General features: G+C 42.3%; 2 protein-coding genes and 1 non-coding gene across 4 annotated transcripts; 2 read left to right on the top strand and 1 right to left on the bottom strand.

Annotated features, from left to right (window-relative positions):
• Nucleotides 1–12627: 12627 nt before the first annotated feature.
• TRNAM-CAU (transfer RNA methionine (anticodon CAU)) lies at nucleotides 12628–12700 on the top strand. The gene has a single exon. It is a non-coding gene; the product is annotated as a tRNA-Met (tRNA).
• Nucleotides 12701–25633: 12933 nt separating this feature from the next.
• On the bottom strand, nucleotides 25634–86167 carry TBC1D31 (TBC1 domain family member 31). Its single transcript, XM_065895100.1, is given in 23 exon segments — nucleotides 25634–25767; nucleotides 27497–27593; nucleotides 28617–28626; nucleotides 34769–34881; nucleotides 35701–35895; nucleotides 37036–37176; nucleotides 39712–39798; nucleotides 44658–44793; nucleotides 45816–45968; nucleotides 46229–46461; nucleotides 47453–47632; nucleotides 47946–48079; nucleotides 51853–51986; nucleotides 52327–52473; nucleotides 52552–52631; nucleotides 56880–57056; nucleotides 61589–61789; nucleotides 64385–64544; nucleotides 67330–67481; nucleotides 74873–75051; nucleotides 78535–78650; nucleotides 82246–82392; nucleotides 86091–86167. Coding segments are annotated over 23 exon segments (3183 nt in total).
• A 20169-nt stretch (nucleotides 86168–106336) lies between these two features.
• On the top strand, nucleotides 106337–129262 carry DERL1 (derlin 1). 2 transcript variants are annotated; one of them, XM_065895404.1, is made up of 8 exons: nucleotides 106337–106661; nucleotides 116390–116501; nucleotides 119864–119928; nucleotides 120997–121023; nucleotides 121553–121648; nucleotides 123805–123857; nucleotides 125341–125451; nucleotides 128882–129262. In XM_065895404.1, the coding sequence occupies exons 1-8, from the start codon at nucleotides 106509–106511 to the stop codon at nucleotides 129018–129020; spliced, it is 756 nt and encodes a 251-aa protein (XP_065751476.1). In that variant the 5' UTR covers nucleotides 106337–106508; the 3' UTR covers nucleotides 129021–129262. The 2 variants fall into 2 exon arrangements, with proteins under 2 accessions (XP_065751476.1, XP_065751477.1); XM_065895405.1 differs by having other exon boundaries at nucleotides 106509–106661; nucleotides 125401–125451; nucleotides 128882–129020.
• Nucleotides 129263–144179: the final 14917 nt, after the last annotated feature.

Here is a 144179-nt window from a genome sequence, read left to right as displayed (position 1 = left end):
ACCTGGCTCCTATCTGCACCCAAATTCTGTAATTGCTGGTGTAAGTGAAAATCTCCTCCTTTAGACTGTGAGCGATTTGAGGCGGGGGACCGGGACAGGTTAGGCACGACTTAGCTTCCCCAGCGCCTCTCCCACTTTGGGGCTGCACGTGGTAGGCATTCAATGAATGTTTGTTAGGTGAATAAACGGCTCAGAGCTTCTGGGGCAGAGGCCCGCTTGCACAGGCAGAAGGTGCTCAGATAGGATTCCAGAGCTTGTCTGTGGGGCAGCTGGGGGCTGAGAGCTTGGGCTGTGGGCCCAGGAACCTGGAGGAACAGGGCGCCTGTTTGAGCTCCCGGAGCTCCTGCCAGCCTCTCCCTACCACATCCCCATCAAGGCCTGCAGCAGCAAGAAAATTGTACGCTTGCATTACCCAGCGACCCAAGAAGTGCAATTAAGTTGAAAATTAGTTGGCATAATTAATTAGACGGGTAAATAGCTCCCTGTCAACACCAGTCAATCCATTCTGCATATAATCAGCTCAGTGCAGGCAGGCCAGAGCTCAAGCAGCTGCTGCTACTGCTGGCAGGCCAGGGCCTAGGGTGGGAGCAGAAATGGGACAGGGTGTCCAGCCAGGTACCCTAAACCCAACCCACCCCCAGGTCCTTCTACAACTGCTTTTCGTGGGAGCAGCCTCCTGGCAAGTCCATCTTCGGCACCCAGCAAAGCCACAGCTTAACTCCCAGGAAGCCACAGCTGCAAAGTCCCTTTGCTCCCTCAAGTTTCCTACTTTCGAGTTCCCGGTCCATTGCTCGAGGTTTCTGACATGCATAAAAACCACAAAGAGCTCCCTTTTCTTGGCTAATAAATTTGCAGATGCTTTTTAAAAAATTAAAGTATAACTTAGATGCAGTAAAATTTACCCTTGTTACTGTACAGCTTTATGAGTTTTGAGGAATGTGTACAGTTGTATAACTGTAACCGAGCAGGACCCTACAGGGTCTTCCTGGGACAGACCTCCCCATGTCCTCAGGCTGCCTCTTGTTTGTAGAAAAACTTCAGCTTCCTAGGTCTTCCCCAAGTTCCAAAGAATAAATTTAATCAGAGAAGTGATAAAAGGCAAAAGCAAAGGAAAACAGTCAAGCAAGACAAAATAATAGTTTAGCCATTGTTTAATGGCTGAAGTCAAGGACATCTAACTCCTCCTCAAGGACTATAGAGAATATTCTGAGCCGTGTCCTTTGAGCCATTTAGCAGATACTGAAACCCCCATCAGGTGGAAGGGTTAACTGCATGCTGCCCACAAGCACATAGACCCCAGACCAGTTGGAACCAGAAGGTTGATGATGTTGACTCCTGATTCCCTCACCACCAACCAATCAGAAAAATGTCCACGAGCTGACCACACACCCTGCAACCCCTCTCCCTCATCCTATCGTTATTTATTTATTTATTTTGCGGTATGCGGGCCTCTCACTGTTGTGGCCTCTCTTGTTGCGGAGCACAGGCTCCGGATGCGCAGGCCCAGAGGCCATGGCTCACGGGCCCAGCCGCTCCGCGGCATGTGGGATCTTCCCAGACTGGGACACGAACCTGGGTCCCCTGCATCGGCAGGCGGACTCCCAACCACTGCGCCACCAGGGAAGCCCCCACGTCCTATCTTTAAAAACCTTTCCCTGAAACCCATTGGGGAGATCAGGTCTTATAAGCAAGCACTAGCTGCCTGGACTCCTTGCTTGGCGCCCTGCAATAAACGCTGCCCTTTCCTTCACCACAACCCAGTGTCATTGGATTGGCTTTACTGGGTGTGGGTGAGTGGACCCAAGTATGCTTCAGTAACATAACCACCAGCATGATTAAGATCTAGAATCCTTCCATCACCACACAAAAAAATCCCCATTCCCTTCTATAGTCAACTGCTTCCCCCACCCCCAGCCCCTGGCAACTACTGATCAGTTATCTCTCCCAAAAGTTTTACCTAGGAACTTCCCTGGTGGTCCAGTGGTTAAGACTCTGCCCTTCCACTGCAGGGGGCATGGGTTCAATCCCTGGTTGGGGAACTAAAGATCTTATGTGGTGTTGCCAAAAATAATTTTAAAAAATAATAATAAAACAGAGAAGTTTAAAAAACAAACAACAACAAAAACCTCAATATTAAAAAAAAAAAGTTTTGCCTATTCCAGAATGTCCTATAAATGGAATCATATAGCGTGAGCCTTTTGAATCTGGTTTCTTTGTCTTAGCATAATGCACTTGGGATACATTCATATTGTGGTGTGTGTCCCTGCTTAGCTACTTTTTATGGCTGAGTCATGTTTCATTGCATGCATGTACCACGTTTTGTTTATCCCTTTCCCAGTTGAAGGACATTTGGTTGTTTCTAGTTTGGGGCATTTATGAATAAAGCCACTGTAAATGCTCATACAGAGGTTTTCGTATGAACATAAATCTTCATTTCACTTAGATAAATACCTAGGAACAAGATGGCTGGGTCTACGGTAGGTGTATAGATAACTTTGTAAGAAACTGACAAACTGTTTTCTAGGATCCTGTACCATTTTACGTGCCCACCATCCACATAGGAGGCTTCTGGCAGCCCCATATCTTTGTTACTGCACAGACGTTACAAAATGATGACATCCAGTGCTGGTGACAGCAGGGCCAGCTCCATAATTTACGTGGCCCAATTCAAAATGAAAATGTGAGGCCCCTTGTTTCAAACAAAAGGAAAAAGTGCCATTAATGGTATTAAAATAGAAAGTTTTTTCCTTTCTTCTGTAGTCTTTCTCTCATCTTCTCATGGTATTTTTTTAAATTTGCTATTTAATGTTTTAAGTAAAGAAAAACTAAAATTAAAAATTATTAGCATGAACTTTGCCATTTACCATTTATTTTTATATTGTGCAATGCCATTTTTTAAAAAGACGTTTTTTCTTTCTTTATTTCTGGCCGCAGCTTGTAGGATCTTAGTTCCCTGACCAGGGATCAAACCCAGGCCCATGGCAGTGAAAGTGCTGACTCATAACCACTGGACCACCAGAGAATTCCCATGTGCAAAGCCATTATAGATGCAAATATGAGAGCTTTTAACTTGTATGTAGAATCACTGAAATTACATAGTCTGTGTTTCATTTATACATGCATGTGTATTTTGTTCTTAGAAAGTAGAAATGCTGCAGGTGGCCAAATGATCAGAACCTGCCCAAGGTGGCCATTGGGCTGCCAGGTGAATCAGGGCTCTCCCTCCGAGCTGGGCTGGGAAACTCTTCCTCTGGTTTTGTTCTTCTGAAAATAACTCTATTGGCTTTTGCTTTTGTTTTGTGAATATTATGGGTTCATTATAAAAATTTGGGGAAAACAAGTAAAAATAAATAAAATGCATTAAAATGAAAGAAAAAACTCAAACATCTTCCATAGCCACACCATTAGACATTGTAATTTTTTAAATATAAATTTATTTATTTATTTATTTTTGGCTGTGTTGGGTCTTCGTTGCTGCATGCGTGGGCTTTCTCTTGTTGCGGCGAGCGGGGGCTACTCTTTGTTGTGGTGCACAGGCTCCTCATTGCGGTGGCTTCTCTTGTTGCGGAGCATGGGCTCTAGGCGCACGGGCTTCAGTAGTTGTGGCACGTGGGCTCAGTAGTTGTGGTGCACGGGCTTAGTTGCTCCGCGGCATGTGGGATCTTCCCGGACCAGGGCTCGAACCCGTGACCCCTGCATTGGCAGGTGGATTCTTAGCCACTGCACTGTAATTTTTAACATTTTCTTGTGTGTTGTGGCAACAATGTAGATTAGATCCTGCAGAACCCACTGCAATCCCCTCTCATGTGCTTTCCCATGGCATCTGGGAAGCTCAAAACTCTTTTTCCCAGGCCTCCCAAAAGCAGAGCTCTGCGTGGAACCCAAGCTCTGACAGGCAGCAGCATCCTCACATGACTTGGAAGGTTTTTCTGTGGCAGCAGCTTAAGCAGACAGGAACACTGATGCTAGTCCAAGGCGTCAGAGGTGGAGAGCGGCGGCAGCAGGAAGGCTTCCACTGGAACAGTCCATGGTGGGGCTGGGCATCTTCCTGGCTGGGTTGTTTTCTGCAGCATCCAAGTGTGGTTCCCTAGGCCTCCTGGGAATTTTGTAGTGAACTAAGTCTCTGCAACAAACCCCTTTCTACTTAACCAGTTAGAGTGGATTCTGTTGTCTGCAATGAAGAACTCAACCTTTGGGTCTCAGCTTAACTTTTATTGTCTCCTTCATAGCACTTACCAAAATATGGAATTGCCTTGTTTATATATTTGTTTACCTACTTAGTGTCTTTTAATGAGGAGGAACCAGTTCTGTCTTGTTCACCACTTTGATCGCAGTGGCTATCCCACAGCAGCTCTTGGTAGGTAATCTGTTGGGTGAAATAATTGGTCACCTTCCAGCACCCCTTACCCCAAGAGAGAGCAGAAACACTAGCCTCACCACTTCTGTGGACCAAGTGGGCTGTATTACCTCTATGTGTACAACTGCTCCCCACTGCCACCAACGCTTGCTGATTGCCTCTTTTTGCAGAGAAATGCAATGTTGTAGAAGATTCCCACTTGCACCCCTCTTTGTTGCTAGTGACTTAAAAAGACTATAAGGATGAATCAGCTCACTGTGGCCAGCTCCCTGCTTCCCTTCAATGAGCAAAGCCCTGCTCTGTGGTGAGTATACGTGTCTGTGTGTGATAGCTGGGGACAGATTTCTGAATAGAATAAGACCCACAGACTCAGGAGGGCAAACATTATATCATTCATTCATTCCACAAACACGTACCAAGTGCCTCCTATGCATGTATGTGCAAGGTGCTGGAAGGGATCCAGACCTCCCAATAAATGCCCCTTTGTAATCAGACTTTCTCCTTTTGGCCATCAGGCTGTCACCTAAATTAGTTGAAGTCTCTAAGCTTTTAATTATGAGCCTGATAATGCAACTTTCCCATGGGATTGTGCAATTTCAGGCACAAACCCTACGTTTGAAATGCAGGTGTAGGAATAGATGTTAGTGACATGATTTGAAAGGATTACTGTGCAAGCAGCCCAGCCCCTGGATGCCTGCCGACTTCAGGCTGGAGCCACGACACCCATGAGCTCTGTGATGAAGGTGGCCTCATGGCTCTGCATCCCAGCACTGCTTGGGGTGCCAGGACATATACCGTGACCTCTGCCATTGCCATTACACCTGCTGGAACTGTGGGCAAAACCACCGCCCTGTTCCAGGTCTGAACCTGGAAGGGGCAGGCCCAGTTCCTTGTGGCCCCAGGGCTGCTGGGACCACACCTACCACCACCTGTCTCACCTGTCAGAGGGGGTGAGGTGGGAGGGCGCTGAGAGGTGAGTGCTGTAACCCTTTCCTCTCCTCTGGCTAGGGGACCTCGCTGTATGTGGAGCATGGGAGATGGACCTGAATGTGTTTCTGGCCAGTTCATGGAAAGGCCTGCTTGGTTATTGAAATCAGAGCCTGCCCATCTTTGGAACTAGGAATGAGGTCTTTGATCAGGCTAAAATTTGGGGATCTAGAAATGAACCCACTGCAGCATCTGCCCTCAAGGAAAGACAAGCAAATACAGTAGAATGTGAGAAGCCTTTTCTGTCATCATCAAATGCTCAAGGGCCCACCATGGGCTCTGCAGAGCCTATAGCATGACCCTCACTGTGGCCATGCCTACAGTCCAGTGGGAAAAACGGCAAATGAAAAGTCAGGACATTGAGCTGGGATGAGTGTTAAGGTCAGAGAAGCAAGAGCCAGGAGCGTAGAGAGCGGGGGTGGTGGTGGGGGGGTGGGGGGGTGGGGGTGGTTGTGGGGGTGGGGGGGCTGACCTAGCCTGGGGTCAGGAGGCCTGTCTGAGGTCCCGAAGGTTGGAGGCATTAGCTGGGGGAGGTGGGAGGGAATGGGTGCCCCAGGGGTGCAGGGGTTCGGTGTGTGCTGGGGGGGCACAAGAGTGGGAAGAGGTGAGCCCAGAGGTCAGACCCTGGTGGGAGGGTGCACGGCAAGAGGACTTGGGTCTTTATCTCATGGATGTGGGAGCTACAGAAGCTGTCACGCGGACAGAGAGGAGGCCAGACAAGCGTTTTCTGTGACGGCTGCCTCTGGCCTCAGTGTGGCAAGAACACAGCCCCTCAGGGAACATCCTGGCAGTCAGGGGCGAGGCCCTCTTCCTCCTGGGTGCTCTGTCAGCACGGCTCAGAGCAGTGACTCTCAGAAGCTTCCAGCAACAGGCTGACTCATGCGGTGGCAGCCGCTCGCCCAAAGACGGAGCTGGAAGGGCCATGGCCTGGCGCTGCCCGGGACAGATGGCAGAGACGTGCCAGCTGCTCCCTGCAGGGCGTTTCTGAGGAAAACCCCCTCCCGCCCCACGCGCGGCCTCCGCTGCCTCCCTGAACTTGCCCAACTGGCTGCGCCCTGGCTTCTGGCTTGTCACAGCCAGAATAACCAGATGGGACCTGTGGGACCGCGGCCAAGCCCTGCCACGTTATCGAGTCCTGGCTGGGAAGGGGTCAGGTCTGGGAAACCTCTGCCCCCTCTCAAAGCACCGTGGGAGAATCCACACCCCAAACTGGTCCCTTCTCTCCAGCCTCCTTCCTCCCCCAGTGAGCTTTCTCCTCACTTAGCCTCTTGACTCCCTCTATATTTTCAATTTTTATTTATTGACTTTTGTAAGCAGAGGGAACTGGAAAGGAGCTGAGAGTCACAGTGAGCCTGATTCTGAAGCCCACTCACCCCGACTTCCCTCCCACTGGACCAGATGGAGACCATGCCCCGTGGGGGAGGATCGAAGTGCAGGGAGAGGTCAGGGGTGAAAAGAAGAGCTCTTAACAGCGGTAACTGCCCTAGCACAGGCAAACGCCCAGAACCTCTGGCCTTCACCCTCAGATAAATGGGAAATGCCTCATGTGCTCCCTGCGGGCTGAAATAGCAAACCCACCTGAATCCAGGACAGAACAGAGTTTTCAGCTGCCCACAAGCTCCTCACATGTCCATTGTTAAAGGTGTACAAGAATGTTCGCTACAGTCATTGTTACTAATTGGGAAGAATTCGATGTTCTAGAATCAGAAGACCTGGAGCAGCTCGGGCTGCGAGGACCAAGTACCACAGGCTGAGGGTGGAGGGGTCAGGGGTGGGGTGGGGCTTAAACCACGGTAATTTGTTCTCTCGCAGTTCTGAAGGCAGGAAGGCCGAGATCAAGGTGTTGGAAGGGTTGGTTTCTTCTAAGGCCTCCCTCCTTGGCTGGCAGACGGCCACCTTCCTTCTGAGTCTTCATCTGATCTTCCCCCGGGCAGGTCTGCATCCTAATCTCCTGTTCTCAGAAACAGTTTCACTGCGGTTACAAAGAACAAGGAAGATCTATATGTATTGACAGGGAAAGAGTTCCCAGCTTATTGTTAAGTGGAAAAAGTAAGTCACTGGACAATATGATACTGATATCAGTGGTTCCCTCTAGAGAGGTAACAGGATTGGGGTAAGGGTGGGGTGAGGGAGACATTTATATGTGTAAGTCTGTGCAGAGATTGGATTATTGTTCTCAATTCTTCACTCCCCTCCTTGCCCTGGCTTTGCAGCTTCTCCCCTGTGGGCTGGGTATATCTCCCTGGCCCGTGGATGTTGAACTTGGCCAGGTGACTTGGTTTGGCCAATAGAATTTGGATGGAGGTGCCCAGAGCAGAGGCCTTAAATGTGCTTGCTTGGTATAGTTTGGTCTCTCAGGCTTCTGTGACCCTCAGTGAGAAGAAGGCACCCCAGGAAATGGCTGACCATGAAGACCACAGTCTTTAAGACTGACCTTCCTGCTGCCAATGGAGACCATGAAGACACGACAAGAAGGGCTGAACCGAACCACAGCCTGGCGCTAGCCCAGCCGACAACACACCTGTGAGCAAGAAAAATACATGCTTACCTGGAGAACATTAATGCTGAATCAAGTAAGCCAGACACAAAAGGACGAATATCGTATGATCCCACATACATGAAATATCTAGAACAGGCAAATTCACAGACAGAAACTAGATTAGAAGCTACCAGGGGAGGAGAATGAGGGGAGAGAGGGGAAAGAAGGGCTATTACTTAATGGGCACAGAGTTTCTGCTTGGGGGGATGAAAAGGTTTTGAAAACAGATGTTATGATAGTTGCACAACATCACAAATGTACTTAATGCCACTGAATTGGACACTTAAGATGGTTAAAGTGGTAAATTTTGTGTCATACCACAATTTTGAAAAATAATAATGTAATATACCAAAAATACATTGAATTGTACACCTTACTTTTAAAAATATTTGTTTATTTACTTATTTTCCTTAGGCTGTGTCGGGTCTTAGTTGTGGCACACAGAGTCTTTGCTGAGGCATGCAGGATTCCCTCTAGTTGTGGTGCGGTGGCCTCGCAGCATGTGGGATCTGAGTTCCCTGACCAGGGATTGAACCCATGTCCCCTGAATTAAAAGGCAGATTCTTTACCACTGGACCACTAGGGAAGTGCCTGAATTATATACAGTTTAAACAAGTAAATTGTATGGCAGGAGAATTATATTTCAATAAAGCTATTCAAAAAGAAACCCACATTGTTTAAGCCATTACGTTTTGGGTGATTTGTTAAGCAGCGCTGTGCAGCACTAGCTGACTGATACAGTATGTATGCATGTGTTTTATAATGAGCACATATTATTTGTGTAATAAAAATATGCAAAATCAGAATTTATCGGGTTCCCTCCGAACAGGCCCCTGCCCTCTTTTCTGTTTTCCTGCCCAGTGGTGGCACCAGGGCATTTATGGACATTGCTCCTCTGAATTTGGAGTGACACTTTGCTTCTCTCTTTATTCTTGGCGGTAACCCAGACCCAAATCCTGGCCGTTCCTGTAGACTGTGTCTCCACTCGGCTCTGCAGCATCTCCCAGAACATGTTTTCATCTCCCTTGGCCTGGATTGTTTCCTGGCTTCCCAGGTGGTCTCCCTGCCAGGGTCTATCCAGGCCATGGGGGAAGAATAATTTGCAATCTGTTTCCAGTACATTACTCTGCTCAGCCAGCCCTGAGCCTGCCTCTCAACACACACACACACACACACACACACACACACACACACACACACACGCTTTTCATCTGTAAAGAAGGCTTACGACAGCCTCTGCTGCCCATCAGAACAAATCTAAGCCCCTCAAATGTCACCTGGATATGCACCTCATGGGTACGATGTGATGATGTCCCAAAATTGATCAGCTGGAGAAAAAGCTGCTGTAGGCGGTCAGGCCTCTGCTCCCTTCCTGTCTCTCCTTCATATCTGTTCTTTCTCCACCTTCAGGATTTTATGGAAGATGAGAAAACCTCCAGTGCTGCAAATAAAGGGAATGTTCAGTTCAAAACATTGGTTTAGAAGTTGAGAACGTGAAAGACGCTAATGACTAATTGTAGTGGCTTATAATTCAAAACTGAAAGAGGACATACATAACCAAGGCGATGGGTAAGAGATGATTGTTTAGAATATAGCTCAAAATTGTTAAAGGAATTGAGTTTTAGTGTCGACACAAAGCTCTCTCCATCCTTTTTTATTTTTTCGTGTGAACAGAGTGTCTCAACATTTACATCTATAAATATGGAAAATAGGAACAGAATTAATGCTGAATCCCATCTCATTCTAGAAAAAGGGAATAGCTAGCCATGCAGACATGAATTAAGTGGAATTAAAAAGTTGCATCCATCTCATGGATATTTGTTTCAGATTTTCCATTTAATAATTATTCTTCAAAATCATAAATATATTTTGTACTAACAAAAATAGTGATATGTCAACTTAGAAGAAAAATATGACACAAAACCTTATGGTCACAGGAAACAAAAATTTCAATTTATGTACATATTCTTGCCGCTGAGAGGCAAGTTAGGGTGCTCAATAACACATTCAAACATAAACTATTATATGAAGATAAAATGCTGGGGTGGGAGTATAATGGAAATATGAGTTCTGGGGTGAAAATAAATGTAAACTTAACAAATGTTAGAGAAGCTTACTCATGAGTATTTAAAATAGATTATGGTTTGTATGGAATCCATAAGGTATTTCGATTTCATTGGATGCCTGGTAAAAAAAAAATCATACATGCAGTTTTATTTTTAGAAAATCAGCATATACAATCTACTGGAAATTACATCCTTTGAATTTACAACGAGAACGTTTAGATACAAATTTAGCATTAATCGAGGAGGTGTGTAGACGCTTCTCAAGATTATTGTAGGAGGTGCACGTGAGGAAACACTTGCGGAAACTGCTGCTGGGGGTGAGGGATGAGCTGGTGAGAGCCCCGCGCCGCGCCGTGGTCCGACTCGGGACGGAGCCCCGCCTCGCGTAGCTACGAGCCGCTCGAACTTGGGCAGGTCGCCCAGCCTCTGTGAGTTTGCGTTTGCGCATCCGTCTGTGTAGTGCGGCGGTAACACCGACCCCCTCCGGGTGGTTTACCCGGCAGTAAATGAGCCGCCGCCGTGTAAGCGTTTAGCCTCCCATTCAGCCAAGTGAGGAGGGGAGGTGGGGAAGGGAGGAGCAATCCTGGAAGGAAAAGGGGATGAGATTGCTCAGAGCAGGTGACCTTTGACCTGGCTGACGAAGGGCAAGGAGGAGATCCCGGCACAGAAAAGGGGCCTGATACGGGAAAAACCGTGTCAGGCGGAGGGAACAGCCCTCGCGAAGGCCTGGAGGTGGGAACTGCTTCCTCCAGGAGCCCCTGCCCCCAGCCCCCGACGGAAAGGGACAACCTGCCTTCACCCGGCCACGGTCACCCATCACTAGACGAGCCTGGGGGTCGCCACCTGCAGGAGCCTCTGCGCCTGCGACCCTGATGGGCACGTAACACCGACCACTGAGCCCTTTATTTAGGACTCAGGGCGCAGCCAGCCGTCGGGTCCCTCCAGCGTATCCAGGAGGTGCTCAGTGGGGCTTCTGTATCTGCCCAGATTCTGCCGCAGCTTGGGCTTCCTTGAGGCAGTAAGGAAGTCAGTCAACGCTCCCCGGGCCTGGAGACCTGGGTGTAACTGCCGCGACACTCCCTGTTTGCCGTTCTCGGGGTCCCCGGATTCCTCCGTGTGTGTGTAATGGGGGCGGGATCCCTCTGCCTGGGCCTCTGTTCTCCCGCACCTGCCGGGCGTCCTGGGGCCCCAGCAACCTTAGCCCGGAGCACACTCCCTCGGCCGGGTTCCCGCAGCTGAGCGTGGGAGGGAGAGCTCCCCCAGGGTTGGGTAAATTTCATCCAATCTGCTAGGCCCGGGGTCCAGGCAACCTACGCTGTCCGCGACTCCTCCTAACGAGACGGGAGGACGCCGTAAGGTGCCCACCCATCTGCACCGACCTCACTCCCAGGGGTCTCTCTCCAAATGATCCGCGCTCCCCCGCCCAATGTTCTCTACACCAACAACCAGGAATTCTGGTGCCTGCTCTTAAGATAATATTATTTTTCACCTTCTTACGCTGATGTTGTGAGTTTCCCTCTTAATGGGTGATTTAAAAAACACTCCCCAACACTTCATAATGAAACATTTTCAGATAAACAGAAACGTTGAAACAATTGTACAGTACGGTGAATATTCGTACATCCACCTCCTAGACCTACGTTAACGTCTCACTACTCTCGCAGTCTCCCGAATCTCTCTCCACTTCTCTGTCCTTAGGTCCGTCAGGCTATCAAACCATCTTACCCTTTGAAACACTTCAAGCTTGCAATCGTCCAAAGCCCTTCTGTTAGCCTGTCGTTGGTTGGAGTTCAGTCTTAGTTTACATTTTTTAAGGTAAAATTTACACACAGCGAAATATACAGATTTTAAGTGTGCCTTCCTCTGGTCGATTTTAGATGGTACATGGAAGAGTGCTTTTTATTTTAATATTTATTTTAACGTGTATTAGGTGAAAAATAAACATCTGTTTTCCACTTATAATAGTGACAAAGTTTCCTTTAACGATGAATGTATTTAAAGGAGCTGATATAAAGGGCTAGGGGTAAGGGAGGTGAGAGGGCTTCCAAGATGCTGAGGCTGCGACCCGAGGTGTCGTTTCCAGAGCTGCGGACGCTTCTATGAAGGGTGGTCTCAGCCGCCGAGCTCCGGGCAGAGGTGGCAACTTGGAGCGTCATAAGGGGCTGGGCACCCGACTGGATCTGGGGATCTGCGGTGGGGCCGGAGTAGTGTGCATTGTGTGTGCGCGTGTGTGTTTTCAAATCATTATGCATGTGCGCCCCGACTCCAGTTGTTTGAGGCTGAGAGTGTCTCTGTGAACGCAGCACCCAGCACAAGGCCGGGGACACGGTAGGTGCCCAAGAAGTGTTTCACGAGATCACGCATGTGCAAACGCTTTTGTAAACAGTCTACAAAAATAAGAGTTTACAACAGCAGGAAGAATCCCACGGCCTCGGATCCCCAGTACTCGGCACATGGGGTCCGACAAGCCGCAGTGCTTGTTGATTGATAAATAGACCGGCAGGCGGAGGAAGACCGGAGTGGCGTGGCCGGTTCAGCCAAGGCGGGCACTGGGGTCGGCAACTCCTGCGTCCGGGATCAGGGATTCAGCGGAAAAAATGAAAACGTGGTTTTCTGAGCATGCGTACTGGGCCGCCGTATGAGCCTCATTATCGTACTCCGAGAAGCTACTGCTAGGTGCCTCGTTAGCGCAGTAGGTAGCGCGTCAGTCTCATAATCTGAAGGTCGTGAGTTCGATCCTCACACGGGGCACGATACTTTTGTTCGCTCCAGCTCCTTTATCGTCCTAGAAGGATAGGTTTTACTTGCTTGCGAGGGGATCTGTAGACCCTGGGCGTCCGCGCTTTTCCGCCCTGGGGTCACCAGCGTATTGGCATAGCCAACCCGAAGTACCGAGGCGGGGCAGAGTCGTTGATGGAAGCTACCACTCTTCTGCTCCGCCGCCCTGACGGCTCCGGCGTTCTGGGCCCGGGTGGGAGGACTGGAAGGGAGGCCGGCGCCTGAAGACTGGGCGGCAGGGGGTGGGGCATGGGGTGTGGGCACGGGAGGAAGACTAGCGCGCGGCGGGCTGGGGCCCGGGTGAGCCCCTCGGGAAGATCCCCACTCTCACCACCAGCGTTGCGGCCCGGGTACCCAGGAGGTGCACTCACCCTGCCGTCCCACCCTCCACCAGGTGTCCTGCCCTGGCCCTTGAGCCCTGATGGTGGCGGGAACGTGCACAGCCCTGGGTGAGGGGAGGCCGGGGTGCTCGAGGTCCAGGAGGACGCTGAGGGCGCCGCTGCCTGCAAAGCCACCTAATGGAGGCCCCAGGGCAGTGCCTGGAACCCAAAGTCTCCTGGGGAGGGTCCTGATTATCAACACCTGGTCCCAGGGAAGGGTGGGTCTAGGCAACTGTGGGGAAGTGGACGGCACCGTGATGAGAGGCCAGACAGTGCACCGCGCTGAACACCTTGGTGAGGAGTTTGGGCTGCAGAGTTTTGCAGTGGCAGGGGAAGATCGGTCTCGGGGATGGGGGTGTTAGGGAGGTCATGCAGGCAGCAGCCCGGCCTAACGTGACAGGGGCTGTGCTGACGCTGCATCTGAAACAGTTGCTTCATTGCAATGATCACCCGTGAAATTTCTGATAATTCAGTCATTCTGAACAGGTCAAATAGCAAATTAAATTGAGATGTGATGTAAAAGGGAAGAACCTTCGTATTCTGTTACAAGTTAATCACTAAACGGATGTTGCCTATAAGCTTAAATTATACATAATGGCCCATCTCTGGGAACCCTGCTTCCTAGGTAATGAGCATTAAGCTGAAATACCTTTGTTTAACTCACAGGAAACATCCTGACCAGGCCCACCTGTGCATGGCTGCAACGAGGAAGAAATTAACACATCCCCTCCGGAGGCTGATGGGAACCAGGAAGTGTTTGACTTTACTTCCCACCCCAAACACACACTTTTAGTATAAAAGAAGCCTCAATTCTAGCTCAGATAAGATGGTTCTTTGGAATACGAGTCCACCGTCTTCTTGGTCTGCTGGCTTTCTGAATAGAGTCGTTATTCCTTGCCCCAGCAAGTCCTCTCTCCATTTATTGGCCTGTCCTGCCTTGCTACTCCTGGCTAGCTGGCAGTTGGGGAATTTGGGGGTAAGGCCCAGCTGCTGCTGCAACCGCTTGTCCTGAGGATCTTCCCTCCAGAACTCCCCGAAGCTGCACTGACTGCCCCAGCGCTTGGCAGTTGGAGCAAGGAATCAACATTTGGGAGCAGACAGGCTCCATACGGGGCGGGTAAGTCACTCTGGCTGTGTACAGCCAGGAGCTTTATTTCCTCTCCATTTGGGGTTTGGGGAGTTTTCTCCGGAATAAGCCACTTTGTATTTGAGTGGGGTACCCTGTTGGAGAGAGGAAAGAGTTGTTGGACTTTTACCTGATTTGTGAACTGGTTCATTTGTTTCTTTGGATGCTAGCATTTGTGTTTGGGGTTTGTGTTTTGCTCGTCTTGAAATTCTGTCTTTAAAAATGGGAAATGTGGCTTCCCTGGTGGCACAGTGGTTGAGAGTCTGCCTGCCGATGCAGGGGACACAGGTTCATGCCCCAGTCGGGGAAGATCCCACATGCTGCGGAGCGGCTGGGCCCATGAGCCATGGCCGCTGAGCCTGTGCATCCGGAGCCTGTGCTCCGCAACGGGAGAGGCCACAACAGTGAGAGGCCCGTGTACCGCAAAAAAAAAAAAAAAAAAAAAGGGAAATATTTCAACTATTCCTAAAGAAAGTCCTCCGAGGTGCATTTTGGATAAGTGATCTGATTACAGCTATGAACCTATGGGTGAGGGGAAGATGACATTTTATTGTAACAATGTGTGGCCACAGTACCTGTTAGGATCTCTGCAAGGGGTTTAGGCAGGGTTATCTTGGGACCCTGTGCACCATGTACTGTCACCCTTGCTGTGTTAATTACTTCATTTATGATCCCCTATGGTCTCCGGTGTCGTTGGTATATGTAAAACCTCAAGACCAAACTTGAGGGTTTACTTAGGATTTTCTGTTTGTCCTTTGCGTTTTCCATTTCATTTTGTTTGGTACTATTTCTCCATTTACAGCCAAATCAGTTTTGTGATACTTAAAACTTTTGCTGATGTCAAATGGAGGAAAGGAACAGAAAAAGACAAAACCAAAACCTGTCTGTTCTTGTCCAAGAGAGGGACATTCACAGGAAGAAGAGAAAGGTTCTACTTGGCTCCTAACATCACCAAAAGCTATAAATAGAAATAGAAGTGTCTTTTCCATTAATATTAGTAAAAAGGGTTTAGCCATCTAGACAGGTGACCTTGATTTGTCCCATTTGCCAGAAACCCAATCTGAATCTAACCTCTTCTGTAACTGATGGGTTTTACACTGTTGGACCTGATTCATGGGTGAAATTTCAGAATGGTAACCATGAGGTCCCTGTGTTTGTGTACTTGTACATGTGTTATAGATGTGTGGCATTGCCAAAATTAATTTTTAAAAGAGCTCTATTTAACTGGCTTAAAGGAAATTAAGCACTTATATAAATACTCAAAAATAAAAGAAACTGGCCAGAATGAATTTCGGGTTCACATGATCAAGGAAATATTCAGTATTGAATTAATATCTGGTATTAAATAGCTTGAGCTTGTTGGTTTGATTAATATATACCTGTCTTTAGAGTCATCAACATTAAGTATAATACTTTTATTGTACTTAGGTTTAGTAGAAATGAAGTAAGACCTTATTATTCCTGTTACAAACTTTGTCAGCAAGAAAAACAACAATATGACAAAGATTTTAAGTAAATAAAATAGAGGTAAATGAGGTAAGACTTTAAGGTAGACTCTATAGGAATAATTATGTTTTGGGAATGTCTATCGAAAATAGTCTCTACAGATTTTCAAAACTTGAAACTAAGTTAAATGAAGAGAATTCATTGGGTCGTTTCGAATAGGATAAAACATTAGAACATTAACTTCTGGGCAGGTCTAAATGTACCTACTTTCGCCCTCTTAGGAGAGGAAGACTAAGGCCAAAGTGTGTCAATCAGGAAATTCTGGTATGACAAAGTTTACAATTACTTGCTTTTTGGTTTTCACTAAAGATTAAGGTTTTAAGGTTAAGAATTGTGAAGGAAACACTTCAGTATGCAAAGATACGGGATGTGTGTTTTCAGCAAAGAAGGTATGAGAAATGAAAATGCATTTTGTTAAAGGGAAAAGGGTGGTTTTGTCCTAGAGCTGGTTGTTTCTGAATGGAAAAGAAAATGAGGAACAGATTAACATGGATACAGAAAGTTGTGGAAGGTTTGTGGAGGAGGAACACTGAATGAAAGAATTTTGTGCATAGTCCGGACTGGCTAACATAAGATTGAACCTAATTAAGAAAATGAATCTTAAAGGTAAGGAGGTGGAAAACCTGAATTTGGTTCTCTAAGAGGACAAAGTTTTCTTAAAATATTGAACTGCTTTTTAAAAAATCTTTTTAAAATTTTATTTGCCTTTTGCCAAAGCAAAAAGGCATCCTTTCAGTGGTTAGAGATGATCAGTTGCTATCTATGGTTTTACAGTGGCTTTTGAATACCTCTATAGCTATTTTGTGAGGAAGCAGGGAGGAATGATGAAGTCCTTGATGTGCAAGCATTTGTGTTATTACATCATGGAAAATAAGAAGGGAAGGGAATAAGAGTGAGGATATGTTGCTTCAGACCCTAACTCCTCCGGCTCAGCTAGCTGTCCCATCTACTCTGGCCATTCTGCCAGTATATCCACCCTTTCCACCACCTTCCATGCCTGTCTAGCCCCAATTCCTGACACTGGGGCTCAGGACTGCCCCTCCTTCTAGGCATCAATTAGAAAAGCCTGTGTTAGCTTCTGGGGTACAAGGACTTGGTCCCATGATCACCATCTAAGACCCAGTAGTGTATCCAATTTGGGCCAGAAGCCACTCCCAGGGCAGGGAGCTTTCCATTGCTGTTATCTCATATAGGGGGCTAAATGCAAACAACCAGCCAGCTGGGTTTCTCATCTTTCTTTAACTGGAAGGATCACAACCCTCCTTTATAGGGAGGATCCTCTACACCTGAAGCCCACTTGACAGGATCCACAGCTGAACCAAATTGGGACCACAATGAGGGAGGAATGCCCTTATTAGAGCACTACTAATTAGTATATCTTGGCAGGGCTTTGAAAAGGGGAACCAAAGCAAAAGAATTTGAATAAAATTAAAGAAATCCAGCAAAACAAATGAAGTCCTCTCTGAATTTTTGGAAAGGATTTATTAAGCCTATAGACGTCATCCTAATGCAGATCCCAAGGCCCCTGAAAATATTAGAATGATAAATTTGACCTTTTTTGGAGGGGATGGAGGGGGCAAAGTGCTTCAGATATCAGGAGAAAGTTGCAAAAACTAGGTGGTGCGTTTGGAATGAACCCTTCTCAATTGGTAGATGCTGCTTTTAAAGTGTTCAACAGGGAACAACAGAGAAAAGAAGATGCAAAATGAAACGCCACGTTTTTGACACCAGTGTTGGATTCCCAGAAGGCGTAACCGAAGAGATAAGCCATCACTATGGGGGAGAAACAATGCACTTACTGTAAGGAGGAACCACTGCCCAAGGCTAAAACAAAAGAAAAACAAAAGATGAGAGTCTCTAACAGGGTAGAAAGGGAGGAACACTGATGAATGAAGAGGCCCAGGGGCTCCCTTGGACTTGAGGCACTTAATTCCCCACAGGAGCTCCGGGTAAAATTGACAGTGGGGAATGAGCCGATTAACTTTCTGACAGATTTCACCCTGAAGTCTCACCAGAACAGCTTGACCTCAGAGTCCCACCAGGACACACTTAAGCCTACAGATGGGGCTCCTGAGAACCCCGGAAAAAGAGACAGAGCTCTCTCCAACCCATCACAGGTCTACGAAAAGGTAAGACCAGGAGTGTGTGCTAATGGCACCCCAGGGAAGGCCAAAAGCACATGACCAATATGAATCCTATTAAAAAGGGACGCTGGGACACCTAATCTATCCTCTGAGGCAAGAGGATGGACCAGTCACAATACCAGTCAGTGTATTCAGAAAAGGACAAAGAGAGGGCCAAAGAGTGGGATTTCACTTGGGTCGCGCCTGGCTGGAAATGGAGTGCCCAGTTTTTTTGTTTCCTGAGGCACTCTTATGCTGCAGCCCATTCATAATAGTGCCCATTATAGGAGAGAGATCACCTTACAAAGGGTTCAAATATATATATAATGGGGCCTAACAAAAGACCATCCAGCAAGTCACTCAGAATTGCATGATTTGTGCTAAAAATAATCCAAATACTGCTGTCAGACCTCCCCAGACGGGGACTCAACATAGAGGAATCTGCCCCACCGAGGACTGGAAAATGGACTTTACTCAAATGCCTTGAGCTGCAGGAAGTTTCAGATAACATGCTGGTGTGTGTGGACACGTTTTCAGGATGGGTGGAAGCATACCACCTGGACAGAAAGGCTCTAAAGTGGTTAAAGCCCTCCTTAGGGAAATTATTCCCTGATTTGGATTACAGCATTGCTTTCATCCTAGAGACCACAGTCATCAGGAAAAACCAAGAAAATGAATCATACATTAAAAAGGAACATCATTAAAATATGTCAGAAGACTAATTTAACTTGGGATAAGGCCTTGCCAGTTACCCTGCTATGGATCAGTGGCTCCCAGAAACAGTCTTAAATTAAGCCCCTTTGAAATACTGTATTCGAGGTGCCTGCCTGGGCAGGAGAATCTATAAATGCTTTAAAATACCTAGCAGCTGCCAACTACGTTAAAACTTTGGGCATTATACTAACCTCTGTTCATGACTTGACCTCCAACAGGCCTGCCTGTCCAACTGAAGTAGATGGTAATTTCATTATAGCTGGAGAAGCTTCAACCAATTTGTTTAATTTTGTCCAAATAAATAGCACAGGAATTTAGTATATGTACTGGGAACCAGAACCAAAACCCCAAGTTCAATTACAAATTAGACAACAAAGTGCTAAGGACTTTCATCAGGTTCAAATAATTGTAGATAAACAAGGACTGACTAAAGATTCTAAGGAATAGTCATTGCCTCTGTTCAGCAGTAAGTAGCCAGAGCGACCTTCATCCCTTTTGCCACAAGATTGTGGAGCGGACATTGACAGTAGGGAATTGTAATAGAGAATAACCTTTGTATTCGATTAGTAATACAAGTTAATCACTAAAGGGATGTTGCCTATAAGCTTAAATTATACATAATGGTCCATCTCTGGGAACCCTGCCTCCCAGGTAATGAGCTTAAGCTGAAATACCTTTGTTTAGCTCATAGGAAACATCCTGACCAGGCCCACATGTGAATGACTACAAGAAGGAAGAAATTAACATATACCCTCTGGAGGCTGACCGGAACCAGGAAGTGTTTGGCTTTAATCCCTTCCCTTTTAGCATAAAAGAAGCCTGAAATAACTCAGGCAAGATGGTTCTTTGGGACATGAGTCCACGTCTTCTTAGTCTGCTGGCTTTGTGAATAAAGTCACTATTCCTTGCCCCAGCAACTCCTCTCTCCATTTATTGGCCTGTCCTGCAGCAAGCAGCAGGAGCTTGGACTCAGTAACAGTGATAGCTATAACCACCCCTTCATCTTTCAAGTCTTTGATAGCACACTGGTCTCCGCCATTCTCCATTGAGGATGTGATAATACTTTTGGGTTAACATCGTGGTAGGGAGGACTTTCAGAGGCCTTCACTTGGCTCTTCCTATTCTAACGACCCTTACTCAGTGGGTCATAGCACCAGTGTAGAGATTCTGCCCTTTGTCAAATATGTTTATTCCAATTATACATTCAGGTACCCAAAATCACCACAGTTGGTTTCACGGCCTTATTGCATCCACTGTAATTCAAACTGGCCCAAGGCTCCTTTTTCACCTGACCACTGTTAGCTCTGACTTTGGTGGACCCAAGTAATTCGTGTCATTTTACAGCAAATGTCTAGTAATCCCTGAAAGGGCTGGGTGTCTTCTTTATCCTGCTACCCAGTCTTTCAGGTAAGTGCCAACAGATCTCTTTGGAAAGGACTGAGGGATTATTTATAGCATATATATGTGTCATTCACAGCTGCAGAATCCTTCACCATAGGGACCTGGTCTTCCCTTCAATCAAGAGACATTGAATATAAAATAGACAACCAACAAGGACCTACTGTGTTTTAGCATAGGGAACTATACACAATATTTCATAATAACTTATAAGGGAAGAGAATCTGAAGACTATATATGTATAACTGAATCGCTGTGCTGTACACCTGAAACTAACATGACTATACTTCAATTTAAAAAAAAAAAGGCTTTGAATCTGGGCATGAGTTTAGGTCTGGAAAATGGGTGACAGACATAGCTCTCCATTATGGTGATGTCATTGAGCAGGACCCTATGGGGCCTTCCTGGGACAGACCTCCCCATGTCCTCCACTTGCCTCTTGTTTGTAGAAAAACTTTAGCTTCCTAGGCCTTCCCCAAGTTCCAAAGATAAATTTAATTGGAGAAGTGAGAAAATGCAGAAACAAAGGAAAACAGTCAAGTAAGACAAATAACAATAGTTTAGCCATTAAACAAAGTCAGGGACTTTTAGCTCCTCCTCGAGGGCTGTAGATAAAAATCTGAGTCAAATCTTTTGAGCTGTTTAGCAGATGGATACTGAAACCCCCACCAGGTAGAAGAGTTAACTGCATGCTGCCCACAAGCACATAGACCCCAGACGGGTTGGAGCCAGAAGGTTGATGATGTTGACTCCTGATTACCTCACCACCAACCAATCAGAAGAATGTCCACGAGCTGACCACACACCCCACAACCCCTCTCCCTCACTGTGTCTTTAGAAAACCTTTCCCTGAAAGCCACTGGCAAGTTTGGGCCTTCAGAGCATTAGCTGCCTGGACTCCTTGCTTGGTGCCCTGCACTAAATACTGCACTTTCCTTCACCCCGACCCAGTGTTGGGAGATTGGCTTAACTGCAGGCAGGCGAGTGGACCCAAGTTTGGTTCAGTTACAGTGACTCAAGTCAGGTTTTGGGCCACCAGATCTTAAGATTTCCTGTTACATATATCAAGCAACATTTTAGTAGGCTGCCTACCTATTTCATTCTTAGGGAAAACGTAATCAATTACTGATAGCCAAGAATCCCTTAATACTTCTTCTCTGCTGCCGGCAGCTGTCAGTGGTCGTCTTTGGTAGTTAAACCACTGACACTTGGCCTCTGCTGCATGAAATCCCATCATCCCCACTGAAATCAGGAAGCATATTGACGGGCGTCTCTCACCAGGGTTTTTCAAATTTGCAGATACTCCCCCCTTCACTCAGTGCCTTAAGAAGGGAGTGTCTTTGGGGCTGAGCACGTAGCTGGAAAGAGAGTGAGAAGTTCATACGTGATAAATCCACTCCTGCGTTCATACCTTCCCAAGCCTGCATCTACGTCACATCAGGCATATCCTGGCATCTCTGTGTAATTAAAGAGGCCAACACTGAGTCCACGTTTCTGCCAACCAACCAAGTAAACTTTTAGAGCCACTTTCAACGCACAGGAGTGCCTGTGGTCAATTTATGGCTTCTGAGCTCCAGATTCCCTCTTCGGTGCCTGCTCTGCAAAAACAGATGAGACCCTTCAAGCCTTTCTTCTTCTGGTGTGCACGGTGTTAGGCTGTCAGCAGAGGGCGCGGGAGGACGCTGCAGGAGGAATGGGGCTTCTCTTTCTAGCTCAGATGTGCTGTTTTCTTTATTGATAGCTCCTGCTTCACGGTCCCTCAGTGGTCGGAGTGTGTGGTGCTCTGTGCCAGCCGTGTGCCCAGAGCACACAACCTCTTAGTGACTTCACAGCCCAGCCTGAGGACCACTTCACTGTGGTCCTCCCAACATGGACATGACATGTTCACTTCTAATGCCAGCAGCAGCCCTGACACGCTCCGAGCGCCTGGCTTCTGGCCTTGGTTTGCCTGTGCCCCGCGGGGTGGTTCCCCGTTGTTACCAACAAGGGTTCTTGGCCTTCCTTAATAGAAATGGATGAGAGGCCAGACAAAAATTCGGGCAAGGCTTTATTGGGGCCCCTGCTGCAGCAGGCGGGAGTGAAAGCAAGGAACACGTCCCCTTGCTCACCCCCCAAGCTTGCGGGGAGCTGGTTCCTTACCTGGGGTGAAGGTAGGGGTGGGTCCACGGGTGGCTTAGGTGTCTGCCCACCTCTCTGGCCGTGATGAGTGCAGGGGGCGTGCTCAGTATGCTGCTTTTTGCTCCTGACACCCTGCTTTTGCTTCTGGTTCTTTAGAAGTGGAAGTTGGGTTTTTTGGTCCTTTTGTATCTTGTCCATAATTTGCCCCAACTGCCCACGCACACAGTTATTTTTCGTCCCTTATAGTTTCTTTGTATTTTGTCGATCAAGGAGACATTTGCCTAGGTGCAAGCACTGCAGCAAAGGGTCCCAGGTCCCAGCCTGTCTCAGCATGACTCTTCCCTTCCCAACATGGCCCAACCGGGCCACACGTGGCTATGGTAACACTCGGGGTCCTGGCTTCCTACGAGCTTTCACTTGGCAGCCTGGGATCGCCTGCACCCTGGCCACTTCCTTCCTGCTGCCTGTGCAGGTGGGCCAGCTCTGGCCTGGGCAGTCCAGCAACCCCTCTGCTGGCCAGCGTGCTCTGAACCTGAGCCTTGAGGAGGGAGGGACCTCCTTCCGAGTTTGTCCTTCCTTGGGTCCTCTCCCTCAGCCCTAGGCACCCTTTAGCATTTTTATACTTACTGCCCTATTGTAGTTTACTAACTCTTTACATTAAACTTCTCATGTTCAAATTACGTGGTTTATCTCCAGACTGACCTGAGATTCAACATTAAGAATCTGTGTTAAGTGCACCCACATTAATAGAGTGACACTTCGGCAGCCCTTGTAGAGTCATCGTTACAGCTGTAGCGGTCACAGTGGAGTCACAGTGGGAAGGCCTTTAGCAAATATTCAAATCTTGCTCAACATCAGAGAATTCATACCAGAGAAAAACCTTGTGAATGTGTGAGAAGGCCTTTAACCAAGTCAGTAACTTATTCAACACCATTGAATTCATACTGATCTCTTTAAGTGGAGTCAATGTGGAGAGGGATTTAGCTGAAGCCCCACATTTATCCAACCAGAAAGAAACCTTATGAATGTGATAAATATGAAAAGGCATTTAGGAACTGCTCTTCTCCAACTAACTCAAGGGAGTACCGGAGAAAAGCTTTGTGACTGTAGTCAGTGTGGGAAGAATTTTAGCCAAGCTCAACCTTCATTCAATTCCCAGAGAGTTTATATTATAAAGAAATTGGGGGACTTCTTTGGTGGTCCAGTGGCTAAGACTCTGCGCTCCCAATGCAGGGGGCCCGGGTTCGATCCCTGGTTAGGAAACTAGATCCCACATGCCGCAACTAACACCCAGTGCAGCCAAATGAACGAATATTAAAAAAAAAAAAGAAAAAAAGAAAGAAATTGGGGTCAGGTTGAAGATACACTGCCAAGAAGCAGGAAGAGATAATCAGAAATGTATTTCGTAGATTTCATTAAACGTGATAACCTCTGAAATGCCAAGCAATCCCACGTGACTTATGAGACTCAGCCAACTACCTCTCTGCTAAGCCAGTGACTTTATCAAGATTACTGTTGGGAGAATTGCAGGCTCAGGGAAAACTAGAGGGAAGAATGTAATAAAAAACTTCATGTCATTGAAAGTACGCATAACCCACTTTCACTGGATGGATAGAAACTTTTTTAAAAAGTTTAAAATATTATAAGACTGTAAAAGAGTGTGTGCGCGTGCATAGTTTGCAAAACCAATCTGAATGGATGTAAATTCTAGTAAAAGAGGACCTGAAGTAGAGGTCGACAACGGGCAATATACAGTTGATTCTGGCTGGCAGAATCACAATATTTTAGAATTCAAATGCTTTTTTTAAAAAAAAAATTTATTTAGGCTGAGCGGGATCTTTGTTGCAGCACGCGGGATCCTTTGTTGCGGCACATGGGATCTTTAGTTCTGGCACGTGGGCTTCTAAGTTGCGGCATGTGTGTGGGATCTAGTTCTCTGACCAGGGATTGAACCTGGGCCCCGAGCAATGGGAGGGCAGTGTCTTACCCACTGGACCACCGGCGGGGGGGGTCCCTAGAATTCAAATCCTTTTAGGTGAGCAATTTCTAGCTCATTGAAGTTGCAATCACACCAGAAATATTTTATATCCTGTGACTTTCTGTTGCCACATACACACACCAGCCTGGCCCATGAAGGTATGCTTCTAACAAACTGACGAAGAAAATGAGGCTGATGAAAGTGCTCTTGCGAAACCAATGCCTTGCATAATGATGGGGTATTTTTTTTTTAATTGTTTTTCCTGATGTAACCTAAGGTGTTTTTTTCTCTTTTTTTTTTTGGCTGCGTTGGGTCTTTGTTGCTGTGCGCGGGCTTTCTCTAGTTGCAGCGAGCAGGGGCTACTCTTCATTGCGGAGCACAGGCTCTAGGAGCGTGGGCTCAGTAGTTGTGGCACGCGGGCTCTAGAGCGCAGGCTCAGCAGTTGTGGCGCACGGGCTTAGCTGCTCCGCGGCATGTGGGATCTTCCTGGACCAGGGCTCGAACCTGTGTCCCCTGCATTGGCAGGCGGATTCTTAACCACTGCACCACCAGGGAAGTCCTGTAACGGGGTATTCTTTTAGGACTTCGGACAAAAGAGAGCATTTGGCTTACCATAAGGTTATCTTTGTGCCAAAACCAAAACAAAAGACTCGTATGTGCTGTGTGTTAAGCACCATGCCAGGAAAAGCGATGTATCAGGAACTTTACATACACGATCTTATTTAATCTTCACATCAAAGACCACGTGCTGTTTCTACTCTCCCTTTACAAATGGGTGCAGGGAAGTAATTTGCCAAGATGATGAAGCCGGGAGCAGCCCTGTTGTGGCGCTGAGCCGGTGCCGTCAGGAGAAGAGGAGACAGTGGCCTGGGTGCTGTTGGTACGGTGGATCGCGGGCGAGGCGGGGACCAGCTGCTGGGGGCAGAGGGGCTGGCAGGTGGGCCTCTGCTCACTGCTCACGCTCTGGCGCTGATGCTGAGTTCAGGCTCAGTCCTGGCTGCACAGCTGCGGAGGTGGTGTCGTGTTCTTTATTTCTCCGTTCACCTTTAAAATAAAACCTCATCCACTAAAGTTCCTGAGGTTTATGCTGGTCCTTGAAACCTGAAAGGGCCTAATACAAAGCTTTAAAAGCTTCAAATTTTTTTTATTGTGAAAAGTACAATAAGCCATTTACAAGTCCCAAAGCACCAGAATTAAGGAGAACACATAATTTTTTTTTTTTTTTTTTTTTGCTGTATGCGGGCCTCTCACTGTTGTGGCCTCTCCCGTTGCGGAGCACAGGCTCTGGACGCGCAGGCTCAGCGGCCGTGGTTCACGGGCCCAGCTGCTCTGCGGCATGTGGGATCTTCTTGGACTGGGGCGTGAACCCGTGTCCCCTGCATCGGCAGGCGGACTCTCAACCATTGCGCCACCAGGGAAGCCCTCACATAATTTTTATACACACATATTTTTCATACAAAAGGTTGATCTTTATAGGAATTTAAAATAAATAATCTGAAAATCAGTGTCACTGATTGCAAAATAGGTATCTCGCTCTTTGACTCTCTCGAGGTGACCAGCCTCCTAAGTAGCCAAAAGATGAGGCGTTTGACATCTGTTTCGAGCCTGGGTGGCGAGTCTCTGGCGGAGATTTCTCACTCTCTCCATAAGATCCCATTCCATGGTGTCCCAACGTGTTTTTCTTTGGTTTAATGAAACTTGAAAACAAAATTTAAAATTGACAACAGTTAATTTTAGCAATGGTATAGTGTTTAAAGGTAAATACGTTGCAAAAAATGAATAATGAAATGAATATTCTAAAAACAAAACTTCTTAAACAAAAAGCCTAACATATTACCTGCCCGTGTGGTTCCATTTACAAGTCAAATATTTATTCGTTGAATTGAATGAATGCTATTAGAGAACTTATCTGCTTTTGGTTAGCTTTTTTTTGATTTGGGAATACAGATGACCTTTTAAATTAGGAAGAAAGCTTGTCTAAGAGAGAATTTGAGTTCTTTGCAATAGTAAGTTTCTTCACCATGGTGCTTATTGTAATGAGAAAATTCCAAGGTGCCAAAATTAATATTGTGAAATGTACACCATGACCACTTCTCCTAATGCTTAAATAAATAAAGTGCTTTTTATAGTGGCCAAGGCAGGGAGAGTCCAGAATCAAGATTAGAGCATTACAATGTGTCCAAGTGTAACAGTCATTTCACATTGATTTAGAGGGGCTAGTAAATACTGGAATTCAAAAAGGAAGCATCTTAAAAATATACTTCTCTGAAACTTAGTTACATATTCAAATAGCTTCAATTTCTGAAAACTGTTTTTCCCCCAAGGAATAAAACATTTATGCTTTTCTTATTTTGCTGCCAAATGAGAAACTTGCCAAATGTCCTCAACTGGATTTTGAAATTTAGAACTATCTAGTTAAAAAGTTCTGAGGTGTCAGAATAGAGAACAGTTGAGAATCTCCTGTCCTTTCATTTGACTTACACATGACTTTTGGTTTAATTCACATCCTGACACAGAATTTAGAGATGCACATAAGAGTATGAGTTAGCAAGGATGTTTTACACAACACTGGAACTCATGACTTGTTACCAGGTATCTTTCTTATAAAGCTGGTCTTTTGGGGACATTATATACAGATCTGTTCTTCTAAAAGAACTCAAAACACACTGTTAAATTCTGCTTCACTTATATGACAGTTTTACTGAAAAAGTTGGTTGGAATAAAGTCTAACAGAGTTTCCAGTCCCCTCCCCTCCTTTTAAACACAAATCAAGTACTTTACTGGGGAAACTGTTAGCTCCTTTACGGGCTTAATGCTATGACCACATTTCTGTAAGATGTTTCCATCCCAGCCCTTCCAGAAATAAACAAAAACCTCCAGTTAATCAAGTCAAGGGATCAAAAGGCAACTAATCAACATGGAGCCACTTGCCCTCAGCAGTTCTGAGCGAGCTGGCCCTGCAGTACATCTCAGGGCCCAGAGCAGACACATGTTTCCAATGGTTGCTGGAGGGAACTCAGCCCAGAATAAGAGCTGAGAAAATTCAAATATGTAATAGCTTTGAAAACAAATCCTGAGATTTTCTTTTCACGAGGATGTAAAAAATAGTCATGAATATCATTAATTTAGTTAGTGGCGGACTTCTACTGGAGCCTCCAACTCTGTTTTGGGCAGCAGTGCTGGTGCTAGAGAAATAGTCGCACTAATGATATTTGGCAAGCTTTCTCTACTTGGGGTTCGAACTGACCCAGTTTTTCTCCCCAGCTGGAAACTTGAGAGTCTTGCTGACTCTACTTTAGGATTTCCATGATCAATGCCCTGGGAAAATGGTCTCAACACGCTACAAATATAACTTAAGCCACAATCTTGCTTAAATATTGCTAAATCGAACATGACAGGAGACATCTTTCTTGTTTGTTGACTTACTCTGTGTCAAGGTCTCCATTTCAGAAATGTCTTTTAACTGTGAGGTTCTAGGCAAACAGCTTGAGGCGACCCATTCATCTTGGCACCTGGGCATTATGTTATAAAAGTGAAAAAACAGAGAGAATGTTTGGGAGTGGATAGAAAGCCATGATTAATTCCAGACGGTCCCTAGTGAATTAAAAGTGCCAAGGATAAAAAGCCCCTTAGTTTTTCTCTTCTGAGAAGAATGCTGTCACCATTCAATAGGCAAGGGAAGTACAGTTAGTGAGAATTAAGAGCTGAGCTGAAGTTTTGGTAAAGTACTTTAAAAACACCTTTAGCGAAAACAAAAAGCCAACAAACTACTGAAAAATACAGGTGTTAGTATAGAGATCCCAAACATTTGTTGGGAGAGACTATTAAATGTGATTAGCAAACCTTCCCTGAGAACACCTGTGAGCTGATCACTACCAGCTTTAACCGGGCAAGGCATGACCACAATGTACAGCAGACCAGAAGCAGCGACAGGCAAGTTTTGTTTTGTTTTTTTTAATATTTTTATGTTTATTATTTATTTTGGCTGGGTTGGGTCTTAGCTGCGGCACGTGGCATCTTTCGTTGCAGCACGTGGGATCTTTAGTTGCGGCATGCAGAGTCTTAGTTGCAGCATGCGGGATCTAGTTCCTGACCTGGGATGAAACCCTGCATTGGGAGCATGGAGTCTCACCCACCGGACTACCAGGGACGTCCCAAGTGCTAGGCAAGTTTTACCTGGACTTATCAGAGTAGGAAGCATGGCAGTGTTCCACACCTAACCGGTGCCACCTCCTATTTTTTTTAACATCACTCCCCACTTCAAAATTTATACTCACCCTTCAGCTGTGTTTTTACTGTTTCCTAACTCCTACAGCTTTATATCCAATAAGACATCAGAGTCCTTTTGATTTTTTCATCCTAATGTCACTTAGGATGTCCCTTCCTTTCTACTCCCATCACCAGGATCCAAGCCTCCATGAGTCAGGCCCAGACTGCTCGGGTCACACTGACTCATGAAGATAATGCCTGCCTTTCACCTGGGCTCAAGAGCTTCAGCTACTGGTGTGTGCGTGTGCGTGTGTGTTTTGTGTTTTTTAAAATTAATTTTTTAACATCTTTACTGGAGTATAATTGCTTTACAATGCTGTTAGTTTCTGCTTTATAACAAAGTGAATCAGTTATACATATACATATGTTCCCATATCTCTTCCCTCTTGCATCTCCCTCACTCCCACCTTCCCTATCCCACCCCTCTAGGTGGTCACAAAGCACCGAGCTCGTCTCCCTGTGCTATGCGGCTGCTTCCCACTAGCTATCTATTTTACATTTGGTAGTGTATGTGTCCATGCCACTCTCTCACTTCGCCCCAGCTTACCCTTCCCTCTCCCTGTGTCCTCAAGTCCATTCTCTACGTCTGCATCTTTATTCCTATCCTGCCCCTAGGTTTTTCAGAACCATCTTTTTTTTTTTAGATTCCATACATATGTGTTCAGCTAATGGTTTTAACTCATCGTTTTAGCTCAATGAGTCATTAAGATAATGTGACTAATTACCAAATGATTAATTTTGAACTGGTGTCAGGGAATGGAATATAAGAGGCATCTTAAAATATCTGAGGGGCTATCATGGTAGTAAGCGTAATCCGCATTGCTCCAGAGAATAGTTTTGTTTTTTTTAATTGTAGTTGATTTACAATGTTGTGTTAGTTTCAGGTGTATGGAAGAGTGATTCACTTGTGTATTCTTTTTCAGATTCTTTTGTATTCTAGCTTATTACAAGATACTGAATATAGTTCTCTGTGCTATACAGTAAGTCCCTGTTGTTTATCTATTTTATATATAGTAGCGTGTATCTGTTAATCCCATACTCCTAATTTATCCCTCTCCCCCTTTTCCCCTTTGGTAACCACAAGTTTGTTTTCTATGTCTGTGAGTCTGTTTGTTTCATAAATAAGTTCATTTGTATCATTTTTAAAGATTCCACATATAAGTGATATCATATGATTCATCTTTCTCTGTCTGGCTTACTTCACTTAGTATTATAATCTCTAGGTCCATCCATGTTGCAAATGGCATTATTTCATTCTTTTTTAAGGCTGAGTAGTATTCCATTGTATATATGTATTGCATCTTCTTTATCCATTCATCTGTTGATGGACATTTAGGTTGCTTCCATGTCTTGGCTATTGTGAATAGTGCTGTAATGAACATTAGGGTGCATGTATTTTTTCAAATTAGAGTTTTTGTCTTTTCTGGATATATGCCCAGGAATGGAATTGCTGGGCCATATGGTAATTGTTTTTAGTTTTTTAAGGAACCTCCATACTGTTTTCCATAGTGGCTGCACCAATCTACATTCCCACCAACAGTATAGGAAGGTTCCCTTTTCTCTACACCTCCAGCATTTATTTGTAGACTTTTCTGATGGCCATTCTGACCAGAGAACAGTTTTTAATGAGACGGTTTACAAAAAGAAAAGCAGGTTCAGCTTTACATAAGGAAGGAACAACTTTTAAATAAAATACTGGCAGAAAATGGAATGAGGTAACGAGCTCACCAACTCTATTAGTGTTCTGGCATAGGCTGGATAACCACTATTGCAATGTTGCAGAGATGATTCACATATCAGATCCTTCCAAATCTGACATCTCATCGTTCCTTGTCTCTCATCTGTCCTCCTATATCCCTCCTGCCCACGTGGGGCTATTGGGGAGGATGAATTAAATGCCGTCTTGTGAATATCACACAGCCAGTGGCTCCCCCCCTTTGCTTATAGCAAGTTTCAAACACTGCTGAGCAGATCCACCTGTGAAACTTTAAAACAAAAATCTAGCTTTCCGTTTTTTAAAAAAAAATTATTTAATTTTGGCTGCATTGGGTCTTTGTTGCTGCACGTGTGCTTTCTCTAGCTGTGGCGAGCGGGGGCTACTCTTGGTTGCAGTGTATGGGCTTCTTATTGCAGTGGCTTCTCTTGTTGTGGAGCACGGGCTCTAGGCACGTGGGCTTCAGTAGTTGTGGCGCACGGGCTTAGTTGCTCTGTGGCATGTGGGATCTTCCCGGACCAGGGATCAAACCCATGTCCCCTGCATTGGCAGGCGGATTCTTAACCACTGTGCTGCCAGGGAAGCCCTTTCCATTTTTTTCTAAATCTACAGAATTAAATGTGAGGTCCTGACTATGCATTTTTTTAAAAATTTGTAATGTATCAAAAAATTGCCAGTCACTGGCTAACTGTAACAAACTTGAACATATAAATAGTACAGTAAAAAGTGAAAGTTCTTTTTTCTATACTTTTTTGCACTACAACTTGTTTTCCTTCATTTAATGTATTTATTTTAAAGCCCCAAAAGTGATTCTTATTATTTAAAATTAGTATTTATTTACTGAAGTGGTATTACCTGTACCTCACAAAATTCGAAAGGAACAGAAAGGTACAAACTAAATTTCCTTCCTTTCCCTAACCACGTTCCTTGCCCAGGAGGCAAGCCCTGTACTCTGTCTTCCGCAGGCCATTCTGCTCTGCAGCCAGGCTGGTCAACAGGATGAAGCCCACTGCTCAGCCTGAAGGTCCCCATCACCTACATGCTTCAGTGATATCTTTAACCACCCTTGTACAGAAGCTCTCTGCTCCAGCTGGCCTAACCTGAATCACCACGACAGGCAAGTCTCTGCCACTGATTCATTACTTTTAACAAGTTCTGTCTCATGCAAGGAGTTCATGGAGGCGTTTGGTTGGGGAATCCACAAAAATGATTATGGGAAAGTGCTGTGTGTGTGTGTATGTGTATGTGCATGTTTCTGGGAGAGATCCTCAGAGGGACCCACAGACTGTCAGTGGTTAGAAAATGGTGTAATATAACGTTAGGACTGTAACAAAATTAAAAATCGCCTAGTCTATAATCTTCTCATTTTACAAATGAGGAAACTGAAGACCAGTAAACATTTCTTAATAGGCACAAATGAAACACAAGTGGGTAAATAAACTAACCAGAGATACACAGCTTATTGACTCTGGCTAAGATTCTTTAAACTCTGTCTTCGTTTACCATGAGGCTGGGACCAGAACCCCGTGTTCCCGACATCCAGCCTGGGCTCCTGCACCACACCATGAAATCCTCCCTCCCCAAAATGTCCTCCAATTGCTCTAAGCTCTTCCCTTTCTTCAAGGCCCAGTCGCTTTAAAACCTGGTCCAGTGGCCCTACCTGGCAACCAGCATTTACGAATGTCATTAAAAAAATAAGTTTCACTGAGGTAATTCACATACCACAGAATTCACCCCTTTCAAGGGTACAGTTCAGTGTTTTTAGTATACTTAAGAGTTGTAAAATCATCACCACTAATTCTAGAACATTTTCATCATCCCCCAAATAAACGTCTTACCCACTAGTGGCCCACTCCCCTACCCCTCCCACCCACAAACCACTAACCCCCTTCTGCCTCTACAGGTTTGCCTATTCTGGGCATTTCATAAATAGAATCATATTAACATGTGGCCTTTTGGTCTAGCTGCTTTAACTCAGCATAAGGTTTTCAAGGTTCATTCATTTTGTAGCATGAATCAGTAGTTAATTCCTTTTTATCACTAAATAAGATTCCATTGTATGGATATACCATGTGTTGTTTATCCACTCCTCATTTGATGGATATTTGCGTTGTTTCTACTTTTTGGCTATTATGAATAATGATGCTGTGAGCATTAAATGTACAAGTTTTTGTAGGGATATGTTTTCAGTTCTCTTGGGTATACACCTAGGAGTGGAACTGCTGGGTCATACAGCCTCTCTACATTTAACCTTTTGAGGAACTGCCAGACTGTTTCCTAAAGTGGCTGTACCACGTTACATTCCCACCAGCACTGTTCCAATTCCTCTGATCCTTGCCCCCACTTGTTAATGGATTACATCCATGCTACTGATCATGAAGTTGTATCTCACTGTATATATATTTTTAATTTGAATGTTTTCTCATGTGGTTTTGATTTGTATTTCCCTAATGACTAATTTAAGCTGAACATCTTTTCATACGTGTATTGGTCATTGTATGTCTTCTCTGGAGAACTGTCTGTTCAAATCCTTTGCCCATTAAAAATCTGGACTAATATTTTATAAGATATCACTCGCTATTCAGTTTAAGTTTATGGGCCTAGGATTTTAGAAGCAGTCAGGGTCATTCACATTGTCCAGAAGGTTCTATGTTTTGGGAAACAATAAGAATTCCTCCCCATTGCTAATAAAGATTGACACTAGGCACAAATGTAAATAAACGATCTGTCGTTGGCACACTCACCTGCTTCCTACTTCCTGGTGCCTCACTTATAGGCTCTGAGTGACAAACCAATGCTGAGCAACTTGCAATCAACATGCCGTTTTCCTAATTATAGCTGATTATCCTCCAGTTGTAGGATTAAGTGGCACGGATTTAATCTATATACCCTGATTAAGGCGATGATCAAATCCTTACACATTTGCCTTTTGAAAAATGAATGATTATTAACCAAACTATCTCTCATTGGTGAAATTTAGGAACGTCGAAAAAGCGTAGGCGGCCTGGGAGGAAGGCACCCTGGAGGCATGAAGGGCCACATGTAGGAAGACTACGGACGCAGGGAGCTTTTTGCAGTCTCTTTCCTTTTCAATTTCTAAATTCGTAGGTTCTCCAAGTCTCAAATTTCTGTTCTCTCTAATGTTGGGGTAAGTGTGACAGGGTTAGGGAGAAGTGGCAGCTCCAGTGGTTTGTGTCTTTTAATTTGTGACATTCTGCTCCCCGCTTCCCCCAAGGGCTCCGGGCGCTATTTGGGACCTAAACCCAAAAGTGTGAGAGGTAATGAGGGGTTTCAAAAGCAGCCTAATTAAATGATGATAGCATCTAACCTCTATTTTTGCTTTTCAATTTGTGCACTACAAAAGTAATGACAAAGAGCAGCATTAGTCATAAAAGCCCAAAAGCGGACACAACCCAAACGTCTATCAATTGATGAATGGATAAATAAAATGTGGAATACTCATACAATGGAATATTATTCTGCATTAAAAAGGAGTGAAGTACTGATATATGCTACAACATGGTTGAACCTCAAAACATTATGCTAGTGAAAGAAGTCAAACACAAAGGACCATGTAGCATATGATTCCATGTATATGAAATTTCCTGAATAGGCAAATCTACAGAAACGGGTAGATTAGTGGTTGCCAAGGGCTGGGGGGAGTAGCAGGAAATGAGGAGTGACTGCAAATGGCCATGGGGTTTATTTGGGGCTGTGAAAATGTTCTAAAATCGATCGTGGTGATGGCTGCACAACTCTTAATATATGGTAATATAATACTGTTGAATTGTATATTTTTAATAGGTGAATGGTATGGCATATGAATTACATGTCAGTAAGGCTGTTATTTTAAAAAGTAATACATAAACATTTTATAAAAGACTGAAACAATACAAGATATAGTAAAACAGAAGTTCCCTGTAAAGGTACTCTATTTTAGAATTTTAAATTATTATTATTATTTTGGCTGTGCCATGGGGCTTGTGGGATCTTAGCTCCTCAACCAGGGATTGAACCCGGACCACAGCAGCGAAAGCGCTGAGTCCTAACCACTGGATTGCCAGGGAATTTCCAAGAATTTTAAATTAAAAGTTTGATTTTTCATTGAATGCCACTGGTAAGCCTTGCACCAAAACCTAATGTTTGATTAGATCCTATAATGTTTCCTTGTGTTACTTTAATAAACTGTTGTTCTGAGGACCAGCTATTGGCAAAGCACACATTTTTACTAAAATTAACTAGAAATAGCACTTTGGGAACAAATCATAGTCTAGTACATTAAGGGGATGCCAAGGACCGTGGAATAAAACAATTCTACAGGATGGCTGAGAAATTTTTCTTAATTGGAGCTTTTTTTTTTTTTGCAGTAAGTGGGCTTCTCACTGTTGTGGCCTCTCCTGCCGCGGAGCACAGGCTTTGGACTCGCAGGCCCAGCCGCTCCGTGGCACGTGGGATCCTCCTGGACCGGGGCACGAACCCGCGTCCCCTGCATCTGCAGGCGGACTCTCAACCACTGCGCCACCAGGTAAGCCCACTTTTTTTTTTTAAACAGTCCCACCTCCTCATCCCACCCTTTTAACTGAGCAATAATTTGACTAAAAGTGCCAAAATACATCTCGGGGATTTATCCATGATAAGAGACCACAGTAAATGAATGAAGGTGTTAACACCATGAAGGGAGAGAGAAGCATTCACGACGCTCACCTTTATGATACGGATGTTGAGCATGTATCTCATTCTCTAGGAACCACCTTCTAGAGGCATCTGAAGGAGCAGCAGCTTTCTTTTCTGATTTCAAATGAAAGTCTTGTTCTTCAGCTTCCTCCCACTAAATACAAATAAATGAAAAAAAAAATCACATAAATTTGTGCTACTACAAGTTCCTGTAGTGAAGTAGCCCCTTTTGTCTCCTCTACTTTATATTTCCAAGGCACGTAGGATTTATTTGGTATTAGGGAATTTGGGTGCCTGTCTTGGCTCAAGGCTGTTGAAGAACCTTGAAAGCAAAGGCACTTCTGATGTCCCTACTATTCAGTTCCTCAGAGTGCCATACAGGTCCCAACTGAAATAATTCATTTCAATACATTTCAGATCTCAAACCTTACGGGATTGAGTTTTTAAAATTAATGGATGGAAAGGTATCCATGAGAATGAAAGACATGCTCCAGGAAATAGTGCAGAAAGGTTGAAGGGGGCAGTTTTTCTGATGACCTTGGAGCCAGGATACCAACCGCGGACTGCCCACCTCCAGAGTTTTCATGTGAAAAAGAAAAATACTTCTATCTTGCTTATAGTTACTGTTATTTTGGTTTTTGTTACTAATAGCTACATATAATTCCTAACTGTTCAAAGTCTTTTACGTTGCTAGTATAAAAAATTAGGTAAATTAAAGTAGTAATATTATACAATCAGCTAGAACAAATCCACGAGGTTGGGAAGTTGAGACACTAATGTAACTGAGAAAGACACTTAGTCATTCTTAGGTGGCATCAACATTGGACTTCTCTGAGCACTACGTATTAAAATTAGATCATCTTTAAGATCTTTTCAAACACAAATTATGTGGTTTGATGCTATTGCCATTTGATTATGTACTATTTCAAGATTTAAATGATTAATAACAAGAAGTTTGTAACACCATTCTTACCTTTTTGGCTTCCCCCTCCATCACTGCATTTAATACTTCCATTTCTTTCTTTCTGTTTTTCCGAAGCAGTTTGGCTACTTCCTGGTAACATTCATTTCGGTGTAGATCATCGCATCTTTGTTTATGTAAAGCTTGAATTCGCCAGTCAGTATTTAGACATGCTTGTTCAGCTTTTGCCAAATTTTCTTCAGTTAACTAAGAACAATTCGTAAATTTCAGAAACAAGTTTAGACTACATAAAATACGGTATGTCCATTCAACGTATCCAAGTGTCCAGGACAGATGTTCACAACCCTGGTTGCATATTAGAATCAGTGTTTAAAACAAACTGATGTCCAGGCTCCACCACGTGTTTAAAACAAACTGATGTCCAGGCTCCACCACAAACCAACTAAATCAATCTCTTTATCAGCTGGATATTGGTACTTCTAGAAAGCTCTTCAAGTGGTTCTAATGTATAGCCAAGGTTGAGAACTTCTAGGCTAAGGGATGGGTGGAATTAAACAATTCCTATGTTTCAGTCCTTTGAAAAGGAGTCAGAAGAACCTATTTTTACAGACTGGACAAAAGCCTATAAGGAAAAAAAAAGGGGGAGGGGATATTCTGGGGGGGAAGCCAAGGGACAGAACAGAAGGTAGGGAAATCTTACACTATTCCTGGCTTTTGGAACAGGGCCAGGCCCTGCCACAGACCCACTTAACATTTCGTTAAAGGGATAATTGACAAAGTTCTATGCTGAAGCCCTCAAATTCTATTTCCATTCATTTAAGCCAGCATTTCTGAAAGGATACTCCGCAAGAAATTCTATAAAATAAGTTTAAGAAAATTTCTTAAAGATTCACAATGTGCCATATCCTGAAGCCTGGCATGGAAAAACCTAACTTTAAGACAGCACTTTCAATACTTGTCATCCCCATTTTATTTAATACTAGTTATGATATTCTACAGAATACACTTTGGAAACGCTGGCTTATATACCAGGCAGAGACCTGATGTTTTGCAACTAATCCACTCAGGGATAATTTCGGAGACTTAATCCACTCAGGGATAATTTCGGAGACTTAACAATGTAGGGCACTAAAATTTATAAAGTTATTCCCTATGTATTTTCTTCCAAGTCTTGAAATTCTCTAAAAGTATAAAAGACACATGTATATGGCTGTCAGTGAAGTAAGTAGCCTCTAAATAAAATAATGTGAATTTCTAGGAGCTGTGATAACTGAAGCAAAGAAACAAATTAACTTTATAGAGTTCAATATTAAATTCCTTCTTTTAAAAGAATGGCAGATGGTAATTCCTCCTTCTATAGAGACACTAAATTTATCATATTTTTACCTTCTGAGTTTTTTGGTTCTGAGTTTGATCTGTTCCTATCGGTCTATGAAACATGTGTTCTTCAAGATCCACTTTTCGTTTATTGGCGTCTGCATCTTCTCTCATTTCTTTTGCAATAGCTTCTTGATTTCTAGTGAGATTCTGTTAAAGAAATCATTTAAAAAAAATCACCAATCCATAAAATGAAGAAAGCTAGAACACAAAAACGTCTTTGCTCTTTTTCAGAATACCAAAACTAATCATCTAATTTTCAAAGTAAAGCAAACAGTGGTGACATCAGTGGAAATAAGAGTAAGGACCTCTGAAAATTCTCTCATCTATAAAAGCACTGAGATCACTGACAAAACAAACTTTTTTCAGAACTCTGGAAATTAACTGAAGGCTTACAGCAATCTGTGGAGCATTTATTCATAAAAATGGCTGAATCTTAGTAAGAAAGATGAACTTTATGGCATTTTAAACTTGCATTATTCCTATTCCATGCCACCCCTAAGCTCTGCCATTAGCTTTGAAAATCATTAGCCTGGCAGCCAATGGAGGGGACAAAATGGAGTTTAGGTCCTTGTAACTCCCATTCCCAGAGAACTGTCATCATCTGACTTGGAAGACCCCACTTTCAAGGCTGTTTTTATTTGACCTGACTCATAACTCACCTGTAGCCTTTTCCCTGGGGATGTCTGCTGAAAACAATCAGGGGAAACTGTTGGACATCGTGACTGTCCAAGGCAGTGGATCACAGAGCAATCAACAGGCCAATCAAAAAGCTTTGTAGGAAAAGCTGGGGAATCAGATACCTATAGGGGGCTCTGAAATGCTCCAATAGATTCCAGGGACTTCAGAAGGCCGTGTGCATGTGTAAACAATGTGTGAATGCTCAGACCTGAGAAGGTCCTAAGCGCTCAGCTCTGGTGAACTGAGGTTTTGCAAAATCAGGAAGTGAAATCTAAGAGAGTTGTAAACTATCTGAGTGTTGAAAGTATGCCTGAAAATGATGCACACGGTGCCTCTCGGCAAAGACTAGAGGCTTTCTGGTTCAAGGGATCTAAGGAAATCTCTGTCTAGTCACCAGGCTACCTGAGTAGAGACTTCAGTGGCTACGCATGACAAAGAATACTTTACAGAGTAATTCAGAAAAGTCACTAAGCAAAGAAACAACAAGAAACCCTTAGGAGAGAAAAGAATGTGATTTCCAGAAATGTCCTCTTACTTAAAATAGCTAGTTTTCAACAAAAAATTACACGATATAACAAAAAACAAGAAAGTATGGCCCTACATGCTTTAAACAGACATTAACCACATGATCTCCAAAGAAGATATAAAAACGGACAATGAACATATAAAAAGGTGCTTGATATTAGTCAACAGGTAAACAACAAATGCTAACTGAGGAACCTTCTACAATATATCTGGCCTATATACTTCAAAAGTATAAGTGTCATAAAACATAAAGACAAGACTCGGGAATGGTTCCAACTGAGAGGAGAATAAAGAGACATGACAACTGAAACAAATGGAGTAGCTTAGATTTTCTTTTGCTATAAAAGACATGTTTAGGACAACTGATAAAATGTGAATACGGTTTATATGACATAATAATATGTTAATGTGCTGATTTTGATCACTGTACTGTGATTATGTAATAAGGATTCCTTGTAGAAAATATACAATGAAGTATTCAGGGGTAAAAGAGCATAATGTCTGCAACTCAAACAGCTCAGGAAAAAAAATGTGTGTGTGTATAGACAGAAAGAGAAGGATAATGCAAACTTAGCAAAATGTTAACATTTGAGAATCTGAGAGAAGAACACTTTGAAATTTTTAGTATTTTCTTGCAAAATTTCTGTTAATTCTGAAATCATGCCCCCGGTACCACCACTCCACCTCCCCCGCAGAAAAGACAGTAAAAAATAACCTCAAGCTTAGTTCAAATGAATGAATTCTAATTCAAAATCATAGGAGACTCAGTGTGAATTCCTGGGGCTCAGATTTAGAAAAAGTTCAGTGTAGAAACAAAGTGTTGTAGTTATGAATGGATGCTATGTTTTAAATCTTATTTAATGTGAGCAACAAACAATCGTATGCATGTTACCTGTTACGTATTTGTAGTTATCGCTAATTTCAAACTCAGTCTGACTTTAAGAGGACTGAAGGAAGTGAAAACGTGGTTTCAACATTAAATAAATGAGTAACATAATGCTTTTCCCCAACAAAAAATATCTACAGCAGGAAGAAAGTTTCCAGTGTCTTGGAAACTGAACTATATACGTGCTAAAGTAGGTCCTTGCTGATTTGATTCCAGAAGATTCAAATTTCGAGTGCTTTACAGCTCTTACCTGACTTACCTTGTAGGATCTTTGTGAAGTACTGGGTTAATTTTGCAGTCACTATTACACAGATATGAGAAAACTTAGTAAGTTAGTAAAAGATCCTGAGGCAAAATCTGGGGCTTACATCTGGTGCTTCAGACACTAGACTAAGTTGTTAAGAGAAACATGAATTAAAGAATTACAACAAACTGTGCATTCAGACATTCTGGCTACCTTACAATCCTGGATAACACTACACTCTTCTTGAAAAAAAAATAATAAAATGAACATTAAAAAACCTTGAATAAACTGTCTAAAAAGAGTTCGTACAAACTCTGCTTTTCTTATATTGGAGGTTGTTGATTTATACCTTCTCGTGAAGCCTTTTTTGTGGTTCGAGCTCCAGATGTCTCATTTCTAGGTCTTTGGCAGCAATTTCTCGACCTCTCATACGTACCTACGGCCAAGTAACAAACTGTGAATACCGAAAATAATTTAATAATAATAGATTAAGTAATCTTGATATATGAACAACCCGCTAAATGCATTTAAAATAAGAGGGATTGGGTTTTTGAAACCAGAGTAATTGCCAATCTATTAACATTCACTGTGGGATCTAGAAATAACGTCTGAGTTAAAGTTAAGCATAATTTTCTAAAAAAGAAAACACAATTACCATATGCTCATCTGCCCAGACTGGGAGAACAGATGGCACTTCTTTCCATAGTACATTAGCCATATTATGAGTTAGAAAAACTTGAGCAGTTTCAATTCACAGTGGATAAAAATACAAAATGTTTAATCTTATTCGATATAACATTTATTTAATGTTCTTTTTGATTAAACTTCTATACTTTTCTAAATTCGGTTTGGCAACTAGTAATTTCAAGTTAAAATTTACTGTGTACTGTTCAACCTGTACGTGCCCTGCTTGGACTTAGCCAATTTAAAGTTCACCTTTCTCAAAATCTGATTACTTGGGAGCTTTTCAGTCCTATACACTAGAGGATTTGGATCAGGAACTCTTTAGATAGAGACTCCTGGGAACTGTCTTAAATACTTGGCTGCCTAAAATGCTCATTCTTTAGGAGTGAGAATAACATGATATGTGTTTCAGAACAAAACAAAACAAACTATAACCCATGAGGCATCTAACCTAATCATTTTATCCAACCAGTAAACGGTTAATGATTGCATTACTACTTACACGCATAAGGCAAAGCGTTAGATATTGTAGACAAACTATCAAATACATATAATCAGAGAAACAAACAGTAAAAATTAGAGTATAGTGGGATGTGCAAGGACATGCATCCAAGGAGTAAAAAAACCACGGACGGAAAACCAGTTCACCTTAAAGAGGTTCCTGAGAAAGCAGTTAGCTCAGAGGTGGGGATACTTGAGTTGATGAGGCAAGAGTAGTTATAATGCTAAGAGGTGGAGGAGATGTTTGGCATAGCAAATAATGCTTTTTAGGAATTTCAATTACAGAAGCTCTTGTGCTCATGAATTTTCAGAGATACAAACAGCTATGTACCAGAGCAAAACAGATCAACTTTGCTTGCTACTAACAGATGTCTGTGTCACTTGTACGTGTCACTTTGGACTCAAGCTGCCTTTCCTGCTGGCGCCTGAACGGTGAGTAGAGGAGCTTCTGCTATTTAGCAGGGTCAGAGCTCACTATCAGACCTGGGAGATGGAAGGGCAGGAGGCTGGAATGGGAGGCAGAGGCCAGATCGTGCCACTGAAAGGACTTGACAGGATTCTTTCACCAAAACAACTGCCTTCCACTATCTCAAAGGGGTTTGGAATAAAGAGATCAGAGTTCTAAGACTGTATTACTTTTGGGGAAGAACATAGATTTTCTAGAATAATGAATTACCAACCTCATTTACTAGATGAGATAGTTAAAAGAAATCATGGATTTTAAAAACCAACTTAAAGTTAATTGGCTTTAAACAAAACAAAGTATTATCTCATGCTATAAAAAGAGATAATAGATTATTAATATAGATGAGTGAAAATCTTAAGAAAAATTTAAATATTTACTACTTTATCAAAAGCAAGTTTGAAACTCCTTAATTAGTTTACTAATTCAATGCAATCCTAATAAAAATTCCAATTGGATGGGGGGATTCAGAGAGAGAGAGAGAGGGAGAGAGAAAATTTTCAAAGTCTATTTGAAATGATAAACATTTGAGAATACTGAAGAAAACTCTTTTTTTTTTTTTTTTGCGGTACGCGGGCCTCTCAGTGCTGTGGCCTCTCCCGCTGCGGAGCACAGGCTCCGGATGCCAGGCCCAGTGGCCATGGCTCACGGGCCCAGCCGCTCCGCGGCATGTGGGATCTTCCCGGACCGGGGCACGAACCCGTGTCCACCTGCATCGGCAGGCGGACTCTCAACCACCGCGCCACCAGGGGAGCCCCCAAGAAAACTCTTTAAAAGGCACACTAATTATGGTAATTAGGCCTACTAATTAGTAAAACATTACACAGGTGTTATTCACACAGTGTGGTACTGGCTTAGGAATAGACAGCAAAGGAGGAGATCAACTTTATAAGGGAACTGAACATTTAAAAACCATCAGCTGGCAAAATGACTTTGCTAATATTCAACAAATGCTGCTGGGAAAATTGACTTGCCTTTGGAAAGAAGTAAGCTTGGTTCCTAACTCATTCCTTACATTCAATTTTCAGACACACCAGGGGCTGGCAAACTTTTCCTGTAAAGGGTCTCAGAGTTAAATACTTAGGCTTTGTGGGACATCGTTTGTGTCAGCTATTCACCTCTGCTGTTGTAGTGCGAAAGCAGCCAAAGAAATATGTAAACAAATAAGTGTGATCGTTTTCCAATAAAACTTATTTATGGTCACTGAAATTTGAATTTCATGTTTTAAAAATTTAATATAATTTTCATGTCATGAATTATTATTCTTTGATTCTGATTTTCTTTAACCACTGAAAATGCTAAAACCATTGTAACTCACGAGCCTTAACAAAACAGGTGGTGGGTCAGATTTGCTGGCACACAATAATCTGCTGACTCTTAGGGACTTCCCTGTGGCGCAGTGGTTAAGAATCCGCCTGCCAATGAAGGGGACACGGGTTCGAGCCTTGGTCCGGGAAGATCCCACATGCCGCAGAGCAACTAAGCCTGTGCGCCACAACTACTGAGCCCACGCTCTACAGCCCGCGAGCCACAAGTACTGAGCTCGCATGCCACAGCTACTGAGGCCTGCGCGCCTAGAGCCCATGCTCCACAACAAAAGAAGCCACCGCAATGAGAAGCCCGCGAACCTCAATGAAGAGTAGCCCCCACTCGCCACAACTAGAGGAAGCCCGCGCGCAGCAACAAAGACCCAACACAGCCATAAATAAATAAATAATTAAAAAGGTAATCAAAGATTTAAAAAAAACAGAAAACTACAGAACTAGAAGAAAATAGGCATAAGTGGTAATATAACCTTAAATGGGAAGGTTAATAAACATGACAGAAAACCTAGAAGTCATAAAAAACTAATGAAGTTGGTTATCCAAAAATTAAAATACTTTACATAATGAAAAAAAGGCACTGCAAACATTCTTAAGAGTCAAGAAACACAGACTGAGCAAAACATTCTCAACAGACAAAAGGATTAATGCCCTGACTATGCTGTGAGGCAAGCACTATAGCCACATATAACTGCTGAGTCACTTAAAATGTGATTAGTCCTAATTGAGGTGTGCTACAAGTATAAACTGACTATTAGATTTCGAAGACTTCGTACAAACAGAAGGTAAAACATCTCAATGACAATGTATACTAATTACATACTGCAAAGGTAACTTCAGATATACTGAGTTAAATATTATTAAAATTAATTTCACCTGTTTCTTCTTTTTAATGTGGCCATTAGAAAACTTAAAATTACCCATGTGGCTCACATCATATTTCTATTGGACACTGCTGCCCCAAATGATAAAAGATCCTGTGTAAATTGGTAAGAAAGAGAGTAACTTGGTAGAAAAATGGAAAAACGATTTAGATATGCAATTTTTAGTTCTACAAATGAAGATAAATAAATGAAGAGACTGGGCTTCCCTGGTGGCGCAGTGGTTTAGAGTCCGCCTGCCGATGCAGGGGACACGGGTTCGTGCAGTCTGGGAAGATCCCACATGCCGCGGAGCGGCTGGGCCTGTGAGCCATGGCCGCTGAGCCTGTGCGTCCGGAGCCTGTGCTCCGCAACGGGAGAGGCCACAACAGTGAGAGGCCCGCGTACCCCCCGAAAAAGTAAATATAAATAAATAAATAAAGGGACAGTTAACATCACTAGCAAAAAAACCAAAAAAACCAAAAAACAAAACCATTTTTCACCTATCACCTATCAGATTGGCAAATATTAAGACTGATGCACTCCAAATTGACTAGGGTATCGGTACTCTTATATTCTTCTTTTTTTTTTTTTTGTGGTACGCGGGCCTCCCACCGCCGTGGCCTCTCCCGCCGCGGAGCACAGGCTCTGAACGCGCAGGCCCAGCGGCCATGGCCCACGGGCCCAGCCACTCCGCGGCACGCGGGATCCTCCCGGACCAGGGCACGAACCTGCGTCCCCTGCATCGGCAGGTGGACCACCAACCACTGCGCCACCAGGGAAGCCCGTACTCTTATATTCTTAAAATACCTAAGTGGATTCATTTTTGGAGGACAATCTGGCATACCTTGGAATTTATTCAACAAAAATATGTGTGCAACTACTCAAAGATTTGTACCGAGAATGTACAATCTAGCAGTGTTTTGTACAGCAGAATACTGCAAACAACCTAAATGTCCAACAGCAAAGGATTAGTTAAGTAAACTATGACATGTCCATATAATGGAATACTATGCAACCATAAAAAAGAGTAAGATATATAGCCATTTTAAAATAATGTATCTCTGGGGATGAAATGAGAGAAGAGTGGAGAAGGTCCATTTTAACTCCATATATTTTATATGGAAATCTTTCCAGACTGGCGATATGTAAATTTTTATATTAAAAAGGAGCATTTCCCTTACTTTGCAATTAACTTCATGCTTAATTGATACTTCTCTAAAAGAGACAGTCATCAAGAACACTCGTCAACCTGACCCATTTTCCTGGCATTTCTAAAACATTTAACCATCAATGAAATATAAAAGAGAATAAGAATAGCTGGGGGCAGGGCAGAATTACATAAAACTAAAGGGGCTGTTTAGTATCCCTTGTGAATTCTAGGAATATTATTTAACTTGAAGGTGTTTGTTACATTTAAATAAGAGTTAATGGAGATAATGTATGAAAACTAAGAATAATAAACCTTTCTCTCAACTTCATCATCCAGTCTTCTTAGCTCCATTTCACACTGTTCTTGCTGAAGCTGCAGAAGGCGCCTTCTTGCAGCATCTTGTAAGTGCACTTCCTTTACTTTCAACTCTCTTTTCACAGCAGCTAGTCTTAAACACAAAATACATCAAGAGGAATAAATAAAATCATTTCCCAATATATATTTAAATGGAAAAATACTATGTTTCACAACAATGAAAGGCCTGCCACCTACTTTGGTCCGCTTTCCCAATTCAACTGGTGCCATCATAACATGGGTTTTTATAATATATAAATGAAAACGCTCAGTTACAAAACAAGCCTGCATTCATGAAAATGACAAGTCCACATGCAGTTGGCTATTTCTTCATACTCAAAAATTCTCTTTAACAGGTCCACTACTCAGATCACCTCAATACAATTAATATCCTTTATCTGAGAAAAGGCGGCCCCCGAATACTCCAATGTTACCAAAGATTATGTATGCTTATTCTTTTAGAATTTTAGAAGGCTGATGGCTCAGTTCAGTAATTTTTTTTAATTCACACCAGAAATCTGTTTCATAGTCCTATCCAAAAATAAGAATCAACAAACACTTACAGAAGTGATTTTCCCAACAATTAGCCTTAATCTCAATGCTTATCCCATGATCTTAACTAATTTAAACATTTTGCCTTATTAATGTATTATTGAATAAGCATTTAATACTTCTTTCCCTGTCCTCCAAAGTATGAAATGTACAATGAGACATCATCTCCTCCTTATGTTTCATTTTCAGGTCACACAGATATGTTTAAAACACAATTTAAAAAATTATACTCCACTAAAGATGGTTTACCCAGTATTGTGTTGCAAGGCATTTCTGCCCACCATAAAAGGTACCTTAGATCTTGTATTACTTCTGAATAATCAGAGCAAGTTATATTATACCCAGTATAGCTTTAGAATTAGTTTACTATATGCCAATTTTTTGAAAAATGTATTATAATTTCTTTTTGTTAGCTTAAACATTTGTTTAATGGAAATAGCAGAGCTGGGTAATACTATACCAAGTGAAACTGTATATAATTATATATAATTTCATAATAATGAAAGAAATAAAAATTATTAAAATAACTCAGATGTCCAGCTTTTTTCAAAGTGTTAAACATACTTTTGTCTTTGCTGTATCATCATCTCCTCCTCTTGTAAGAGCGTTTCTCTCCTCGTTTCTTCAGCTTTACGAAGCGGTTCCTGTTTTTGGTACCAAGCTTCATCTTCAACTCTTTGCTGGTCTACTTCAGCTTGCATGTCTTCAACTGCCTGCCTAGAGTAGATAATATTTATTATTATAACAAAACGCAAATAAGAAAACTGAGTAATTTAAGTCCAAGAACGAACAAAACACAAAATGTATACCTCATTAACATGTAACTGTTTTACTTCCATATGCAAGAATACCTTTAAAGATATTTCCATCCTTCAAACTCTGATTTTATACAACTTAATAATTTACATGTCTTTTTCATAAAAATTTTGTTTATAAGAGATTTTGTTTTTATCAAAGAACAACCGTTGCATGATTACCTCTCTTTTAAGTAATCCAGTTCATCATCCCTTATTCTTTCTCGTTCCTGTGTCTGACAGTCCACAATAAACTTTGGATATTGATTAAATACTGGGTATTGCCCTTTTGTCAGTGCCACAAAAACATCAAGCATGCTGTCTGGATGAATATCAGTGGGCGTGGTATCCATGAGACGATAAACTTCTCTAATTACAGCACTTATATCCAGGTTATTCCGATGGTGAAAAAAATACTGTAAGAAAACTTCGTGTTTAAATTGAGATTGACCTAGTAAAGCAATTAAGGTAGAACTAAAACGAGTTTAAACACGTAAATGTGAATTTATCTTTAAGAGGATTTTTTTTTTTTGCAAATTCACTGAAGCGTTTCGTAACCCAAGTTTTAAAGTGAAGATCCAGTTTCATATTTAAAAGAATAAATTTATACAACCACATTATGAAATTTTGAAATAAAACTTTTAAAATGTTAACTCAAAATGAAGGCTTCCTTCATAAGAGAAGACTGCTTCAACAACGAAATAAATTCTTCTACTGGAATTTTTTTCTTCAAAATTCAAAATAAGTAAATTCAAAACTAAACTAGCCTTTGAAAATAACCTTGATTTTTAAAAAATATCTGACATGTTTCCACATTATCTTGTTCTGCTGGTAGAGCCAAATTCTAGTATATATATACACACATCCATACATAGATGTACACATCTTGTGATCATGAAGTACAAATAGAGTTTAATTTGATAGGAACCACAAAATAAGTAACAAACAAACAAAACCAACTTAATTCATCCTGTTACCAAAAGAACCTCTCCCTTTAAAAACTACCTCTAACGCTTTCTTTCAGCCACTGGCCTCAAAATTCTCCTAGTTCCCATTCTGCATGTGTAATAAGCATCCAGATTATCGCAGACCAGCTGGGTCACTGATAAAATCATGCACAGAATAAACAACGACCCAACTGTTAAACATCCTTTAAACAGGCAAAAAGCACAAAACTCCAATGTTATCATGATTCTTCTCCGAAGCTATGATTTTGGGACTAGTAGTCAAGCTATGACTGACTACAGCTATGTAAGGGCCAGGAGGCAGTGGTATAACTTATTCTCCGCTATATTCTTACCACCTGGCACCAGTACCTGACATATAGTAGGTACTCAATAAATACGTGGATTTTTAACTGAAATAAATGAAATTTGAGAGCCACTACTTAAGAACAAGGATATGTACCTTAAAATCATCTTTAAGATTACAGTTGAGCAAAGGAGCTCTAGAACATATGTTGTAGGCCACAACAGTCATCAGGAGGAATGAAGGATGGTTGGAAAAGACATTATCGAATAATTTTAGCCACTCCTCTCTGGTCAGTACTTCCGAGAACACAGTTTCAAGAAGAGGCCAGGCATACAGCTAAAATAAATAAGAAAAAATGTATTAGTTCTTGAGGGAAAAGTCATAACAGCCATTGCTAATATGCTCATTTGGTTTAGATACTAAAATCATTATATTAAGAATATAACTATGGAAAGAACTACTCTAATTTGGGCTCTTCTTTACAGACTTTCAGGAAAGCAGTTTAATGAAGAAAAAAATGGAATACTATTAAAAGCATAACAGTAGTAATGTTTATTATATTCTTTCAAGAAAATACCGTCTTATTTATACCAGAACCAATGTTAGCTTCCAAAATAAGTTGTTATTCTAAAAACCTTACGTTTCTTACCTGGGAAGTTATATCATGATTTATGAAGTGTTGCAGGAGTTCCTTGTCATGAAATGCCAAAACATTTTCTATCATACTAAGAATATTGATAGGAGGATTAGGAAAATATTCAAACCAGTGTTGACACCAATTGACTATGAAGAAAAAAATTGAAAATTTACCTTTACCTTTCTATATCATCAAAGAGCTTCGCAGTTCTTAAATGTATCCACTCTTTATATCCTCAACATGCCCATTAATAAGGAAAACATAACTCTTTAAACTCTAGAACAATAGATTTTAAAACTCCATCATGTTACCGCGGTATTTTAGGCTTATAGAATATTCCCGTTTCTTCAGAGCAGTCAATGAGAAAGTGTCAACTAAAACAAACCAACCTTCCCGAAGTATTCCTGGTGGCAGCTATGAGGCTCTGCTTCCTGCTGGCTTGTGTGCCGCGTGTATTTAGATTTCTCCTGGTTAACAAAATGACCCTCCTCAAAAAGGTCCCTATTTAAGTCTTTGATAAAATGTGATCCATGTTAAATGGCAATCTCCTCAAATCTACTAAAATTCTTTCCTAATTAAAGAGTCCCATTTCTAGGAAAAGACTGTTCTATAGCCATGGTAACAGGCAGTCACCAGGACTGGTTTTAAATCTAACTGATCAATGACAACTTGTTTCAGTAAACTTGACTTTGAAAACCAACCAATCAGTGACAGCTGCAGCAGTGTCCTCTGAAAGTCAGCCAATAGAAAGGAGAATCCATTCCACTAAAGAGGCTTCTAAGGCTGACTTTAACTCAGTCTCACGTAGTAACCAGCACAACCCCCAAAACATTCTTTTCCCAAAACCCTAGGAAGATGATCAGTTTCATTGCTCAATGAACCTATGTCTAACCACCACAACTTTCCATAATTATTAAATTCAGATTTTTTATTTTAAATACTGAGCTGGGGTTTCATGTTTTGACAATAAGATCTTTCTCAAATTAGCAAATGGTCTGATCAGAATATTGGATTACATATGGTTTATTCCATTATTTCATTTATTAGTTACGTATTTAGATTTGAGTTAATATTTAAGTCATAAATAAAATCTTGCAAAAACTAAGCTTTAAAAGAAACATTTCAGCTTCTTTATAAGTTATGCTCTTAATAAGTTATGCTCTTATGCTTATAATAAGTTATGCTCTTAATAAGTTAACTTTAACAGAAAAATCCAACCTCTCCTAAGTAAGTACCTATGATGTCCCAGACACTGCTAGTTTTGGGAATTTTAAAACACCACACACATACACAAAGCCCTCTTATATTTAATCTTCATCAATAGAACAACTTTTCAATTAAGCAAGAGGGAAACCCTGTTTTATACAGTAAACATCTCCTCTTGTATTCTGCTAGGTGCCACCACACAGAAGTATGGGGTAGAGGACCTAGAGACAGAATTGACTGAGAGGAGAATCAAGAGAAATGGACATCGTGTGGAGACCCTTCACTAAACCTGAAGAATTTCCTCCTGGTTATAAGAGGAACTCTAAAGAGTGCTTAAAAATGATTTTTATAAACATATTCCAAGTTATACATAGAAGTAACTATATTCCTTCACGATTTCTTCTTGGCCCCAACTAGACTGTAACCTGAAAGCCAAGACAATGGCTTATCCCAAAGCAGGGCTAACATTTAGCTGAAGCTCAGTTTATTGAATAAAACTAGTTTGAGACCCTTGATGAAAATCCATAGCTACTCATGCTGACTGTCATGGATCTTTTAGATTTAGATTTCAGTTTCAGAAGAGAATCGTTTCCCAAACAGAAACTCTGTACCTATTCGGCATTAACTTCCCATTCCTACTTCCCCAGCCCTGGTAACCTCTGATCTACTTTCTGTGCCTATGTGAGAAATTTCACATAAACCTGTCCTTCAGTGTCTAGCTTTTTTCACTAAACATGTTTCCAAGGCTCATCCATGTTGTAGCAGGCGTCAGAATGTCATTGCTTTTTATGGCTGAATAATATTCCACTGTATATATACAGATATGGTTTCTCCATTCATCTGTTAATGGACATTTGGGTTGTTTCCATCTTTTGGCTATTGGGAATAATGCTCCACAAACATATTTGTATACAAGTATCTATTTGAGTCTCTGTTTTCAATTTTTTGGGGGATATCACTAGGAGTACAACTGTGGGGTTATATGGTAATTCTATGTTTAACTTTTTGAGGAACCACCAAACTGTTTTCCACAGTGACTGCACCATTTTACATTTCTATCAGCAATGTACAAAGGTTACAATTTTTCCACATCCTTGCCAACACTTATTTTCTTTTAAATTACAGCCATCCTAGTAGGTATGAAGTGGTGTCTCACTGTGGTTTTGATCTGCATTTCCCTAATGACTAATGATCCTGGGCATCTTTTCATGGGCTCAGTAGCTCATTTGTACATCTTCTTTGGAGAAACATCCATTCAAGCCCTTGCCCATTTTTAAATTGGATTGTTCATCTTTTGTTCTTGTTTCTTTTCCTTTTAAAACTCTTTAGTGTTATTGACAGGGTAAACTACCCTTTAGTGGAATCAATTAGAATATTCATATTTTATGACCTAATGATACCAATTCTAGGACTCCAACCAAAAGAAATTATTATAAATTTATGAATCTGAGGCTAGTCACAACATTGTTACTTTTAATACATAAAAATTAGAAACAACCTAAATGTCCAACAATAAAACATTAAAATAGACCATGTACATTATAGAATTACAATAAACAATAAAATGTTTACAAAGTGTATACAAGTAAGAGAAATGTATATATATGAAATAAAAGTAGTATAATTATAAAAATAAAAAACCCTAGAAGTCTAACAGTTGGGGGATACATTATGGTATAAGATGAAATATTATATAGGCAATAAATTATATTTTTTAAGATATTTAATGATTTAGGGAAATGCTCTTAAAAGAAATTCATTAACATATCATCAAGATTGTTTCTGAGGAAGAGGAATAGTCATGAATTTTCTTTTCTTTTGTATATTTTCCTATATTTCCTCCAATGACTGGTAAAAACTTACTAAAGCAAATACAGCATAATAAAATGAACGAAAATCTGTAAAGAGAACTAAAATATTCACAATATGTATGCTGGGATCTTTTTATTTCTACTTTTCAGAATTTTATTGTTATAGTTAAGTGCTTATCTCCTTTGTACAAGAAAAATACATACAAAAATGTTATTTTTGTTAAACCAGTGTTGGTTTAATTTGGATCCAGTTCATTAACCATTTAGCTGATTTTACTAATGCGAAAAAAAAATGACTCACTTTTTAGTGTAGATGATAATGATGAGGCAGTAACACAAAGGGAGTACAGCTATAGGTTCTGAGTGCCTGGGTTCAAATCCTTCTTCTGTCATTAACCTAATCATGGAACTTAAGCTCTCTGTGCCTCAGTTTCCTCAACTATAAAAAGGGAATAATAATATATAACACCTACCCTACAGGACTGCTGTACAGTTAAATGAGTTAGTAAAGGCAAAACACTTAGAATGGTACCTGGTACACAGAAAGTTCTCATTAAATGTTAGCTATGGATGAGAACGTGCCTGCCAACACCTGCCGCATACGCATTGTGTGCTAAATGCTTTACATCCTCACTGCAGTCGTATGAATAATAACTGACTTTCAATAAGTGAAACATCTGCTTCCTTCTTACCAACAAAATCTAGCCTGTAACAGTATCTTCTAAAATGCAACCATCCAAACTTCATTGTAAGTAAAAAGGTTTATTTATGTATAAATGTCCAAACTCTCCATTTTATGCTCTACGTCTGACTGTCTCACACTAGAATTGTTAAACGTTGCAAAGGTATCGGAAAATGTGTAAGTATCTACTCTTGGTTTCATTATTTACTCATTTACTTACTTATAAGAGTAGCAACAACTTCAAAACAGATGAGCTGGTTGTTCTGGAACAATTTTACAAATGGAAATGCCAGAAGTGGAAGATACGGTGTATCACTAAAGATGGTGGACCAGTGAGCTAATGCGGAGAGGGTTCTGTGAATAAAATAAGGAAAGACCAGAAAAGCTTGTTAAAATTTATTTGAATAAATAATACATTCACATGATGAAAAATGATAAAGAAGGTAAATGTGGTGAAATTCGGGTGTGTCTGTTTTCCCACGATTAGACTGAGGTTATAAGTTTTCGGCAAAAATACCACAAAAGTGATGTGCAACACACGGATAGGATTTATTACTGGTGATTTTAAATCTGATTACTTGGTTAAGGAGGTGTCTGCTAAGTTTCTCTACTATGAAATCACCATTTTCCCATTTGTAATTAATAAATATCTTGGGGGAGATACACATTGCTGCAAAATACTGAACGTACATACCTCTGTAATACTCTGAGTAGTTTCCTACTTTTGATGGGGTATTTCTTCTGGAGGTTGAGAAATGCCACATGAATACCTTTATCTATAAGGTTACTAAATGCAGTATGATTTTCAGGCAGCTGTAGCAGAGAGCGCCAAATGAACATTCTGAAATTAAAACATAATTTTAACCAAGAAAAGTTAGGGGAATAAGATTGATTTAACATGCAAGAATTTAAATTTTACCTGTATTTCGTTGGATATTCACCATAGCCTTTTAATAAGATTTGTAAACGCTTTTTGTTTAATCCATCTGAAAATTCATTCTGTAAAGAAAAAAAAATAGTATCAATAAGTGACATAATCTTAAAACTGAAAAGGTAATCTAGTCCACAGTGGCTTTCCAACTTTGGAACACAATACACAGTAAAATACATTTTATATCATGGAACTCTCCACACACACACACACACACACACACACACACACACACACACACACAATCTTTCTCTCTCTTGAGTATGCATATACACAGCAGATAAAGTTTATGACATATTTTTTTACCCTGTAACAGGGTTTGACAAACTTTTGCTGTCAAAGGTCAGAAAGTAAATATTTTAGGCTTTGTGGGTCAAGAGGCAGAATCAAGCATATTATGCAGGTACTTACATAACCATTTAAAATGCAATCATTTAAAAATATAAAAATCATCCTTAGCCTGAGTAGCCAGATCGGGCCCATGGGCTGTCCTCTGTCAATCCCTGTAGCAAGAGCAATGCATCTGGATAATTTTTTCCTCTCTTGATCCTTCCATCTCTTTTATTTTTTTGCACTTTTAAGTCAATTTTTATCTTAATGGAAAAACATTTTATAGATTTTAGGATCATAAAGCCATTTTCATAGATTATCTCGTTTAAGCCTAAAAACTATATGAAACAGATGAGACGTTTTGTCTTCCTTTCTTTGAGAAAATGGGAAGGTCAGAGAAGTTCAGCAACTTGCTTAAGATCACAGATCTGTTGAGTCTTGGCTCAAGACTCAAAGCCACATTTTCTGACTTAGTTCAGTGCTCTTTTCACCACATAAGAAACAGGTAATCAAAGTGTAAGAGGGAGGTGAGGGACAGCCCAAGATGATGGTGAATGAAGATCCCCGTTGGAGAGCGATGTACCAGACATTAAGGGCAACTAGCCCAGACTGGAGCCATGCGATCCATAAAAGAGACACGTTCACTGTCTCTGTTCACTGTCGTCACCAAGACACCTGCTGCCATTGAAGCCTCTTTAAACAAAGGTCAGAATGCCCAGGGGGATTGGCCTGAGTTTCATCTGTTTGTCTTCACCATGAGCTGATGAAGGTCCTACTTCCCTTTCCATGTCCTGATGCCACGATCAGTTGAGGACAGGCATTTCACCCATAGAAGTACTCTACTTTGACCTACTCCTTAGAACTGGCTACGGGTTTTTAGAAGCCGCCCACTCCCAGACAGTATTTCTGTAGGGCTTCCAACTTTGATCCAGACTAAGGGCTGCCAGATGCCCTGACCGTGGTGTCACTTTTATTTCCCAGAAGTCAATCATCACCATGCCCACGCTAGTTTTCTCAGAAAAGGCTCCTGTGAACTCTCAGGAAAGCTAAAGCCAGACCATGTCTCAGAAACACATTCAACTAATAGGGTCAATACCGCCCAACCTTTACACAGCTAGGCTTGTGCCTGCTGCTTAGTTTTTTTTAAAACTAAACAGTATTTTGTTTAGGGTTACATTGTAGAGGCGATAAAACTATAAGGAAAGCCAAGGACATAATGCAAAAGTGAGGACAACGGTTACATCTATGGGACAGGGAGAGAAATGTGGGACAGGGGACAAGCAAACAGGGGACTTCAGAGCTACTGGGAATACTCTATTTCTTAATGTGGATATGAATATGTCCAGAAAAGAGTTAACATGGCAGGTCCGTGACTGCTACCCTTAGAAAGGCCCACTTGAAGGTTGGCCCTTGTCTGGTGTCCAGATATCTGGATTTTGAGGAAGTTCCCACTATCTCCAGAACGAACAGGAGCGGCTCACCGTGCCTAAACTGTACACTGTGGTTTATGTTGAGCACCTGCTTTCCTTGTGGAGTCTGGAATTTTGCAAGGGTGCCTATAACCAGCCTCCAGTAAAAACCCTGGGCACTGAGTTTCTAATGAACTTCCCTGGTAGACAACACTTTACACATTCTTCTTTTGAGGGAAGTTTCACATTTTAAAACTGCTTATAGAAGAAAAGAGGTTAAAATTAATGTGAAAAATACCAACAGTTGCTAAGAATATGAAGCAACTGGAACCCTCAGATACCTCTTGGTGGGAATATGGATTGTTTAAATCAACCACCTGGGAAACTATCTGACAGTATTTACTAAAGTTGAACATATGCATAGCCCATATGCCAGTAATTCCATTCCTAGGTTTACACCCAACAGAAACATGTCCTTATGCTCAACAAAGATGCCTTAGAATGTTCAGAGCAGCACTGTTTCTAATAGCAAAAAAACCTAGAAAACTACCCAAATGCCTACCAATAGCAGAATGGATAAAGCATGGTTTATTCACTCAACGGAATTCTATACAGCTGTGAGTGAATGGTTTACGACCACATGGATCTCTCCAAAATACCGTTAAATGAAAGAAGCCAGAAACAAAAGAGTACCAATTGAATGAGCCAATGAACATAAGTACAAAAAAAGGCAGAAATAATCTACGGTGTTAAAAGGGAGGAGAGTAGTGATGCTTGGGGTAAGGGGGCAAGTGTCTGGAAGGGAGCAGCAGAGGGGCTTCTAGGGTGCTGGGAATGGTCCATTTTTTGATCAGGGTGCTGATAACACAGGTGTATTCAGTCTGTAAAAATTTACTGAGCTGTGCATTTTTATGCATATGATTGATTAACTGTCAATAAAAAGTTTTGAAAGTCCTTGAAAGTATTAGCAGGTTGTCTATTAATGTGCATATTTTCTTTCAATTCCAAAGCAATATATGCTCTTTGCAGAAAATTAAGAAAATACATACAAAGAAGAGAATAAAACTGACTGAAATAGGTAATTCTACTATCAAAATTTTTATGTACATGCTCTGACTTAAAAATTCTACTTCTACAGATACGTTTGTTCCAATGTTCTAGGAATATCCACTGCACCAGATTGTATTAACAGAAGACTGACGATACAACCTAAATGCCGGTCAGCAGAGTCCTAGTGAGATAAATTAAGTTATAACCATAAATGCAATACTATGCAAATATTTTAAGAATGTTGTAGCACTACATGCACTAATATAAACAGATATTCAATCTGTTAAGTGATAAGAACAAGTTATAAAACAGTGCTATAGTATGATTCCATTTATGTAAAAATATTTTAAAAAGGTAACAGACACAGATATACATTATGTTTATACACAGAAAACTTCTGAAAGGATATCAACAATTATCTTTTCTTTAAATTTTATTTTATTTTATTGTTTTATTTTTGGCTGCGTTGGGTCTTTGTTGCTGTGCGCGGGCTTCTCGTTGTGGTGGCTTCTCTTGTCATGGAGCACAGGCTTTAGGTGCACGGGCTTCAGGAGTTGTGGCACATGGGCTCAGTAGTTGTGGCCCCGGGCTTAGTTGCTCTGCGGCATGTGGGATACTCCCGGACCAGGGATCGAACCCGTGTCCCCTGCATTGGCAGGTGGATTCTTAACCACTGCGCCACCAGGGAAGTCCCATCAACAACTATTAACAATGGTCACCTCTGGGGAGTGCAATGAAGAGTGGGCTAGGGCACAGGGAGGAAGAAAAGTATGCTTTTGTTCTTTTCCCTTTACAACCTCTATACTAGCATTGTCTAACAGATAAGCAAGAGACAAATGTAATTTAAGTTTTCTTAAAGAATATAATTTAAGTTTCATGTTAAAAAAAGTCAAAAGCAGCAGGTAAAAATCAAATTTAATACATCTATTTAACCCAATGTAATATTATTTCAACATATAATTAGCATAAAATTATTAATTAATATGATATTGTACATTCTTTAGGGGTAGGAGATTAAGGGGTACAAACTACTATGTATAAAATAAAGAAGCTACAAGGATATACGGCACCAGGAATATAGCCAATATTTTATAATAACTTTAAGTGGAGTATAATCTATAAAAATACTGAATCACTATTTTGTACTAATATAATACTGTAAATCAACTACACTTCAATTTTAAAAAAGATATTTTACATTCTTTTGTTCATAATAAAATCTCAATATCTGATGTGTATTTCACACATATACCACATCTCAAATCAGATTAGCCACATGTGACTAGTGGCTAGCATATTGGAAATTGCAATTCTATACTGTTTTATTTGACTTTAAAAAAAAAACATAAACATGTATTAATTTTATATTAAAAAGTTTTAAAAGCATGTTATAATTTCAGTTACAACTTGCTTCTTTTCCATAATTTTCCTTTAATTCCTAAGAGAAGGAAGAATGATGATGGTCTAGAAATCACACGACTTGTCTACAGCAGAGCCATGACAAACAAATGTTTAATATAGTCTTACCTCTTTATTTTCAAAATTACCAGTCAGGTCTTGTTTTAATATTCTAGCCTGTATTTTGCTTTCCCTTGATTTTGCTGGCCGCTGTACTCTTCCTGATGTTACTTTCATCTTAAGATCACCAGAATTTACTTTCCTCTTAGGCAAATCTTCAATCACTTTCACTAAAGGAGGAGGTGGCTAAAAGAGAGGGGGGGGAATCCAGTGGTTATCCTTGGAAAATAGACCTGTTAACACATAATTTACAAAATGTATTTTGCTCAATTTAGTAATATGCCTTAATAGATATAATTATCCTCAGGCAAAAAGTGTAAATAAAATGTCCAAGAATGTTTCCTTGTTGATTAACGAATCAAAGCAAATTTCTGCCCAATTCCTTTGAGCAACGTAATAAAGATCACGATTAACAACAAACAGAATTTAGTTATTCCTTGAAAGCTGGCCTCAATCATACAGTATCAATCCATTTTTTACACCTGTATGATAAAGTGAATAGTACGGCGGTAATCTGCTGCAGAGAAGGCCCAGTTACACACAGGGCCCTCTAGAATGCTGAGAGAAGCACCCTAACATTCTTTGGGCTCAGGTGAAATTTCTTTGAGGGAAACTGTCACATGACTTTCCTCTGAAAGCAGGGGACCCCTGCCTTGTCCTTGGTTACATTTTCTAATCTACACGGAGACGGCTGTCAGTCCCTGACTGCATCAACAGCTTCAGAGGCAGGGCAGAAAGCACGACTTAGATGCCAAACCCTCATTTTTATGGGGCTCATCAAACAGGAAAATAAGCCTCCAAGAACTTCAATTTACTTAAGGTAAAATGATTCACTAAGACATTTTCTCTGTGAATAACACTCTCTTTGAAATAAAAAGGTCTTCATTGTTCAAAGAAAATAAGTAGATAATATAGCTCCGGCTTTCTGAGTTCTAAGTGTGATTCAAGTAAAATGACTTTCACAGGGTGTTTTAAAGGTTCGAGACCATTACTGCTGAATGTTCCCTTAGTAATTAGCCCAGATCCAGATCAAAGACAAGGTGGATTTGTGATTTTTAAATAATTTTTCTTGAAGCCAAAGTGCCAATTCCTTGCATATGAGAATAAGAACACAATATACCCCAAATGTCCAAATGAACATATTAGATTTCAGAAAGACAAATATTACACACATCACCCTGAATTCAAGCTGTCATGAAAGCCAGAACAGTGGGCTTCCATGATGACGTACGATGGAAGTGAATCACCACTCTTTGGGAAAGCTCTCTGAAGCAGAAAACAAACTTTTCTGACCTCCTCCCCCTTCGTCCCCCAAAGAAATAAACAGAACAAAGCAAACACCTTGACTCTTTTTAAATAACAGACTATAAAAAGACTACTTTGAGGTTTCAAACAGAGATTTTTCTCACGTTGCCTCCAAAAGTTCAGGACTGCTGCTTTTGAAACCTGCAGCCTATTATAGGAGACCAAGAAAATATTCCCTATTGTCAACTGCAGTATGTACGACACTAACACTGTAAAATGTATAGAGCAGGTAATACACATGGCATTGATATTGCATTTTTATTTGTTTTAAAATTATTTTGAAAAGTATTTGAAGTTTCAACTGCATCTGTAAGGGTTTTTTAATAGTGTTTTTCTAGGATACATTGGTATTTATTCACATCTAGAAAGAGTACAGGATAATACAAAATATAATAACAATAACTCTGACCAAAATAAAGTACAATGACCACTTACTCTATGATTTAATTTTTTACCTATGAAATGTAATTAATAGTGGTCTGATTTCTGAATATTGCCCATCTTTAATATCCCTGAACTATCTTCTAACCTCAGTCCATTCTTCTATATCTTTATTGTAATATTTATTCTAGTGCCACATTTTTCATGGTTCTTCCATGAAGGAATCTCCCGGAAGTTGGAGCCTGAGATATGACCTGAATTGCCACACCTTAGGAGTGTTAAAACTTCAACAGAGAAATAGGAATTAGCTTACTTATTATTAACACAATAGCAGAAATTCTCCAATGGCAAGAAAATAGGACTTGAAGGAATGAGACACGGGTAATAAGTTTTGCATAAACCTGAGCATTTTGTAGGCCCGGAATAGCACTGGTGGTGCTGGTAATACGTCCAAAAAAAAAAAAAATTATCCTTCTTCTGTTATAAGCTAGCTTTTCTGGTCAATATGACCTCAACTTGCTTAACAAATAACAGAGAGGAAGCCAATGACTCATGCTTACCTTGGTTTTTCTCAGATCTTTGTTTCTATTAATAACATTTATCTAGCTCTTACAAAATTCAGCTAGGCTAACAACTCTCATTAAGAATGAATAATGTGGGGCTTCCCTGGTGGCGCAGTGGTTAAGAATCCGCCTGCCAATGCAGGGGACACAGGTTCGAGCCCTGGTCGGGGAAGATCCCACATGCCGCGGAGCAACTAAGCCCGTGTGCCACAACTACTGAGCCTGTGCTCTAGAGCCCGTGAGCCACAACTACTGAAGTCCGCGTGCCTAGAGCCCGTGCTCCGCACCAAGAGAAGCCACCGCAATGAGAAGCCCATACATCGCAATGAAGAGTAGCCCTCACTCACCGCAACTAGAGAAAGCCCATGTGCAGCAACAAAGACCCAATGCTGCCAAGAGAAAATAAATAAAAATAAATAAAGACGCTCATTGCACAGTGTTGATTCATTAGCACTGAACTCATGCCAACAGCGCTGTAGCTCATTCCTGAAAGAAGCTCATCTAACACACATATGTTCTCCCTGAGACGCCTCCCAGCCCTCTTGTGCTTAGGATACCAGACAGCACGTCAACACTGTGGTTGGGGGACATTTTAAACAGCAAAATCACCAACAAAAATCACAAGAATGTGAAACATGTGGCACTAAACAGACCACGAGAAGGACACTTGTTCCCACGGAGAGCTGAAATAAGGCCGAGTGCTGCTGTCTGACCTCGGGGGGAACCTGCATGAAGGCAACTCCAGTTTCTTGCTGCTCTGCACATGCAAATGTCTGTAAATATGTGGTGAGGACTGATTTTAGAGTTGCAGATAAATTTTCACCAACAAACTCACAACTATAGAATCCGTGAATCATGTAGACTGTATACATTTACACACACAGAGCAAAAGACTGAGTAGGCATACATTTCAACATCATCTAAGAATGGTGAGACTTGTTGACCTATTTGCTTATCTGTATCTTGATTTTGCTCTGTAATAAGAACTTCTTATCTATCTAATTGGAAAAGAAAAAGGTAAAAGGGAGCGAGTACATGGCAACAAGATTATCATATTAAGAATAGAACACTTGGGCCTGCTAAGGACTAGCTGCGTCATTAGGTTGGGGCATGAGCTGCTCCCCCTGTAAAACGAAATGGTTAGACTAGGTGATCACCGAAGTCCCTCTCAGGGCTACTGTGATACAATTCCAGACCTGGAAAGGCTCCCACAGGACAACTGGACTCGACAACGAGCTGGGGGAGTTTTAGATAACCATAAGAGAAGTGGGAAGTATATTTTAGATGAGGCGAGTAGTGTAATAACAGACGTAGAAATGAGCACGGTGTCTACGGGGGACGAGGGAAGCTGAAAGTATGAGGAAACACATTAGGGAGAGACGACAAGATTAGAGAGGACTTGGAGAGCCAAGCAGAGGAGTGTGGACTCGACGCAACAGGCAAAAGGAAGGAAGCCACTAAGACAGCATTATTTTAGAAACGGTGATGAAAGTATTATTTTAGAAAACTGTTACATTGGGACTTCCCTGGTGGCGCAGTGGTTAAGAATCTGTCTGCCAATGCAGGGGGCAAAGGTTCGAGCCCTGGTCTGGGAAGATCTCACATGCCGCGGAGCAACTAAACCCACGCGCCACAACTACTGAGCCTGCGCTCTAGAGCCTGTGAGCCACAACTACTGAAGCCCGCGCACCTAGAGCCCGTGCTCCGCAACAGAGAAGCCACCGCGATGAGAAGCCCGCACACCGCAATGAAGAGTAGCCTCAGCTACTACTAGCTCTAGCCACAACTAGAGAAAGCCTGCGCACAGCAACAAAGACCCGATGCAGCCAAAAATAAATAATTTTAAAAAAGAAAAATGTTATATAAAAGATGATGGAGAAAAGCAAAAGAATAAAAAAAAGAATTAAAAAAACCCCATAAAATATGACTGATGGGCAGGAGCGGGCACTGAGGGCTCTGGGTTTTGGTATATTTGTTTAAGTTACTGTTATTCGAGAGCAGCAAGTGAGCACCAGCATGGGGATGGCCAATATGGAGACAGAACAGGCGGCACATACAGAGTCACCTCAGATTCAAGGACTGCAGGACTTAGTGTTGACTAGATCTGCGAAATACAGGAATAGAAACAGACGTAGTGCTCCAAGGTGTCTAGCCTACAACAATGGGAAGAAAGGGACAGAAATGAAGAGACTGGAACTGAAGACCTCTTTTGGGAAGCAGATCAGAGGGGCACCCTGAATGGGACAAGGACTCCAAACAGATGCCTTTTGTGAAGACAGCAATTTAGGGATGCAGCATGGGTGAGAAAAATCTGGAGATGTGGCTTTGGGGGTAAGAGCAGAAACCGTACCCAGGAAAATGGATAAGGTGCAAGGAGGTTAGAAGCTTGTGTAACACGGAGTTTTTATTTTTGATGATACAGCATTTAAATCTTAAAAGAAAAAAGATACTGTTTACTTGATAACATACCTTATTTATTTCTTTTGTTAAAGTCTGAACTGAATATATGTTCAGACTTCCATTGTCCATAATAGATGCAATGTACCGTCCATGGGGGCTAATTGCCGATGAACTAATTCCTTCGTCAAGGCTCCCAATTTCAAAGAGAAGTTTACAAGTCTGTATATTAACAAATCTCATAATGCCATCCTGACAGAGCACTCCAAGAACCTAAGAGTAGAGGGAAACAACATATGAGTTCCTAAAACACATTTAAGAGTCAAGTCTCAGATGTTAACTGGACTTATGCTGATCATCTCGCAATGTACACAAATACTGAATCATCATGCTGTACACCTGAAACTAATATAATGTTCTATGTCAATTACACCTCAATTAAAAAAGTCAGATGCCTGCAAGTCAAACTACACACATACACACGTGTGTATTTACATATGTTTTCTTTTCTTTGGTTGGGGAGGGAGGACAGTCAGAGGAGATTATACTCGCAGAGAGCCGTCATGTATTTTAAAATCCCTAATTACGGCTCATGTAGATTCGCCCTGTTCAGGTCCAGATAAGCCTGGCTCTACCCAGAACCAGTAAGGAGCCCACCCTGGGACACTACAGAAAGGTCACCTAAGAATCAGCCCTCCCCACGGGCAGGCGCATCTCCACCAATCCCTCCAGAGGGAGTACAGATGATGGCAGTCCTTCACCTTAACTGCGCGCTGGCCGCCAGAAGCAAGGAAGGTGGAGGGCTTGTTTCTCTTCTCCATCCCCAGCCTGACCAGAGCTAACACCTGTCCTGCTGCCCCACACAAACCTGTGACTCCCGCGGTTGTAACTAGCATTTGGACTGTGGAGAGGGAAGGTCTGCGAGCTGCAAGGGCAGTCGGGCTGCGGGTCGGAGGGAAGCTAGTCTTTCAAGGGGAAAAAAAATTAGCTGTAACTCATACAACTTAGAACTTAAAAACACATACTAAAAAAGCTTCAACACATGAAACAATAAACCCCTCTGCTGCCTTGTCCACATACAGGTTCTTTTCCCCAGGGCCACCACGTGATCTCGTGAAACGCTGATGTCCCCCGTTACATGAAAGACATAGTCTAGAGGTGGCTGGAGGCAGTTTGAATGTGACAACCTAGAAAGCATGTTCTGGGGCTTCCTTGGTGGCGCAGTGGTTAAGAATCTATCTGCCTGCCAATGCAGGGGACACGGGTTCAAGCCCCGGTCCGGGATCCCACATGCTGCGGAGCAACTAGGCCTGTGAGCCACAACTACTGAGCCCATGTACCACAACTACTGAAGCCCGCGTACCTACAGCCTGTGCTCCACAACAAGAGAAGCCACCGCAATGAGAAGCCCGTGCACCACAACAAAGAGTAGCCCCTGTTCACTAGAACTAGAGAAAGCCCACGCACAGCAATGAAGACCCAACGCAGCCATAAATAAACAAATTTATTAAGAAAAATAAAAAGTAAATAAATAAACAGCATGTTCTTCTCTGGGTCAGATGGTAGGAAACCCTCTTATTCACAGTTGATGCAACCTCTCTGGAAGGCAATTTGGCAAGATCTATCAAAATTACAGATGCACCTAACCCTGGTACAACTATTTTAACTCTGGGATTTTATCCTACAGACAGGATGTATAAAATGACATGTGCAAAAGTTATGTGTATTAAAAAAAAAGGGACATCCCTGGCGGTCTAGTGGTTAAGACTCCATGCTTCCAGCGCTTCCACTGCAGGGGGCACGGGTTCGATCCCTGGTTGGGGAACTAAGAACCCACATGCTGCATGGCTCGGCCAAAACATAAATTACAAAAACAAAAAACAAACAAAAATGTTATTCAGTGCAGCATCATTTGTAACAGAAGAGGACTGAAAACAGGTTAAGTGCCCAATAATAAAGGACTGGTTATAATAACCTATACACCTGTAAAAAAGAATGAAGTTCTGTACTGATATAGGAAAATCGTCAAGGTAAACTAAGTTAGGAAAAAACAAGGTAAAAAAAATGGGAAAAACATAAGATTATACAACAGCAGTGGGTTAAGGAGAGTGAATAACTGGGCAAATGCGAGAAAAGAGTAAGACTTCACTTTATGCCTTTTTATATTTTTTTATGTTTTCAACCATGTGAAAGCATTATCTACTCAAAAAACTTAAAATAGATATAATACACACATATATTATACATAAATACACACAACACACACACACACAATTTGTTAATGTGCAACACCCAAGATAATTTAAAATAAGAAAGTTAAGGTTCAACTATTCGACTATTAAAGAGAAAAAAGGTGTGTGGCGGGGGGAGCGCATTGTAAACGAAGGCAAGATAGAGCAGACGTCTCATAGGATTGAGGCAGCCAGCTATGGTAGATAGAACACAGCGTAACAAAGTGAGAACATTTCAGTTCTAGTCCTACCTTTAATCCTTATAATTAAAGGAGTGTTGACAAGTCACTTTGTGTTTCTAAGCTTCAGCGTCACAATCTGTATAATGGTGAGAATACCTTCCCTGCCTACACTCAATGAATTCTTTAAGGATCCAATAAAAAACAGCATGCTTAATCAGCCTGTAAACCATAAAGTATGACATAAAGTATACCGATTTTAGAAAAGGGGCAAGTTATCAGTAATATACGGAACCTAAGATTTTTCCATTTTTTCAGTTTTAGACTCTTTACAAGTTATCAGCAGTTTCAAAACCTTGTAACAATCAGGCTACAAGTTAAAGAGACCTAACATAGTACGGAAATTGATAACGATCTTTCCAAAAAAGTACAACTTTACTAACATTTATGTTACTAACCTGATTAGAACCAGCATCAAAACTATCAGGAAGAAACTCTAGGTGGCGAATGGCTCGAACTTTGGTGGGCATCTGGATAATTCTAAACAGCTGTTTGGCTTCCAAGCACCACAAATGAAGATGGTTCGATTTGCCCCCAGCAGCCAGGATTTGGCCATCTCTATATTTTAAAAAGGTGAGAAAGTAAGACTAGATGAATGATTTATAGCAGCACTGTCCAACCTGATCCAATATGATGACAGAAATGTTCTGTATCTATGCTGTCCAATGTAGTCACTACTGGCCACGTGATTATTGAGAACTAAAATGTGGCTAGCGTTTCTGAGGAAATTAATTCTTGATGTTATTTAATTTTTATTAATTTAAATAGTCCCATGTACCCAGTGGCTACCATATAGGAAAACTCAGGTTTACAGTAGATTTTTTTTTTTTTTTTTTTTTTTACCTATTGTGCTAAGATACCAGCTTAACAAATATCTGTTTGATGACTTGACTGGGAGTTTCTGAGTAACAGTTATATTTTATAGCATAATCTCAAAGACACTTACTACTAACCAACTTTCTGTATTTCACATACGACTGTACTGAACTGATAACAGCATTGCTATATGAAAAACCAAAACGCCCGAACTTTTTTCCTGCCAAAGAAAGCTACTTTATATTTAAAAGGTACAGAAAGAATAAGCTGGATTGATTTGCAAGGCTGTTGCTCATCCATTCACAAAGGATTATAAAGTGTCTACTATAAGCTAGGTTTCACTCCAGGTGCCAGGGGCACAGTGGTGAACAAGAAGACAGGTAAGATCCCTGCTCTCAGGGGATTTTCAGTCTAGAGGAAGGTAAAGAAACAAATAAATGAACTTGATATCAGCTGTTAAGTTCTTTAAAGAACTCTAAAATGAGGTAATGTTACAGAGCTGGGAAAGGAGGAAGATCTACTACATAAATGATGTGAATGGGCCAGTCACAGGGTGACTTGGAGAAAGAATTCCATGCTGGTCAGTATTCCTGACTGGCCAGAAGAAAAATGTTGAGATAGGTGTAAATAACAAAAAGAAGCCACACTCAAGTGTGGCTGGAACACAGTAAGGGGAAATAAGATGAGAAAAGAGAGGGAGGCCTAGACCAGAGGACAAAAGATCTCAGGGACATGGCAGGGAGTTGGATTTTCTAAGAGCAGTGGAAAGCTTTTTACGGGAGTTCAATAGGGAAATGACATGATCTGACTTAATGATTTGAGAAGACCACTCTATCTGCTTTGTAGACACTGACTTTAGGAAATGAGACTGAAAACAGGGAGACCAAATAAGGGAGCTATTACAGTAGCCTGAAAAAGACTACGATAGTTTGGACTGGGGTAATAGCTGTAGCAATGGACAAAGGAAAGTAGACCAATTCAAGATACAGTTTGGTAGAGTTGATGGGATTTACTGATAACTCAGAAGAAGAGGGTGAGAGAAAGAGAGGAAATAACATCCATTAATACCTGGAAACAATGACCAACCCACCCACAGTGAGAACCTAGCACCCAGATTAAGTGTCAATGTATCATTTCCCACAAAAATAAACCCACACCCTTTAGAGAAATGGCTGATTCCATTTTGGGACAGGAAATACACAAGATAAGACTGGAACATCTTGTTGGACCAGAGAGAATGAGAACTATCACAGACAACCGGGGTTGTATCAAAAGGGTTCGTTCAAAGCCGACCTGGAGAGGATCCCACTGGTCAAAGATGAGAGAACTGGAGCATCACTAAGAATAATAACTTCAATGGTCAAATCATGTCAACTGTGTTTAAGTCCATGAGCTTACAAAGATTAAAGACAAAAAACATCAGCCACCTTTGAAGATACCAAAAAAATCAATCCATTATTTTGGTGAAAAAAATTTTTTCTTTAAATAGGAAGAAATCCAGCATTTATCCTGCCTTTCCTTTACAAACTGTAAAGTAACCAAAGAGTTGAGAGGCAGTTTCTTTTTTTTTTTTTTAATTTTTATGGAGTATAGTTGATGAGAGGAAGTTTCTTTCTATAGAAGGTTTTGGTTAATAAGGGAGAAGGAAAGACAGAATCATAATAGCACCATTTGCTAACCCCCAATGTAACACACGATATCTAGGTAATAATCATCAATGGCCACTAATATCACAAGAGAAAGAGTTCTGTGTTCCTCTTGATGAAGGTACACAAACCGCCTACAATGTCTTCTTGCCCCCAAATCAAACCAGATCAAGATCTAGCCTCCAATTTATAGGAGATATAGGTGTAACCAGTTTATAGTAAATATAGATGAGAGAAGATCATATTAAACAGCATCACAGGGATGCAAAGAGGAAAATCCAGAATGTAGAAAACTACGGGACAAATGACCAGTTCTTTAACAAATAAACTGCAAGGAAAATATAAGAAGAGAGATATACCAACCAAGGCAATGTGTGAACCTTATTTTGCTCCTGACTTGAACAAACCCACCATAAAAAATAATTATTAGACAAATCAGGGAAATATGAATAACTAGATATATGATATTATATTATGAATTTTTAAAAGTCTGATGATAGTACCATGGTTATGTTTCAAAAAGGGTCCTATCCTTTAGAGATACACGCTGAAATACTTACACATGAAATGATACACTTGGGCTTTGCTTTATGACAGTGCAGTAGAGAAATGGTAGGTAGAGTAATAGAAAAAGTAGGAGTGGCTATTAGTTAACGCTTATGATAGTTAACGAGAGTGCTAGCCTTGAGATTTCATGTACTTTTATATTTTTGTGTACATTTTCCACAATAAGTAAAAAACTTATTACCATATCTTAGATCATATCTAAGTTTGAAGGAAATGTTTGCTTATAGGACAATAAAATACTGAATGAAAATTTATAAAATTTCCCCGGAAGTTAAATTTCATAAAAATCCTTAGTGTCTTAAAGAGGACATTACCTGGTCACAGCAAACACTTTGTATAATATACTAGAGCTTTCGGGTGGAGCTGGTAATTGATATTTGCAAACAAGAGTATCACATTCCCAGGCGAAGATGGAATTATCTTTAAAACAACTCAGGATGGTATTAGTTAATGGTAGAAAGAAAACCTAAAGAGGAAGAAAAAAAGTTATTGTTCATATAAGGATCATATAGTCCTCTTTAAATTCAAAATTTACAAGTAGTTAATTTTTCTGTCTTAAAATTATTTTTTCTTAAAATGGAGAAAAATACATTTACAACATATGACAGGGGAGAAAACTGATATTTTTACATACTATTATAAACTAAAAAGAAAAGGTAAACTCCTTTAAACAAAAAACAGGTGACTATAATGACTAGGCTATTCATAAAATACTAGGTAACAATTTAAAATATTTAACCTTATAAAAGATTCAAATGAAAATAAGATACCATTTTATGTGTATCAAATTTATTTTAAAATAATGCACACACATACATATACACAAACTATACATATACTAACATACGTATTATATTTATAAGCTATATACTAATATAAATACTATATCGAGTACTAAATACAGATAAGTGTTAAAAAACATTAAATGTTGGTGAAAGTATAGATAAAGGCACTGTCATACACTGCTGCTGATAGTAAAAACTGGTTAAAGATACTGTCTAACAGCTCAACAACCTTAAAAATCTCTCTCTTCTGAACTAGTCAATCTGCTTCTAAGAGTTAATCCTTTGGGGAAAAAATCAGCAAAATGCTTTAAGATAAATGTGTATAAATGTTTGCTAAGCATTATTTGTAAAAGTAAAAAGTTGAAAACAAATACATGATATTTTATTAGATTCAATTTATTTAATGGACAGATGAGACTGAAATTGGTAGTGAAGTTGAAAATACCATTTTATTCTCCTAATTTCTATTTTTCTATTGCATAAGCAGTAAGCAATGCTTACTTTTGATAATATAAAATTTTTATTAAAGTTGACCAATATTTTCTCATAAGAGTTTCAATGGCCTCAAATATAATTCTATGTGTCATTTGTGTAAAACACACAAAGTGAGGTAGGAAAGGAAGCAAAGAAGGAAAGAAAATGAAAAAAATTCAATGTCCTAAGGACAAATATTCCTACCTATCCTCTCAAAATACTGGGTTGGCCAAAAAGTTCTTTCGGTTTTAAGTAAAAATAAAAGACACATTTTTCATTTTCACCAAGAACTTTATTGAACAACATATTCACTAACCAAACTAACTTTCTGGCCAATCCAATAACACCCCAGAAAGAGCTTGAGACATTTCACACGGTTTGTTCATTAGTTAGAGCTCTAGCTATTTATTCTTTTTTTCCCTTATTTTTTCCTCAATATAGCTTTGGTCTTATATTTCACTCCTCATTCATTCATTCATTCATTTATGGTTGTGTTGGGTCTTCGTTTCTGTGCAAGGGCTTTCTCCAGTTGTGGCAAGCGGGAGCCACTCTTCATCGCGGTGGGCAGGCCTCTCACTATCGCGGCCTCTCTTGTTGCTGAGCGCAGGCTCAGTAGTTGTGGCTCACGGGCCTAGTTGCTCCGCGGCATGTGGGATCTTCCCAGACCAGGGCTCGAACCTGTGTCCCCTGCATTGGCAGGCAGATTCTCAACCACTGCGCCACCAGAGAAGCCCATCACTCCTCTTTTGAATTACAGAATAATTATAATTTCTTTATACATATGTCTGCCCACAGGAAATCGACCCAGGGACTCTATGCATGGGACCCCATACACTGTGGACAAAATTGAGCGAGAGGTGTCATCCTTCACAGCTGCCTTGGGATGAAGACCCTTGGTTGGTTTCTGAGAGGGCAGACGTCTTGTCTATTCTGTTTATTTTTGTGTAGTCAGTGCTGAGCACAATGACAGAAATGTAGTAAAGGTGCTCAACAGTATTTGTTGAATAAATGAATGAATCCTTTTCTGAGTTGTACAGTATATGTATGTCCATCTTTAACAGTTAGTGCTGAGTTCCAGGTATTTATTCTTTCCCATCCAGACCAGCCTTAACTGCGTTATAGCTTATTGTAACACTTTACATTTGAACGTATCTTGTTGCTTCTACTGGTGTGTCTTTACAAGCTTTATTATTTTTTTTGCGGTTCGTGGGCCTCTCGCTGTTGTGGCCTCTCCCGTTGCGGAGCACAGGCTCCGGACGCGCAGGCTCAGTGGCCACGGCTCACGGGCCCAGCCGCTCCGCGGCATGTGGGATCCTCCCGGACTGGAGCACGAACCCGTGTCCCCTGCATCGGCAGGCAGACTCTCAACCACTGCGCGACCAGGGAAGCCCCAACTTTATTATTTTTAAAATATGTGACTTTCTGTGTTGGCAAGAGAGAGGGGCAGGGACTCACAGAGGAGGCAGGGCACCTTTAAGGATTTGTCACCTCTTATTCCGACCCCTGATCTGTCACACACCTTCACAATTTTACTGGCGTCAGAGAGAGTGCTACATTCCTTGGGGATGAAGTGTTCAGTGTCTACAGCACTGGATTGGAGCGTCTCTGAGTATTCAGAATCTGGATATAACCATCATCACAGTAATGAGAGAGAGCTGTCCTGGGGAAAAGCAGCACGAACACTGCATCTACCATGGCTTTCCTCAGTGTTACAAAAATAACGGTTCAATAAGGCATCTACGTGAAATACCGTAGCCTTGCAATGAATTTGTGTTATTGTCACCCAGCCTATTAGGAAATGATTCTAATAGTTAATGACATTACTATAAGAATTTTAGGGAATTGTAAATATATATATATTTATATTACACATATATACTAGTATCTGTTTTTTGATAATAGTGCTAAAAATACATACATACACACATATAAAATATACTATGGAACATACTGGTTAATTAGAACACTCCACTAAGGACTAAAGCTAATAAGACAATAAAAAGTGGTAACTCAGCTACATCAGGTGCTGATGCCCTTGCCTGACCCAACTCCTCCTCACTTCTGTCCTGAGCTCACTCTGTCAAAGACAATCTGGTAGGTCTTTTGCCAGTTTCATTATGTTAAGAAGATTTGTAATATGAAGGTCTTACGGAAAGGATTTGCAGTGAATACATTATAATCTATAATGAATGCCCTAAAACACTGTTTCAAATCTGATGTCAAAAAAAGTGACTTGAGGGGGCTTCCCTGGTGGCGCAGTGGTTGAGTCCGCCTGCCGATGCAGGGGACACGGGTTCGTGCCCCGGTCCGGGAGGGTCCCACGTGCCCCGGAGCGGCTGGGCCCGTGAGCCATGGCCGCTGAGCCTGCGCGTCCGGAGCCTGTGCTCCGCAGCGGGAGAGGCCACAACAGTGAGAGGCCCGCGTACCGCAAAAAAAAAAAGTGACTTGAAATTTTTATTATAATTAGCAATATTTTTCTAGAAAAGTAATAAAGTTTATTCCTACTGGGAGAAGCAAAAGCTTAAAAGTTAATGAACATCAGCTGCTATTTTGAGGCACAGCTGTGACAGATTGTTGCCAACATGATTATTCATTACTAGATTTGTGATTTTAATTGCCAGATTTCAATGATTATAAAATTGTTCCTAATGAATCATGTCATTATTTATATAGTGTCATCTCCTGACAAACATAAAATGCTTAGAAGAAACTTCAAAAGCAGTAACAAAATATACTCTTTGGAGGGTTGGCTGCAGTTTTTCCTTACAAAATATGAAAATCCTGGCCTTCCCAATTCACTTTTGAGAGGTATGTGAGTTCTTTCCAAAGTTTAAAGAGTTCAGGATAGTAATAACAGAAAGTTAAGGTCAAATGTACAATTCAGCAAAAATTTAGTGAGCGCCCATTGTATACAGAGACTGGGTAAGTTCGGTAACACACTATTTAATGTTTTCTGATACCCATCACAAAACCTTTTCTGATACATACTGAACGACGGTAATTAGAAATCTCAGGATTTGTTCCAAAATCTTTAACTAAAGAGCTAAATATCTTACCTCCAAGTATCAAAAAAAGAATCAAAATTTCCTAATTTGAAGAAATGTAATTGGTCTACCTGAGAGGCAGTATGGCGTAATGGAATGACTTCAGAGTGAAACAAGCTTCGGTTCAAAACTGCAACTCTTTCATAAACTATGTGACACTCTCTGAAGTGCAGTTTCCCCAATTGTAAAATGAGAATAATAGTATCTACCTTTTAGGATTATTTAAGCTTAAAAATAACAAAACAAAGTGTTAAGTACATAGTAAGGACTCAACAATTGGTATCTATTACTATTAGTGTTAATTACCGCTATTGCTGGGTACAAAAATCAGTGGAAAGAGGATGGAGTGGTAAGTTCTCTAAAAACATTTTGAAATCAAAGGTCTGTAGTTCCTTATCTGAAACCTTTAGGGACAGATGTGTTCCAAAATTCAGAATTACTTCCAATTTGAGAACGGTAATACAATGCCTGTTCTGTAATATTATGTAGAACCCCCAGTGACCTGGAGCAACACTCCATACTCAAACATATTAATATTTCAGCCTTATGTCAATTTAGTTCAGATTTTGCTGCTAGATGAATTCCAATCAGATTTTGCCACAAAATGAGTTATTAAAAAACATCTGGGTTTTTGAGTTGCTAATAAGGGATTGTGCATCTATTTAATATAGTTCAAAAGAAAAAGAATACATTTCCCTTATAGCTTTTTAAGAAGATATGTAATTGCACTGAGATAATCTCATAATAAAGCTAGATAATAGATAACAATAACATTAATGACAATATAGAAATAGCAGCTGCAGCTAACTTGTACTAAGCACTTCTATAAACAAGCATCGTGCTAAGTGCTTTGCATAGATTATCACATTCAGTTCAGAAACTAACCCTGAGGTAAGCACTATTACTATTTTCATCTTACACACAAGGTAAACAGCTTGTCAAAAATGTTTAACGTGAATCTACTCAAGACTTTAGACCTAAATTCAAGTTTACAACAAATACAGGTGAGAGAACCAGTTAAATGACACAATGAGGAAACAGTAAGACAAATCCAGAATGTGGGGCATTTTCTAATTGGCCTGGTCTCTCAAGAAAGAAAAAAAAGAAAAATTCATGTTATGGGAAAAAAAGAGAAAGGTAGGAGATCGTTTTAGGTTAAAAGAGCCATCATAAAATGAAACCCATAGAATCATGTGTCACCACGTGTCATCAAGGGAAAAAAAATCACAAAACTTTTATTTAAAATATAAAATATTTTATTGGTGGCACAGTGGTTAAGAATCCACCTGCCAATGCAGGAGACATGGGTTAAGAATCCACCTGCCAATGCAGGAGACATGGGTTCGATCCCTAGTCCAGGAAGATCTCACATGCTGCAGAGCAACTAAGCCCGTGTGCCACAACTACTGAGCCCGCGTGCCACAACTACTGAAGCCTGCTTGCCTAGAGCCCGTGCTCCACAAGAGAAGCCATCACAATGAGAAGCCTGTGCACCACAATGAAAGAGCAGCCCTAACTCGCAGCAACAAAGACCCAGCACAGCCAAAAGTAAATAAATAAATAAATTTATATAAAAAAATAAAGTATAAAAGCAGAAACTGCAATAAAAATATAGGTGTAATAAAAACTTGATAAGAATAAAACTTTTACTTTAAGATTAGTTTATAACTATTTCCTATTTTCAACAGAATAAGCCAGGAGTGACAACCACCTGACTCATCTCTAGTCCTTGTATGGTGCAAGAGAGAATGGCTTTTACATTTTAAAATTATTTCATTTCAGATGGTTATGTAAGTGCACACATAATATCCTCAATTTTGCTCTTGGCCAGCAAAAGCAAAAATGTTTACTATCTGGTGTTTCGAGGAAAAGTTTGCTGGTAACTTATAGACTATGATGTTCTTTTAGAGTATACTTAAATGTATACTGCATACTGTATTCACATTTACTACATTTAATTTTATTCTCTTATCACAAACATTTGGAATCCTATTCTTTAAACTAAAATGTCTGAATGACCAAGGCAAGGCTAAAATTGGCAACTATTCCATGTATACTAATTCTAATTTCATGGTGAAAAGAACAGATGGTTTTTATGTCATTGTTTCATGACTGTTTCCACTGTGGGTTCAACTTTCAATGTTCTCTACCTTAGAATTTAAAATTCAATTTAAGTATTAAAGCAGTTAAAGAATAAAAGACCTACCAAGGCATTTGGCCTAAATACCTGATGAGTAATCTGGCTATAGCTTTTATCTTTTTTAAATTATTAAGATCTCTGAGATTTCCGTGGAAACTACAAAATAAATTTTTGGTTGACATGCACTGCTAGCTTTTCATGTTAATAACCAAGAAATTAAAAGCAATACTGCATGTATAATATAACCTGAAGCAAAATAATTAAAAGGGAGATGCAGACAATCCTGAAAATAGCATTTAGCTAATCAAACAGAAGGAAAAAAAAACCTTAAAAGCAAAAGAAATGGATTTTTTAAAAAGTGATATATGTGTACAATGGAATACTGATCAGCAATAAAAAGGAACAAACTACTGATACATACAGCAGCATGGATGAATCTCGAAAACATGCTGAAGGAGAAAAGCTTTTACACATACCATTACTGACCAGCTCTACTTATGTGAAATTTTAGAACAGATAAAACTAACCTATGGTGGAAAAACATCAGAGGAGTGCTTACCTGGGAAGGGATATAATGTAACTTCCTGGGATGATGGTAATAATAGGTCTGCACATGTTACAAAAGTGTATGTATTTGCCAAAACTTAATAAATGAATACTTAAAGATTTGTGCATTATGCACAAATTTTACATCAACAAATACTGAACCCAATTAAATGCAGTTAATTAAATGCAGGCTTAAAGCATGGATGGGCAAGCACTGATGTCTGCAATTTACCTTAAAATGCAAAAAAAAAGGGCTTCCCTGGTGGCGCAGTGGTTGAGAGTCCGCCTGCCGATGCAGGGGACACGGGTTCGTGCCCCGGTCCGGGAAGATCCCACATGCCGCAGAGCGGCTGGGCCCGTGATCCATGGCCGCTGAGCCTGCGCGTCCGGAGCCTGTGCTCCGCAACGGGAGAGGCCACAACGGTGAGAGGCCCGTGTCCAGCAAAAAAAAAAATGCAAAAAAAAAAAAAGATGAGTTAATAAACAGAGGAACAGAAAGATGGATAGATCCATCATATAGTTTACTAACATGTAAGTACAGTATAGTATAGTAGGATCTAGACCATGGGTGTACATGTGTTCACTGTGAAATTCTTCTATATATATAAAATCTGCTGTATATTTGAAATTTTTCATAATTGGGTTAAGAAATAAAACGAGATCAACCAGCTACGTAAAAACTAACAACTAAAGTTGAAGTTACACACTATAATAATTAAAAATAATAAAAAAGGTTTGCTTGTTGCTGAGTTATGAAGGCATAGCTAAGTGGGACAAAGCGAACCATTACTTATAATATCTATATTCTGCTGATCAAGAAACTAGCCTGAGAAGCACAACAGACCAAGATGTGTCTCCCTTCACTGACCTTTTGTATACCCACAGACTGGAGAATATTCAGCTTTCTTTTTCTTTGAAAGGTATCCAAGTCCCATAGCTGTGCTGTATCAGAAGAAGTAGTGATGGCGTATCTCCCGGATGCGTGCACAGAGATTGAGAACACCGACGATTCATGTCCTCTCATCCAGCTAACTAGCTGCTTGGTGACTGTGGGAAAAAGGAAAACAGATATACAGGTCAAACCCTATATTTCATCCGAGAACTGATTCAGTTGATGGCTAGGGATTATATGAGGTCCCTCCATCTCCGTTAACACCTAAAAAGAATGGAAGCCGGTGGCTGGTCGATGAAGTGCACCGTAGGACATGTTAGTAACATGTGTAACACCGAGGTTGGAGGAGAGGAGGCCGAAAGAGGGTTTAAGAACAGCCTTGAATGTGACGTGATGGAGTCTGGGCTTTCTCTTGAAATAGTTTTACACAGAAGAATACCATATCTGGTCTGTTTCAGAAAGCACTTTGAAGATATGATGGATATACTAGAAAGGAGGAAGAGATTACAAAATGACTAGTTTATCTGTTGCTGTAATAACCCAGGCAGGAGATAAGGAGGGTCTATACTAAGAACGTGGCAATGGAGAAAGGAACAAACTCAAAAGCTACAAAAGAAATATCAAAGGACTCAGTGATTAAATGGATGTGTTGAGACAAAAGAGGAGTTGAAACTCCAGTGGCTCTGGTTTAGTTACATAAGCAGGTGGTGATTCTACTACCTGACATAAATACACAAGGAGGGACAGACTTAGCAGTGTGAGAAGAGGTAAGAAACTTGATCTTTTACATCGATTTGGTGTGTGTACATGTGTGTGTGTGTGACACAAAAGCAGAGAAAACAGTCTGGTAGAGAAAACACCAAAAACTCTTCATAATAATTATCAATGGGTAATAAAATTACAGTGATTTTTACTTTCTCTTTACGTTTTTCTGTGTCTCTAAGTTTTCTGTAATAGGCATGGTATACTTTTAGGGTCATATTTTTTTCCTCCAGAAAGATGGAAGTGGGGAGAACAGTCAGAAAACAAGATGTAAATCTGGGAAACATTAAGACACAAAGTAGGTCAAAACTGAAGATAGAGGAACAGATAAACCCTTAGGAAGGGAGGAGTGGTTTCCAAACACCAGTCTGAAGTCTGGCATTACTTAATGCTCAATTTTTCACTGGCCTTCAGTGAAATGAGAAAAGGATAACGTAATGAGTTTTTCATAAAGCTAAATTTAAAGTACTACCTTTAAAAAAAAAAAAGTACTACCTTTTAATCTATTGTATCCTTCTAAGTTTTTATGTTTTAAAAAAAAATCCCTTGTTGGGCTTCCCTGGTGGCACAGTGGTTCAGAGTCTGCCTGCCGATGCCGGGGACGCGGGTTCGTGCCCCTGTCCGGGAGGATCCCACATGCCGTGGAGTGGCTGGGCCCGTGAGCCATGGCCACTGAGCCTATGCTCCTCAACGGGAGAGGCCACAACAGTGAGAAGCCTGTGTACCGCAAAAAAAAAAAAAAAAAAAAAAATCCCTAGTTTTATGAAATGAAGTTATATTGTTTTTTTCCAATGTCAATCAGCAAAATTAAAAGTTGTAACCTATGTTAGTTCCTCTACTTTTTCTAATTGGGTCAAATACCCAAAAGTCTAGGAACCACTAAAAGAACCCAGAAAAGAAAGAGTCGGAAAAGTAGAACCAAGAGAGGTAACAGCAGAAAACTAAGACTCTTGAAGTAACCCAAAGTGTTAAAAGCTATGAAGAAACAAAATGAAAAGGATAAAGAGGATTTACACAATCAGAGGTTACTAAAGACCTTGGAGATAGAAGTCTTGGAAGCCTGGATGGGGAGACTAAGAGTCAGAATCCATCGATGGATGCTGTGAAGAAGCAGGATTTGGCAGCAAAGAAAGGGAGGTAGTTGGGGAAGTAGAGACGGTATCTGAGGAAGGGGCTTGGTTAAGAGGGGTTTCCATAAGACAGAAGACACTATAAAAAGATAAAACTAAGACGAGAGGAGGAGAGAATGGATAAAATCCAAGGAAAGCAATCACACAGGAGTTTAAAGACTTAGTTTTTCAGAATTTCAGTGACAGCAGTGTTTGTAATATCAAAAATTGGAAACAGTTTAAAGTCCATCAATAGGTAAAAGGCTAAACAATTATGGTATTACAAACATTTATAGAGTATGATTACTAAGTACTGATCTTAAATATATAAAATTTTCATGAGGTAAGGAAGTGATTCCACCAAACAATATAAACAGGATGATTATATATTTGTTAGAGTATAAAAAAGGTATATGCATAGAAAACAGATTGGAAAGATCAGTCCCTGTTATAAAAACACTGACTGTGTCTCTGGGCATTATTGCAGGATGCCTGCCTTTTCTTCCTGCATGTGCGGTGAGAGGGTACTACTGATTGAGAGCAGGGACCCTGCAGCTTGACTCCCAGATTAGGAATCCTGGCTCCACCGCTTACCAAGCTGTGGCAGCTTAGTCAAGTTACTTCTGTGCTTCAATCTCCTCATCGGCAAAATGGGCATAACAAGAGTATCCATCTCTGTGGGTTATTATGATGAGTAAAATTAATTAATATGTATAAAATCATAGAACAGTACCTGGCAAGGAGTAAACACTAAGTGTTAGCTATCACTATTACTACCATTCTTATTATTATTGTTTATAATTTTTCTAAATATTATAATACATAGGTTACATTAATAACAAGAAAAAAACAATGCAGTTGAGATTTTTTTTCTTAATAATAAGTTCAGTTTACAGAACTCTAAGTTCTCTATTAAAAAATATAATGTGGTATAAAGTACATAGGTTATATTTAAAAAGTGTTTATTCTTGTACCTGTGTAGTAAGGAATTTGGCCTTCAAAGAGAGGTATGGCCTTTGTCCAGGCTCCAAGGAGGCAACCTCTAAACCCTTGGAATTACTCCAGTGGTAGGAGTGTCTTTGTTCTTTGTGGTAGGTCCCTGGACAACAGCAGATGGTTTATGCTAAGGAGAGAACCTCAGAGTGGGGACTGGCCACACCAGAAAGACCAACCACGCGAGTGACTGGAAGGTTGGGGCTTTCGGCCACATGATGTCAGCCCAGCCTCCAGAGAAGAGGAGGGCTGGACACTGAGTTTAAAATCAAGTGGGCAATAATCCAGTCATGCCTGTTATGGAGCCTCAATAAAAACTCTTGAAGTCAGAGCCTGGGTGAATTTCCCGGTGTGGCAATACTCGGTGCGGATGGCCACACGTGGATGTCGGGAGGGTAATGTATCCCTGGGGACAATGGAAGCTTCTCTTTTGTGAGCCTCCCAGATTCCACCCTGTGCGTCTCTTCCTTTGGCTAGTTTTAATTTGTATCCCTTCGCTACATCAAAACAATAACCGTAAGCATAGTGCTTCCCTGAATTCTGTGAGTCATTCTAGTGAACTCCCAAACCTAGGGGAAGTTGTGGGGAACCCCGAGTTTGTAGTCTGTTGATCTGATGTGACGATGGCCCTGGGACCCCCAAACCTGTGGCTAGTGTCTGAAGTGAGGGTCATTGGGTGGGGTCTGATCCCTCAGACTATACAGATCAGCCAACTCCCTGCAGTATTTCTGTCTGCATTTCACTCTGCTTCAAAAGAGAAATAGGACCTCTTACCTGTATCGAAACATTTAATAGAATAATCAGCTAACGCCACAAGGAATTCAGACTTCCTATGAAGATTAAAGGCCAGAGCTGTGCAAGCTTGCGATGTTCGCTGAACAAGATTAAACCTATGAAGAGATTACTGCGTTAGTATCAGAAATTCTTCCAATAATTGTAAAATTTCACATTGGAGAAGTCCTTAGAGATGAAGAAAATGAAACCCAGAAAAATGAGCTCCCATTCCGGCAGAACAAAAACAGATTACGAAGAGTGCTACCTGCCATGTAAAGGAGTTTGGATTTCACTTACACAGAATGGGAAGCCATCAAGAACTTTTGAGCACAGCAGAATCATGGTCAGGCATGTCTTTCAGGAAGAGGATTCTGGCAGAGATGGCAAATGGACAGGGGGACAAGAAGAGATGATTAAGAAAGCTACTACAGAGACTCTCAACCAGAGTTACGGGTATAAAATGGAAATGACGAATAGGAGAGGTGTCAGAAGTCAAGTGGAGAAAGGCCTGGTGATGCATGGAACATGGGGTGAAGAGGGAGGAATCAGGAATTCCTCACACGTGAAATGAAGATAAGAAAAGATGTCTCATAAGGTTGTTGTGACAGTTAAATGAAATAATATCTGATGATTAAATGAAATAATGTACGTTAAGTACTTAGCAGAGTACTTGGCACCTAGCCAGAGTTTCATTTACTAAAAAATGAAGGTTTCAAACTTAGGCAAAAAAGGAACCCACGTGGGGGTAGGAAACAATCATTCTGGTTTTAAACATGTAGAGTTTAAGGCCCTTGAAAAGCATTTGGAGCCGTGCTGTCCAAAAGAAATGGAATGCAGGCCACATGCATCATTTAAAATTTTCTAGGAGCCACATAAAAAAATGTTACGTGGCAAAAATGTTATGTGGCACAATGTTATGTGGCAGCTGAAGCCTGAGGCTTGATGGTGATAAGATTATTAAAGAGAATACCTAGAATATGGAAGGAGGCAGGCCAGGGACAGATGCCCAAATAGAAATGAGAAGAGACCACTGGATTAGGCGATTAGGAAGAGGGAGCCCACTGCAGTGGGCTGTAGAATCAGACAGGCCTGATTTCAAGTCACAGCTACGCCACTTACACCTCTGCCCAGATGTGAATATTTACAGAGAGAAAAGGGACAGTGGACTGAATAAAAGAGAGGAATACTCATGGTGCAAAGTCCCAAGGGCGGCCATAGAAGATAGAGATTAGGGCTGGAAGAAATTAGGAACACCTATTTCTACAGATGAAGTGGCAAAGAGTTATGGATGTTGAACTTACAGATATATTTGAGGTTCCCTTGAGAAGAAAAGGAAGCTTGAGGGCGTCTATTTTCTCATGAATTAGGAGGCTAGGCAGTCAGAATAAGAGTAGAGTCTGAACATACGGAATCACGGAAATTGGTAAAAGTTTGGAATATTCAGAGAAGAATGGGAAAAGTAAATGACAATAAATACAAGCAAATGAAGTACTAGCATCACTGAGGCTGAAGTTCATTACTCTATAATGGAGTCAATCAACAATTATTTTTATTTTGTCTGTTATTTTCTTTAGTGGGAGCAAAGAAGAGACAGGTGTATTGATTTAAGATTGGGAACTGGGCTTCCCTGGTGGCGCAGTGGTTGAGGGTCCACCTGCCGATGCAGGGGACATGGGTTCGTGCCCCAGTCCGGGAAAATCCCACATGCTGCGGAGCGGCTGAGCCTGTGGGCCATGGCCACTGGGCCTGCGCGTCCGGAGCCTGTGCTCCGCAGCGGGAGAGGCCACAGCAGTGAGAGGACCGTGTACCAGGAAAAAAAAAAAAAAAAAAGATTGGGAACTGGCTGGGTAGGTTAGCAAGAATAAAGGGTGGGAAAACTGTGACTATTATTTTTTTGGTAAGGAGTAGAAACAATGATTAACAGATTTCTACCTAGTAAATCACAGATAGATAAATCATATATGACCTCTTCCTTCCCTGAACTATTTGAGAATAAGTTACTGAGATCACGTTTCCCACAGACAAGGAAATTCTCCTATATAATCTTAATATAACCATCAAAATTAGAAAATTACATTTATATATTACTACCATCTAATCCCCAGACCCCAGCTTTGCCCACTGTCCTAATAATGTCCTTTGCAGCAAAGGGACCAGTCCAGGTCCAAGCCTTGACCTGCCATGTGTCTAGGCTCCCTCCGTCTGGAACAGTCTTCAGTCTTTCCACAACTTTCACGACCTTGACCCTTATGAAGATCACAGGCCAGTCTTGTTCTACAATGCCCTTAATTCAGCTTTGCCTGCTGATTCTACTGAATAGACTCAGGTTACCTGTCTTTGGTAGACAGGACTATCAGAGAAGCAACACTGTGGTCTTATCGCTGCACCCTATAAGGTGGCACACAAACTTTGATTTGTCCCACTACTGGTTAATTTAATTTTAATCATTTGATAAGGTGCTGCTGGCCAGGTTTCTTCATTGTAAAATTACTCTTTTTTTCTCTTTAATTAATAAATATTTTGTGGGGAGGTACTTTGCGACTATGCAAATATCCATTCTCATTAAACTATCTGTTTGTTGATTACAGCATGAATTCACGAATTTCTGTTTTATTCAGTGGATTATGAGCCATCACTATCAATTATTTTGAAACGCAAATTGTCTCCAATCTGCCCAGAGAGAGCTTCTTCAAGCTGACGTTTATGTCTTTTTGACACATCCCCATCATTCTCTGAACAAGTCCTTCTTTCTGGCTACAAAGTGTTCCAGGCTCATCTTGTACTCTCCCTGTCTCCATCCTGAAACTGGCTATTTCTGCAAGGATCCCTGATTTCTTGTAATAGAGAGTGATATTTAGAAAAGAACTGGGCACTAGGTATATGCATTACTACTGCGGTGTTATTGCTCCCAGGTCCTATGCGTGGACAAAGCTAGGAAATATATGTACATATAATTCATTCACTTTCTCATACACACACCTCTGTTCATTTCTATGTCTGTCTATATATGCTCAAAACCAGGAGGTCACACAGATATACCCAACTACAATCCAGTTCCACAGGGTTCAGTCAAGTTTTCTCCCTTTCCATGTTTGTAATTCCCCTTTCCAATAGTGAGGAATCTGGCCTCCATCATCCTCAGTCTATTTACTCATTTGACCAAACCTCCCCTCTTTCCCATGATTGCCCTGCCCCCAGGCAGAAACGTTCTGACTCTCTGGCTGGGCTAACAGTTTTCACTCCCATCCACCCACCCTCACTGCACAGATGTCTGCCTTAATCAATCCCACCTAATTGCTTTTTCACTAATTGTCCGGCAAAGGAAGAGAAGACGAGGAAGAGTAAGGATCAATTCTTTAAAACTCCTAGATCTAGTATACTGACAATAATGTAGAAAGGAAACTGTGTTCTTTCTAAACAATGAACAGACAGTAACTGATAAATTAGCAATAATAAAATTTTAAATTTAAGGGAAAAAAAGCTACTAGAGATGCTGTTAAAACCAGAACTTTAATTCTCTGAAAAAGTAATCCAACCATTTTATCTTTCTATTCTTTCTCACGTTATTCTACCAACACTTATGACAGAGTTTTACAAAGTGCCTGAAATACAGTAAGAACTTAATAAATCTTTCCGAATGAACAGTTAATAGCAGGTACTAAAATAGTCAAGGAGTTAATTACTTGGTAAATATCCAAAGTATCTGCTCACCTGTTTCCATACAAGTCAAAAACATAGATATTTCCTTGATGGTCCCCAGCAATTAAAGAATCACCTGAGCTATCAAAAGCCACATTCAAAAATCGTAAAACTTTGGGCAGGTAGTCAGAAGTGTTGTGAATGATGTTCACTATAATTCTGTCAAAAAAAACAAAAACAAGAACCATTAAATTCTATGTCAAGCATTACTTGTTGTCATGAAAACCATGGATTTTGTAGTATGCCTCACTAATGTTGAAGTTTTCTGCCTACCCCATCTTCCCTCTCCTATTGCTGCGGCTCCTCTGCCTCTCCTAGAAGCAACCCTACAAGGATTTCTGAAAACTGTCCTGGAAGTTATTGTCAAAGTAGCTGCCATTCATTTATTTATCAAATAGCTGAAAACCCAGGGTGTCAGACACTGAACAAGCCAGGAGCTAAGAGTAGTTGATAGACAGGAGCCCTGCCCTCAGGAAGCTTTCAGTTTAGTAGTAAAGACAGACACTAAAAAATATAAACACACACAAGAAGAGATTTATAAACTGTGATTAAGTCATAGACAACAGGATATGATAAGAAAATGTATTTCTGATTGAGTAGTTGAATTGTTACATCAAGCAACAGACCCATGATAAAAACAATGAAGTAATTAGTGAAAAGTAGAGAGTTTTATATAAATCACAAGCTACCACATGTAAGAAAAAATTCAATTCAATATCCTAACTTTAAGATATCCTAATGAGATTGTTTTTGTGATTACAGAACGTTCCAAGTGTACATGAGTTTTATTTTTAGGTATATTTGTCTAAAGCTATTATTTTTTCAGAGGAAGATCATGTACCATGTATCTGCTGAAAAGAAAACTGTTATAAAACTTGTAGCACAAATTAACTAACTCTTTAAAATAATATATGTGTTTATATTTGGGTCATGAAGGCCAGAAAAGTCCCATTCTCTCCTGCAACAAGTTTTCAAATCATGAAATTTTTTATCTTAATTGACTTTCTATGAATTTGAATTTTAATATTTGAAACATCTGCCTCATTATCACTTCATTTAAAAAACACTACATTGAATTAAGTATATCAAACATTTTCTACAGCGTATCTAAAAATAAGGCTTTCAGACTCATTGGGTAAAACAGTAAAATTATTTTTATCTAGTCCCTGACAAAGATTCTTGGCTTGACCAGACTTTAGTCAGGCTCCCAAACCTTCTCCTAGGCCCTTCTGTGCACTCCCTTATAAAATCTACTTTTAGCAAGAATGCTGCTTAGTCAGTTTAACCAGAACCCCCCTACCCTCAATACTACTTTCCTTGACATCAGATGGGTTCCTCATTCTCCACCATCTCCCAAGTGATGTCTGATCACCTTGGCCTGTCTTCAGCAGGAATCCTGTGAGGTAGATTTAGCCAGAACTCCCTTAACCCCAGATGTTTTCTCTTAGTAATTTTCCATCCAGCGACCCCCACCCTTCTCCTTGGCTATAGCTTCCCACTTGCCCAGGCTGTATTCAGGACTGAGCCCAGTTCTACCCTGTGGTCTTGTTTCCTCTGTTGCAACAGTCCTGAATACAGTCTGTTTTTACTTTAACTATTGTCCAGCTCTGGTTTTTGTTTGACATTCCCAAAGGGGGATGGGGGGGATAAATGTATTGAAATAATAAGTAACAACATCAAAATGTTCCCTGGCAATTAAGCTCAGACCAAGCAAACGACTTTTCCCTCCAGTCTTTTTTCTGTAACATTTATTATGTGTCTGGATTACATGATCACTGTTCAAAATATGGAAAATACAGAAAAACACTAATAATTTGATTATAACCCTATCATCATGATATAATCACATTTAATAGCAAAATTCTGTCCTTCTGATTTTTCATATAAATCACACATGCAAATATTTTAAAACGGCTTTTCAGTTGCTCACAATTTGCCTGATAGAGTTCCTCAGTCCTTAAACATAGTAAAAACATCAAATATTTACTGAACACCAAGATGCATGAGACACTAATTCCCTAAGACAATCTTGCTGTTAAGTACGATTATTTTCACTTACGGCCTAAGAGATTAACTTGCCCAAGGTCACAGAGCTAGCGAGTGGACACTTACTTCAACTAAAGTGCATCTGACTCCACAGTCAATGCTCCTTGCTTCTCTCAACACCGTAACAACGGGTTTTATTGAACAGAAAGAAAGCTATGTTTTAGTGGAAGAAACAAATGAGGATATTTGCACACAAACTCGTTTCTTTCATTTTTTGAATCTTGCATGTGTATCTAGATATTTTATAACAGCAAGAAAGAGAATTAGTGTGGGTTGGCATAACTTTTACAACATTTAGAGAACGTGAGGAAGTAAGGGTGCTATTTACATAAACTCCAGATTTGGAAATGAAAATCTCTACTGAAGTACCCCTATTCTAGATAAAATGTTTATTCAATGGAGTTGACGGGACAGCAGTATTGTTAGGGGACTGATAGCAACCAGAAACCAAAGAAACTAATGGTACAATGTGCAGCAGTGTGCTTTGGGCATGTGTAGTTGGCACTGATTTGTTGAGGAGGAAGCAAAGGATCAACAGAAAAATCACGAGAACAAGAAACACACTGCAATATGAGTGCAAGTGAGGCAGCAAAGTCCACGGGATCCGAAGGAATTAGAAGCAATAAGATTAATCTGTGTGCAGCAACTGGACCCAAGATGGCGCCACTTTGGGACAAAGGCTTCCATTAAAGTCACCCAGGAGCCTCAAACAGGACAGATACCCGGGAACTGAATGAAAAGAAGAGTTGGGGAGGGAGGGATGAATGGGCAGGGCAACGGCAATTTTTAGGGCAGTGAAAATACTTTGTATGAGACCGTAATGGTGGATGAGTCATTATACATTTGTCCAAACCTACAGAATGTAGAACACCAAGACTGAATCCTAACCTTAACTGTGAGAATTTGGGTAATAATGATGCCTTCATGCAGTTTCATCCATTGCAACAAATATCTAGTGGAGAATATTAATAAGGGGCAGGCTAGGCATGTGTGGGAGCAGGGGGTATAAGGGAAATCTCTGTACCTTCCTCTCAATTTTGCTGTGAACCTAAAACTGTCCTAAAGAAATAAAGTTTATCAAAAAAAAAAAAAAAAGCAGCAGCAACTATAGCCTTACTAGAAAGAGTGCCCTACCTTGTAAACCGTAACCCTTTCCTCCACCACTATCACCACCATACACGTTAATACGTAAACTCCAAGAGAACCAGAAGTTTGTTTTGGTCCACAGCTGTCTCTCAGCGCTTAGAAGCTTGGCACATAGTAAGTGCTCATCAAATAGTCGATGAGCGAATGCTTGCCTGAATACAAACAATGATTCAAGGATGGATAAACTGCGGCATTTGGAAGGGGAGAAGTGCATTGTTCCCCTCCCGCATCAGTTCTTCCTCCTGAGTTCTTTCCCAGCTGGAATAACTAACGAGTATTTACTGAGCATCAACTGCGTGCCAGGAATACTACAGGGATTCTGTGTTAATTAAGGCAGGCAGTCCTGGTACTCACCAGAAACTCAAATTCCCTGGCATAAACCAGGACCTCCCGCTCCACGTTGATCCTAATGAGACCCCGTCCCCAGGACTGGGAGGGGGGTCTCTAAGGATCATGAAACTCAGGGCACCTGGGTTGCTCGAGGTCACCCAACCCAGGTATCCGGGGCAGGATCAGATCCAGGACCCAAACCTCCATCCGGCCCCCCGCACCCCTTCCCGAGATCCTCCCCAACAGCCCCTCCAACGCCTCGCCAAAGCCGGGGACCCGCCCCTCGCCGGCGGCCATCCCCCTCTACAGCGCGCGCCTCCCGCCGCGGCCTTTACCCGTCCCGAGTGGCCGGGGATGGTTTGCGGTGCCATATCTTGCCGCTCTCCTTGTTGCCCAGGTTTATGCTCTGCATGTCGCAGTCCACGCGCGACCGCCGCCAGTCCAGCGGACAACGGTCCCGGCGCCTTTCCGGCACGCCCCGCGCTTCCTGCCCGGGAAACTTGAGCGCCGGCCGCGGCTGCCCGTATCCCCAACGACCGTACCAAGAGCGCGCAGGCCGCCGATCGGACGGCGCTAAACCCCGCCCAGGCGACCCCTCCCGTTCAGGACAATGGAATCAGCCCACGACCTTCTCCCTTAGACTCCGCCCCCTTTCGCGGGCCGTTCTCCCCAGCCCCACCCCCCCCCAAAACCTTCTGGGAATCGTAGTTTTCTGCAGGTGTAACCTGGCGCGCGAAGTCGGCTTGGGATTTCTGCTTTCTCGGGGCCTCGCTGGCTTTTAGGCTTTCAACGGAAGCAATAAAAGTGATTTTTCCCCAGGGCCCCCAGATCCCGTTTCACGTTGCGTTTAGGGATTGAGGAGTTGTACAGACAACTAATAGAGAAGCAAGGACCCAAATGCATTGAGAATTGAAGGGTTCCTTTTATAAAACATTCGGGTTCAAAAAAGAACCTTGATGGAGTCCACTCTTCTTGACCTTTTCATCATCGTCATGAATGTTGTTTTAATTCCGTAGTCTAACAAGAGGCTCCAGTATTATGGCGTCGGATCCACCAGGCATGCACCGGTAAAGCAATGTCATCAACAACCAGTTGCGTTGACGCCAGAGAAATTCTTTTCGGTAAATATTTACTTAGAACTTGTATAGTGCTTACTAGGTATCAAACACTCTTCTAAGTGCTTTAGGACTATTAACTCATTTAGGTTTTTTAATCCTCATAACAAACCTACAACATTGGTAATACTGTCACCTTCATCTTTAGTGCTTTATGAGGTAGTGTATTGGTTTGCTGAGGCTTTGTGCCACAGACTTGGTGGCTAAAACAACAGAAATTTATTCTCTCACAGTTCTGAAGGCCAGAGTCTGAATCAAAGTGTTGGCAGGTCACAGAGGCCCTAGGGAAGATTACTTTGCCTTTTCCACCTTCTGGTGGTTGCTGGCTTCCTTGGCATGGAAGGAAGCACACATCACTCCATTCTCTGCCTGCAACTTCACCAAGCCTTGTCTTTTCCTCTAATCTCTGTCTCAAATCTCCCTTTGCTTTTCTCTTATAAGAACACCTGTCCTTGGATTTAGGGCCCACCTAGATAATCTAGGATAATCTCCTCATTTCAAGATCCTTAACTTACTTACACCTGCAAAGACCCATTTTCCAAATAAGGTAACATTCACACGTTCTGGGCATTACTCCCTGGGTATATATTTCCGGGGTCCACCATTCAACCCACTACAGGTAGAAAAATGACTTTTTACAAAATTATATGACCATGATATTTAAAAAGCGCAAACTCTAGCAGAAATACAAAACGCTCACAAAAATTTAGCAGTGTGGATTTTTAAACTTTTTTTTTTTTTTTTTTTTTTTTTGCGGTACGCGGGCCTCTCACTGTTGTGGACTCTCCCGTTGCGAAGCACAGACTCCGGACGCTCAGGCTCAGCGGCCACAGCTCACGGGCCCAGCCGCTCCGCAGCATGTGGGATCTTCTCGGACCGAGGCACAAACCCGTGTCCCCTGCATCGGCAGGCGGACTCTCAACCACTGCGCCACCAGGGAAGCCCTGAATTTTTAAACTTTTTATATTGTTATCAAGGGGTAGCCCTGAGAGACAACTCTTAGTAACCCTTTGCAGAGGAGATTATTTTTTAATTTATTTTTTTATATTTTTATTTTATTTTTATTTATTGGACTTGAGATGGTAATAAACTGTATGTATGAATGTTTGCATTGTTATTCAGGAAATTTAAGGTGTTAAGCTTAAGGGCACCTAACTTGAAATAGGTTATTTCCCACACTTGTGTCTCACACAGGTAACCATACAACTTTTTATCAGTAGCAGAGACAAATCCGCTGAATGATTTCCTTAACTACTCTGGTTTAACCTGCCTGCAGCTCAGCTTGTATGGGTTGTCACAGCCTATGTGACCATCCTATTCAATTTCAGATACATTGGTAAAGAGGTTTCCACATTACAGATCTTCTGGACACCCACTTTTCACTTATCTTTGGATTTAGTTGGACCAGATCTGAAGGTCAGGCTGGCAACTGAAGAGATGTGCACCCATGGCTGCCAACCTCCCAATTTTTTCTCTTTTCTTTTTTTTTTCGGCCGCGCCATGTGGCATGTGTGATCTTAGTTCCCCAACCAGGGATCGAATCTGCATCCCTTGCATTTGAAGTGCAGAGTCTTAACCACTGGACCACCAGGGAAGTCCCGAATCTCCCAATTTAGTAACCCAAGTTGGTAGACCGTTTTCTAGTTCCTTCTTGAATCATTACGTAGTCAATAACTGATGCATACTATACATATTTTTCAGCTTTATTGAGGTATAATATATCCATCACCTCCAAAATTTTCCTTCTGCCTCTTTTTATCCCTATCCCACCTTGTCCATGGGCAACCACTGATCTGCTTTGTCTCTTAGATTAGTTAATATTTTCTAGAAATTTATACAAATGGGTGTTAAACTAGGTACCCTTTTTTTTTGATCCGGTTTCTTTCATTCAGCATAATTATTTTGAGAGTCGACTATGTTGTTGGGTATATCAGTGGTACATATGTTTTTATTGCTGGGTAGTATTCCATGGTATTGATGTACCACAATTAGTGGTATATTCAGCTGTTGGTGAACATTGGGATTGTTTCCAGTGTTTGGCTATTACAAAGAAAGCTGTTATGGACATTCCTGTTCGAGTCTTTGTATAAATATATGTTTTCATTTCTGATGAGTAAATTCCTAGATGTGGAATGGCTGGGCCATATGGTAAGTGTAGGTTTAACTTTTTTTTTTTTTTTTTTTTTTTTGCGGTACGCGGGCCTCTCACCCTTGTGGCCTCTCCCGTTGCGAAGCACAGACTCCAGACGCGCAGGCTCAGTGGACATGGCTCACCAGCCCAGCCACTCCGCGGCATATGGGATCCTCCCAGACCGGGGCACGAACCCGTGTCCCCTGCATAGGCAGGCAGACTCTCAACCACTGCGCCACCAGGGAAGCCCAGGTTTAACTTTTTAAGAAAGTATCAGTCATTTTCAAAGTAGTTGTCATTTTACATACCCACCGATACTGGATAGTGTAGGATAGTTTCAGATACTCCGTATCTATGATGAGTCTTTGTTATTATAGCTGTTCTAGGAGTGTGGTGGTACTTCATTGTGAGTTTATTTTGTGTGGGATCCTAGTTCCCCGACCAGGGATCGAACTCACACCCCCTGCAGTGGAAGCTCGGAGTCTTAGCCGCTGGACCACCAGGGAAGTCCCTTTCATGGTGATTTTAATTTCCATATCTGGAATGACAAATGATGTTCAGTATCTTTTCTTGGGATTTTTTGCCTTCTGCATATATCTGCTCAAATCTTTTGCCTGATTTATAATTGGGTTGTTTTCTTATTATTGAATTTTGAGGATTCTGTATATGTTCTGGATATAGGCCTTTTATCAAGTTTATGTTCTGCAAATATTTTCTCCTAGTCTTTGTCTTGTTTTTTCATCCTCTTGACCATGTCTTTGAATGCACAGAAACTATTAATATGGATGAAGGGTTGACCAAATCAGTCACCGTGGAAGGAAACCAAACAGGCAACAGTTGGATGACAAAGGTCCATTGACATATTGTGTAGGAAAGCTGACATTGCACAGGAAAGAGTTCTGTTTCATCAGTAAAACAGAAATGTGTGTCATGCTGCTAACTGACACAAACCCAGGCAATGTTTTCCGTTTCCTAGACAACTATTTGGCCCTGTAAGGAAAGGGGTGAGGAGGCCAAAGCCATTACAGGTGAACTATGACATAGTGCATGTCCCCCAACCTTTAAACATGAATCAGAACAGAAAAGGAAAATCAAAGGGTTGTGTTCCAAGTTGCTTAAATAAATATTCATGCCTAGGGGTTCTCATAAAACATACATGAAAGCAACCAAGGGTAGTATTTCATGTGGAATCAAAAGGATTTGACACCTACAGTTGAAATGGTTCAGTATCAAAGCAGAGGGGAAAATGTGATGTTGATCTTGACAGGCAGCTAGATCAGTCCCACATACAGTGAGAAACAACTCACATAAACTGGGGTTTCTAAAAGGCCTCCTCCAGACTAAAGGAAGGAGGAGACCAGAGGGTGAAGCTCCCTCTTCCACGGCAGAGTGGGCAGTGGTTACAAGTTTCTCCTCTTTACAGCCCTTACGCGTGGCCAGGAGAGGAGTAGGACTTAGAATTCTTGATCTCTATCTCGTCCAAAGCTGTCCTAAGAAGCAAGGACAGCCTAGAGCCACCTCTGCCTTAGCTGCAACTGCATAATATCCCATCTTATGGATGCAGCATAATTTAATAATTCCCCTATTTTGGGCAGTTGGGTTTAAAAAAATTATATGCAAACATTATGCCAGAGAAATTAATATCTAAGTGTGTAATTGTAGGCACTGGTATAAGCCAGCTCAGGAAGCTTCTATAGGGAAGCTTAAACCTTCCAAATTATGCTCTGCATGTAGTGGCCTATTCCAAAGGCCTCCCTGGGCAGAGGGCTGTGGAGTCAGAGAATGCTGGGAATATCTCCCATAGGACCGGATAACTATTCTTGATTCACAGGCTCCTAATAACTTTTGTGGGCTCAGAGGACAGGCGATCCATCACATGTGACAGGATGCCAGTAAACCATGAGTAAAATGCCTCTAAGTGCTGTAGGGAGGAAGGCAAACTGATTGGGCTAAGCATTTATTGTCCACTGAAGTATTCTAGGGCAGCGTGGCATCCTTCCTGCCCGCTCTGGGCAGTGTGTGGCGAGAGGCCACAGAGCCGAGTGAGGATGAACACTTTCATGGCAGAGCAAAATCTTTGGAGATGGTCTTTGGGGGACAACAAGTCCACCGTCTCCCCAGATTGACAGCATTCTGATTAAAGGCAACTTTCCTTTCTACCAAATTCTGCAAGTATTGATTTTTTTCAAGCAGCGAGCAGCCCGACCTGATTTGGTAACATTTTCATTGCCCTAAAAATCCTATGTGCTCCACCTATATTCATCCCTCCCCTCTCTCTAAGTATTTTTGTTACTTTCATTATATAGATGGCTTTGAAAACTACTGCAAGCAGCTATCCACGGGAGGAAAGAGAAAGATAAGATAGAGATGCACAGTGGGGCTGGCTCTTTCACCTACAGACCTTAGAAGGGTGTTGTCTTTGTTAGTGAAGTAGTGGGCTGGACGCTGGTTCCATCTGCTTGACCCTTCAGAGAATTCTGTGCGAGGACGCAGATGTGGACAGGTGCGGGTTGGCATAGGTAACCACTTTTCACTTCGTTATTACACAGTTTCTTCTTTGGTCTTGCTTGCTTTTATTTTTTAATCCTATAGAAGCTCCTATTTGAATTTTGCATAAAATTTAAATTTTGCATAAAATTAAAACCTCTAAGTCATAAGTACTGTGAACATAGAGTCCTAATTTCAAGGATTCTGCCCTGTACTCCCCCCCAAGTACATTGCACTTATTAGATCTTGTACCCTGACTAGTGGTTTGGAAAATGTGGGCAGCCTATGTGTAAAGGCATGGTACCCAGAATGCCTAAGTACATTGGCTCTAAAGCTTACGAGTACTATAACCTTGGGCAAAGTATTTAACTTCTCTGTGCCTTGATTTCTTCATCTGTAAGATCAGGCCAATAATAGTGCCAACCCCATAGAGTTGTGAAGAATTTAGAACAGCAGCTGACACATAGAAGTCGTCTCCTAGTTATTATTATTGCTATTATTTAAGCCCTTCTAGGGAGAGTACCAGTGATATGCAGATACATTTAACAACTGGCTGTCTGGACAAAAAACTCTGGTTTGTAGAATTTGGCAATTTCTGTGGTATAAATACTCCTACTATGGCCAATTTCAAGCTGTGAATGTGATGTCATTGAATGCAGAGTTAGAGAGAGATGAGCTGTAGCGCACTATTATATAGTATGGTCACCATACAGATACAATAGACACAACCCCAAGAGCATGGATAATAGTAAAATGGATTAAAATAATTTAAAAAATGATATGTTTTGAGTATTACCTTTTAAAAAATATCATTTATTTCTACCTAAGTTAATACAATTTAATATTTAATAATTGACTCAGAAAATGCCTGAAAATTTAACAGTTTGCTCTTGTGAGCTAGCATGAGCCTGCCCCAGCTCTGCACTGTTTCTTACTTTCATCAACTTAGACATTTGCTGATGTTTCAGCTGACTTGCTATGTAACACAGTACCTCAAAACTTATTGGCTTAAAACAAAGCTGATTTCCTGTTTTCCAGTCCTGTGAGTTGACTGGGCTCAGCTGAACAGTTCTTCTGTTCCACATGGTGTAGCCAAGATCACTCACGGTTGCATTCAGCCCAAGTTCATCTTGAACTGGAACATCCACAATGGCTTCTCATCTACCAGTGCGTCTCTCCGTGTGGCCTCTGGGCCTTCAGGAGTCTAGCCTGATCTTCTTTACCTGGTACTGGCTCTCAAGAAAGGAATGTTCCAATAGGACAAGCCTGAATGTGTCAGTGTTTAACAAGCCTGTTTGTATCACCATGCCCGCTAATGTCCCATTGGCTAAAGGAGGTCACATGGTCAAGTCTAGACTCAATGTAGATGGGAATTACATATGTGCAGGAATCCTGAGAGATGTATTTTGTCATAGGCTACTAATATAATGGTTGACCACGGATGACATCAGGAAATCCCAGGGCACATTCGGAGGGAGTACACATAGGAATGAAGCTTCCTTTGAGGGGAGTTGAGAGTGTTGTCCTACCGTACATGTGTGGGGTGTGCACGCGTGCGTGTGTGTGTGCGTGTGTGTAGGATGTATGGGAAATTGCAAATGGAGGAGGGGGAGTAGACAAGCACCACATATAACTCAGTGGTTCTCAACCAGCGGTGAGTTTGCCCCCAGAACCCCAGAGGACATTTGGCCACATCTGCAGACGTTCTTGGTTGTCATAACTGGTGAGGTTGTCATTTGCTGCCAATCACCCTTTGCACAGGGAAGCCCCTCACCAACAAATAACTGTCTAACCCAAAGTGTCAGCAGTGCCGAGGCTAAGAAACCCTGTGTGTAACCTCACAGCACCAATTTGGCTGTTTAGTATGTGCTCTCTCTTCCCAACACGTTTTCCCTACTGCCTCTGACAGCACGTGCAAGATATAAAATTCTTTCCCAGCTCTCCAAATGCATGTTTAGCCTACTTGGATTGGCTTCAAACAAATGTGACAGATGTAGCCTTTCTGGATCCAGTGCCTTGCCAGACAAGCATATGCATGTTTGCACATCACGTCTGCAAAATTCCGCGGCTGAAAGAGGTCACACCTCCAACTTCCAGGAAAATATCTCAGATGACTTTTCCCCCAAGTCTTCCGGCTCTCAGAAGCTCTTGATACCTCTCTTTGCTCGCTTCTCCAGGGAAGCTATTCTGTTCTATTCCTCATTATGCCAAGGTTACATTTTGCCTTATCTGAGCAAAAGAATCCTCACTCATTAGTTCAGTAAATGTCAATGGAATGCATATTGCTGGCCAGGGCTGTCCTGGGTGCTGGGGTGCAGCAGGGAATGAGACACAGCTGCCTTTGCATGGAGCTTGCCGTTCTAGTTGGGGAGACAGACAACAACTAAGGGAATAAATAAATGATATCATGTTAGGTAATGAAAAGTGAAGACAATTTTAAGCAGGGTAAAGGGATGAGAACAATGGGGGTGGGGTGATACTTTGATTAAGGGGTTTAGGGAAGGCACTGTTGAGGGGTGCTCTCTGATCAGGGAACTGGACGCTGAGCGGGAGGGAGACACAATGACAGGTTCCCCACAGTGTACTCATTGCACAGTGTGGGAGCTTAGTATTTGGTTCCCAGGGCTGCTGTCACCAAGTATCACAAATTGGGTGGCTTAAAACAACCCAGATGTATCCTCTATGTCTCCAGAGGCCAGAGGTCTGCAATCAAGGTACTGGCAGAGTTGATTCCCTCTGGAGGCTCTACGGAGTATCTGTTCCCTGCCTCTCTCCTAACTCCTGGGAGTGGCTGGCAATCCTTGGTGTCCCTCGCTTTGTAAACGCATTACTCCAATCTCTGCTCTTGTCTTCACATGGCCTTCTCCCCTGTGTGTGTCTGTGTCTGTATTCTCTTTTTATAAGGAAACCAAGTCATTGCTAATCCAGTAGTTTAGCTCACCCTAATCTAGTCTAACCTCATTTTAACTTAATTACATCTGCAAAGACTCTATTGTCAAATAAGGTCATGGTCACAGGTACTGGGGGTTAGGACATTAATATATCTTTTGGGGGAATACAATTCAACCCATACCGTGATTGTTTTGGGTTATCACAATGACTAGGGGCACAACTGGCCTTTAGAACAGGGGGCAGGGATGCTAGGTAGGCCTCTGTAGTGTATAAACTGGTCCCAAACCCTTTTGAATGTTACCAAGATATTCCTGTAAATGAAAACCCTGTTTGTAATAGCTAAACTAGAACTGAATTCTGTTTTACATATATATAAACATAAAGGATATTTACAGGGATTTTACATTCACTAAATTTTCCTAGAATGCAACTACCGTACTCATTGAGGCAGGATTGTACTTATTTTCTTTCTTCTTTTTTAAAAATTGAAATATATTTGACATAAAATTGTGTAAATTTAAGGTGTATGTACTTGTTCTTTCTAATGTATGTGTGGATGTATTCTTATTTCCTCTTCTTTATTACATGAAAAATGGCATTATATGTACTTATACTATTTTGCACTTTCTCTTTTTCACTTATCAAGGTATCCTGGATATCACTCCATATGGTTTTGTAGAGATCTTTCTTATTCTTTGTTTACAGCTGCATATTATCCTAATGTGTGAATGTATTATAGTTTATTCAATCTATCTTCTATGTATGGGCACTTAGGTTCTTTCCAATAGGTTGCAGTTACAAATAGCACAATAAATAACCTTGTATCTAAGTTTTTGTACAATTTTTTTTGCACCGTTACAGGTTTATCTTCAGGTTGAATTACTAAAATTGACATTGTCAGATTAAAGGGTAAATGCATACGTTGTTTCTATTGTAATAAATTCCCTCCCTAGGGATACTAATTCTTGCCAGTCTGATAGGTGAGAAATAGTATCTGAGTATGGTTTTAAGTTGCATTTCTCTTATTATGAGAAAAGTTGAATATCTTTTAATATGTTTTTGGGTAATTTAATATATTTTTTGGTGAGTTATCTGTGTATTCTGTCCACTTTCTGTTGGGTTTTTGGTCATTTTTCCCCTCAGATTTTACAAGTTTTTTATTTACATGGGGATATTAGTCTTTTATCTGTGATATACCTTGAAACTATTTTCTCCCACTTTACCTTTTGACTTTGTAACTTTTTTGTTAAGCAAACATTTTATTTTTACAAAGTTCAATTTATCTTTTTATTAATTATCTATGAACTTTGATGCCCTTTGTTACATTCAGAACTTTCCTGAGTTGTCCACCATTTTAGATAATCCTGTAACCAATGCCAATCCTGTAACCTATGTGGCTGGTGATGTTTGAGTTACAAATACAGTATGTGGGTATCTGTCTGCACCTGTAGTTCTTCACTCATCAAGACTTTATGTGTAACTGCAAGCAGCAGACTATTTCATTCCACCTGCTGATGTAGTTGTGTCTGAACATTTATATGTTAAAATACATACTATAGTATAAATCAATTTTCTTTTATTTCTCATTTCTATGATAATTAGGCACTATATTGATTTTATTGGAACTGCAATTTATAACTTATGATTTTCATTTTGGAATAGCAAATATTTGTTGTTTAAAAAAATAAATCTATTTATTTAATTTATTTAATTTTGGCTGCACTGGGTCTTCATTTCGGTGTGCAGGCTTTCTCTAGTTGCAGCAAGCAGGGGCTGCTTTTCGTTGCGATGTGTGGTCTTCACATTGCGGTGGCTTCTCTTGTTGTGGAGCACGGGCTCTAGGCGCACAGGCTTCAGTAGTTGTGGCTCGTGGGCTGGCTCGCGGGCTCAGTAGTTGTGGCTCGTGGGCTCTAGAGCACAGGCTTTGTAGCTGTGGCACACGGGCTTAGTTGCTCCGCAATATGTGGGATCTTCCCAGACCAGGGATCGAACCCGTGTCCCCTGCATTGGCAGGCAGATTCTTAACCACTGCGCCACCAGGGAAGCCCCAAATATTTGTCTTAAAAAGTGTGCATTTTGGACTTCCATGATGGTGCAGTGGTGAAGCAGGGAGCAGGGAGACCACTTAGAAGTCTACTGCAAAAGTTCAGTCACTAAGGAATAGTTGGGATGGGGGTAGCATAGTGGAGATGTTGCAAAGTGGTTGGATTGGGGATATATTTTGAAGTTGGAGAGGCCAGGATTTGCTCATGAAGTTTCTTCCGTCTTGTGTGAAGAGTTATACAACCCAGCCTCCACCTGAAGGAGCTTATACTCTAGAGGAGACAGCTACACACACACACACACACACACACACACACACACACACACGTAATTATAAAACAGAGAGCTAAGTGCAATGATGGTGATTTGTGTAAGGTGTTCTAGGAGTATACAGGAAGCGTGTGGAGCATTGACCTAGGATGGGGAGTCAGGGAAAGTTTCTAGAATGAATCATAATTCATCCATTCCACAAATATTTCTTGAGCACCCATTATGTATCAGGCACAGATGTAAGCACTGGGAATACAAAAGTGAACAAAACAAAGTCTCCATCCTTGTGGAGCTCACATGCTAGAGGTCACAAGTCTGAGACCCTCTTCTTTTTTGGTGGAAGCAATCAGTTCTTGTTGTATACGTAACATGACTCATTGGTGTTATTCAACTGTAGTCACAGGATTCTGGAAGGCCATTCCCTCGAGGCACCTGAATGTTTTCAGAGGGAAAGAAAAGGAAGAGGAGGGGAGAGTTTTGGCTGAAGTGGGAGGGAGGGAGGGCAGGTAGGGCTGGATTGACACCTTTCGAGTCAGACCCTAAATCTAAAAAGATGAAGGTACCTACTCCCGTTTGTAATTCAAAATCAGAAACAACAGATTATCTGATTGGGAGATTCTATCGATAGATAAATTCACTGAGGCCCTGCTTTGCTGGTGTCCTAAACCTGTTCATCGTTTACCAGTGGCTGGTGAAGAGGACTGGCCATCTGGGTTGTGGATAGGCTGAGAGCCAGAGCCTGTCCGTACATGGAAACCGGAATTTGATTGGGAACTCAGCTGGAGGTGCTGGGGATCTGATTCTTCTCCAACGCTATGCAGAGCTCAAGGGAAATGACCCTGTAGCCTAACTAAGATTTCTATGGGTGAAAAGCAGTATGACAATATGCAGTAAGTGGGCAGATCCAGGTTTTGTTGGGCCTGAAGTTTATACAATTTGAGGGGCCCTCTTGAAGAAAAAAGAGTAAAATTATGAATACAAATTTAAGCGAAAGCCTTGGAAGAGCCGTGTGTGGGGTCCGGTAGCCTAATGTTGATTAGCTTTACAATCAGGTGATCTCCAGGAATAATAGTCATAAGGATGTTTGTATCCTTTCATCTCAGAATCCCACTCCTAGAAATCTGTTCCATAGAATTACTGAGAGGCAGTGTGGCACAGTAGTTAAGGGCAAGATAAAATGCAAGGTCCTTTCAGTAAACTACAAAGTCTTGTCTGATTCTTCCTTTCTCTCTCTGAACTTCTGCCCAACTTCCTCTCCACTCGGCCACACTGGTCTTCGTGCTGTACCGCCTCCGTTCCAGGCACCATCCCACTTCTGGGCCTTTGCTGGTCCTTCTACCTGAACTGCTGTTCCCTCAGATATCCACATTGTTTGTTCTTTCACCTCCTTAAGACCTTTACTCAAATATCTCCTGAGGTGAGGTCACAGTGAGGCCTTTCCTGACCAACCCAAATCTCTTTCTCTTTATTTTTTTTCCCTAGCATTTATCAACAGTTTTCTACTAAACTTCTTACTTTTACCCTTTTCAACTGTCTTTCTACATCCTGTAGGATGTAACCTCTAAGAGGACAGAATTATTTGTCAATTTGGTTTACAGCCGGATCCTCAATGTCTACAAGAGTACCCGGTACAATAACAAGCTCCTGTGGTCTGATTGTTGGTGTTTTTCCCAAATTCTCCCCAAAGTGCTGAAATCCTACTGCCCAATGTGATGGTATTAGGAGGTGGGGCCTTTTGTAGGCTCCGCCCTCATGATGAGGTTAACACACTTATGAAAGGGACCTGGGAGAGCTCTCTTGCCCCTTCCACCAATGTGAGGATGTGATGGAGAAGTCTGCAACATGAAGAGGGCCTTCTCCAGAACCTGGCCCTGCTGGCACCCTGGTCTTGGACTTCCAGCCTCCAGAATTGTGAGAAATAAATTTCTGTTGCTTATAAGCCACCCAATCTATGGAACTTTGTTATAGCAGCTGGTTCAGAGTAAGACACAGGTATTTGACAAAAACCTTGTTGAAGGGCCGAGTTAAAGAGCACCACCGGGCTTCCCTGGTGGCGCAGTGGTTGAGTCTGCCTGCCGATGCAGGGGACACGGATTCATGCCCCGGTCCGCGAAGATCCCACATGCTGTGGAGCGGCTGGGCCCGTGAGCCATGGCCGCTGAGCCTGCGTGTCCGGAGCCTGTGCTCCGCAACAGGAGAGGCTACAACAGTGAGAGGCCCGAGTACCGCAAAACAAAAAGAAAAAGAAAAAGAGCACCACCTTTGAATTCAGATAGACCTGGGTTTAAATCTTACCTATGCATCTGCTGGCAAGTGGCAAGTGACTTCACTTTTCTGAGGCTGTTTCTTCATGTATTTATTTATTTTTAAAATATGTTTTCCCTTTTATTCTTTATTTTTTTTAAGGTTTATTTTTATTATTATTTTTGGCCACGTTGGGTCTTTGTTGCTGTGCAGGCTCTCTCTAGTTGCGGCAAGCAGGGGCTACTCTTCGTTGCGGTGTGTGGCCTTCTCATTGTGGTGGCTTCTCTTGTTGCGGAGCACAGGCTCTAGGTGTGCAAGCTTCAGTAGTTGTGGCACGTGGGCTCAGTAGTTGTGGCACACAGGCTTAGTTGTTCCGCGACATGTGGGATCTTCCTGGACCAGGGATTGAACCTGTGTCCCCTGCATTGGCAGGCGGATTCTCAACCACTGCACCACCAGGGAAGTCTCCTGTTTCTTCGTTTATAAATGGAAATAAAAGTACCTCATAGGGTGACGTGTTCTTGCAAAGACTAATGGATAAAGTGCCAAACTGTTAACACTCGGTAAATGTTAGCTATTAGTGAAAAAAAGTTAGCTATTTTATACAAAGACGTATATGCATAAAGATTTTCAAATTGTCAACACACAAAATTAATCAATGCATAGGACAACCAGTACCTATGAGATGCTTTTGAGTTTATAAAAAGCCTTCATTATTTTCACGGAGGTACAACAGAGTGGTTAAAAGATTGACTCAAGTCAGATAGACCTAGATGTGAGTCACCACTTACACTTATGTGACTTTGGATAAATTAATCTCTGTTTCTGTAATAATAGTACCTGCCTATGGGGGTTAGTGTAACCGAGCAGGACTCTATGACGCCTTCCCAGAATAGACCTCCACCCATGTCCTCCGCCTACATTTTGTCTGTAGAAATAATTTAGTCAAAGAATAAATTTAATCAGAGAAGTGAGAAAATGCAGAAAGGAAAACAGTCAAGCAAGATAAAATAATAATACTTTAGCCATTAAACAAAGTTAGGGACCTTTATTTCTTCCCCAAGGACTATAGATAATATTCTGAGCCATGGCCTTTGAGCTGTTTTGCAGATACTGAAACCCCCAACCAGGTGGAAGAAGTTAACTGCATGCTGCCCACAGACACGTAGACCCCAGACGGATTGGAACCAGAAAGTTGATGATGCTGACTCCTGATTACCTCACCACCAACCAATCAGAAGAATGTCCACCAGCTGACCACTCCCTGCTCCTTGAACACTATAAAACTCACTACCCTCTCCAGGGTGGGACACACAGTTCTGAGGGCAATAGCCTGCTGTGGTCCCGTTTGCCTGAAAGCAATAAAGCTATTCTTTTCAACTTCACCCAAAACTCTTATCTCTGCGTTTCTAGTGGCACCGGTGAACAGAGGCTGAGTTTCGGCAACATTAGTGTGAACAGTAAGAGAGATGGTGCCCAGGGACTTCCCTGGTGGCGGAGAGGTTAAGAATCTGCCTTCCAGTGCAGGGGACACGGGTTCGAGCCCTGGTCCGGGAAGATCCCACATACCGCGGAGCGTCTAAGCCCGTGCGCCACAACTACTGAGCCTGCACTCTAGAGTCCGCGAGCCACAACTACTGAGCCCGCGTGCTGCAACTACTGAAGCCCACGTGCCTAGAGCCCGTGCTTTGCAACAAGAGAAGCCACCGCACTGAGAAGCCTGCTCACCGCACCGAAGAATAGCCCCCGCTCACTGCAACTAGAAAAAGCCCATGTGCAGCAACGAAGACCCAACGCAGAGAAAAATAAATAAATAAATTTATTTATTTAAAAAAAAGAGAGAGAGAGAGAGAGAGGATGCCCAGAAAGCACAAGCACAGAGCTTGGTAAACAGCAGGCTCTCAATTAAAACAAACAAACAACAACCTTGATGTAGGTGGCAGGTAATACTATTTTCCCATTTGGATAAGTCAGCTAAGAGGTTAATTACTTGCCCATGGTCACACAATCAGCAGAGGAAAGAGGCAGGACTGGAATCCAGGTTGATTCCTTTACAGTGTGTAGAAGGCTCTTTAGTACACAGACACACACACACACACACACACACACACGTGCACTTATCAGAATAACAAATGGGAAATGCTTTATATGCTATTTGCTAATCCTCTTGTTTCCCAGCCCGGCGTGCCAAAATAAAAATAATTGCCCAGGCTTAGGACTACAAATATGGACTGCTTCTGCCAGGCATAACAGAGATAAATTATTATTCTTGCCATAGCTTCTTCATCTGCAAGATGGGGCTAACAAAACCGCCTACTAGTTAACATAAAGATTAATTACATCTTTGCAAGGTGCTTTGGATTTCTTGAAGCTAGACGGCACTAACATGGCAGGCATCCCACTAGGATGGTGTTCCTATGTAACTGTTGTGACAGAAAGGTATTTAAATCATCAGTTCCCCGTCTGTCAGCATCACTCAGCAGCGTAGTGCCGAGATCTATCACCAGGCAATAATGTGTTCTCCGCTGTTGGTCTCCTTCCAGTTTTTTTAAGTTCTTTTGTTTTAGAGAAACAATAGGAAATATATTTCAATTACAGCAGGAGAGACATTGTTGAGGTTATCTTTTCTATTTCTCAATCTTTCTGAAGATGTTGACATTGAACCTGTTCCTTTCTGAAGAAACCTCCTTTCTACATATTTTTAAAGTTCACTTCAAAACACAAGTACATATAATTGGGATAAAATTTAAAAGGCACAGAAGGATATGCAATGAAACGCCTCCTTCCCGCTCCTGTCTCCCAGCCTCTGAGTTTCCCTTCCCAAAGGTAACCACTGTTTCAAGCAAATACTGTGCGCGTATTTTTGTGTGTGCCTTCTGTACAATTCATCTGTGTAATGGCGTAGCATGTGTCTTGTACTATTACTCTTGTGTTAATGCTGTATGCTATTAGAGATTATTCCATGGGGGGGCATACAAAATTATTTTTTTCTAATAAAGTTTGTATAGTATTCAATTATATGGGTAAAGTGTAGTTTATTTAATCAGTTTCTTATTGACAGATAATCAGCTATTTCTAGTCTTTTGCTATTTCAGAAAATGCAGCAATGATTATCCCTGCACATTAAAAAAAAGTTTGAGTGTACCTAAAATTTAAATTCCTAGAAATGAATTTAAATATTGCCAAATTGCTTGCTGGAGGGGTATCATATATATTCTCATCAGTAATTCACGAGAGCACCTGTTTCCCTCAAGCCTCCACATTTTTTCCTAGAACGTAGCCTGGTATCATTACCTGCATGTTTTTAAATGATGACTTGTGTTGATGACAGTAACACAGGAACTTTCTTACAAGCTAAGCGATTGAATTCTAGAGCACACTATCTGGAGCACTGGGGAAGTCCTCTATTTAAGATAACTAAGAATTAAACACCTTTGTGTTTTATGCCCAGAATAGTTTATCACAATGTAGAGTGATTTTATAATAAAGAGAAATGGGAAAATCCTGAATGTCCATCTAGTCTGATGGTTCTCAAAGAATGGTCTGCAGATAACTTGCATCAGAATCACATGGTGGGTGGGGGAAGGGCTTTTGAAAATGCCGATTTCTAGGACCACCTCAAGCTTATGAAACTTGAAATCTCTGGGGGACGGGCCAAGTTCTCACTGGTGACCCTTATACTCACTCTCATTTGGAAACACTGTTCTGTCATTAAGGTAGGACAATTTGAAGGCAGACAAGCACTCTTACCGATTAACTTGTTTAAATTACAAAAGTGATAGATACATTTTCATTTTAAACATTTCAAAAGGAGAAATAAGCACAAAGAGAATTGTAATAAGTATACTGCTTCAAGCACTAGACATGAATTTGTCTCTTGTACATCTTCACAACAATCCTATGAGTTACCTTCTCCCCACCCATTTTACAGATGAAGAGACTGAGACACAGAGAGATTATTTTATTTTATTTTTGGCTGCGTCATGCAGCGTGTGGGATCTTAGTTCCCCATCCAGGGATCGAACCCATACACCCTGCAGTGGGGGGCGCGGAGTCTTAACCACTGGACTGCCAGGGAAGTCCTGAGGTTTCATTTTAAAAACATGATATTGCTAATAAGTGGCATAGTCACAATTTAAACTTGTGTTTCTAAACCCTGAAGTTGAATTCCAGAGCACACACTCAGTGAATTCTAGAGTACAACCCAGAAATAAATACTGACAAACACTGGATGTATGTTGTTTTATCCTTGTTTTTTTTCTCACGCACCTTACTTATGATTTCATCAGAGAAACCTTATTTATCCCTCCACCTAAGGTAGATAACCCATTTTTTTCTCACTGTACCTTGGATACAATGGGTAGTAGGTAAAAGAAAATGGGTGGAGATGTAGAGAAGGAAACTTAGGCGAGATTTCTAAATATCTATTTATACAACATACTAGATTTTCTTTTATATCAAAATTATCTTATAAGGTTGTACCAATTTACATTCCCAACAGCTTTGTACAGGTGAGACGTTTCTTCATATATTTACTATGCTTAATATTTCTTAGATCCCCGAATATTGTATAGTCTCATTAGACTATGGAATATTTAGTGCCTTTTTGTTCTGTAAAAAATGCTTTTGTTAATTAACATCAAGGACATGGTACTAAGAAATGTTCTCCAAAATAACAGATTGGCAGAAACTTTGCCGTTTGAAATCAGTGTGGATGGAACACCCCATTCTTGCTGAAGGACCTGAGGCATACGGGTCATTTTGACACAGGATTTTAAATCCAGGTGCAAAGCTTTAGATAAGGAGTTTTCAGACCTAACATTCCACACTTACTTTTTTTTTTTTTTTAAATCATAGGAGTACTGTATTTTTTTTAAATTTTATTTTTATTTATTTTTTATTTTTGGCTGCTTTTGCGTCTTTGTTGCTGCACGCCGGCTTTTCTCTGGTTGCGACGAGCAGGGGCTACTCTTCGTTTTAGTGTGCGGGCTTCTTATTGCGGTGGCTTCTCTTGTTGTGGAGCACGGGCTCTAGGCACGCGGGCTTCAGTAGTTGTGGCTCATGGGCTTCAGTAGTTGTGGCTTGTGGGCCCTAGAGCGCAGGATCAGTAGTTGTGGAACACGGGCTTAGTTGTTCCGCGGCATGTGGGATCTTCCGGGACCAGGGCTCGGAACCCGTGTCTCCTGCATTGGCAGGTGGATTCTTAACCACCGCGCCACCAGGGAAGCCCCACACTTATCTTGATTTTGAGATTTCTAAGGAAAGAGGACCCCAGGTCTACTTTTCAGCTCAGGCTTAGGCCTGATGTTAACACTTTTACAGACAGCTCTGCTCTGTTTTGAGCCTATCAAAACACTGCTTCATTTAAATTATACCACAACTCTACCCTTCCTTATAATCCAGTAATGACCCTATTCTCTTTAGTTTGGTGAGATGTTTCAGTTTCCTCTGGAGTGCAGTCTCCCTCCTAGCAAGTTAAGAAATCTAACCTTCTGGACTATAGGTGTGTTCCTAGTGGTCTCTACTGGATGGCCTCATCAGTCTTAAACTGTAGGTCCTTATATGATCAGGCCAATCAAGATGACTGTTCTCCTGTCTTTGTACATCCCCTGCTGGACCAGTACGTACGTACTTCACCTACACCCTACTCACATGACTGACCTTCCTACCCCATGACCCAGCTAGTGATTGTTCTAATCTTTAGATCAGACCATTTCCCCCAGGATAGTTTATCAAAGAGCGGTGAGGGGCATGCTCCTCCAATAGTTTCCCTGGTAACCGATAACCCAACCTGAAGTCAATTCCCCCTATAACTGGTAACCTCTCTCTCCCCCAGGTAGCAAAGACTGCTGCCTTATCCTGCCCACTGTCTGCCACACATGGTGAGGTGTCACTCCAGGACCTTGCTTCAGCTGTGTAAGCTCCCCCTATCCATTAAACCTTTGATGTCTCTGTGGCTGACTCTGGGGTCTTTCTTTGGTCTTGAAGCTGGGCAAGTGCAGGGCTTGCAGGCCTGCAGGGTGCAGTCCAACAGTCCTATATCTAAAGACAACAGGAAAAGTTCTACTCTGTATCCTTTGATAGATTCTTTTAAAAACAAGAGGGATTTTCATCTACTTGTAGTTTAGGTCCTACCCAACAAACTAGATTAAGAGTCATGATCATTTCTGCTTTCAGTTCCTCCAAATTGCAAGCCAGTTGGGGTTGTTGACTGAAGAAAAATCACATAACGTAAAAGTTGTGAGCTAAATTTTATTCGAGGAATTTACTGAGGACTATAGCCCAGGACATAGCCTCTCAGATAGCTCTGAGGAACTGCTCCAAAGAGGTAAGGGAGAAGCCAAGATATATAGGAGTTTTTGCTGAAACAAACAAAAAAAAACCATGTAGTCAAATGTCAAAAGATTACTGCTAATTGGAAAAATCAGACATCGCAAGGTAATGATTTTAGTGCTTTTCTTTGTGTGGGAAGGTGCAATAATCTGGCTCATTGAAATTATTCCTTAGATATGCACCTTAACTATTTAGGGCCAGTATCCTGTTTTTCTCCACCCTGAAATCTCCTCAGGGCACACCATCTGGGTGGCTGCAGTGGCTAAGGGCCTGATGGCAGGCAACATTCCCTGTTTACCGGAATAGAAGTCAACATTCTTTGTTTACTGAAATGGCAGGCAACGTTTTGTGTGTGCAGAGTGTGTTTTCTCTGTGTGGAAAACTCTCCAGATCTGTGTGTGTGTGTGTGTGTGTGTGTGTGTGTGTGTGTGGGCTCAGCTCAAAGATCACCTCCTCCAGCTTCTCCCTTACCTTTCTCATCGAAAGCGGCCATCTCTCCCCACACTTCTGCACTCCCACTCCATCACTCTATCCCCACTATCCTAACTTATCTTCCTTATTTTTCTTACCACTCTCTTGAAATTATCTTATTCAATTATTTGTTCATTACCTCCCTACCTTTGTATGGAAGCTACAGGAGAGAAGGTACCACAACAGCTCTGATAGCTGCAGCACCTCCAGAGTCTAAAACCCTATCTCGCACTTACTAAGCCCTCAATAAACATTTGCGGAACGGATGGACATTTGAGGGGCTACATTGTACATTATTTTCCTCCTTCCCCTTTAAACACCCTCCAAGTGGAACCACCTGGGCTATAAAGCCGGCAGGAACTGGGTAGAGGGCGTTCAGCCTCGCTATTGGCTGGAGTATCTGTCGTTGCTCCTGGCAACCACTGTTCCCCACCAGTCGTGAGGTCGGCCCCTCCTGGACCCGTCCCTCGCCCTCCCGCCTTCGAACCACCGAGCTTCTGCCCAGTGGTAAAAACGGTGCTCGCCCTTTAAGCGGCGGGACTTCTGGTTAACGTCGTCGGCGGCCGCCGGAAGGGGAAGTTTCGCTGCCGAATTCTCCCTCGCTCGTCCGAATTCGGTGGCGCCACGTCTGCCGGTCTCCGCGTTCTGCAACGGGTCTGGGGCGGCTTCCGCCTCGACACCTCCCATTTGCCCAGCGGGCCGCGTCGTGAGGGGGCCGGGACAGGAGTCGGGCGGCTTTGCACATCCCGGCCACCGAAGAGGCGAAGATGTCGGACATCGGGGACTGGTTCAGGAGCATCCCGGCCATCACGCGCTATTGGTTCGCCGCCACCGTCGCGGTGCCCTTAGTCGGCAAACTCGGTCTCATCAGCCCGGCCTATTTCTTCCTCTGGCCCGAAGCCTTCCTCTATCGCTTCCAGGTACTGACCGGCGACTGGGGAAGTGGAGACTACAGGCTCCAGGTGGCCCCGCAGCGGCGGAGCGTAGACCGGCTGGTTGCGGACGCGCGGTGCCTGGTGGGACTTGTAGTGCGGTGGCTCCAGCGGTTTAGGGCGGGGTCCTGTGGCCAGGGGTTAGGGTGGAGGCCAAGGGGTTTGAGCGTGGGCCTGGGTAGCTGGAGACGTGGAGGGAGACAACACGGTTTGGCCCGGTGGGAAGGGATTGATTTCGTTCTTCCATTAAAATTGTGCTCCCCGCCCTCTGTACTCAGAGAAGGCGGCAGTGGGAAGGTAAGTCTGATAGTCGTCAATCTATTGGACGCCAGTGAGTAGCAACCTGGGGCCACCTGGAGTAGCTGCCCTCTGACCTCCCTCTGCCACCCAAGTGGATGGCATGTGGACGTCGCCTTGCTCAACTACCAGCTGAGTTCTTTTTATGTTAATGGAGTTTCTTCCCAGTAGGAGTGATTTGAAGCCCGAGGTGCAAAGAGTGAGTTTATTTGTGTGCATCCCAGATCCTGATCTAGTATCTTGCAGGTGGTAGTTGTATTTATGAAGGCGTGAGTAAAGAGTAAATTGCTCCTGAAATGGAAGTCCTTATTTTTTGAAGCATGAAGGAAACAGCCCAGAGTAACACTCCTGGCAAGAGAATATTAGTTTTCTGGAGGTTATCTTTATTCACTGGATTCTGTGATTTAAACCTTTAATCAGTGGCAGGTCGGATACTAAGATCTGACATTAATTTCGACACGTTGTTTGCACTGTGGGTAACACACTCTTGTCTTCTCTCTCCTCACTGGCTGTTTCTTAGTTTTCTTTGCTGGTTCCCCATCTTCCTGATCCTTAAACATTGTGATGTACCCCAGGACCTCTTTTCCATATTCTCCCTAGCTGTGGGTGATCTCATGTAGCTTCATGGCTTTATATAATTTCTACAAACTGAAGATTCTCAAATACAAATATACATATTTTCAGTCCAGATCTATCTCACTTCCAGACTTGTATACTTGAAATTACCACTTAGATGACTAATAGACATCTCAGACGTAATGTGTCCAAAACAATACCCTTTTCCCTAGAAGTAAATAGCAATTCCATTATTACAGGAGCTCAACCTAAAAGTCACGGACTCATCCTTGACTTCTTATCTCACATCCCACAGTCTGTTAGCAAATTCTGTTCATTTTAGACAGATGTCCAGAATGCAATCCCTTTTCATTCTCTACTGTAAGCCATTATCATAGCAGCCTTGTTCCTTTCAGTCTTTTCTCTAGACAGCTAGAGTGACCCTTTCAAAACATAAATCACATCCTGGCAGCCTTCTGCCCAGAACCTTTTAATGTCTTCTCAGCTGGATGAGTAAAGCTCAAGTCCTTCAGTGGCCTGCAAGGCCCCTACTGCCTCTCTGACCTCATCTCCTACTACTTTCCACCTTGTGTATTAGGCTCCACAGTGGAATCCTTTCTGTTTCTTCAGCACCTAAAGGTGCTGCTCAGGCCCTTTGCACATGTTATTTCTCTGCTTGAGGACGATAACCGTGGTTTATCTCATTACCTCCTTCAAGTCTGCCCAAATGCCACCTTATTGGCAAGGCCTTATTTGATTGCCCTGTGTAAAATAGTACCTCTCCTTCACTCTGTCTCCCTTATCCTTAATTTTTCTTGGTTACATATCACCCCTTGATGTTTGTTAGCTGCTTCCCTTCAGAGAATAAAGCTCCATGAGAGCCACTTGTCTCTTTACCACTGTCTTTGTTACCTAGATTAGTGTTTGGCATATAGCAGGTGCTTATATATGGGTTGAATGCATGGAAATAACTGGGTACTTGCCGGTGCTGGGCACTAGGGGTACAATAGTGAATAGTACAGAAAAAGTCCCAGCTCACATGAAGAAAATAAGAGAGGGGTGTGTGACGGAGAGTGACTTTGATGAAGTGTTCCAGAAAGGCCTCAGAGAAGGTATTTGAACTGAAATCTGAATGACGAGGAGCCAGCTTTGAGAAGATCTGGCTCTGGGGACAATCTTCCAAGAAGAAGGAGTAATAAGGGAAAGGCTTAGAAGCAGGAATTAGAAAGAAGACTGGATAGTTAGTACAGAGTCGGCTGTAGGGACGAGGATTGGTAGTTGAGGACAGAGAGGTAGCCACGGGTGAACGCAATAAAGTGGAAGAGGAAAGGTAGGCTGGGGCTAGACTGTGTAGGGCTTTGTGGTTTGAACTTTAATTTGAAGGCACTAGAAAGGCTTCAGAGCCTTTTGAGCAAAGGACTGAAAAATTGCCTTGGCTACTCTGTGGGATGGACTTGGTATGTGAATGGGGGAAAGGGTGGGCTAGGTAACAGGATCAGAGAGGTGAGTCAAGTTAGAGGGCCAGAGAGATGGTGGTTTGGACCAGAGTGGCTGTGAAGATGGAAGTGGATAGATTTGGGAGTTGGAGTGGGCTACACTGCCGCTTAATGGATGCGAAGGGGCAGGACTTGAAGATGTCACTGTTTTCACAGGAGCAATGGAGTGCCTGGTGCAGCTCTTTTCTGAGATTGGGACTGTTTAGGGAGGCTTAGGTTTGGGGGTGGAGAAAGGTATCAATAAAGAGTTATATTTTGACCATATTACGTCTAGAGAGGCTTTTTGGGCATCCAGGTGGAGAAGTTAAGTAGGCAGTTGAGTATTAGAATATGATCTGGGTGTGCAGCCAGAATGGCAGACTCTTTTCTCTTTGCTTTGGTAAAATATTCGTTGCAGTGAATGTTGTGCACTTTGTGCCCTGTGGCATGTTAGGTAATGCGGTGCCTGAGGAGCAGCGGTCGTAAATGATTGTAAATCGTCAGTGGTCGTCAATGAGAAGGTCCTGGTCAAAACTGGCTCTTTGGCCCTCCTTGCAAAATCTTGCTTGTTCCTGTAGTCAGCTTAGTAAAAGTCAGTCTTTCTAATAGCCTACATGTGTATAATATTGAAAGTGGTGAACTGATTAGAAAGGTCATCGTTCATGTCACACCTTCCATAATGTTCCCATCTTCCTTGCATTGTTTCTTGTGGGCTTGTTATCCTTGAAACGGGGGAGAAGCTGCTGGTAGAAGGCAGGGCTTGTTATCCTGAAACGGGGGAGAAGCTGCTGGTAGAAGGCAGGACAGTGTGCTCACTGCCCTGGTGTGGAGAGACCAGTATCTATACTTTCTTTCTGCTACTCTGACTCCTACTCTTTCTGGACAGGTTTAGCTTTCAGACCCACCTGGAGGAACTCATTTGCAAATGAAGCAGTTAAAGGAAAAACTGCATCCGAGAGGCTGATGGGTGAGGACACACAGCCTGTGGTGTGCTTTCTGCTAGAGGCGCCTCTTTTCCTTAAAAGCTGCATCTTTGGACAACTTGGAAATGATCAGTTTAGAATTGTGGATTCATGCTGGAAGTGACAAAAGTTACTTTTCCTCCTTATCTGTGGGTTTCCTCTGAGTAGCTTGTTGGTTTGGAACTCTAAAGTTTAAAATGTTATTTCCTTAGTTTGGGTAAGTGGAAAGGCGTAGGTGTATGTTAAGACTCACTCCACTGTTGCCTAAAGTTCCTCATCTCTTACATTTAAGACTCGTTGATCGGATAGTACACAGTGATGAAATGCCTCCATATTGGTCCCTGATTAATGAGAAGAGAGGCTGCACTTTGCTGCTGCCCTTGTGGTTTCTGAGATTATGTCTCCCAGGGCTGCCCACACGGGAGATTTCGTTTCTTTGGACAAAATAACATCACTGCCTTACATCTGTGTTGGGCTTCTCCATATGATACCTCACTTAACCCCCATAAACATCCCGAGGTCAGCGTTACCCCAGTTGATAGACAGCTGCAGTTTCAGTTTCTATTTTGGCGAGTTCAAGATAGTTCTAAGCGCTCTTGTTTCACTCTTTTGCATCCTATCTACCCAAACACATACTTAACGTGTTTAACGAAACATTCTTGAGGGTGATTTCTTTCAAACCAGTCGTAGCAAATTATTGTTCCTTTTCTATTAGAGTAGAAAGACTGTGGGATTTCAAGTAGTTGAGTCATGGTCTCCAGGCCTGGCTTAGCCCCCTTGCAAGCTGTATGCCCTCAGGCAAGCTGTTTATCCTTTCTGAGCCTCAATTTCCCCACCTAAAGTGGGGAGAATTTAATACCATATTAACTCTGTTCTAAGAGTTAACTGTGTTGTAACTCCAGTGGTTATAAGATGCTCCTTTAATTTAATACAATTTTTTGGATGGGGAGGAGAGTACAGATTACATTAAATGAATATATTGACGGTAAGGCATGTCCGAATTTCAGGAACATGAAAATGAGTATCTTCAAATTGAGGAGAAATGTTACCCACTTCATGCCTCTATTATATAAAAACATAAAAATGTAAGGTGCCCAGTAAATAATCTGGTAGATAATCTATTAAAAAAATAGTGCCTATTTTTACTTATTAGTCAATAATAATTCCTGCCATTGCTGCCTTCTCTCCTTGGGCAATAATATTCTAATTTTAATTTGTAATTGAAATTAAAACATAACTGCTGGATTATTATCCTTCTTTTTGTCCCACTAAAGGCGTCCTGACTAGAAATGGGAAGATATGTACTCTCAATTTCTCTAATTTGTTTCCGGGAACAAAAAGAAATGGCACCAACTAAGTCTGTGACCAGGCCTGGTGCTTATATTTGCCAAGCTTTTGCTCACGTTCTCACATTTAGCCTGATGACAGCAGCCCTAGCAGACTCATCTGAGTGTGTTGGGAAAGAGAGTCATATAGACCCGTAACTGTAAGGGGAATGAACTTGGTCTGTGGGCTGAGCATAGAAGTAGTCTCAGGGTTTGGATTTAGAACTTTATGGCAAGTGTTCTGGTATGTACAGCTTTAAAATCTTTCCTTTGCAATCCTGTCCACATAAGACAGTTCTGCTGTGGTCTGTAGCTAAGGGTGAGCTCATAGCTTCATTTTTAAACTTTTTGTTGAGTTGCAGTATACAAGCAGGAAAGTGTATGTATTATATATTTATAGCTTGTTGAATTTTCAGAAATTGAACATCAGTATATAACCAGCCACCAGATCAAGACACAGCCAGCATCCCCAAAACCTTCCTACTGCTCCCTTCTGGTCACTACCCACTGCAAGGGTAACTACTGTCTTGACTTTTAATACCATAGATGGTTTTTGCCAGTTTTCTTACTGTTCTATAAATGAAATTGTACAATATGTATTTTTTTGTGTCTAGCCTCTTTTCAAGAGTTTGAGAGTCACCCACATTGTTGCATGTGGTTATAGATTGCTCATCCTTACATTGTTCCCTTGTGTGAACAGACCACCATTTATTTACCCTTTCTGCTGGTAACGGGCTTTTTGGGTAGTTCTAGTTTTGGCTAGAATGCGTAGTGCTGCTGTGAACATTCTGGAACATGTCTTGGTGAACATAGGTATGCATACGTACCTAGGAGTAGAATTGATGGCTCCTAATAGCTGGTTTAACGTCCTCAGTTGAGACTGAGTGCCTTTCATTTGATTTTCTTGCCTGTCTAGTGTCCCCCCAGCCCCACCCCCAGGCTCCTCTCCCCCACACCGCCACCTCCTGCCAAAAAAAAAAAAAAGAGAGAGAAAAGCCAGAGTTTGCTAACATCAGCGTTTGGCACATGGGTGCTCTTCATTCTTACTTGCTTGATGACCCAGGCAGACTTTCTTTAACTCCAAATCAACCAGTCTGTATTGTTGCAGAAAAATCTTTGTTTTTGATAGTTAAAAAAACCTGCCCTAGACTCTGGGTGGCGTTTGTAATGATTTCAGTAGCACATTGTTTGGGAGATGTTTGTTGAAGGATGGTTGAACTAAACACTCAACAGAAGTTGTCGGACTAGCAGCTGACGACGACGAGCAGTGTCTGATGTTTCTTTGAAGGCCTCTACGCCAGGGAGTACGTGGGCTTCTTGCTCTTGTTAAGTGAGGAACTCTGGGAGGCTTACCTCAACTCTAATGAGGGCCCAGCTTTCCTCATGAAAAGGTGGGTGATTATGCTTCCGGCCTTGGGATTGCTGTGGGGTTAAAGTGAGATGCTTGCCTGCAAGTCCCAGGCTCTTTGCACTGCCCCTGGCTGCTTCTTACGGGTCAGTGCAGGCTTTCTAGGCTCGAAAGTTGCCTTCACCACTCCCAGCCCTGAAAATAAAGCCATTTCCTTATTGTAACTATCTACATGTCAGAGGAGAGGAGGGGATTTAGTTGGTTACCTTCAAGGGGAATTTCAGAAATATATTACACTGTGTCCCTCTGAAGAGATGAGCTATCTCCTGGTGTTTTCAGATTATAATTTTAAAGTGATGTAAAATTAATACTAAGTCCCTTAGATCGGTGAGAGCAAGTATACCTCAAGGGTAAGTGTAATGAACTGGGAAAAGAAGTGTGCGGTGTTTTGACAGACACTGATTTCCAAAGCACAGGTGCACACAGTGGCTAAAAATAGCATCATGGCATCAAGTGTTAGTGAAAAATGTAGTCAGAAAACCCTTGAGGTTTCTTTTCCAAAATCAGGCCTGGAGTAACTTAGAGGAATCCAGGGGGAGTTTAAAATGTGAATTTGTAAAAACCAGGTCAGCACGTGTCTCCTAAAAGATTGTAATAATTGTATGCCCACACAAAGTTTTTTACAAAGCACCTTCTTAATCTGCTTTCTTAATTCCAACCTTTTACAAAATCTGTGAGATGAGGAAGGCGGGAGTCAAAGGACAGATGTTACTGGGTAGATGAAGATGCAAACTCACAGGTCCAGACTCTTCCAAGGCCCCGAGCCAAGGCCACAGCTTGCTTGCTTCTGGTCTTTTACCCCCAATGCTTTTTTTTTAAGCGGGGAGAATGAATTTGTGGGCTTACGCTCAGTTCATTTCAGGATTATACAAGTAGTATAGTAGTACTAAAAATTTTACTGATTTTAATTATATCTCATAGTAATGATGTCACTTGTGAGAGGCATTGTAAAAATAGGGACTTATTAGTATTGTAAACTCTGGAGTCAGGCTGTCTGGGACAAAATTCTAGCTCAGCCACTTACTGGCTGCTATTTGGCCTTTTCTCATTCTGCTTCCTCATCTATACAATCTACCCCCTGAGTTAGGACATGTAAATGAGCATAATAGTACACTATTTTTTTTTTTAAACCATTAACCAAAATGGAGCAAGTATTAGTATATCACTCCTCTTTTATAAATGGGAATTGAGACTCAGGACTGCTGACTTGTAAGCCCCTACTGAAGTCTCTGTCTTCTCAAATCCTTTCCGGTGCTCTTTCCATCAGACTCAACTGTTTCTGAGATAAAATTGTGAATAAACCAAAATGAATTTTAACCTATTTTGTTTTACTGGTTTAGTTCAAGGTTGTTGGAAGTGACTTTTGGGGTATGTGAAGTGCATTCTCCTCCACAGGGAGTTAAGCTCTGAGGGTTACAGTTCTGTACTTGGAGAACCTGACTTGTCAGCTGTGCCTGGCCAGCCCCACAGCTAATGCCCTCCATTCTAGCCACACCCAAATCGTGAGCAGTACCCATTCATTATTGTGCTCTTGCAGTTCTTTGGGACTTTGTACTCATTTTTCCAAGACCAAAAGTTCCCCTTCCTGTACCTACTCTTGCTTCTTTGGACAGACTCCCCATTATCGAGACCTCCTTGATGTAGGGACTATATCTTTCACACTCATGCGATAAGACACACAGCTCTCAAGACAAAAGCCGGCATTATGTTGGCATTTCCAAGTCTGGGAAGGCCATCTTCTTCAACCTCTATAACTTAACATTATTCTGGAGGTGTTAGCCAGTAAATTAGGCAAGAAGAAGATACAAAATTTTATTTACAGATAGAGTTGTATACTTGGAAAGTGCAAGAGGCGGAGTTTTCAAATATCACAAACAATTAGATAATTCAGCTTTGGTGGTTGAGTATAAAAAAGATAGAAATCGAAAGCTCAATAGAAAGGTATGAAAGACTTCTTTCTGGCTGGAAACTGTCTTTATCACATTGAAATAAGAAAGGTGTTGGTTCTCGTTCATTTAGAAAAGTAATATGGAGACTAGCCAAGAAGATTGTGACATATGTGGAAGAAAAACAGGAGGGGGTTTATTTAATTATATAACTTTGCCAGATAAGAAAATACATTATAAAACTAGAAATTAAAATAGCTTGGTATTGGTATCGGCATTCGATTCCAAACAGGATAGTCTAAAAGTAGACTTTCCTATAAAAGGGAATCAATATATGATGAAAGTAGTTTTTCAAATCAATGGAGAGACGAATGGGTCACTCTGTAAATAGTATTGGGAAAACTAGTGACCGCCTAGAAAAATAAGTTGACTCTCTTTCTCACTTCTTACATAAACCACAGTACAACTGGGAGCACTGTTGTGTTCTTGGAGGGGAGAAGTACTTGTAAACGTGATACATGATGGATACATTTGCCTATATAAAAATTAAACTTTTACATTTCATTTTATATGGCAAAAATACCACAAAAGCATAAGACTAATGACAGACCAGAAAATAATTGCAACAATGAGAAAGGGCAATTTCCATAATGTGTAAAGAAATGCAAATTGAGTAGAAAAATGAAGAAAGAAAATGCTAAAGCTTTAGAAACATGATTGGTGACTGTGAAATACACTAAATGTTGAAGCTGTGGAGAGAAGACAGACATTAATCTCCGTTTTAGGAGGAGGTATAAATTGGTTAAACATTTTTGTAGGCAGTTGGCAATATCTGCTGAAATTAAATGCAAATGTTTGATCTAGCAGGTTGACTCACAGGAATTTATCCTATATGTACATGTATAAAGAGGATATTCATTGTAGCTCTGTAATAGTTTCAGTGAAGTTTGGACATCCACGCAGAAGGAATATCATGAAGCCTATAAAAATATTTTTTCAAGGGAGTGAAACAAGGTATAGAACAGCGCAAGGTAAGTTAGGATGAAAAGGGAGGAATAATAGTAATAGAAATGATTGTTTCTCGAAAGAAGTACAATAAATGGATCAGTTCTTGCTGAAAAGGAGCTGGGAGACTGAGGGTCAGGAGGGAGGCTTACTTCTCACTGTAGACCTTCTGTGGTTTTTTGGGGGGAAGGGAATATTTTTAAGTTATGTATCCATATTGCCTAAATAGCACATTGATTTGAATGGGAAGTTCCTGTTTTACTTCTGTCTTTTGAATATGACATTATTTTGACAAGGTTTGTCATTCCAGTGTATTCTTTTCCTAAATGCTGCTTTTCCTAAACAGCATTCTTTTCCTAAATTACTATACTGTTGGAAATTATCTTTATAAATCTTTTTTCTTTTTCTTTTTTTTTCCCCACTGTAGTTGATTTACGATGTTTCAGGTGTACAGCAAAGTGATTCAGTTATACTGTAATTCTTTTTTGATAGGCATAACTATAAGCCTGATCCCAGTAAAGATTAACCATATATGTCTTTAGTATTGATTTTTTTCAACTTGTTTAGAAATATTTATTGTTTATTTTATGATGCCATCTCATTCCATTGACTTGCACTTTGAAGTCATCGTAGCTAATATGAACTTTTCTTCAGTTCTCTTGAATTATATTGGTGATGTCCATTTGGTAGCTCTCATCACTGAGGAGAATGTTTTTCAAGGGTTAATTTTGTTTAGTTAAAAGAAAAAAAAAAAACACCCATCTTAGAGAAACTAACAGCCGTGTTTATTTTGATCTGGACAGATTTGGAGGCCGATTACTGCCACCTTTTACTTTCCTGTGGGTCCAGGAACTGGATTTCTTTATTTGGTCAATTTATATTTCTTATATCAGTACTCTACACGACTCGAAACAGGTATGTTATCTGTGGTTGTTTTAAGTATTGTTTCTGTCTAATTTACTAATCCATGTATTTACTTATTGGAGGAATTTTGAGGGCAGATGGCATATATAAAGAAAGTACATAATGGTGTAAATGCGCAGTAAGTAGTGACTGTGCCAGGAGTCTACTAGGCGCTTAGATTATTCGTTTTTTAATCCTCACAGCATCATCATGAGATGTAAGCAGCAGTGTCACCATTTTATAGGTGAAAAAAATACAAGAGCAGAGGTTTACACATCTTGTCTATCTCCTGTGTGTGCCTCTCACTTCATGTGACGTCTCCCTCATTTCTGTCACACAGCAGTCCCTGTTTTTTAAAGCACAATTGGGCTGAAGTGTATATATCTCCTAAATTGGGGTTGAAAAACACTGCTTTATGCAAGTAAAAGCCTAGACTTAGTCTCTGTAATTGAAACATGCAACTTTAAAAAAAAAATTTTTTTAATAAATAAATTTATTTATTTAGTTTTGTTTGCATTGGGTCTTCGTTGCTGCGCGTGGGCTTTCTCTAGTTGCGGTGAGCGGGGGCTACTCTCCGTTGAGGTGTGCGGGCTCCTCATTGTGGCGGCTTCTCTTGTTGCGGAGCACGGGCTCTAGGTGCGCGGGCCTCAGTAGTTGTGGCACACAGGCTCAGTAGTTGTGTCTCGTGGGCTCTAGAGCACAGGCTCAGTGGTTGTGGTGCACAGGCTTAGTTGCTCTGTGGCATGTGGGATCTTCCTGGACGAGGGATCGAACCTATGTCCCCTGCATTAGCAGGCGGATTCTTAACCACTGCGCCACCAGGGGAGTCCCTCTTTTTTTTTTTTTAATTATTATTCACGGTGTTAGAGCGTTTATACTCAATATGAAGCACTCAACTTTTAAAAAATATATAGCCAGGATTTTAATAGCATGGTAGTTTTTCAGATATGACTACCTATATGGATAAGCTATAAAATTCTTTTCTTAAAACTTTCTTACTGAATTGTTATTTATTTTCTACAATACCTTATATGCTTTTCTGAGTTACTTATACTGAGAAGCAATAACTTGATAGACTGCTGTGTCAAAATATAATTTGGCAAAGCCTAAATGATTTTGAAAATGTGGTCTAACTTCAGAGACTAGAAACCTGATGGCTGTTAGCTCAGGATAGAAAATTCTGAGCTACCCTTAAATCTAAGTCAGTGCTCATATGCTTGAGAATTGTGAATCAGTCTCACAACTGCAGGGATATAGAAGGTTGGACATTCGGTGTCAAATATCATTTTTCCTTAAATTGGCATTTGCTGTTAGGTGCTTTTTAAGAAGAGGGAAATCACCGTGTTAATACAAAGTTCTGGGTAATAGACTATTGCTTCTGGAAGGGACCTAGCCCATTCCCTTAGTTTTATAAAGGAAGAACAGGAGATTCAAGCAAGTAAAGTGACTTGGCTGAGGTGAGACTGACAACCAGGACTCTGACCGCCATATCAGGGATTGGATCCTTAAATCTACCAGAATATATGATATTCATTCTCCCTTGCCAACTTACTTAGCATTCTACCCCTCTGATATGATTTAATTGAGGGTTAAGCCGTGGGAGGAATTTTTTTTTATATCAGTAGTAAACTCTAGATTAAATGTGGATGATCAAGTGGATAACCACTTGTTAAAAATTGTATTATGGGGCATTTTCAAACATATACAAAAGTAGAGAGAAAGGTTAGTGAACCTCTTTATTTTTTTTCCTTTTCATTTAGAGAAAACTCACCTAACATAAAGTTCCTCATTTAACCATTTTAAAGTGTACAACCCAGTGGTCTTCAGTATCCTCACAAAGTCGTGCAGCCATCACCACTAATGCCAGACACTTTCATCACCCCCGGAAAAACCCAAGCCAGCAGTCTCCATTCTCCCTCCCCCTCCTTCCAGCCTCTGACAACCACTCATCTACTTTGTGTATGGATTTGCCCATTTGGGACATTTTATGTGTCCTTCTGTGACTGGCTTCTTTCACTTAGCATAATATTTTTGAGGTTCATCATGTTGTAGCATGTGTCAGTATGAGCCCCTTTTAATCATCACTCATCTTTAACAGTTATCCCATAGCCAGTCTTCTTTTTTTTTTTTTTTTTTTTTTTTTTGCGGTACGTGGGCCTCTCACTGTTGTGGCCTCTCCCGTTGCGGAGCACAGGCTCCGGCCGTGCAGGCTCAGCGGCCATGGTTCACGGGCCCAGACTGGGGCACAAACCCGTGTCCCCTGCATCGGCAGGCGGACTGTCAACCACTGCGCCACCAGGGAAGCCCAGGATTATTTTTTTTAAATGGACTCTATATATCATGTAATTGTGATGGGGTGTGGGGGGGGGGGGAGTAACCGTTTGAGATAGAGGGAACTTAGAGTCATTTGTCCTTTTCTCCGCCCCTCTCCTAGTCTTGCTGCTGGAGGCATGAGGATCATCCTTAGAAGGGAGAGCTGGGCCAATGTTGATTGTTCTGCCCAGTAATAAGACAAAGCCCAGTATGTGGCGTAGCAGAAAGAACACTAAGCTAGGAATTAGACTTCACTCTGCTTCCAAAAGCCATGTGACTTTGATCATGTAACTGTATTTCCTCATCTTCAGAAAGAGGGTGTAGGTTTTTCCATTGTCCCTCACAGATACGGTAGGAAGAGTCAGGGCCATGGAGAGGTGTGGCTGCCCCCTACTCCCCCACCATTGTTTTCCTTTGCTAGAATGTGAGATCCCGGAAGACGGAGACCAAATCCTCTTGGTGAGCCCAGTGCCGGACTGCGCAGTAGTGAGCGTGCGTGTGTGTGCACATGCGTGTGTGTGTGTGCGCGTACGTGTGTCTCCAGTCATAACAGCAGTAAGTGCTTCCCAGCCTAGTTGTGTGGAGGAGCCACAGTGGTAGGCAGAACGGACATGGTTCTTCCCCTGACGGAGCTTATGGTCTAGTGGAGGGAGAAGGGATTAACCAGGTAATCACGAATAGGTCTCCATCTCATGATGAGAGCCATGAAGGAAAGGCCCCAGGCTGTGAGGGGCTTCAGCGGGTGGGGTCTCAGTAGCTGTGGACCTGACTGTCCTCCCTTTGGGTTTCTTTTGGCTCGTGCTAGTTGAGCAGAGCATTTTACGGACTGAAATTCAGTTAGGGGAACACAGATTATTAGCCTTGATACCTGGGCAACTTTACTTTAGGGCTTAATTGTGGACACGGTTTTATATATTAAAATTTTCTTTTACTTCCGAGGAGTGGTTTTAAAATATTCTCATTTTGTGTTTTCTCTACAATTTTTTGAAGTATTTCTCAACATAGAAGTCTCTTTGTTCCGAAATTCTGAACCATGACATTTGGCTTATTTTTGTTTCCAGGAGCTTTTGATGGGAGGCCAGCAGACTATTTATTCATGCTCCTCTTTAACTGGATTTGCATCGTGGTATCCTTCCGTCTGTCATTTTGGGCCAGAAATAACCAGGTTTTTTTTCAGGTTTGGGGAAATGGGCAGTAATCTGCATAACATTTTAAATGATAATATTTGCATCTTTGTTTACTATAGTTAATAGTTAAGAATCATGCAAGTTCTTGTCAAAAGCGGTAGTAAATCACATAGCCGTGGAGTGATGCATTCCCCTACCATTGCCTTTGTGGGGTTTTTCCACATTTGGTTGAGTTTTATTACTCTTCCCTCTTCTTGTTCCCAGTTCTCTGTGTTCTGGTGTGTGGCAGCTTGTTGACTGCAGCTCAGAGAGATTCCGTGCCATGAGATAGCTTTTGAAAGCTGTGGTCCTTATCAGAAAATTAATTTACAACCAGCATCCTTTCTGACTTTAGTGCTGTCTTTGTCTCGAGGTCCTAAATGGTAATTCGGTCCCTCTGTAAGTGCCTGGCTCTGGGAAAGGACACAGCATGCCTCTCTGCTTGCTGTGTGTCAACCACAGCTGTCAGCAGCCTTCCGGCCGCAGACCTTTACAGACAGTGAGAGCAGCAGAAGGGGCTTGGTGGCTCAAGTCCTGTGCACAGTTGGTGAGCTCAGAATGGCTTTGGGGTTTAGTGTCCATTGAAACTTGGCCAAGAGCCAGAAAATTGTGGCACTCTGGATGCCCTTTCCCTCCTTAAGGGAAGATAAAAAGATTGTTTTGGACTTCACCTGTGCTGTGGAGCCCTGAATGTGAGCAGACGCATTATTTGTTTCAGAGGCATGTTTCACATGCCCCTCCAGCTCCTAATCGAAGGAGAGCTGCTAAAATACAGTGGCAGGGCACGGAGGACACAGGCAACCCAGCTGAGTCATGTGCCAAAGCAGTTAATTTCTACTATTTCCTCGTCATCGGATAGTTTAATAGCGTGTTCACAGTGAAGATTATTAGATACCTTTGTGTTCCGGGGTGTTTTAAGCAACCTGAACTATAGAAAAGTGTTTTCCTTCAGAAAACTGGAATGAAATGAACTTTTATTAGGTGTAGAATGCTTTATTTGTGTCTGATCTTTAACTTTACAAACCAAGATTACTGGCTTAGCAATGGATATGCAGGTAAGTGTCCCTTGAAAGTCTTTGGCCTTTCATGTGTTTCAGACTTACTGTTAATGACCTTTGACAGAAGTTTAAATTGCATTAACTGCGTGGTTAATTATATGGTATTTTGAAGCTCTTATGTGAGTTACCTAAATCATTACTGTCCTTGCTCATTTCTGGCTTCTGTATTAATGTATGAATGTTGAGAACGATGGTTTATCCAGTGTTTCCTGTGCATGTGTGTGGATATGTGTTTTTAAAAAATCGAGAATACGTGGTAAGTAGAGCTTTATTGCATACTTTTTCCAATTAACAGAGCTTGACCCTGATATTTCTGAATCCATCCCAAATAATATAATTGTGTTGTATTTTATTAGAGGATTTTAAAGCATGCATTGCATGATTAAGTAATTCTGATGAGTTGAATTTCCTTCTGCTTTTTGAATAACCATGGGAGAGTTTATTTGGAGGGGAGAGGTTAAAGAGCAAAGAAGAGGTAGGTTTACGCTCAGCCTCTGGAGCCTTTACGTGTTCGTTTCTTTTGCAGCTGCTGATGATTCCTCTGATCATGTCAGTACTTTATGTCTGGGCCCAGCTGAACAGAGACATGATTGTATCATTTTGGTTTGGAACACGATTTAAGGTACTCTAACCTAGCTGGGAAAATTTCCTTTTCATTTGTCTTTGCAGAAATCCCTCTCTTCAGCCCAGAGATGTACTTTCTGACACGTGCAGAAGAGGTCACTGCAGAGCAGTAAACCGTAGGCAAGCCCCTTCTCCCCTCCTCAGTCCCCCTGGATTTCTTTAGCCAACCCTGAGGCCTTTGCTGACTATTACTTCTCACTTCCTCTGGAGCTCAGGCCCTTTAGGCATGTGTCCTGAGTGATCTCATGTATGTGTGTGTGGTAGGGGGAGGGGAGGAAGGACACTCATGTGGAACCCTCTCTTTCAGTCTGTTCTTATCATTGCCTGTTATGTATTTTACACTTAAGCTGAAACAGATTGGTTCCCCGCCCCCCCCCCCCCCCCCCCCCGCCCCCGCAAACGCTTCCCTTTGTGCCTTCTCTCACAGCTTTCCACCTGTAACATCTTTTTTATTTTCTTTCTCATGTAAATCCTGCCCATTCTTAATTTGAGTGGGGGACTAAGCATATTTCCTGCCTCTCCTCCCTGGAATTGGTCTTGCCTTTGGGCTTCTGCTGTGTTCTTATAGTAGTCACCGCATTCTGCCTTCAAGCTATTGATGTGTAACCCTTTCTTTACCAGTTTGTGATGTTTTTTGCAACGCCCTTAGCTCTTAGTATGATGTCTTGAAACTGGTAAGGGGTGTTGACCTCAAGTAAATAGGCTGCCAGATACTTCTGCAGCAAAGATGGGTTTACTTGGGATCAGTGGAGAACTGCATTTCGGGGTCTGCAACCATGGTGAGCCACGAGCAAGCCCCTACATGCAAAGGGAAGGAGAGCGCTTTTCTATAAAGAGGAAAAGGAAGTCAAGAGATGTGGTAAACAAAGCTTTTCATTGGCTGAGTCCTTGCCGGGAAAGAAGTCTGTCTTCTTCCTCTTGGGCTCTGCTGTTGAAACAGGGCGTGAGAGCTCCCCCTTCTGGTCTCCCAACCCTACTTAATGGAGGGTTCTGTTTGCTAATTTTTTTTTTTTTACAGGGGCTCAAATGTTGAATTCATCTGGAGAGCTGTCTTACTTGGGAGAGTGTTAGTTCAAGAGATCAGTGTGTAACGTGATAAAGATTCAAAGTAACTTTGTGAAATATGTAAAAGGAGAACCTAAAAAGATGGGGTGTTTTATAGCTGATTGGTAACAATTTGCTGGCAGGAGTCTTAATGTGACTCTATTATGGACCATGTTTTTATTAGCATCCGTAGGACACTCATCTGCTTTCTTTTTTTTTTTAGTATTTATTTATTTATTTGCTTGCACCAGGTCTTAGTTGCAGCAAGTGGGCTCCTTAGTTGCGGCATGTGGGCTCCTTAGTTGCGGCATGTGGGCTTCTTAGTTGTGGCATGCATGTGGGAACTAGTTCCCCGACCAGAGATCAAACCTGGGCCCCCTGCATTGGGAGCACGGAGTCTTAACCACTGTGCCACCAGAGAAGTCCCAGACACTCATCTTCTTTCTAAAGCTATTTGTGATAATTCAGCAGGGTATGTATTGGATCTGAAAACTATGGGCAAAGTACTCTGTCTCCAGTTGCTAATATCTGAATAAGTATGATGCTAGGGATCTCTCTGGTGGCGCAGTAGTTGGGAGTCTGCCTGCCAGTGCAGGGGCATGGGTTTGAGCCCTGGTCCGGGAAGATCCCACATGCTGCAGAGCAACTAAGCCCGTGCGCCACAACTACTGAGCCTGCGCTCTAGAGCCTGCGAGCCAGAACTACAGAGCCTGCATGCCACAACTACTGAAGCCCTTGTGCCTAGAGCCCATGCTCCGTAGCAAAAGAGGCCACGACAATGAGAAGCCCTCACACCGCTGCGAAGAGTGGCCTCCGCTTGCCGCAACTAGACAAAGTACAAAGACCCAACGCAGCCATAAATAAATAAATAAATAAATAAATAAGTAAGAAGGCTTGAAACAGTAGGAATGATGCTAGATTGTTAAAAGGAACTTTTGCAGTGACTTTCCAAAGGATTTATTTATTTTTTTTTAAACATCTTTATTGGAGTATAATTGCTTTACAATGGTGTGTTATAAAAGCCCTTCTCAATAGAACCTTCCGCATTTCAGCCCCCTAGCAGCTGTATCCTCTGTAGGTATATTCATGTTTGTGTGTATTCTTTCCTAGGCCTGTTATTTACCTTGGGTTATCCTTGGATTCAACTATATCATCGGAGGCTCGTAAGTGATATTAGATTTATTTAATTGCAAACTAACCCTTGGAAGACTTCCATTATTCTTTATCTTCCTTCTCTAATCTTTATAACACTTCAAAGAATCTCAACGCTGATACCTTAGTACCTTATACTTTTGAAATAATTTCATTTGGATGTAATTGATTAAAATTGCAGGGCTTTAAGCACATTTAGCACTGAATGGTTTTTTATTATTGTTGTTGTTTGTTGTTATAGTATGCTTCCATATATGTGTTTTTGAATAAATATTTCTGGATTCACTGTCCAGATTGAGCAAATATAGACCTAATTTTATCCAAGCCAACTCTGTGCGTAAAATTCCTGTTTTTTTAATTCTTAAGGCATTTCCAGAATGCCTTGGAAACTGCTCATCAGTCACAGAAATGCACAGATTCTCAGATGGGAAGTTTTGTCAGTGGTTTGATAGTGTAGAAGTTTGGACCAAACAGGGTCAAATTTCTAGTCTGGAATTAGACCTGAGACTTAGGAAAATCTTGAATGCATCCAGTCAGAATTTTGGAAGGAGGATTTCAAGATGCAGTTATTCTAAGAACTCCTGTTTCTTACGCCACAAAATATTTTTAACGTTTTTAAACGGATTTTGCTAGTGCTAGTTCTTAATGCGATGGCCTCGTTGCTCTATGTGGTCCTAACTTCTGCTGCATAGCCACAGGGAGAAGGGAATGAATCGAGTAAACAGGTTCTGTTTAGAGTAGAGCAAGTCCGGGGCTTGGCAAAACTGCCCTGCCGCCCAGAAGGGAAGAATCCGGGAGCAGTTGTAGACGGTGATTTGTCCCTAAGAGGAATCAGGTTGCAGGCGGAGGCGGAGAAGGATATGTAACAGTAAGAATTGATCTGTAAAACCTTGAAGTGGCCTGTGTGTCAGCCATGGGAAGATTGAAGAAGGGCAGTGTTTATTTTAGGATTACAAGGTGAAGGTCAGCTTTCCAGAGTGATCTGTGTGATGTCTTACAGTCAGGGACCCAAGAGGTGAGGGAGACGTGATCCATGGTTCCAGGAACGAGGGAGTGGACGTTTTTCATCCCTCCTTTCCTTACTCCCATGCTTCTCTCTTGCCAGCCTTCAGTTTTACCCACGTTTTGCAAATATGGTATTCATGACTGAAAGCGTTCAAAAGCTTGCTTTGTGGCTTGCCCCAACTCCTGAGGCAGGAAGTAGCAAAAACAACATGTTGAGGATGGGCAGGGGCTTGAAAGAGATGTCAGAGGGGCAGCTGGCCTTGAAGAGCACAGGCCCCATTGGTCCAGCAGGACGGATTTTGCTTCTCATTCAGAATGCGTGTGCCTCTCAGACTTTATAAAAGGGCTCACTGTCGAGCTGTCACAGACTCCCAGCGACCAGAAACAGGCCGCCACGAAGGATCTCTTCCCTCTGCTATCAGCTACAACTTGCTGTGTCTCACTTCACTGCTTGAATGTCTTTAAACTCATTTGGCTCTCTGTTTGCAGGGTCATCAATGAGCTAATTGGAAATCTTGTTGGACATCTTTATTTCTTCCTCATGTTCAGATACCCAATGGACTTGGGAGGAAGGAATTTTCTATCCACGCCTCAGTTTTTGTAAGTGTTTCTTCCCCCTCTCGTCTGATAATCATCTTATTGTCCGTGTTTGTCAGCATCCTGATAAAAACTCTGTGAGGGGTGAGATTTCCCTCTCAGTCTGATGGGGAAATGTGAGCCAACCAGGGACTTGCCCAGGTCACTGCAAGCCAAGGTTTGGTCTTCTCCCGGAGCCCTCGTAGCCAGGGGCCGCTGAGCCTAGATTCAGGCATCCCGGGGAGCCGTGGGCCCTGCAGAGCGGGCGGCACGCCTGTGTGCATCCAGTGTCTGCAGCAGGGGGCCAGGGTGACAGGGTTATCAGTTTTACCCAAGATTTTGCCTGAGGAAGGGGTAAGAGGGTAAGTAGTCTCATTGGTTAGCAGTTTAAAACATTTTTATATTCAATATTATAGACCAGAACGTTTAAAGGACTTTTCAATGTTAAAATGAGAGACGGGAGGCTTGTATAGTCCCGCCCCGTGGGAGGATGTGCGTGTTCTTTCTCTGTTTGCAGGGTTTACTAAAGTGAGGAGGCCAGGGGCACAGCTTTGGTTTCGAGACAGACTTGGGTTGGAATCCCATTCCCGTCGTCTACTAGTTCATACATTGGGAAAGTGACTTAGTAAATCCCCCGAGCTTTAGTTTGCGAGTCTGTGTGTTGCGGGGAGGCCCTGTCTCACGGGTCTGCAGGAGGTGGGGTTTACCGTTAGCAGCACAGTGGTGGATGCTCAGTAAATACAAGCTCTCAGCCTTGCTCCTGAAGTTGGGGCGGGGGGCGGGATTCTGATGAGCCCGCAGAGATGCTGACACACTTAAGCGTTCAAGTAGTGTGACCATTCTGTCAGTGAAGCAAAAGGCTGTCGAAGACGGGACAAGTGAAATCACCATCTGGGTGTCACAGCCGGCCTGACAATCACGCTTAATCTCCAGTCGGGCGTATGCAATAATAGCTTGCACTTAGAAGCTTAAAAAAAAAAACAAAAGCAAAAAACCCTTTTCACATCTTGCTCGTTTTAATGTTTTCCAGTTTGTCATTCTTCCAGGGGGTCAATGAGGGCAGTAAACTTGAGTAGGCACCCCTTCCCCCTACTTTTATAGGTTAGAGGAAGGTTTTTTATGGTGAAATACAGTATACAAACAGAGAAGTACACTATTGTTGTATTTTTTTTTTTTTTTGCGGTACGCGGGCCTCTCACTGTTGTGGCCTCTCCCGTTGCGGAGCACAGGCTCCGGACGTGCAGGCTCAGTGGCCATGGCTCACGGGCCCAGCCGCTCCGCGGCATGTGGGATCTTCCGGACCGGGGCACGAACCCGTGTCCCCTGCATTAGCAGGCGGACTCTCAACCACTGTGCCACCAGGGAAGCCCTGTTTTGTTTTGTTCTGTTTTTTTCGTTAAGAGCATAAGAAGAAACTTGTTTCTCTTGTGAGCCTTGAGTTGCCTTCGGGCTAAAAAAAACTCCAAATGACCAGTCTGCTTTCTAATTATCAAAGGACGCAGTAACAGCAGGTTTGGAGTTTTGATCTAGGGTTTATCAAGTCGGATGGCAGATGCATCATTAAAAAAAAAAAACTTGTTGCTTTGGGGGGCAGCCAAGAACTATTTTACTTTAAACAGCCATATTCTGACTTAATGGCTTGGAGAGATTTCTCAATTGTGGGCAACAACGTGTATGGGATTCTAGTGGCAAAATCGACAGCCCACTGGAGCCTGCCTTCCACTTGAGCTTTCCCTGTTGGTGGAAGCCCTTCTGTTAAATTTTGCATAAAGATCAGATGACAAAATGTAGCTCCTTGCAAAAGCAGTAACTGCTTTGAAATTACCATAAATCTTTGTTGATTATGTATAATTGGGTATCTTTTTATACTAATTACTTGCATTTAATTTCGCTATCTGTTTAAGCAGTGGCGATGGCTTCCATATTGTCTCAGAGTAAGAAGCAAAGCAAGACAGCCTTGGTGTTGCCTTTTTTAAGTCTTCCAATTTATTACATACTTTGGAGGAATGTTATTGTGCCAGAACGTCATGAATGTTGGGAAACCAGCGCTTGGAAATACATGTTGATGTAATGATAAAACTGTATTTGTTTAAAAGGGAGGATGCGAGTTATAGAATTCTAAGTCATATCACTATTTTGCATTCCACTTAGAAAAGTAGACAGATCCTCTTCTGTGCACAGTTATTTTTCTGTTTACAAGGGGTTTAATTGTCTTTGGGGAGGGAGCGTCCAGCTAACTGGGTTGATGTAAACACATGAGGACTCCGGTCACTAACTGTTGTCACCTGAATCTCATGCTGTGTGTCCTGCGGAAGTGTGAGTTGTAGGAAGTGGTGTGGGGCATGAGCTCCAGAGTCAGGCTGCCTGGGTTTGAATCCTGTCTGTCACTTTAGAAGAGCTTTGCTCAATTCTGCCTCAGTTTTCCCATCTATAAAATGGGGTAATAGTAGTGCCAACCTCATAGGGCAGTCGTGAAGATGAGAGGCACTTATAAACATGCAGCACCCGGTGTAAGGGAGATGCTTTATGATAAGGTTGAACTCTGCAGGCTTGCTGCTGTGGGCAAGTCACCCCTCGTGGTTTGCTCTTGGTGCCATGAGGGGTTTAAAAAGAGGTATCAGGTCACGGTCTCTGCCTTCAAGACAAAAATTGAACCATCAGGATCTGATTAGTGGAATAGGTTAAAATACATTCTCAGTTTACTAATAGTCAAGGAAGGGAAGTAGTTAGAAAAACTATTGTGAACATAGAGTCCTGGGTTTACATTTTCTTAGCGGTTCTGGGACTTAATTTATTAATTTGTAAGGTGAGAAATCAGCTAACCTTTTCGGGCCTCAGCTTTCCCACCATCTATGAGAGAAAGATTGCAGTTGGAGGGCAAACTATGAATCAACTTTAAAACACGTCCAAATTCCAAGACAGAAAGCTGTCTTCTCCGCTGTCCCTTGATGGACGCCGAAGAACCCAGCAGCATCGTGGTGATGCCGGGCGGTGCTCAAACACGCTGGCTGCAGATTTGTCCTTTGGAACTGAATTTATTTTGTATCCTTTGAGCCAGTTAGAGCCATAGTTACATAAACTAAAATGCTATATAGATGGTTCTTTCTGGTTGTTGGGCTCGTGGGTGTAATATTTTTGTTTCCATACTGTTCCTGCACGAATTGCTTTTATAATCAGGGAAAAAAAAAGTTAGAGTGTGAAGTTAGCGCGAAAGCTTAGTAAATTAAAAAGAAAACATAAAAAGTGAGTGACTTCTGTGGTCAGGGCATTGAGCTAAGTGCTGAAAAGGCAAAGGGCAATAAGACATTGTCCTCAGCCTCTCCGTGGCCACAGACAAACGTAATTCAATGTGACAGATGCCGTGGGAACCCCAGGAAGGGAGATGGGATGGACAACTGTGTGGAGAAGTGACTGTGCTTTTCTCTCCTTTTGTTTCTTTCCCCCTCTGCTCTAGGTACCGCTGGCTGCCCAGCAGGAGAGGAGGGGTGTCAGGGTTTGGTGTGCCCCCTGCTAGCATGAGGCGAGCCGCCGACCAGAATGGCGGAGGCGGGAGACACAACTGGGGACAGGGCTTTAGGCTCGGGGACCAGTGACGGAGTGGCCTCTGGCCTGCCCACCAGCCCTCCACTCAGATGACGTTTCCTCCCAGTGCCGGGTGACCTTTACCACCGAGTTCTAGCTAACGCTGTTGGACCTGACCCACACTGAATGTAGTCTTTCAGTACAAGACAACAGTTTTTTAAATCCTGAAGAAAAAATATATGTTCCTCGAGTTTCGTGATTCTCATTCAAGTCCTTACTACTAAGAAGAACAAATATCAACTGGGCAGATTTCGGAACTGACCTTAGTTTTTGGTGTCTTCTCTTCCTTTTCCATCTGAATCATGGGTTTCGGCAGGTCCCGCTCTGCTGGCACCAAGCTGGGTATCTGGCGTTGGGTCACCAGACCCCTGTCCCGGGGGCTCTTAGCTCTTTCTCGCACCCACGCCTGCCTCCTCCTTCCCCAGCCTCACACTCCCAGCTAGAGGAGATTGCCCATGAATTGGTCCTGCCTCTGACAAGCTCGCTTTATTTGTTGGCTTTTGCCAAGGCTTGGCCACAGAGGCCTTGTTCCCAGCGTTTTATGGTGGCAGAACCGTAACCGTAGGGCAGAAGGCGGACAACAGATGAAGAGCTTCCTCAGCTTTTGGGATAGCCGTGGCCTGGTATCAGTTGCCACCGTTTGCCACCTCTTCAGCTGTTCCGATAAAAAAATCACCGCTGAGTCAGTGAGGACCACAGATCGGTATTAATGAGGCCTGAAGGTCCTTGCTAGGCATTTTTTATCTTAAGTGATCAAAACCCTAGTGGAGTTGCATCTTACACAGGGGCTGTGTTTAACCGTGGGCATAATCCCAATGCGTCTCGTGTAGGGCATACTGGCTCTGTGTGTACCCAGAGTAGTGGATTTGTATTGTGCTAGAAAGTTCCAAAGCACATTGGCCACAGGGAGAAGCTCTCTTTGAGAGGTGCCTGGGCATTGATTGATTTGACTTCATTCTCCTTCTGGGTGTATGTTTATTGAGTAAGAGTGGAGGGAGAACCTTAAGCCCTCTTTAAGTTGTCTTTTTTTTTTAAACCAAGCCCCCATTCCCCACCCCCATGGCCATATGCTTCAGTTAATCGTGAGGAGGGTGCAGCTCCTCTGTATGTAGATCTTATTTAGAAGCTGTTGTAAGCACATCTAAGTGAATCACGTAATTTTTGGGTGTAATGGCTTTAGAATCATCTGTGTTTGAGGAGCTTTTTTATTTCGAGTCATGAAGGTACATCAGACCGTCTTCACCCACAGCTCCTTTTTTTACGGGTGGGCTTTTTCCATCAGAGCTAGGCTTGTCACCGGATAGCTTTTTGAAGGCTGCGACGTTTCACACAGGTTCTTATTTTATATTTTTATTCTGAAAGCAAACTGCTAGGAGCAGTGCTGAGTGGCTGCCATACTTTGAGTCAACTAGAGAAGGCTTTGAACATTTTGACCAGCGGTTCTGTGCAGGAGACACCGTGTGCTAAGAGTATGACTCTTCGCCCCACTCTGAAGCAGTGACGTGTGTTATTCTAGCAAGTGGGGATTTGAAATCCGCTCCTCGTTTTTCATGAAGTTTGTTCGCGTGTACCTCTTCATATTTAATTTATATGATAAAATAGGCGGCGGGGAGAATCTGAACCCTAACTGTCATATGTTTGCTGTTGACCTGTGGCCAGAATAAAATTTACTTGTAAAATTTTAGAAACCCTTCTTCCTGTTACGTCATACTTGCACTCACTGTGCAGGAGTGGAGACTCATTGTATGTGTGAGAAGATTCTCACGGTAAGTGAGCTAGTCTCCTACACGCTGTCACAGCAGCTCAGCTGCCTGAGAGCAGTAGTCTTTCTGAAGGTTACAAGTATCCCGTAGAATTCTTCAGTTCAAGGCAAAATGTTCATTAAATCCTTCCTCTTAAACACATTTAAGAAGCTGATAATTTTTACTAATTTTGTCTGGATTACCTATCTTTGGGGAATAATTTTAGCTAAGTAAGCTATTTGAGATTTGATTTGGCAAGGCAAGACATGACAGCAGATTCTCTTTGTGAGAGAAGATAAATCCTAATTTTGTATAGAGAAATTCCCGTTTTGTAACTAATCCTTTTTATTGGTAAGAATTGTAAATTAAAATGTACAGCTTCATGGTTGTATGTCTTAAGTTTCTGTATCCCTACTCTGCTGCCTCTTTTAGATATGACGTAATTTATGTAGCTAGTCATCTCTTGGTGGGCATTGAGGAGTGTCCAGTGTGTGTTGCTATTATAGCCGCACAGCAAACTTTAAAAAAAAAATTTTTTTTTGGCTGCGTTGGGTCTTTGTTGCTGCGCGCAGGCTTTCTCTAGTTGCGGTGAGCGGGACTTCTCTTGTTGTGGAGCACAAGCTCTAGGTGCGTGGGCTTCAGTAGTTGCAGCATGCGGGCTCAATAGTTGTGGCTCACGGGCTGTAGAGCGCAGGCTCAGTAGTTGTGGCGCATGGGCTTAGACGCTCTGCGGCATGTGGGATCTTCCCTGACCAGGGCTCGAACACGTGTCCTCTGCGTTGGCAGGCGGATTCTTAACCACTGCGCCACCAGGGAAGTCCCAGCAAACATTTTTGTACCTCCTTCTGTTCACGTGTTGGAAAATACCTGTAGGATTAATTCTTGGAAGCAGGATTTTTAGGTTTTCATTATAAGGAAGCAGGATGCTTCAGAACATTGGGTTAGGGGTTATATCTGATTGTAGCATGCTGTATAGCATTTTTGTCACCTCCACCCATGGGTCTGAGTCTTGGAACTGGACAGAATTAGTTTAATCCCCTTTCTGTATTTTCTTTCTAAGGACCCATGGACCGTGAAAGGCAGGTGCAGTGACACTCCTGAACCATTCAAGTCTAGCCCCGGCCTTAGGCAGGCTCTCTTCCTTCATCACAAGTTGGGTGATGGGAAGGAACAGGGCTGTGCACCCCTATTCTGGTGCTGGAGAAACACTGAGAAAATAGGAACAGTCCTGCTTGTTTTGGAGGATAGCACATTGCCAGTATCACTGTGTTCTAAGCTACCTTTTGAAGAACACGGATGTAATAGGTGATGCTGCAGCTGCCAACAGCTGCATCTGTTGCCAACTCTTTCTGAGGTCCCGGCCCCTTTGAAATTTTCAACATTCACTTAACAAACCTTAACCTTTGGAAAAATTCACGCCTGTCTGCTTGGACTTCTCACCGTTAGTATCTTGAAAGGCTGGGCTGAGAGAATATGTGTCTCCTGGCAGTTTGCTTGCTTTCCAGAGTGGCTCTGGTGATTCTAATTGGAATTGAGGGGAATATCACGTCATGTAATTCCTTCCATGTACGGTTTATGCCCAGAATGCTTCCCCGTGCTCCTCCTGTTTTCCCACCACTGTTCCTTAGGGTAGAATCCCATTTTCTACAGCACACCTGGGTATTTTTTTTTTAAATTAATCTCTCCCCTTCCTTTTTTCTATTTACATATTTGTTGATTTATTTTGGCTGCACCGGGTCTTAGTTGTGGTGTGCAGGACTTTTAGTTGCGGCATGTAAACTCTTTAGTTGTGGCATGCATGCGGGATCTAGTTCCCCAACCAGGGATGGAACCGGGGCCCCCTGCACTGGGAGCACAGAGTCCTACCCACTGGACCACCAGGGAAGTCCCCTCATCTGGGTATTTGAGCGTTAATGTGACAGGTACTTCACGAATAATTGAAGCCTCCAATCTCTGGTTTCCAATCTGGCTATACGTGCGAATCACTTGGGGCTTTTGAAAAATTCAGATTTCTTGTTTCGTTTTCATTCTGCATCTTTTTCAAGTTCCCAGTGATTCTGATATTCAGCTGGGTTTGGGAATCAATGTTTAAACCCGCTTGTGAAGTAAGTAGTATTATCCCCATTTCCCAAATAAGGAAACTTGAGAGATTAAGTCATTTAAGAGCAAGCAGCTAGAAGTTACCAAAGATAAGATATGAACTCAACTCTAAGTTAAGACCTCTGCTGCTACAGTTGAGGAAGCCAACGTTGAGAATCTGGCATTAAGTGACGAAAAAGATTCTTTTCTTGCCAGGCTGAAGGCAGGCCAACATGTTGGGAAACATTAGTTGAAGGTATAAATTGCTATCATCCCTGGGGGGGGAATTGCCTTGTAGCCTGGGAAGAAAAAAACATATATTAATATGATATTAATAAATAATATAATATAGTGTAATATAGTGTCTGCTGAGTGGTGCCTGGGCAGATGCAAATAGAACCTAATCTCTGTCTTCACAGCGTGTTCTCTCCACGAAGGCACACAGCTTGGCCGGTAGTAGGTACTCACGTATTTGTAGAATAGGTGAGCACAAATTATAATACAACTTGATAAGCTGCTAGAGTAGAAATAAGTAAAAAGTTGTATTGGATAAGAGGGGTTAGGTCTTGAAAAATCGATGGGAAATTCCAGGCTGAGAAGGAGAACGAATGAGCAGTGGGAACCATTGAAAGATTTGCACATTTGTTCCTTAAAAAGTGACTGGCTGAAGCATTGGGAGGCGGGGAGAGGGCTGAGAGGGGCAGCTGAAGGTCAGGTGACTGAGCTTTGAGTTTGTTGCTGTGGCGCAGACACGAGGCCATGGGTCGGTACGAGGTTGGCCCGAACCAAGGCCGTGGGGTTGGGGGCTGGGGGCTGGGGGCTGGATTGGAGAGACCTCTGTGAGGGAACTGCTGGGAGTTCGTGAGGAAAAGGGGGGCTTGTGAGCACAGGACATCAGGACTCAGCATAAGTTTCCCATAGAAACGAGTTTGGTTAAAAAATGCTATGTATGGTGCAGCACGTCATAGATAATTGGGTGCCGGTGGACCAGCCTGGAAACCTGGCCACTATTTCTAAGTGTATTTCTGTGGAAAAATAAATTTGTATCATTGTGAGCTCTAAATCCACGAATGGGAAAATAAACTTTTCGAACATGACCTCTTCCTGAGTTGGGGACAGCTTTCCAGAAGGCCCCAAGTGAAAGAGAAACAATTCTCTTGATTCCTGTTGCCCACCCTGTCACCCTCCTTCAGGTCTCCCCGTCTTTTACATCATTTCATCAAGGAGAGGCCTATCTAGGGTTGTAGGCGAGGTAGAATGTCTCCCCATAGGGTCCACTGGCACCCTGCTCTCTCATGAGACTCATCCATCTATAATCATTTGCTTAATGTCTCTCTCCTGTGGTCTGTTATCAGCATCTTGGGGGCAGGGACTGCACCTGATTCAAGGCTGTGTTCCCAGTCCATAGCACGGTGCCTGCCACAGACAGGTGCTTCTGTGTTCGAGGCACTGAACTAAAATTTGGACCGGGTAAGAGGTTGCGTAGGAATTTGGCCTATTTAGGGAGAGAGCGAATGGCCTGGCCTCCTAGGAGCCTTAATGGATTGGGTGGGTGTGGGAAGGTTGTCGTACAGGGGAATCAAGCCTCCTGAAAGAGGATATTGGAGGAGGTTGGAGATACTGGGAAGAATGGATTCAAAGTTGAGAAGCTTTTTAAAACGGCAGTTAATAGCTTTCATTTGCATTTGTGTAATTGCCTGCTAATGGGTGTGGATACTTGGGTGATTTGGGCAAAAGGACTCAGTATAGACCGAAGGCAGGCAGAAACATTTGGGAAGATTAATCGAAGGTATACATTTAGCTTTCTCTCCCTTGAGGACTTCTGTGGCCTGTACAAATGCGTATGCATTTAGCGAGAAGGAGAAATCCCTGCCATGGCATCTGGGCCAGAGAGACCCCCAGGGAGTGCGGAATTGAATTCAGGTGCAAGGCTGCAGGATCACTTAGGAAATGTTTACTAAGCGCGATGTGTCATTTGAAGCCTCAGCCTGACCCAGATGAACTTGATCCCTCTCCTCAGTCAGTGGGTTGGCCTTTTCCTAAGGGCTGGCACTGATAGGGTGAGTATCCTTGTTAATGATGGGCAATCACTGTTAGCTTAAGGGAGACTTTGGATTTTGATGGAAACTGTCCTGATACAGAAGTTGTAAACCTGGTGCTTAGGATATAAGATGCATCTGTCCCCATAACCAAGGCCCTTGTCCCCTGGAGGTTGCCCCCTTGCGGGGGGAGGAGGGACTGGGACTTTTCTTGATCCTTTCCATCAGTTAGGGTTCTTTGATTTCAGGTACCCAAAAAGGACTCTGGTTAACTTAAGCAAAAGGGAATTTATCGGAAGGGTATAGACTTATCTCAGAGATTCCAAGGGTCTGCTGAGAAGCCTGACACGGAGAGTGTATCAGGGATCCAGGGACCGGGAACCGATCTTACCTAAATCAGCTCCACCTTTTATTCTGTGCTTGCATCTCTCCCTTTACGATTGAACTCCTGGGTCTTAGTGACCTCACTTTGGCCTTAAGACTCCCTGTTAAGAGGGGAGAGATAAGCAAAGCGCTGTTGCGTCATAAGGGGGAAGAGGGTGCTGGATCCCTGAAAAGCCCTGGCTGGCCCACTGGTGCATGTAAACCACATGTGTGACCTCCTGGAGGAGCCTCTGGCTTTCCCTCAGGAAGAAGGCGGGTGCCCTGGATGAGAACAGTATTAAAAATGCTTTCTATTCACTAGATCCTTTAAACCTTACAATTACTCATTTTGAAAGTTATTATTTAACCCATTGCACAGATGAAGAAATGGGGTCCTAAGAAGTTAAATTATCTGATGGAGCCAGGATTCAGATCCACCCAATTCTGTTGAATGTAAGTTCTTGCTTGTTTGTTGATATCATTCTGAACTAACAAAGATAAATATAAAATTCATAAAATTTAAATGGAAAGGAGTCTGTGTTTTTTCACACTAAATGCAATATGAAGCCATTAAAGGACTTCAAATCAAAAAGTAAATTACATAAATTACTAATATCAGTCAAAATGGAACCTAGGATGAATTAGGTATTCTATTTTATAGAAAATAATGTTATTTTATTCATATGTGTAATGTAGCTAAATGACCGGAAAGGAATAGGTAAGAGGCATGATGAAAACAAATTAGACATTTCTAAATTAACTACCCCCCCAAAATTCCCTAATCAGTCTCTAGATAAAGTATCTTTTCCCGGCTTCTTCCTGTCCAATCTTGTGATTCTGTAATATCTCCTGTAAATTATTGTTCTTAACTCAACAATGATTGCCCAATTCTATATAAAGAGGAAAACACTTGCCGTTCATGTTATTCATATTATTGCTTCAATATCTCCTCCCATCTCCTGTCTCCAGCTTGTCTACAGAGCATAAGCAGTGTAGATTTTGCTGAAGATTTTTGGGGGATAGGCATGGAACATCTAGGGAAAGTGACTCCCCACATTCTTGAGAGCAGGGACTGTGTCGGTCTGTTCACCACCACATCCCCAGTACCTAGTGCAAAGATTGGCATGCATAGCTTCTTTTTTTTTTTATTTACTTATTTATTTTTGGCTGCATTGGGTCTTTGTTGCTGCGTGCGGGTTTTCTCTACTTGCGGCGAGCGGGGGCTACCCTTCATTGTGGTGTGCAGGCTTCTCATTGCGGTGGCGTCTCCTGTTGTGGAGCACGGGCTCTAGGCACTCGGGCTCAGTAGTTGTGGCTTGGGGGCTCTAGAGCACAGGCTCAGTAGTTGTGGCGCATGGGCTTAGTTGCTCCGCGGCATGTGGGATCTTCCCGGACCAGGGCTCGAACCCGTGTCCCCTGCACTGGCAGGCGGATTCTTAACCACTGCGCCACCAGGGAAGCCCCAGGCTTCTTGACATAAATATTCGTTGAAGGAGTGAATCCATTTCATAACCTAAATTCCCTTCAGCTATCAACTGGCTCCCTGCCTTTCTCTTCATCGTCTCCTCATGTGGCTTTTCCAGTCCCCTCTAATTCCTTGGTCAGTTTAGTTCTGCCTCCAAAACGCTTTACTCAGCAAAATAAAAGCCTTGCAGTTAATCAGACCTACTCACCTCAGAAAGGCTTATCAAAGTTATTCAATAGATAAAAAGTAAGACTCTTGGTCAGTGAAGCAGGGGAATTCTGCTGCTAAAAATTTAAGATCATTTCATTACGTACAAACTCCCCAAGTTCTGATATGCACCCTGTAGTGCATTGAATGGTGGCCCCCAAAAGATATGTCCATAGACTAATTTCCAGACCCTGTGAATGTGACCTTACTTGGAAAAAGGGTCTTTGCAGATGTAATTAAGGGTCTTGATGAGGCAGTCATCCTGGATTATCTGGATGAACCCTGAATCCCATGACAAGTGTCCAATAAGAGACACACAGGGGATATTTAACAGACAAAGAAGAGAAGACACAGACACACAGAGGAGAAGGTGACGTGAAGACAGGCAGAGATGGGCGTGATGTGGCCAAAAGCCAAGGAACGCCTGAAGCTCCCAGAAGCTGGAAGAGGCAAGGCACAGAATCCTTACAGATTTTGGAGTGAGTGTGGTCTTGCTGACACCTTGATTTTGGATTTCTGGCCTCCTGAACTGTGAGAAAATAAAGTTCTGTTGTTTTACACTATCAAGTTTGTGATGATTTGTTACAGCAGCCCTTGGAAAAGAATACACCTCCTATAAAGTGCTGTAGTAAACTGCCAACTATCTTCTCTGAATTTCTTAAATGCAGTGTGCCTCTTTCTGCCTTTCACACCTGGAACACTCTCAGAATCTCTGACCTAGCAAGGTGTATTGGAAATCATATTTCATCCCTTCAGGTGAACCAGTCAAGCACTGTCCAAGACAGAAAGGTTGACCGCCAGTGTCCCACCAGCTAAGGTCACCTGAATGCATCTCTTTGCTTCCTGAGAAAGCTTTAACTAATTTAGAAGCTTACCACGAGGCTTCTCTTGGCATCCCAGTGTCTGTCTACTTTTGTCGTAGGCAAACATCATTGGCAAAACATTGCAAAAATGCAATTTTGGATTTCTTATATAAGCTCAAAGATCCGTTAGGCTAGGGGTTCCTGAAAAGATTATCTAAATCACAGATTTTTCCAGTGATTTTTAAGCATGGAACTCTGCCTTAATGAAATCCAAATCTTATATGTAAAAGACAAAGGTGAAGCTGATCTAAATTGGGAAGGAAGAGAAGGGTCACAGCTAGTGCTGGCTCAAACCCACCCCCTATCTCAGTCCCTTTTTGCTCCTGCTTAAAAAAAAAAAAAAAAATCCCTTGAAATATCCCTGACTTCTGTTGTTAAAAATGATTTGTCTAAATTGGTCTCATTTGTGGACCATGGCTACAGAGAACAGGTCCTTTCCTAGTCTTTGTTGGTTTTTTAGGGACCAGTAAATCTCTCTCCCCTTTTCCTTCTCAGTTTGGAATGACCAAGAGGTAATTAAGTTATTAGATAGAGATAAAAATGTTAGCTTCATTATTGAGAAAAGCTGGGTTGGAAGACATGGTAAGGGGGTGTAGTCATGTGGACATCCTAAAACAGAACCTCAGAATTTGAGAGTCCCTGGTCCCTGGCACAGCATGGCAGGGACAGGATAGCCTACTGCAGACCACAGGGAAGAACAGAGAAGGTGGCCTCCCCAGGCCTGATTGGCTTCACACAGGCTGAGGTCAGTTCCTACATCTGCTCACCAATCACATAATTCTTTCCCTTGGGAGAAAAATTAAAGAGTTTCTTGTTTACTTTTCCTTCCTGGGAAATTCCCTCTCCTCTAGGGAAATGCCAGGAGGGAGGAATAAGTATTTCTCCTTGAGCATGTTCACTTGCCTTCCCATTGACAAGAGAAGTTTCCACTTGGAAACCCACGACTCAAATGGCATCTTTTAGGAAGGCGAATTGTGTATTAATAGATCAGGCTAACAGCTGTAACAAACAATCCCCAAGTCTCCATTGCGTATCACGACAGAGGTATATTTCTCGTTCACATCACAGCCCACTGTGGGTAGGCAGGCGTGATGGCAGGAATGAGGAGGGGTGTCTGCTCCATGCGGTTATTCAGGGACTCAGTGTCCTTTTGTTCAGTGCCATGACTATCAGTACCCCCGTGCCCTCCTGGAACCTCAGAGCCCTCCACTAAATTCTTTGCAGTGGTGAACAGATTGAGAAACAGAACAAGTGGAGGATCGTGTAGGAGATTTAGGGGCCAGGCTGGAAGTAGGATTCTTCATTTCTGCCCACATTCCATTGGTCAGCACTCAGACACGTGGTCCCAACTAACCCCAAGGGAAGCTCAGAAACATCAATCTTCCTGGTGGCATAGAAGGTACATCAAAGAGGTTGAGAGAACACAGAGCATTGCCTCAGCACAGTATCACATTCACATAAACACAACCCAACCACCAAAGCAATTTCACAGTGATTCCAATCTTTGAGAAGTCCAAAGAACAGACCCGCTACAATGCTACTGCTTTTCAAAACTATTTTATTGTATTTCGTACATTTAGAAAATCGCACACAGCCTAAGCATAGGGCTTGATGAGTTTTTACAAACTGAGCATACCCGTATAACCACCACCTGGATCAGAATGACACCACCAGACCCCAAGAAGCCGCCTAGAGCTCGCTGTCAGTCAACGAGACCTCCAAGTGAGCCACTGTCCTGACTTGTAACCACGAGGGTTACTTTTTGCCTGGTTCCGAATATTCTGTAAATGGAATCATGAATTCTTTTGTGTCTGGCCTCTTTTATTTACCATTACGCTTGCGGGAGCCATTCACGTTGTTGTGTCTAATTGTCCCACTTTCCTTCTTGTTGCTGTAGAGTATTCTGTATAAACACCATGGTTGATTTATTCATGCTACTGGTGATGGGCATTTGGGTAATTTTAGGATAAAGCGAGCTGTGCTGCTGCGAACATTCTAGTGCACGTCTTTTGGTGAACGCAGGGACACGTTACCTGCTGCGTAGGCACCTCCTATACCTCGTTCCAGAATCCTTGGATCACAGAGTACGAGAGTTCAGCTCTGGTAGAAACGACCAGTTTCACAAAGCAGTTGTACCTGCTCTCTACCGTGGTGTGAGGTACGAGGGTGCCAATGTCTTTCTTTCCCCAGAGTTTCTTAAAATCCTCACTCTGCTTTGTTTCGTTTTGACCCTTACTTACACCTGTAGTAGAACCCCTGACTCCCCACCTCCAAGAAAACTGCTTCCCAAACCGGAATCTTTGAATCTCAACTTTTCTCCACCCACCCCGCTTTCACTTTCTTGTTTCTAGTTTGGTGCCTCTCGGCCATCATTCTCTGATTCTCTACCCCCCTTGGTGGGTGGGAATAGGCCTGGCTCAAAGGAAGCAAAGCGGTGGTGGGACGGGGCTGGGGGAGGAACTGAAAATCTAAAGATAAAATTTCCTTTAGAGATGGAGGGGGTGTGTGTGGGGGGGAGCTGGCAACACTCACACATTAATAATTTTTGTATCTGTCACACAGAGAAAGAGAATTAAAGAAAACCCTTCGAAATCATTGAGATGAACAGTCTGCAGGAGTGTGGGCTCTTATTAACATTCACATCCACATGGTGTGTGATGGGCGGGGAGAGTCGGGTGCTAAAGTGAGGAAGTGAACTCCCCTAGATCCCCCCCCAGCCCAGCCCCTTAGGGTAGAGCGGTGGCAGGGTGAGGCAGGGGGCTGGGGGGAGTAGGGCCTGCTGAAGAGGGCGTTGAGCAAAGGCCACTGGAACCTAAGAGCAGCCCTGTGCTGGGAAAGGTCACCGGTTGCGGCTCGAGCTTCTCGGTGGCCTTGATTCATGTCCAAGTCGGGCGGGTGGGCATCGAGGCAGCTGAGCATCCCCTGCTCTCTGGAGAAATGCGTAATCATTCATCAGCATCACTGGGCTCCACTCAGACTAAGTGGCCTCTTGTGATTAGGAATGGGCCCTTGAAAAAGAAAAACGTAGGCTTTTAGCATGTTAAGTGTGAGCATTTGACAATGGCTTTCTTGATAGCGGTGGGGGGTTCGGAGGGGAGTCCAAATGCAGGGCCCTGAGTGTCGTGTGTGTGTGTGTGTGTGTGTGTGTGTGTGTGTGTGTGTGTGTGTGTGTGTGTGTGTGTGTGTGTGTGTACCAGGAGTGCAGGCCTGGTTCGGGGCCTGAGGAACAAAGCCCATTGGAGGAGTTGTGGGCCTGGCCTTCGTGGTAGGAGATGAGACGGTCCACCCGGCAGGTTGAATTTTGCGCCTTTCTCTGGGTAAGAGCTGGAACTTCCAGGAATGGTGAGGGCAGCTGGGGACTGGCTTCTCTCTCTGACTTCTGAGTCACGCGGTCGGTCCTGACACCTGGAAGGCCCGTGTTAGAAGGAAATAATCCAACTCCCACCTTGGAAGGCTGTTAAATCAGGTAGGACGTGTAATCGTTCATTTAGCTCTGCTCAGAAATGTTAGTTCTCCTTCCCTTCCCAGCCATGAACTCATGTAATCCTCATGACTACCCTCTGAGGGTAGTACTGTCCTCGTGCTGCAAATGAGGACGCTGGGGCTCAGAGGAAGCCAGAGACCACCGCCCCTTCCCAGTTAGAGGCAGGATCCAACCCCCACCTTCTGTGTATTCAGTGTAGACTGGGGAGTCCAGCCGACCTGGGTACCACTGACACTGCCCTTTACCAGCCCTAGAACCTCGAGCCAGTTATTAAACCTCCTTGAACCTCAGTTTCCTCAGCTTTCTGAAGGATGAGAATCAGGTTCGTGTGAGAATTCAGTGAGCGAATGTTCAGGGAGCATTTGGTGTGGAGACTGTCCACAGCAAACATTGGTCTCCCTGCCCTCAATCATCAATCTGACCCTCACAACAGCCCGATGAGGTTGATGCTGTTATAGATGTGGAAACTGAGGCTGAGAGAGGTGCTGACCATCACTCTGCCATGTCCTGCAGTGATGCAGCAGCTGTGGCACTTAGGACCGGCCTGCCACCAAGGGGGTGTTAATTACAGGGGAGACTGTGGGCCCAGGCAGTCACCTTAAATTCCACCTTTGGAAAGATTCTACTTGCTTTAAAGCCAGTTTGGGGAAACGTTTTTTCCAAAAAAATTACCCTTTATTTTTCCTATAAAAATCTGAGTTGGCCCCAGTTCTGCCTTCCCTCATATGACTGTCTACACTGCAATGCACATGAAGGTCAGGTGTGAAGAATGCTGAGAACAGCATTATTTATAATAAGCCTCAACTAGAAACCACCCCGTGTCCTCTGGCAATAGAATGGGTCAATTGTGCTCTACACCTACAATGGAATACTCTACAGCTGGGAGCACAAACAAAGCACTGCCATAGGTAGCAACGTGGGCCAATCTCAGAAACATAATATGGAGTGAAAGAAGGCAGGTGCAAAAGGATATATAAAATGATTCCACTCATATAAGACTCAGGAATATGCAAAACGGATCCATGGTCTTAGAAATCGGTACATTTAGAGAGGAGGCAAGTTATTGGGAGGGGCCCTTGTGGGTGCACCTGGGGGTACTGGTAATACACTTATTGATACGGGTGATGGTTCACTTTATAAAAATGTATTGAGCTGTACACTCATGATTGATATACTTTTTGTCAGGACATTATACCTTAGCTTTAATGCTTGTTTAAAAAGATTATCGGGTAACCGGAAGAACCACTGGGAAGGCTGGAGAAACAGGCTTGAGGCTGAGCTCCTGGCAATGACATTCATAACTCTGCTGCAGAATTGATGTGATAAGGAAACTGTCCCCGCCGGGCACCTGCTGTAGCAGTTGCACCACCCCAGCCCCTTCCACACTAGGAACTCGGTCTGACTGTAGTGGGAACGCTGCCCCACTGCCAACGCCCCTCGTCCAGAGCATGCGGGCTGCGTGGTGCTTCTCCCTCACTTCCCCCTTGCTTCTGTTCTGTTAGCTCCCGCTGGCTGTACTTGGTTTCTGGAGGGGATGCTTGCTTCCAGCTGCAGGGGAGGCTGGCAAAGTGAGATCGTAACTTCCATGTTGAGGTAGAAGCGAGAAACTCTGCAGAGGTATGGAGGCCGCCGAGAGGCGTGGGACGGCCACAAAGCAAGCCAATGTCCACTGTGCTCAAGGCCGGAGCCAGGGCCTTTTGGGAACAGCACCTTAGTCTTGGATGACCCTAGTGATGTACGGGTTTTGTCTGTTGGTGTTCAGCTTGTTACCTGCCCTTTGATACTTTTTCCTGTACTACTATGTCTGAGGGACTGTATTTTCCAGACTCCCTTGCTAGCTGGGTTTCAGTTCATTATTGCAATGAAAGGCACCTGTGTGAGATCAGATGTTAGACGTTTGTTTTTCCTCTGGCAGCAGCTTTGCAGTGCCTGGGCTCCTGGGCTCTGGGTAGCACCACTTTCCTCCATGTGTGTCTTCAGCCCTCCCACACTTGTTATGAATTCTCGGTAGTCACCCCGGCCCTGTGTTCCCGATGGACATGGACCTGTACCCACAGACACCTGAAGAACCGTGAGGCTGGGGTTTAGATATGTGTGTGAGGCTGGGGGAGAATCAAGCCTTTCCCACCACCCCAAGGGCCCCCCCGTAGAGTCGTGGAGTGGTTAACATGTCACTGGAGGGGCCTGAGCAGTGTCTGCTCGTCTGGATCTTAAGCTGGTGGGCTCCGCCCGGGGATGCCAGAGCCCAGGACGTGTGACGGGAGAACAAAGGTGCTGGGGACCAGTGCTGATCCGGAGTCAGGTGGACCCGGGGGCCGGTCCTCTCGTTGCCACCTCCCAGTGTCCCTCTCAGGCAGCTCCTGTAGCTGCTCTGGGCCTCAGGTTCCCCATCTATAAAGTGGGTAGACTAATACCTACCCCGAGGGTGGTGGGGAAGCCATGTAGAAAAGTGCACGTGAAAGCCCTTTGCAAACTGAAAGAAGGGAGTGGCTTTTCATGCGGAGGGAGTACCCTTAGGCCCCAGAGAAGGACACTTCAGCTGAGGAGTGACCTGGACCTTCTCGTCCTCCTGATGGGAGTCAGTGGCTCCCGTGAGAGGGTGAACGTGCACATGTCTGTTTGATCCGGCACGTGCATAGGCCTGGCGCTGTGCTGTGCTGGGGTCACTAAGGTGGAAGAGACTTGTCTGCACCCTGAAGGAGCCCTACTGGGAGACACACGCAACCCGGCGGATCACAAGCCAGCGTGAGAGATGCATTGAAGGGGTGAGTAGAGGATACAATGGGAGCTCCAAGCAGAGGTAGCTCCCCTGGACCTGGGGGTGGAATCACAGGAAAATTCTAGAAGGAGGACTTGCTGAGCTGAGACCTGAAGGAGGAGGGGTTAACCAGCTATAGGAGCAGGGCTGGTTGGAGCAGGGAGTCTCAG

This window comes from Phocoena phocoena, chromosome 17 (genome assembly GCF_963924675.1).
Source record: "Phocoena phocoena chromosome 17, mPhoPho1.1, whole genome shotgun sequence".
NCBI classification, from domain to species: domain Eukaryota; kingdom Metazoa; phylum Chordata; class Mammalia; order Artiodactyla; family Phocoenidae; genus Phocoena; species Phocoena phocoena.
This window is presented reverse-complemented; position numbering and strand designations above follow the sequence as displayed.

Coding starts and splice junctions, on each gene's coding strand:
- DERL1 (XM_065895404.1), top strand. CDS start 106,509: ATGTCGGACATCGGGGACTGGTTCAGGAGCATCCCGGCCATCACGCGC. Junction 119,929..120,996: donor TTAACTGGATTTGCATCGTG/GTATCCTTCCGT, acceptor TTACAAACCAAG/ATTACTGGCTTAGCAATGGA. Junction 123,858..125,340: donor AACTATATCATCGGAGGCTC/GTAAGTGATATT, acceptor CTCTGTTTGCAG/GGTCATCAATGAGCTAATTG.